At 40.5% G+C, this 116,004-nt stretch overlaps 1 pseudogene; it reads right to left on the reverse strand.

Moving 5' to 3' along the window:
* Positions 1–14,205: 14,205 nt before the first annotated feature.
* LOC140861026 (uncharacterized) lies at positions 14,206–89,353 on the reverse strand (annotated as a pseudogene).
* Positions 89,354–116,004: the final 26,651 nt, after the last annotated feature.

The following is a 116,004-nucleotide window of genomic DNA, read 5'->3' on the forward strand; positions in this document are numbered from 1 at the left end:
CGATTTGACATCTACAAAAATACCTCAAGATGAGACTAAATCCCAAGAAATCTTTTGCATGCTCTGATACCATAAATGTAGTGACCCTTACCCGGATCACCTACTAAACAGAACTTATGCATGCAATTAACTTAATGAAACAGATATCAGAATAAAACTGCGGAAACCAATAACATTATACAATCCCAAGAAAAGGAATCTGTAATTATCCAATAATATACAACCAGATCGAATAGCTGTATAAACCCAAACAACAGTAATAAAGCCTAGACGAAGCTCCAGCTGGCCAACCACTGACTAGCCCCTCCTGGATCCACCCTCCTCGTCCAATCGCAAACCTGCCCCATGGTATAGGGTGTCCAGAAAATACAGAGTACGAGACGTGAGCATAAAACGCTCAGTGCGAGAGTATGAGTATACATGCATGCAAAGTGAACTCCCTATAGACTCGAGGTCAAGGATCAGATAACAGAGACAGACCGGGCCCTGGTATGTAGCACGCTGTGCCGTCGCTTCAGGAGGTGGCTCCCATACCGAGATAACCGTGGAAACACCGGACCCAAATCGATGGAAGTCCATCCACTAACAGGATAGGGTACAACCCTACTACAGACATCTCGAAGGAGATACAGCAAGATGCAAATGAATGCAGCATAATATCATGGCATATAAATCATGCAGTCACATAATACATGCATACTCAGTCAGGATATCTCAAACAGTACTTTCGTACCTCAAATACCAGGTAGGCACTACCGGCTCTAAGTCCAAGCCTAAAGTCCGCCTACACAGCGAAATGATACTACTATCATTAAAGTGCTCTAAAAGCCTTAACTAAGCTATTGCATACTCCTAAATATTTATAGGAAGCAAAAGCTATACCTTCGTCCGTCGTTAGCCCTTTGATGTCGATGCCTCCAGAACTTGGGCACAACTCCGCTACGACTATCGAACGCCTCTCCGACCTCCGGACCAAGCCTAAGAAGACTAGAACAGCTCGAATATGACTATAAATAGAGAGGAAATCCGGAATTGGCAAGGAGAAATGAAGTCTTGGCCTTCTATTTATAGACAACGATCGGAGCCTCCGATCCTCGATCGGAACGTCCGAACCTCGATCGGAACGTCCGATCCTGCCATCGGAGCTTCCGAAGATCCTGATCTGCCACGTGTCAAAATATCACTTGTTGACTCCAGATAGGGGTGATCGGAGCCTCCGGTCCTGATCGGAGCTTCCGATCCAGCCACACGTCATGGATGACGTAATATCATCGGTGCCTCCGATCCTCATCGGAGCTTCCGATCCCGATCGGAGCTTCTGATCGTCCCTTCGGAGCTTCCGATCCATCCAATCCCCAATTTATTTAATTAGCATTAATCCTTTAATTACTCAATTAGGGTTCGGGCTACTACACATCAGCTAGAGAAACAAAGAAATTCTTATTTGGTAATTCTGCAATAAGGCTCTGGTGATAATCCGCATCAAAAAATGGAAAAGAACTTTGTTACATAACAAAACAAGCCAGTAGGCAAGATCGCCTATCATCTCCAGACTCTAGTGAGATTAAAACAATCTCAAAGGTGATTTCTCTCTCTTCTCATCTCTGACAAATCTTTCTGAAAGTTGAAATCTTCAGAAATATTCGATATTTCCGATCAAAATACGAATGTTTGCATCTAACATTCATATAATTCAACTGTTAAGTCCAAGCCGTCTTTATTCACGCTAGACAACCATCATCTGCTCATAAACCTCGAAACCAATCTGGTCCCAAAACAGGTGACTCAGAAAAATAAACATCCCAAAACAACAGAGATTTTCATTTCTGCTCGCACAACTCATTGAAAGGTGCCGTCTAGATAATTATCTGATAGTTGTTGTTGTACAAAACTTCATAGGAGTTAGCGACACTCGTCAGGTAGTGAAAGATCAAGCACCAAACTCCAGATCTTCTCCTCTCGGAGTCAGGGAGTTTCATAACTTCCTCTAATACGAACCATAGACCATCAGGCTAGGTATCATGAATTACCAAGTCTGGTAATAATTTAGATTAAGAGATGGCATGAACCGCTCACCTTTACCTTGCCCAAAACAAGCTATACAGATACTGGGTCGGCCTAGCACTACAGCTCGGCAAAGCTTTAAGACAAAACGTCTATTCTGACTATCCGTCGTTCTGAGGATAACAAATGTACTCAGCTGCAATCGAATGACAAGATCTTCTTCGAAGAATATACAGAAGAAAGGGTATATCGAAGATCTCTGACTGAACGCCCAAATTCGACAATCTAACAATCTGACAAATGTAGTAGCCCGTAACCAATTAAAGAGATTAAGGAACTAATCGCTTTTACTAAATTTGAGTTCGGATGCTCCGAAAGGAAGATCAGAGGCTCCGAACGGGAACAGACTATCCGAAGCCAGGATCGGAGGCTCCGAACGTGTTCGGATGCTCTGATTGCAGGTTCGGACAGTTTGATTGGAGTCCAGTATTAAGTCATTGCTTACGTCAGCAAGATGACGTCACGACTGACGTGTTGATGGGACTTTGGATGCTCCGAAGTTGAGTTCGGACGGTCCGAAGTGTTCGGAGGCTCCGAAGTGGGGTTCGGACGGCCCAAACTCTGTATATAAATAGGGGTGCAGAGATTCACTTTCAGACGCACCAATCACCTATCTTCTCTCGATTCCTTGGTATTTCAGCTTAGATCTAGGGCATTCTAGGCGTCCCATTGGGAATCCGGAAGTGGCGTAGCGATCCAGGAGTCGTAGCAGAGCTGTGGCCTAGTTTTGAGGCAAGTGACAGCAACGGGCTAACGATGGACGCAGGTATAGATTTTTCTTCCTAAAAATATTTAGGAGTATGAAATAGCTTAGTTAAGGCTTTTAGAGCACTTTAATGATATTAGTATCATTTCGCTGTATAGTGCGGATTATAGACGTTGACTTAGAGCTAGTAGAGTTTGCCTGGTATTTGATGTACGAAAGTACTGTTCGAAATATCCTGACTGAGTATGCATGTATTATGTGACTGCATGATTTATATGACATTATTTTATGCTGCATACATTTGCATTTTGAGCTATCTCTTTTAAGATGTCTGTTAGTAGGGTTCTACCCTATCCTGGTAGTGGATGAACTTCCATCGATTTGGGTCCGGCGTATTGTTGTGAAAAATTGCTCGGAAGCATATGAGTGTCAATTTTTAATATAGTGATAAAATCAGATATCGATCCCACAGGGAGTAAAATGAAAATATTCAGTGCTTCTAATTAAAATAATCTAAACTTTATCTATAAAATCAATATTTGAGAAATTTGCCAAAAAATAAATAAGCAGATGATTTTATTGCACTGACCGGCTAAATCGGTGTGATTAAAAATCAACTGGCAAGCGCACCAGGTCAAATTATAATATAGTGAACAAATGTCCAGATGTCGAACCCACAGGGACTGTATATATATGAATACCAAAATATATTTATTTCTACTTAATCTAGACTAAAGAATAAAGGTGATTCAGATTTTAAATTAATAATAAAAAGTTGAAATTAATTAAAATTAAATTAAATTAAATGCAGCTGGAAATTTTAGATTTAAATCAAATTTGGGAAAAACTCGATCAAGGACACACGTAGGTACCAGACAATTCATGTAACAAGCAGTCGATCTACGACATCAGACTTAATCTTAATTCACGGGAATTTTCCTAATTTGTTCGAAGGACTATTTCTAAAACAATCAAACCTATTCAAATATTGATGAACTAATATTTCGTAATTCTAATCAAATTTGAATGCATGAATAACTGTGAAAATTCAGTAGACACTTAAACCACATAATGAAACCGAATTCTATTTCTAGTTAGTTTTACACTATGTTGATTATTGAAGTGATCGAATTCGAAACCTCCTCTGTCGACTTGGAATCGATTAACAAGCAAACAAATAACTGGCCAAGAAATTTTCAAGACAAATATAAATTCAAATCAAATATGAAAGTCTCAAATAAACAAACGAGTTTTCTACATCAATTTTCTGGCCCAATCACGTAGCCTTGATCGAATAAAAACTACTCACAATTCATAATTCAAAACCAAGTTTAAATCATGAATTAATAAAATAAAATCAAAGAAAAGAATTCTCCCAAACGTGCAGCCATAACCGCCCTGCTCTCTCTGACTCTGGAATTCTCGAACCCTTATAAAATAATAAAAACTCCTATTTATAGTGTTTTAATCCCCTAAAAAGTAATTCCTTACGCAAAAATAATTCTCGGAAATTTTTCTCTCCGCGACACGCTCGCGCGCGCGCAATGCAATAAAACAGTCTTTGGCATTCTCTCGCGCGCGCGCGAGGTAGAAGCTCGCCCGCGCGCGCCTTAACAGGCGCTGAACACTTGCGCGATAGCGCTCATTTTGGCGTGCTTCTTGAGTGCTGTTCACCTTCTTCCTTGCGCGATTGCGCTCCTGCAGCTGCAGCTGATTTCTTGCGCTAACTCTACTTCTTTAGCGCGTTAGCACTCTCTTTAGCGCCAAACTCAAGTGCTAACGTGCTACAACACTCACCATCAGCGCAACTTTCAACCTGCTCCGAGCGACAAATCTGAAAAATTCATATCTTGAGTTCTAGCCGTCGGATTGACCTGAAATTTGGACAGCAGCTTCAAAACATCTTGAATTCTTTCTGAACGGTGGAGATCGGATTTGGATCTCTGTAAAATAAATTTGATTTTTTGAACAAAGCTGCTCCGTAATTCACTCTTCAAAAATCCATTTTCCTAAAAAATTAACCCGAGGAGTGACACACATGCACTAAAACACATAAAAAAAACATAAAAGCAATATGAATGCACACAAAAATATATATAAAAATATCACAAAATAATGCATACAAAATGCACTTATCAACACTCCATACTTAAACCTTGCTCGCCCTCGAGCAAGACATGCAAAAACAAAATGCAAATAAAAACATAAGTAAGGACGATTCATAAATGTGCACAGCCTCCGGGAAGTTCAATCAAAAAACCAAAAACACAGACATGCTCTCAACTTTTCATAATACTCTTTCGATTTAACGTGAACGTGTGTGTGTGAAATGTCATTTCAGTTTCATGCAACTTAAACCGAATTCGTCTCAAAACTGCTTAGCGACCTATGACAAATCAGTGCAAGTTTCACTCTTCAAGTGTTCATTCCTTCCAACGACCTCTAGACATACCCACCTTCCTTGAGATAATGAATTACACACCTCCGGATTTTGCACCGGTATTACTTTAGCCCCAATAATTACCCGCTGACTTAGCTATAACTGTCTAGGATACGAAAAATCATTCTATTTTTTCTTTCTAATCCCCTCGTCTATAGCCCGGATGGAGCATCAATCCCATTTAATCCGCATACTTAGCCTTAAATTTAATTTTTTATAGGATTTTAATCCTTTCAAGGCCCAGATGGAATTGTATAAAAAAAAAAAAAATTCTTGGTGCGCCCAAGATCATAAGTGTAAACTAGAGCCTCATCAAAATTTATAGAACACAATCAAGATCCACAAACCACCTATTGTCGTGCAATGGTCAAACAGACAGAAACTTCCTCAAATCTTTCGCTACAATCCACTGGTCTAACACAAGTGCTTATAAATATTCACGGTTCAACCTACAGTTTCTCATGTCCAGTCAAGAGCGAAAAAAATTTCAAAAAAAACCATTTTTTTTTTCAAATAAACTTCATCATCATTGGCTATTATGACTCATCCAACTCATGCAAGACAACACAAACGAACAAAAACAAACAATATAAAAATAAACACGAAACATGACAGATGCAACAAAAACACATAGAAAATGCAATACTAGTCTACCCCCCATACTTATCCAAAGCATTGCCCTCAATGCTCAAGACAATGAACAGAATGCAAACAAACAAAAACACTATGAAAACAAAAATAACACTCCCCTGGTTTTTTATGCATCCTCTTCCTTCTTGGCAGTATCTGCTAGGTAAAGTAGCAGCAATCTGTATATATTAGCAGGCATGACAAACTGGCATGGTAAAGAAAACAAAAATCAAATAAAAACAAAATAAAAAGCAAAAGTAAAAACACTGGGTTGCCTCCCAGTCAGCGCTAAATTTATAGTCTATAGCCCTACTATACTCCTCTCTTGAGTGGCGAAATTCAAGGTGGTTTATCCACCGTCTGTGAAAAACTTGAATCAGTCCTGAACTTGCATGCTACACCATTAAAGAATTTGTGCACTTGACCAATTCCTGCAGACAACTGCACCTGCTGACATGCATTAATTTCAACACCAATCATATCAATCAAACGAATAGCAGAACAAGTTTTTAAAATTGGGCTTTCAGTAACCGACTTAAGCATGGTAAAAACTAATTGTTCATCATTCAGCCTCACTACCAACTCTCCTCTCTCAACATCAATTAACGCCCTACTAGCAGCAAGAAAAGGGCGTCCTAAAATCATAGGCACCTCTAAATCCTCTTCCATGTCAAGAATAACAAAATCTATAGGATAAATTAAATTATCTATCTTGACTAGGACATTCTCTACGATCCCTCTCGGATATTTAATAGAACCATCAGCAAATTTGAGAGAGATAGCAGCAGGTTCAATATTTTCTACGCCTAATTTTTGAGCAATAGAATATGGCATTAAATTTATGCTCGACCCTAGATCACACAAAACATTATCAAAATATAAACTTCCAATTTTACAGGGTATAGAAAAACTCCCTAAATCTTGAGATTTTGTTAGAATCTTCTTTTGCAACACCGCCGAGCACTCCTCATTCATTGTACCCTACGTAAGATCATTCATTTTTTTCTTATTTTTCAGCAGGTCTTTCAGAAATTTAGCATATCTCGGCATCTAAGCTAAGGCATCTGCAAAAGGAATGTTAATATGCAGTTTCTTGAAAATTTCAAGAAACTTTTGAAATTGAGATTCAAACAACAGTTTCTTAGCTCTATGGAGGAAAGGTAGGGTAGATATATCAACATTATCATTAACTTCAAATTTTGAAGACTTATCTTTCTTACCTGCCGTGAAGGAATTTTCAACATGCACATCCTCCATAACTTATGCAATTTTCGGCCCCTCCACAGTAGATGTTTTGTCCCTCTGCTCCTCAGGTTTTTCAGATTGTGATCTAGTAACTACCATGATAGCGTTCACGCCTCTTGGATTTGGTTCAGTGTTGCTAGGCAATGCTCCAGTAGGACGAGTAGAGAGTTGGGTTGCTATCTGACTCATCTGGACTTCTAACTTCTGCAGAATACTTTCCTGATTCTGTAAGCGAGCCTCAGTTCTTGCAACGTATTTCATCATGATCTCCTCAAAGCTTGGTTTTTTCTCCTCTTGCTTGGCCTGCCAGTTCTGACTGTAGTTGTTGTTTGAGTTGTATGTCTGTCTTCCTTGATTGCTCATAAAATTCACAGCCTCAACTTCAAACAACAGCTGGTCTTGTTGCATATTCCCTTGTGCTTGATTGACCGGCGCTGTTTTCATGAGTGCCACTTGGTGTGTCAACGCATCAATCTTCCCATTCAGGGCCATTAAAGCATCGACTTCTAGAACTCCATCCTTCTTCTCCTTCTTCATATCCGGCCACCCAATGTTACTCTCTGCCATGTTGCTAATAATCTCCCAGGCTTCAGCTGGCATCTTCTTGAACAAACATCCATTAGCCGCAGCATCCAGCATAGATCGAACCGACTGATCGGCTCCATTGTAGAACGCCTGAGTCTGCTGGCTTTGAGATAAATTATGCTGAGGACACATCCTCAACATCTTTTTAAATCTGGTCCACGCCGCATGTAGAGATTCTCCCTCCTTTTGCTTGAAAGATATAATATCTGAGAACAACTTTGCCATCTTAGTAGGAGGAAAATACTTGTTCAGAAAAGTCTGAACAAGTTGGTTCCATGAAGTGATGGAACCCACAGGCAAATCATCTAGCCACTCAACAGCTTCGCCTTGAAGAGAGAATGTGAATAACCACAGTCGCACTGCATCAGATGTTACCCCATTCACTTTGAACGTGTCGCAGATCGACAGAAAACACTCCAGATGAGCGTAGGGGTCTTCCACAGATGTTCCCCCAAATCTAGCTTGCAATTGAATCAGCTGAATAGTAGAGGGTTTCAGCTCAAAATTGTTCGCCTCAACAGCGGGGCGAACTATGCTAGATCCATAGCCTTCAGTTGGTGGCCTTATAATATCCCAAACAGTACGGTTGTCCGCCATCTCTACTAGCACCTGCACCTGAAAGTTACAAAGAAAAGAGAGGAATTCAGAATCTTAATAAAATAAAATAAAAAACAGTCTAATCTCAAGCAAAATAAAAATTCTGATATCAACACAGTCCCCGGCAACGGCGCCAAAACTTGACCGGCTAAATCAGTGTGATTAAAAATCAACTGGCAAGCGCACCAGGTCAAATTATAATATAGTGAACAAAAGTCCAGATGTCGAACCCACAGGGACTGTATATATATTAATACCAAAATATATTTATTTCTACTTAATCTAGACTAAAGAATAAAAGTGATTCAGATTTTAAATCAATAATAAAAATTTGCAATTAAAATTAAATTAAATAAAATGCAGCTGGAAATTTTAGATTTAAATCAAATTTGGGAAAAACTCGAACAAGGACACACGTAGGTACCAGACAATTCATGTAACAAGCAGTCGATCTACGACATCAGACTTAATCTTAATTCACGGGAATTTTCCTAATTTGTTCGAAGGACTATTTCTAGAACAATCAAACCTATTCAAATATTGATGAACTAATATTTCGTAATTCTAATAAAATTTGACTGCATGAATAACTGTGAAAATTCAGTAGACACCTAAACCGCATAATGAAACCGAATTCTATTTCTAGTCAGTTTTACACTATGTTGATTATTGAAGTGATCGAATTCGAAACCTCCTCTGTCGACATGGAATCGATTAACAAGCAAACAAATAACTGGCCAAGAAATTTGCAAGACAAATATAAATTCAATAAACAATAAATTCAAATCAAATCTGAAAGTCTCAAATAAACAAACGAGTTTTCTACATCAATTTTCTGGCCCAATCACGCAGCCTTGATCGAATAAAAACTACTCACAATTCATAATTCAAAACCAAGTTTAAATCATGAATTAATAAAATAAAATCAAAGAAAAGAATTCTCCCAATTGTGTAGTCGTAGCCGCCCTGCTCTCTCTTTCTCTGGAATTCTCGAACCCTTATAAAATAATAAAAATTCCTATTTATAGTGTTTTAATCCCCTAAAAAGTAATTCCTTACGCAAAAATAATTCTAGGAAATTTTTCTCTCCGCGACACGCGCGCATGCGCGGAATGTATCTCGCACGCGCGCAATGCAATAAAACAGAGTCTATGGCTCGCCCGCGCGCGCCGTAATCTCTCAGGCGCTGAACACTTGCGCGATAGTGCTCATTTTGGCGTGGTTCTTGAGCGTTGTTAACCTTTTTCCTTGCGCGATTGCGCTCCTGCAGTTGCAGCTGATTTCTTGCGCTAACCTTCATCTCTTGTGCGCGATAGCTCTCCATGTTGCGCTGAACTCTACTTATTTAGTGTGTTAGCAGTCTCTTTAGCGCCAAACTCAAGTGCTAACGTGCCACAACACTCACCATCATTGCCACTTTCAACCTGCTCCGAGCGACAAATTTCAAAAATTCATATCTTGAGTTCTAGCCGTCGTATTGACTTGAAATTTGGACAGCAGCTTCAAAACATCTTGAACTTCATTCTGAACGGTGGAGATCGGATTTGGATCTCTCTAAAATAAATTTGATTTTTTGAACAAAGCTGCTCCGTAATTCAATCTTCAAAAATCCATTTTCCTGCAAAATTAAGCCGAGGAGTGAAATACACACACATGCACTAAAACACATAAAAAAACATAAAAAAAAATATGAATGCACACAAAAATATATATAAAAATATCACAAACTAATGCATACAAAATGCACTTATCAAGCACGCACACAACTTTAAGATAAATATCAATCAGAGAAAAGTGGTCCAGAGGTTTAGATTTCACCTTGTTTCAACAACAATAAATTCTAATTAATTAATCTTCATTAATTTCAAAGAATTAATAGCCAAGAACACTTAAGTTTATTATTTCCCTCTCCCGAGCAACAAATAATGTTTATCAACTACAATTAAATTTCAATATCCCTATTAAGAATTTATCACAGTGATCTATCACAAAACAATATTCTTTTTAAAAGCTCTGTTAAAATTATACACTCTCCCGAGCTGTATAAATAATTAACAGTGTATTTTCCAATGGTCCTATTCAAAATCTCCTCTCCCGAGTGCCATATTTCAAATAAATATTACAAATCAATTATTGATTAGATAATTGAAAAGGCAATCGATTCTAGAAAAAACAATTAATCTAGAAGAAACTCAATTCAATAAAATCAAAAATTCATGAAAGTGTCTCAACCAGGTTCCATCCGACCTCTAGACTCTAAAAAATTAGTTCATAACGAAATTCTGAATAAAACAATAATTCATAAATCCAAACATATTCAGAATTAAATAAAAAATAGAAAACAAATCCGTCATCGACGCCGTGTCCTGTCTATCGATCTCCGTCTTCGTTCTTCAAGTTAAACTCCAGAATTCTTTCTTCCTTCAAAATCTCACAATCACGTCCAGAAATCTTTCTCTGATATGTAAGATTATGTGTGTGGCGGCTCCCTCCTAATTTTGATCAGAAAATCCCTTATATATATCGCGTAAGAAAATCCCAAGAATAAAGCCCATAAAAATTTTCAGAAATAATAAAAATCTGAGATGGCAGCGATCGGGGCGGGCGCTCAGTACACGGCGCGGGCGCGCCTTAAGTTCGCTGATAAACTTCCACTCCTCTCCAATAACAAGCGCGATTGCTCTTCCTTTTCTCTCTTCAGCGCTTGTTTTAGCGCTAAACTTGAGGCCCATTAACAAAAGCCCACTTCAATTCTCTCCTTTCTTCTCTGATCGTTCCTTTTATTCTTCTTTTCTTTTAATGTCTTTTCCTTTAATTCTTTTTTTCTCTTTCAAATTCTTATTTTTCTTCTTCTTTCCAAATAAATTCAATAATTCTTTGTAAGCACAAAAACAACAAAACACCACATAAATCTGCTCGAAACAAACATTTAACAATTAAAATCATATATAAATTAAGTGTATAAAATACACTTATCAAATATCCCCAAACTTAGACTTTTGCTAGTCCCGAGCAAAACTATTAAAAACAAATTCCAAACTCAAATCACCAAAACTAACAACCAAAAATCAACAATGATAGTCAAGAAATATTATGGAGCAATGACCTCAGCAATGATTTCAAAAAATTCAAATCCAATCTCATCCAACCTACTAACACTTGAAAGTTTTAATCATAATACAAATAACCGCATAAACTGACAATCTCCGCAACTCACGTTCAAAACACCCTTATCCAAATTCAATTCAAATATTCATAAATCATTAAGACTTTTCAGGGTAGCATGGGATCAAATATAGGATATTAAATCAAAAACACTCACAAATAGGTAAATGCAAAGAATAATAGTATGTGCGTGTTTCGATCAAAATTCATAATCATTAAAAGCATCAATCAACAGTCCATAGGCTAAATTCTCGCAACTCTTCTCCACTAGTATATTGGGCAACTGAGACTCAGTGAATAGGACTTAATTAGCTTATAATGTAAGGTCTGGCTCATGGTTATAAATGAAGGAATAAGAATTCAAAATAAGGAGTAATATATATTTATGTTCAATCTAACTTCAACTCCTTTTCATTCACAATTTCACACTTATTTTTCACTTCATTTATTTTTAATCTTTTTCACAAATTCTTTCACAACTATTTTCTTTCTTTCACAACTTTTCCACCTCTTTCTTCTACCATTTTTTTTTCTTTCACAACTACTTTCTTCATTTCAATTCATCCACCACACCATTCCATTTTCACAAATAAAACTAGGAGCATATAACATTTTAGCATTCAAATTACTCCCTTAAAGGTAGGAAATAGTGTTTAGGCTATTCAGGTAGTCAATGTAGGACCTTGAAATAATGACGAATGGGGGTTTAATCACACGTTTACACGCATGCCATTCGATTTTCAATAAAGCTCAAACAAGGTACTAGGGACAAAATATATAAATAGGTAGCTTGAAAGACTCAAACGATTTCAGAAAAATTGCCTAAATCATTCCTAATCACAGTTTTGCCCGTATTGCGCCTCGAAGAGTGTTTGAACTAGTTCTAGACAAGTATCAATCCACAATTAAATCATACAAATTCCAATCAATGTAGAAAAGATTAATCATCAGCAGTGAACGATGATTTTTTTCAAAAAATTCAAATTTTTCTATACCTCAAAGTACTCATATACGTGTAGGCTCAAATGGGCTACTAAGGATAAATTATTCAATAAAAATCAGGCCCAAAAATTTTCAAACAACTCAATCATATCAATGTCTGTATGTCTCAAAAATCAGATTCAAGTATTAATCACAGAGTATATAGTAAATTATTCATTCACTTGGTTCCATTTTCTCAAAATAAATATTTGTCAGATAGGTAGACAATCATGGATTTCAGTTATAGCACAAAATTTTTCACCATTGGCCATGCATCCAATTCTTTCTTGGCTTATTTTCACAACTCAACTAAACAAAAACAACAACTAAACTCAACAAAAAATAAATTTTTTTTTTGAAGCACACAATAAATTCAACTTTCAACCAAACAACTAACTCAAACACTGATTCACCCCCCAAACTTAATGTAATCATTGTTCCTAATGATTAAAAACAATAAAAAGAACAAGGGACACGGAACACGGGACGCGTACCTTCGACACCGAGCATCAGTACTCGGCATAACCATCATGGTGATGAAAAAAATAATAATTTCCAGCATGTAGAACACCATCAGAAGCCGTTCATCAGAGGAAATTGAAGACGCACACATGAACATTCAAATTAACCTGAAAATAATACATGCACATGATAAGACACAAAAGAAAAGCCACATCAAGCAAGATACAACGCTTAATGTATAAGGGAAAGAAGAGGGTGTGCGAGGCATGACGAGCATGATCTTGCGCTGTTCCAGAGCTTTGATGGCGCATGGAAGTGAGACTGTTGGAATTCAATGCGACATGTAAGTTAGAAAGCTGCTGGAAGTTGTTGTGTAGGAGCATGGGACGCGCAGATTAGGATTGGAGATGGAGATTATTTGCGCTAGGATGGAGCTGAGGTTGCTGTTGCGCATTCGGTGGCTTCGGGATTACATATGTAGGAGAAGCTGGAGATGCACGATTGCTGATAATGGTTTGCGCATGGAAAGAACAACTAGGAGCGCAGATTGGGTTCGATGTTTGAGCTAAATCCTGCGCTGTTGGGGAGTTGGTAGAGCGCAGATGACTGGGGAAGCTGTGCGATAGCGCTTAGTCAAGCGCTAATGGAGATGGGCTGGAGCGCGATAGCGCATGAAGAGACGCTAACCTTGGGTTGCAGCGCGATAGCGCTTAGGAGCGGCGCAAATGGTGGTTTGTAGCGCGATTGCGCTTGTAATAGCGCGGTTCGTGGAGGTTAGCGCATATGTTAGCTCAGCTTGGAAGCGCGATAGCGCATGCCAGGCGCTGTTCAGTAGCGCGATTGCGCAAGGTGTAGCGCGGTTTGTGCATCAGTGCAACGAAGGGGAGGCACGGGCGCTCGAGAGGAGTGGCGCGGGCGCGTCTTTAATTCGCAAATTTCTTCAGGATATGGCGCGGGCGCTCAATTTAATGGGGCGGACGCGCCTCTAGCTCGATTTTGAGATTTTTCAAGCCTGCAAAGTTTTGAAAATTAAGAAAAATTAAGCTAAAAAATGTAAAATAAAAATACTTAAAACAAAAAAAAATTAAAAAAAATTGAAAATAAAAGCAAATAAAATAAAATAAAAGAAAATTCTTAGGTTGCCTCCCAAGTAGCGCTTGGTTTTAAGTCGTCAGCCCGACTTTCACCAGTGTTAGATCTTCCCTTTCTCTTTTACTCGCCAAATAAATTCCACGAACCGCCTTTTAAATTTTGCTTTCTTATTCTTCATGGTTTTCTTAGTTGGTAAATTTGGTGCTTCCAACTTCTCAACTGGCTCAATTAAACACAATTATTCTATGGGTGATTTAGGTGTTTTCATGAATATGTTAAAAACCACTCGTTTGTACTCCACACCCATTGATAATTCACCCTTCTTGACATCTATTTTGGCATCAGCAGTAGCCAAAAACGGGCGTCCAAAAATCAGCGAAGCTCCATGATCCGCTTCAATGTCCAATATCACAAAATCTGTTGGGAAGATGAATTTATCCACCTTGACTAGAACATCTTTAACAATTCCTAGGGGATATGTAATGCTCCGATCCGCCAACTGCAATGAAATCATAGTGGATTTCATCTCCCCAACTCCAAGGCCCTGTAATAGATAATGGCATTAAGTTAATATTGACCCATAAATCACAAAGTGCATTATTAAAATAAGAAGAGCCAATAGAACAAGGAATAGTAAAACTCCCTGGATCCTTAAGCTTTTGTGGCATCTTCTTTTGAAGCACCGCACTGCACTCTTCAGTTAGATTCACCACCTCGTTCTCTAGCAGTCTCCTTTTCTTGGACATCATCTCCTTGATGAACTTTGCATAATTCGGCATTTGCTACAAAGCTTTAGCAAATGGGATGTTGATGTGAATTTTCTTGAAAATCTCCAAGAACTTAAAAAACTGCTCATCCAACGCCTTTTTCTTAAACCTTTGTGAGTATGGGAGTGGAGGCTTGTACATCGGTTTTGGCTAAGCTTCAATCTCCTCCTCCTCAACTTTCTCCTCAATTTTCTTCTCTACAACAGTAGGGATTTGGACTCCAACTTCTTTTCCACTCCTTGACTCTATGGCATTGCACTACTCCTTGGGATTTACCTCAGTGTTGCTCGGAAACTGGCCTCTGTTATTATCCTTTAGTGCGTTTGCCAACTGCCCTATGCTAGTCTCCATGGATTGAAGTACAGCACCCATGTTGGCCATGTGCGTTTCTAAGCTGTCAAGGCGAGACTCAGTTCTCGTCATCCTCTTACCTGATTCCTGCACAAAGGCACTAACAACATCTTCCAAAGACTGCTTACCCTCATCCTTGTTTCCATTGAACCCCGGAGGATTCAACACATTTCTATTGTTAGCATACGAAAAATTTTCATGATTACGCAAGCTAGGATGATAAGTATTTGGGACAGGGTTACCTCGATATGTTAGAGTAGGTGCCCGTCGAGCCAATGTGTTGGCCGATGGTCCTTGTGAGAACTCTTGTATGACAATTTTTATTTTAATAATATTTCACATTATTTAATTTGGCAAATCTTTATCAATATACCCATGCTAGCTGCATAGATAAAGCCCTTGAATATAAAAATAGTAGAAAGAATATGAGATATTCATGTGATGACTATCATGAAACTCATATTTGGAATACTGTATATTCTAAACTGTTCCTAGTCGATTCAGCCGCCATAAAGAAGGATAAAGGCCTCTCGAGCTTGAGACTAGTATTTGCGATGTGAGTATCATGTTTCATTGGTAGGGGACATGGAGATGTCCAAACATGCAAAAAAGATCTCCTTGTAGAGTGCACTGAACAACCCTCCTTAAAGGACTTTTCAAGTGGTTATCACTTATCGAGTGGAGAAGTCCTAATTTATGGTTGTACACCATTAGTCCTTATGACCCGGGACAACATGGAGACTCTATATGCTAGTGCTTCACTTTGACTTGTTTACCGACTCATCTGGGTTCATCAAGTGGCAATGTTGGGTGTTGTGACGAAACATATAGGAGTCAATGCATTGTAGTCGGGGATTCACCGCTTACCTACGGGTATGGATATCCTATGTAATCTCATGCATACGTAGCTTGAAATCTCTGATCAGAGTAAGTGGTAATTAAGAAAGGGGTTTCTTGAATTACACTTTCGATGCAACTACGGCATGACATATAGTTATCGATTCAATGAAAACTCTTGATAAACCAATGGTTGTCGAATCGGTCAGGATATATGAGTTGAAGGGACCGTACTGTACGCTAACCATAATTGATTGGTTCTTGCAGGCACTATCATTTGATACGTAGGGAGTCATGTAAGCGATGCTGCTAGACGTTTACATGACTGGTTGGGTACTATCAGACTTGAGTTTTCTGATGTTCTTATTATCAATGTGTTGATCAATAAGAATGAAGCTATATAGGGTATGCTCATATAAGGGACTTGTTGATCCCGAATCACATGGAGATGTGAACCCACTGCTAGTTGTATCAGTGAACCATTGAGGATCATACAAGTACTAGCTTTCTAGATCCCGTTGAGATTAAAATAAGTTCAATGTGTTGAACAACTTATAAAGGTGTTTATAAGTAAAATAAATTAGAAGTTTGACTTCTAAATTGGAGAATGAATGGAATAAGTAACTTTTAATTTGTGAATGTGTTCCAAGATTAAAAGTTGACTTAAAATAATTAGTTTATGAAAATGGTGATTTTTTAAACTATTATTTTGAACTTAGTTAATTAATTCAAGTGCTGAATTAATTTAACACTAGTTGACATTTTAATGTACAAATAATTAAACACTATTGAGTCTTGTAGAGCTCAAATAAAATAGTATTATATAATTATTGTTACTAGTGTACTTGAATGAGTTCAAGTTGAATTTAATTAATTGATTAAACTTAAATGAGTTTAGGTTTAATATTTAATTAAAATAAGTTCAAAATACCATTTAAATATATGTATATATATATAGGCGTGTATATATATATATATATAATATATATATATATATATATATGTATGTGTGTGATGGAATTTGAAGGGTTGGAAGATTGGATGCAATTTTCCATGCAAGTCATGCATTTTTCTATGTATGGTTTTAATTGTATCTAATCAATTCTTCTCCATTAATATAATATACAAACATTACTCAATATTCTATTCCAATTGCTTGATGGTGGCCGAACACTTTGTTCAAAAACTCTCCAAGTTTTTCTTTTCATTTTTGAGGGAGAAAGAAAAGAAATCTCAATGCAAAATTCTCTAAATATTCTAGTGCATATTTAGAGCGGATCTAGATCGTCTAGTCGTGGACCTAATTCGGAGGCTCGAAGTGTTGAATCCATTTTGAGCAAGGAGTGCTCTTGGAAGCTTGTAGATTAAGTCTACCTTTTTCAAGAGTCTAGTTGTTTATCAACTTGGTTGGAGCCATAAATCAATCTTTGAGATTGATAGGTAAAATTCTAAACACCCTATGGTTGTTTATGTTTTGAATGCTACACAAGTGCTCGGATCTCTTTTGTTAAAAATTTTATATTTCCGCTGCGGTTCCGGGCACGAGTTAACCGATCCCCTTCAGTGGTATCAGAGCCTAGGTTACTCTTTTGTGTAGTATTTGTTGGATATTATGTTGAGGTCAATTTCTAACCGCATGAGAAAATCAAGATTTATAAATTTTGGGGCTGTTTTTATTTAAAAAAAAATAATTGGTTTCGGGCAGCCCATAGGCTGCCCAAAGGTGTCCTTGGGGCAACCGTGGGCTGCCCCATACTTTTGAATTAAAAAAAAAAAAAATTTGGCCGGAATCCGGCGACGAAGTTTCGGTGACGACTATGACGACTTGAGTTTTTCAAAAGATGTTTTGGAATATCATGTGTCATAGGCCCTAAATTGTTAAATACATTATAGTTGATTTTTATGAAAAATTAAACTTTATAATATGTGATTTTTTTCATAAAATAAATAGTTAAAGTGTGACTTTGATTATTTATAGTAAATTGTGATTTACATGAAATTTAATTATAAATAAATTAATTTTAAAGTAAACAAAGGTGTTTGTTTATTTTGTTAATTTATTTTATAATTGTGGTGGTTAGTGATTGGACCAAGATATATAATATTTGATTAATTGATTATTGAGATAATTAATTGATGGTGTATGATATGTGATATTGTGCATGAAAGATGATCAAAAGCCCAAGACCAATTTGCTAGGTGTATGCTAGGATATTTTGTGTTGAATGATTGTAATAATTATCAAATTATAAAGTGGGCTTGGTTTATGGCCCGTTCCCACCCCATGAGATGTATCGCTATTTGCCATGGATATTTTAATGTAAAATATTTCATAGTGGATGTTCAAGATTGGAAGATGGTGGGTCATGATGAATTATGAAGATCCAAGACATGTAAATATTGGAAGCTTATGTAATTGTTGCATTGCATCCCGTGCATTACCTAGGATTGGACCTTGGCCCGTGTTTGGCTCACACGGGCCGAATAGTTTTGGGGCGATTTATGATCCTTGTTAATGAGTATGTACGTTATTATTTTATAATAACAAAGTTGTATGAATCCGGCAAACATACGATCAAACATGGAGATTTTTAAAAATTAATGATGAGACCTTTTCAAAATTAAAAACCCTCATTTTGAATTAGATTCAAAATTTATATCAAGCCCGAAAAGGGGAATTATAAATTTGTTTATAATTTCCATGTCTTCCATCGACAATGGATGCATGACGAACGCTACCCGTATTCAATGCTCGGCTCATATTATTGGGGGGTATTGGATGCCGAAAAGTTGTGACATCCATTGACATGGTGATGTGAACTACATGGAACTCCCATGACTTCGGCTTATATTATTGGGGGAACTCATGACGACCGTCCATTAAGGTTCGATATCGATGGGTAAGGCTTGACACGTAAAGATGAATGACGTCATATTATTGGGTCCTAATCAAGCGTGAGACAAAATTTTAACTTAAGGGTTGCATGGATATGCAATTGGAAACTACCTTTTAGGAATTGTGATTGGCTGATATTATTCGAGATCATGATTGGCTAATTGGACCTTATGTACCTACTGAGGAAAGAATTTTTCCCATTTTTACTAGAGGGTAGTAAAAATGTCAAAACAGTGGGAGTAAATATTTATAAATTTAAAGTCCACACTTTATATCTTATTAAATATTTTAAAATAGTCATTGACATTTATCTGTTATTATTTTTCAGTACAAGTTTTTTGACAATGTCATCAATTCGCAATCCGCTATCTACTATACTCGACAAACATTTACTGACCGGTCCAAATTACCTCGATCGGCTAAGAAATCTGAAAATCGTCTTGAACTCGGAGAGGATTGCATACACACTTGATGAGTCGCCCCCTGATACGGCTCCGACTGATTGTAGCCCTGAGGAGCTACAGACTTATAAGGATTGGTGTGACCATGACTTGAAAGCCAAGTGTTATATGCAGACTTCTATGAATGATGAGCTTCAGCGACTTTTGAGAGTGCAAAGCATGCTGCTGACATTCATTTGCATCTCAAAGAACTCTTTGGTGAACAAACACGTCTACTTCGACATGCGATTGTCAAGGAGCTAATCACTTTGAGCATGCGAGATGGGGCTTTGGTCCATGAGCATGGCCTGAAGTTGATTGGGCTCGTGGAGAAACTCGTTAGCATGGATCTTGTGATACCAACTGAGTTGACCACAGACGTGTTGCTCTTGTCACTGCCTAGCTCATTTGATCCTTTTGTGGTGAATTTCAACATGAACAAGTTAGATCCAACCCTTGAGGAGTTGATTAACATGCTTGTTACGTTTTGATATGAATCTTCTGTATGAAAGGCAACACGATTTCAATGAATCGCACCTCAATTCGATAACAAAAGAATTCAAAGGTTTTGTCCCGACTTTGAAACAAGTAACAGAATTTTGGAATCTCCACCTCTAGTTGAACCTGTAACTAGCAACAGAGAATTCACGATATAAAACAATCAAAGATTCAATTAGAACTTAAAGGGAACCTGTCTTTGACAACCCAATTGAAAATCGATTGACAAACGCCACAAAACTATGAAACTTTGATAAATTTGATTTTGGGTAAAGCAAAAGCTTTGATAAAATTCTAAAGAGAATTTTGTATTGAATAATCAATAATCTGAAAATCTAAATTGTTCTTAAAATAATGAATGTTGTAGTATTTATATTACAACCCAAAATATTGAAAGATAATGTAAAATAAATCAAAAAGATATCAAAGATATCTCCTAAAGTTTCCTAGTAGGAATAAAATACCTACAATAAGCAAAATAATGCCAAAATATTAAAAATCCCGAACACACACACAAAACACCTTCGGTGCATGTAAAATAATCGGGGCGGGCGCGCTAGGGCTAGGCGCGGGCGCGCCTTTGTTGCGCAGGGCAAGGCGCGGGCGTGCCAATTGTAAGACACGGGCGCGCCGAGAGCTCGCACAATTCTTCGTCAATTTGGCATTCGTAAGCGCGGGCGCGCTTCTTCTTCGCAAAAATAAGGGCGCGGGCGCGCCTGGGCTGCAAACAAGGTCTTCAATTTCTTCACTTTCTTGACCTCCTTTGACCTCAATAAGGTGATAACTACCTTCGAATTGAATATCAAGAAATCCAACGCCCTCTTGCGACTTCAACATCAAGGATTGAAGTGCTTCCTTGAACTTCTGAGCTCGGCCTCTCGTAACCGGTCCTCGTGGCATCTCCAACGGATCCTTAGTCACTTTATCAGCATGCGAGCCATCCATGATCGCATCATCCTCCCCTTCTTGAAAAGGATTTGTCCTCAAATCTTGTTCATCACCTACATCAAACGGAGATAAGTCAGAAACATTGAAAGTAGCACTGACATTATACTCACCTGGAAAATCTAATTTGTAGGCGTTGTCGTTGTTGCGCTCTAATACTTGAAATGGTCCATCGCCTCTAGGTAGAAGCTTGGAGCGCCGTTTTTCAGGAAACCGCTCTTTCCTCAAATGCAACCACACTCAATCTCCTGGTTCAAACACAACTCTTTTCTTTCCATTATTTGCTTGCTTTGTATACTGCAAATTCTTTTTCTCAATGTTCGCCTTCACTTTTTCATGTAAATTTCTCACAAATTCCGCATTTTTCTTACCATCCATGTTAACCCTTTCACTCATAGGTAAAGACATCAAATCCAACGGGGTTAAAGGATTAAAACCATACACAATTTCAAAAGGTGAAAAATTTGTAGTAGAATGCACACTACGATTATATGCAAACTCAACAAATGGCAAACATTCCTCCCAATTCTTCAAATTCTTTTTAATTATAGTACGCAACAAAGTTCCTAACGTTCTATTAACAACTTCAGTTTGACCATCTGTTTGGGGATGACATGTAGTCGAAAACAGTAATTTAGTACCAAGTTTGCACCATAACGTTTTCCAAAAGTAGCTCAAGAAACGAGTATCTCTATCAGAAACAATACTCTGAGGCATGTCATGCAATCTAACAATTTCATTAAAGAACAAGTCTGCAACATGAGATGCATCATCAGATTTATGACACGCAATAAAATGAGCCATTTTAGAAAATCTATCAACCACTACAAAAATTGAATCCCTCCCCTTCTTAGACCTTGGTAGTCCTAAAACAAAGTCCATAGAGATATCTACCCACGGTTCACTAGGAATAGGAAGTGGAGTATACAAACCATGTGGTTGTTGTCTAGACTTCGCTTTCCTACAAGTCACACATCTTTCGCAAATTCTCTCAACATCATGCTTCATATGTAGCCAATAAAAATGTTCATGCAAAACTCCATAAGTTTTAGCCACTCCAAAATGCCCCATTAAACCACCCCCATGTGATTCCTTAACAAGTAATTCACGAATAGATGACTTAGGAACACACAACTTATCCTCCTTAAACAAATACCCATCATGTATGAAGAATTTATCTTTTGGACTATGCAAACATGACGCGTACATCATACCAAAATCAAGATCACTAGGATATAACTCTTTCACATACTCAAATCCTAAGAATTTAGAATCTAGAGTAGATAAAAGTACATACCTTCGTGATAGAGCATCCGCTACCACATTTTCCTTCCCTTGCTTATACTTGATAACGTAGGGAAAAGTTTCCACAAATGCCACCCACTTGGCATGTCTCTTGTTCAGATTTTGTTGTCCTTTGAGATGCTTCAAAGACTCATGATCCGTATGAATCACAAATTCTTTTGGCCTCAAATAGTGCTACCAAGTCTCAAGCACACGAACCAAGGCATAGAATTCCTTGTCGTAGGTAGGATAATTCAATGCTGCTCCACTTAGCTTTTCACTGAAGTATGCAACTGGTCGCCCACCTTGCATCAAGACACCTCCAATCCCTATACCTGACGCATCACATTCAATTTCAAAGGTATTAGAAAAATCAGGTAAAACAAGTAAAGGAGAATTAATTAATTTTTGCTTAATAATATCAAAAGACTTCTCTTGCTCCTCGCCCCAATGGAATGGAACGTTCTTCTTGATCACCGCAGTCATAGGTGCCGCCAAAGCGCTGAAATATTTCACAAATCTCCTATAGAAACTTGCAAGACCATGAAAACTTCGAACTTGACCAATAGAAGTAGGCGTTGACCAATCTCGAATTGCACTTACCTTTTCCTCATCAACCTTGACTCCTTGAGCACTCACAACAAAACCAAGAAATACAAGTTTTTTTGTACAAAACACACACTTTTTCAAATTAGCATACAAATTTTCAGCCTTTTGTGTGATTAGCACAATTCTCAAGTGTTCAACATGCTCATTCAAATTTTTGCTATACACCAAGATATCATCAAAGTATACCACAACAAATTTTCCAATATAAGCACGCAAGACATGATTCATTAATCTCATAAAAGTGCTAGGTGCATTAGTTAATCCAAAGGGCATAACTAACCACTCATACAAGTCATACTTGGTTTTAAAAGCAGTTTTCCACTCATCGCCTTCTCACATCCTAATTTGATGATAACCACTTTTCAAATCAATTTTACTAAATATGCTAGAACCATGCAATTCATCCAACATATCATCTAGTCTAGGAATGGGATGCCTATACTTGATGGTAATATTGTTAATGGCTCTACAATCAACACACATTCTCCATGAACCGTCTTTCTTAGGCACTAACAAAACAGGTACAACACAAGGAGACATAGACTCACGTACAAACCCCTTATCAAGAAGTTCACTTACCTGCCTTTGTAGCTCTTTTGTTTCCTCCGGATTACCCCTATATGCTGGACGATTCGGCAATGCACTTCCGGGCACAAAATCAATTTGATGCTTAATTCCCCTCAAAGGTGGTAATCCTTGAGGCAAATCCTCCGGAAATAAATCTTCAAATTCCTGCAAAAGAGAAACAACATTGCTCGGAAGATTTCCGGCTATATCACTTGTGTTAAGGAGAAACTCCTTATAGAAAATCAACACAAGTGGAGTATGCTCATGTAGAATCACTCGCAACTCACTCTTTTGAAACATGTATATTTTTTTATCGGCCTCTTTTCTTTCAATTTTTTTTCATCTTTTTTTTTCTCATTTTTTTTTCTAAGGCCATCTCACTTTTTTGTTCACTCTTTTTTCCGGCCTCTTCTTTCTTTTTCTTTTTCTTTTTCAAATGGTCCTCCAACACTTGCTTTGGAGACATCGGTAACAATACAATAGGCTCCTTTTTCAAGGTAAAAGAATAACGATTTTTAAAACCGTCTTGTATCACCTTCCTATCGAATTTCCACGGCCTACCCAATAAAATATGACAAGCTTGCATAGGCACCACATCACATAACACTTCATCTACATACTTACCAATTGAGAAAGGTACCACAACTCGCCTAGTTCTCTCACTTCAGAACTATCATTAAACCACTGCAATTTATAAGTTTGAAGATGCTTTATAACAGGCAAACTCAACTTTTTCACCAGCTCATAACTCGCCACATTAGTGCAACTCCCACTATCAATAATAACACTACATACTTTGTTATTCACAAAGCATCTAGTATGGAATAAATTTTCCCTTTGAGTCTCTTCCTCCTCCTTTTGTTGTACATTCAACACTCTCCGACTCAATCTTACTACCAGCATTCATAATCATAATTTTTTTATTAGGACACTGACTGGAAATATGACCAAGTCCTTGATATCTAAAACATTTAATATCCCTAGAACGAGTATTAGTAGTTTTAGGTGTACCTTTACCCACTTGTTTTGGTGCCTCCAATTTGGTATCAAATTTTGGCTTGGACACTGACTTGTTGTCCTCCCGTTTTGCAACGCTTGGACGCCAAGGAATTGACGATCCTCCACCGGTAGGAAGTCGACCAGCTCCTCTCCTCTTGAGCTGCTGCTCCACCTTCATGGCTGTCTGCACCATCTCATCCAAATCAAAATAGTGGTGAAGCTCCACTTGATCTTGGATTTCTCTATTCAAATCGCACAAAAATCTGGCCATTGTAGCTTCATTATCCTCCTCAATGTTGGCCCGGATCATCGTGGTTTCCAACTCCTTGTAGTAATCCTCCACGCTTCTTGGACCTTGCTTCAGAATTTGTAATCGCCTGTACATGTCACGATAATAATAGTTAAGCACAAACCGCTTTTTCATGACACGCTTCATCTCCTCCCACGTCTCAATAGGCGGCTCCCCACACCTTCTTCTAGTGGTCACTAATTGATCCCACCAGATTAACGCATAGTCTACAAACTCAACCACTGTCAACCTCACTTTCTTAAGATCAGAATAATGATGGCAATCAAACACAAACTCCACGCGCTTCTCCCACTCCAAATACGCCTCTGGGTCAGATTTCCCATGAAACGCTGGAATTTTCATCTTAATGCTACTAATATTTCCATCCTCCTTACTCCCCTCCGCATATTTTCCCCGTACTGCTTCTCGCCTATGTCTACCCCCATGTACTCTCCTCTCCCCATCCCAATTCTCATCAAAACTCTCCTCATCTTCTTCAAAATTATTCCCCTTCCTATCTTTATTTTTTTTTCCACTACGACTACTCTCCTCCAATCTACTCATCCGCTCATGAAGAGGTTCCAACTCCGACCTCATCACCCTAGTAAACTGCCCCATCAATGCATCCATTTGAACCTTGGAAATTCCTTGGTTCACACTTTCACTAGCATCTTTATTAGGATTCATGGTACCTGCAAGAAAAGGTTAGTGATAAAATTCCTCACACAAGTTCTCACAGTTTACTCCAAACGAATCACTCAAACACTCTTTTTCTTTCCACTCAAAATTTAAGTAGGCTTTAGCTTTGTGTAAAAGTGAATCAAACTCTCAAATTCACAGCTTCTAGACGCTCGAAGATCGACTCTCAAAGATTGAAAAAAAAAAGAAAAAGAAATTTATGGATGCTCGAATTTTGACTTGCACCTAAGGATGAACAAGAACGAAAATTGTCCACAAGTTATCTTGCTTCTTATAATTTTTTTTTTAAGCTTTTTTTTTTTTGAATTTATAACTTGTAGCACAAGACACGAGACTTGGGTAACAAGTTTGAAACAAAGATACAGAAATTTGAGATGAGAGAGATGAAGAACGAAGAACAAGGAAAGAATATAGATTAAAGAAGGATAGACTTACTTGAATCAAAACCTTTGCTTTGATACCAAATGATAAGAATCTTCTGTATGAAAGGCAACACGATTTCAATGAATCGCACCTCAATTCGATAACAAAAGAATTCAAAGGTTTTGTCCCGACTTTGAAACAAGTAACAGAATTTTGGAATCTCCACCTCTAGTTAAACCTGTAACTAGCAACAGAGAATTCACGATAGAAAACAATCAAAGATTCAATTAGACCTTCAAAGGAACCTGTCTTTGACAACCCAATTGAAAATCGATAATCAATAATCTGAAAATCTTAATTGTTCTTAAAATAATGAATGTTGTAGTATTTATATTACAACCCAAAATATTGAAAGATAATGCAAAATAAATCAAAAAGATATCAAAGATATCTCCTAAAGTTTTCTAGTAGGAATAAAAGACCTAAAATAATCAAAATAATGCCAAAATATTAAAATTCCCGAACACACACACAAAACACCTTTGGTGCATGTAAAATAATCGGGGCGGGCGCGCTAGGGCTAGGCGCGGGTGCGCCTTTGTTGCGCAGGGCAAGGCACAGGCGCGCCGAGAGCTCGCACAATTCTTCGTCAATTTGGCATTCGTAAGCGCGGGCGCGCTTCTTCTTCACAAAAATAAGGGCGCGGGCGCGCCTGGGCTGCGAACAAGGTCTTCAATTCTTCACTTTTTTGACCTCCTTTGACCTCAATAAGGTGATAACTACCTTCGAATTGAATTTTAAGAAATCCAACGCCCTCTTGCGACTTCAACATCAAGGATTGAAGTGCTTCCTTGAACTTCTGAGCTCGGCCTCTCGTAACCGATCCTCGTGGCATCTCCAACGGATCCTTAGTCACTTTATCAGCATGCGAGCCATCCATGATCGCATCACGTTTGAATCCACAATCAAGAAAGAGAAGCCGGTTCTTTATGTGGGATCTTCATCTGGTTCAAAGAATAGACCACGTGGGAAGGGAAAGAAGCGTTCTTTCCATGCTCACAAAAAGAATGTGCCCTTGAAGAGGCAAGCTCCGAGTCCCGTTGTGGTAGCCACACCAGTTAAGGCTAACAAGACTAATGACGTATGTCATCACTGCAAGAAACCTGGACATTGGAAGCATAATTGCAAGGAATGTTGGAGAACGCGGCGATCAGATCAATTAGGATTGATACCCGGTGCAGCGGAAGTTTAAAATTTTTATATGGAACGATTCCATAATGGGTATCAACCTTACGATTAAATTGTGTGTGTAAAAATTAAATAACGATTATAAAATTTTTACCTTTAATCTCGAATCGAGATTTTGGACACCAACAGATTTCTCTGCTCTTGTTGTATATCCCTGGAACTGATGGACGAACTGTTCTTCAATCAGGTCCACGAACGGATATTTAATCCCTCTGATAGATTGCACTAGAAAATCTATCAGAAGTTTCTACGAAGAGATTAACGAATTTGATCCGTTAAACCAGACTGCAATTCAAAATTCACAGGCTGGATTTTTCGAGCAGAGGGAGGGAGGGGGCGGCCACTTATTAAAAACGCAGCTAGGGTTTTAAAAATATTTTGTGACCTGTTGTGTGTAATTTCTGTACTGCAATAACTTATTTATAATGTAGGCCACTAACAGCTTAGGGCCCATTAGTCATAAGTTCAAGCCCGACAAGCAAAGCCCGCATGTTCAGAAATTAATATAAAATTCATCGTGATTCCGATTGATAAACCGATTTCACCAATGTGCACAGAAACCATTTCTGCACCTTTTAAAGTCAAGATAAATTTTTTTGAATCCGAATTCAGTGGTTTCCAAAAATGTCCATCCCTATGTCATTTTAGGAAATCTTACTCCTCTACTCATAATTAAGAAGTCCAACTTCTTTGTTCATTAAATTTAACTATCTCAACGGGGATTAAAAATCCATTACACTGTGTGACCCTCAATGGTTCAGGGATACAGCTAGCCGTGGGCTCACAACTCCTTGTGACTTGGAACAACGATTTCCGACTTGCCCATCGAATCATGGTAAGAGCGCCTAGCAACATCGCCCCATGATTCCCTAGGTATCACTGATAGTGCCTACAAGAACCAATAGATTTTGGTTAGCATACAGTACGGTCCCTTCATCCATATATCCCGATCGAATCAACAACCATTGGTGTATCGAGAGTCGTTCGAGATTCGATAACTATGCAATACATCTTGAAGATCAAATAGTGACATCGCATGTGCTACTAAGAAACCATTTCTTAAATCACATCATGTACTCTGGCCAGAGATTCGTCACACTAATATCTCCTCAGATCGCATAGGATATCCACACTCGCAAGTATGTGGTGAATCCTTGACAACAAAGCATCGACTCCTATATGTGTTGTAACTGTACCCAATCCCGACACCTGATGACCCCAATAGAGTCGGTAAACGAGTTAAAGCACAGTACTAGCATATAGAGTCTCAATTATGTTTCAAGTAGTAAGGACTAATGGTGTACAACCAAAACCGCGGACTATATCCACTCGATAAGTGATAACCACTTGGAAAGTCCGGATAGGGTAGTTCGATCATTCATCAATGAATATCCATTTGCATGCTTCGAACATCTCTATGTTCCTTATTAATGAAACGTGGTACTCCGCATCGCAAATGCTAGTCTCAAACTCGAGCGATCCTTATCCTTATTATCGGACGGCTCAATCGACTAGGAACAGTTTAGAATATACAGTGACTATAAGATGTGTTTCATGATAGACATCTCCATGTTCTACCACATCTTACATACACTATAGTATATTCAAGGTCTTTATCAAAACAACAATAGTATATCACAATATAACAATATGAAGAAAGATAAAGTCATTGCCATTAATAAAAGTGTAAATAATATTAAACAAAAGATTGTTTATACAAAGAGTCATCAAAGCTCTTAGCCACAAGTTGGCTCACCGGGCACCCACTCTTTCAATCTCCCACTTGCCCTATAGCCAACTAGTCATACTACGTAGACCCATTGTTTTGCGATGTTTGTCAAATAATGGTCCTGGCAAGGGCTTAGTAAGTGGATCAGCGATATTGTCTGCAGAGGCCACTCTTTCGACAGTGATGTCTCCTCTTTCCACAATCTCCCGGATGATGTGGTATTTCCTCAGTACGTGTTTGGATATTTGATGAGACCTTGGTTCCTTTGCCTGAGCAACGGCACCCGTGTTGTCACAGTACACCGGGACTGGACCAACAACTTCAAGAATGACGCCCAACTCTTGGACGAAATTCCTCATCCAAACGGCCTCTTTAGCAGCAGCTGATGCTGCAATGTATTCTGCTTCAGTGGTGGAATCCGCTGTGGTGTCCTTCTTGGAACTCTTCCAAGAGACAGCACCGCCATTGAGCATGAACACAAATCCAGAGGTTGACTTCGAGTCATCCACGTCACTTTGGAAGCTAGAGTCGGTATAGCCTTCCAATTTTAGTTCTCTTCCTCCATATACCATGAACATATTCTTAGTCCTTCGTAAGTAATTAAGAATGTCCTTCACGGCTTTCCAATGCATTTGACCGGGATTAGCTTGATATCTGCTCGTGACACTCAGAGCAAATGCTACATCCGGTCTGGTAGATATCATCCCATACATGATACTACCTATGGCTGACGCATATGGTACATGTGTCATTTTCTCTATCTCTTCATCAGTCTTGGGACACATAGACTTGGATAGAGAAACTCCATGACACATGGGTAGATGTCCTCTCTTGGACCCATCCATTGAAAACCGTTTCAATATGGTGTTGATGTAGGTTGACTGAGTGAGTCCTATCATTCTCTTAGATCTATCTCTATAGATCTGTATCCCTAGAATATAGGATGCCTCACCCAAATCCTTCATCGAGAATCTACCTGATAACCATATCTTTGTTGACTGCAACATCCCTACGTCATTCCCAATGAGTAGGATGTCATCAACATAAAGTACTAAGAATGTCACAGCATCCTTAACTACTTTCTTGTACACGCATGGTTCCTCCGGGTTCTTGATGAAACCAAAATCCTTTATTGTTTCATCAAATTTCTGGTTCCAACTTCTTGATGCTTGTTTTAGACCATAAATTGATCTCTGAAGCTTGCATACCTTATGCTCGCTTCCCATGGATGTGTACCCCTCAGGCTGCTTCATATAGATTTCTTCCTTAATGTTTCCATTAAGAAAAGCAGTCTTCACATCCATTTGCCATATCTCATAGTCATACCAAGCAGCTATGGCAATAAGGATTCTTATGGACTTGAACATTGCAACTGGTGAAAAGGTTTCATCATAGTCAACTCCTTGTCTTTGAGTATAACCTTTCGCCACCAATCGCGCCTTGTAGGTCAATACCTTACCATCAGGCCCAAGCTTTCTCTTGTAGATCCATTTACACCCTATTGGAACAATTCCATCGGGAGGATCTACTAAAGACCAAACTTGGTTTGTATGCATTGAATCTATTTCCGACTGCATAGCTTCAAGCCATAAATTTGAATCCGCATCAGAAATTGCTTCCTTGAAGTTTCTTGGATCACATCCAACATCGGGTTCATCTTGATCCCATTCAAGAAGAAGACCATATCGAATAGGAGGTCTAGAAGTCCTCTCGGATCTTCTAGGTACAGGCGTGTCTATCAATGGTTCCTAAGGTGTAGGATCGTTATTTTGTATTTCGGGTTCTTCTCGAATTTCTTCGAGTTCCATCATCTCGCCTTTCTTATCCAATAAGAACTCCTTCTCCAAGAAGGTTGCATTCCTTGAAACAAACACCTTTGTTTCAGCAGGATAATAGAAATAATATCCGATTGAATTCTTCGGATACCCTACAAAATAACATAAGCTGGATCGACTATCCAACTTATCTCCCACTGTCCGCTTCACGTAAGCAGGACATCCCCAAATCCTCAAGTACGAACACTTAGGAGCTTCACCATTCCATAACTTGTATGGTGTTTTGTCCACTGCTTTAGTGTGGACGTTGTTCAACAACAATACCGCCGTTTCAAGCGCATAGCCCCAAAACGAAGGTGGAAGCTCAGTGAAGCTCATCATGGATCGAACCATGTCCAACAGAGTTCGATTACGATGCTCCGATACACCATTAAGCTGTGGTGTCATAGGAGGAGTCCACTAAGAGAGAATCCCATTCTCTTTTAGATAGTCCAAAAACTCGGTACTCAAGTATTCTCCACCTCGATCCGATCAAAGTGCTTTAATACTTTTACCTAGCTTGTTTTCTACTTCAGCCTTGAATTCTTTGAACTTTTCAAATGCTTCAGACTTATATTTCATTAAATATAAATACCCATACCTCGAATAATCATCAGTAAAGGTAATGAAGTAGGTGTGGCCATATTGAGTACCAACTCTAAATGGACCACAAACATCTGTATGGATCAAATCCAACGGATTTTGACTACGCTCAGGTTTCCCCTTAAAAGGAGATTTAGTCATTTTCCCTTTTAGGCAGGATTCACAAGTAGGTAGAGAGTTAATATCAGACATATCAAACATGCCCTCTCCCACTAGCTTGTTCATCCTCCTTGAGGAAATATGACCTAGCCTAGCATGCCAAAGGTTTGCCGGGTTTTGGCTATCGATTTTCCTTTTGTTTGTTGTTGCCGGTTTATCAACATAATTTATTGGAACGTCTTTTAGTTTTAAGTTGTATAGATCGTTTTCAAGTTGTCCATTTCCAATCAAACGTTCATTCTTGTAAATATTGCAAATCCCATTCACAAAATTGCAAGAATAACCATCTCTATCAAGCATAGAAACAGAAATAATGTTTTTAATCAAATCCGGAACAAATAAAACATCTCTTAAAAGTAACTTAAAACCGTTCTGCAAAATTAAATAAACATCTCCCACGGCTTTAGCTTCAACTCTGGAACCATTTTCGAGTCTCAGCTGGGTCTCACCCATTCTAAGCCTGCGACTTCTTGTCATCACCTGCAAATCATTGCAAATGTGAGATCCACATCGGTATCTAATACCCAAGAAGTAGTATTAAGTGAAACATTTATTTCAATATAGAACATACCCTTCGCAGTTCGCAACTGCTCTAGATATTCCTTGCAGTTACGCTTCCAATGACCGGGCTTCTTGCAGTAATGGCAAACATCCTTGGATTTTTCCATGTTTGAAGCCTTTGTCTTGTACTTCTTCTCGGGTTCGATTTTCTTGGGTGGGGCAGAACGTTTCTTGCCCTTTGTACTTGGCCCCTTCTTAGCAGAAGAAGAGGAGCCCACCAAGAAAGCCGGTTTATCCTTCTTTAATGTGGATTCATATGTCACAAGCATATTGACCATCTCTTCAAGGGAGGCCTCTATCTTGTTCATATTGAAATTCACCACAAATCCGTCAAACGAAGAAGGAAGAGACAGAAGTAGTAAGTCCACGTTGAGTTCATGCTCCAACACCAAATCAAGGGTTACCAACTTCTGTATGAGCCAAATCACTCATACCCCATGATCACGGACCGAAGACCCTTCACGCATGCGACACGTCATTAGCTCCTTTACAGTAGAGAACCTTTCAGCCCTCGATTGAGCCCCAAAAAGTTCCTTGAGTTGAACGTGAATGTCAGCAGCATTCACGGTGTCCTCAAATCGCCTCTGGAGTTCATCAGACATCGAGGCTTGCATATAGCATTTGGTCTTGATATCATGGTCCCACCATGTATCAAGTTTGGCTAACTCTTCCGGACTTACGTCAGCTGGTGCTTCCTTCGGAGGAGATTTTTCTAACACGTAGAGCATATTTTCCGAAGTCAAGAAAATCTTCAACTTACGGAACCATTCCGTATAGTTTGCGCCAGTCAACTTATTTTGTTCGAGGATCGAGAAAAGTGGATTACGCGAATTCATCTTATGAAATACTGAAAAGAAACAGACAAATATCAGTGATTGTTTAAGCAATTTACTAATACATAAAATAGGCGATATTTATTTTATGAATCTCACTCCCACTATTTTAACGATTTCACTACCCTCTAGTGAAAACGGGAAACTGTTTTCCTTAGTGAGAACATGGAGTCCAATTGACAATCTATGGTCCCGAATAATATCAGCTAACCATAATTTCAAAAGGTAGAGCCCAATTGCTTCCAAAGCAACCTCCATGTTTTTTACCTCATGTCCAATAAGGGCCCAATAATATGACGCCGTTTATTGTGGCATGTCAAGATGACCCATCAATATTAAGTTGTGATGGACGGTCGCCATGTGGATCCCCCAATAATATGAGCCGATCCCATGGGAGTTCCACCCAACTTACAACATGTGTCGATCCAATGTACAGCTTTCCGACGAACGGGCCCCCCCAATAATATAAGCCGGACCGTATCCGCGGGTAGCATCTCATACATTGATCGTTGATGGAAGGTAGGAACATTTAAACAAATTTAAATTTCCTTTATTTATCTTGATATCAATTTTAAATCATATTTAAAATGAGGGATTTTAATTATAAAAATTTGTCTCATCATTTTTAAAATTTTGTATGCTTGCTGGATTCACACAATTATGTCTAAAACATGCATACAACAATAATATCACATATTATATAGGATGATCGATTCCATTTCTAATCGACCCGTGGTTGCCAATCACGAGTCTTAGTCCAATCCTAGGTAATATGCAGTATGCAATGCAATCCTATTACATTTGCTTCCAATTTACATTTCTTCTATCTTTATTGTCTGCTGGGCCCACCTCCATCTTCAAATCTTGATCTCCCACTAAATCTAATGTATTTACAATAAATAACAATGACAAGTAGGGGATACATTTTTAAGGGGTGGGAACGGGCCATAAACCAAGCCCGCTTTTATTACATATGACAATTCATATTGGGCCATAAACCAGGCCCATTAATAAATCCAACAACAATAAAAACAAATGTAAATTCCTAACATACACCTACAAAATTGGTCATGGCAATCGATCATCCTCATCCAATAACATTTAATTCAAAATTAATTTATTGGATAACATGCAATGGCAATTTAAATTTAAAAGGATAAAATCATATTTCATACATAAAATCTTATTTTACATACAAAATCATATTTTATCTTTTTATCAAATAAAATCATATTTTATCTATAAAATCCAATTTTATACATAAAATCATATTTTACTCAATATACCCATAAGATCATATCTTATCATCAATTGTACCAAAAATAATTAATTTCAAAATTCAATTTAAGGATAAAATATTAAAATTTTCCAAAAATTCAAATTTATCCAAAAATCAATTTTAAAATTTTCGGACTCGAACAATTCGATCCGACGCCTCGTGGACCAATCAAAAACGATTTTCGATCGGACCAAAAATAGAATTTTAACATATTAAAATTTAATTTAAAAATTAAAAAATTAATTTTTCCCGCGGGCCGCCCGGGACATTCCCAGGCTGCCCGCGCCCTAAAGGGGTCGGGCCGGGCAGCCCGGCTGCCCCTAGGGCAGCGACGATCGCTGCCCTGGGCCGCGCCGTGCGCTGCCCATGGGCAGTGCCGTGCGCTGCCCGGGGCAGCGACGATCGCTGCCCCTGCCTCGGGCAGCGATCCAATCGCTGCCCGGGTTTTTGCCCGAAAAAAAAATTTATTTTTAAATATTTATTTTGTTTCAAAAACCGAGGCTTAAAAAATTTTTGTACAATCGATTAATTTAATCGCTTGATCTGAGCAACCTGGCTCTGATACCACTGTTGGAGAACGCGGCGATCAGATCAATTAGGATTGATACCCGGTGCAGCGGAAGTTTAAAATTTTTATATGGAACGATTCCATAATGGGTATCAACCTTACGATTAAATTGTGTTTGTAAAAATTAAATAACGATTATAAAATTTTTACCTTTAATCTCGAATCGAGATTTTGGACACCAACAGATTTCTCTGCTCTTGTTGTATATCCCTGGAACTGATGGACGAACTGTTCTTCAATCAGGTCCACGAACGGATATTTAATCCCTCTGATAGATTGCACTAGAAAATCTATCAGAAGTTTCTACGAAGAGATTAAAGAATTTGATCCGTTAAACCAGACTGCAATTCAAAATTCACAGGCTGGATTTTTCGAGCAGAGGGAGGGAGGGGGCGGCCACTTATTAAAAACGCAGCTAGGGTTTTAAAAATATTTTGTGACCTGTTGTGTGTAATTTCTGTACTGCAATAACTTATTTATAATGTAGGCCACTAACAGCTTAGGGCCCATTAGTCATAAGTTCAAGCCCGACAAGCAAAGCCCGCATGTTCAGAAATTAATATAAAATTCATCGTGACTCCGATTGATAAACCGATTTCACCAATATGCACAGAAACCATTTCTGCACCTTTTAAAGTGAAGATAAATTTTTCTAAATCCGAATTTAGTGGTTTCCAAAAATGTCCATCCCTATGTCATTTTAGGAAATCTTACTCCTCTACTCATAATTAAGAAGTCCAACTTCTTTGTTCATTAAATTTAACTCTTTAAATTTAAATATCTCAACGGGGATTAAAAATTCATTATACTGTGTGACCCTCAATGGTTCAGGGATATAGCTAGCCGTGGGCTCACAACTCCTTGTGACTCAGAACAACGATTTCCGACTTGCCCATCGAATCATGGTAAGAACGCCTAGCAACATCGCCCCATGATTCCCTAGGTATCACTGATAGTGCCTACAAGAACCAATAGATTTTGGTTAGCGTACAGTACGGTCCCTTCATCCATATATCCCGATCGAATCAACAACCATTGGTGTATCGAGAGTCGTTCGAGATTCGATAACTATGCAATACATCTTGAAGATCAAATAGTGACATCGCATGTGCTACTAAGAAACAATTTCTTAAATCACATCATGTACTCTGGCCAGAGATTCGTCACACTAATATCTCCTCAGATCGCATAGGATATCCACACTCGCAAGTATGTGGTGAATCCTTGACAACAAAGCATCGACTCCTATATGTGTTGTAACTGTACCCAATCCCGACACCTGATGACCCCAATAGAGTCAGTAAACGAGTCAAAGCACAGTACTAGCATATAGAGTCTCAATGATGTTTCAAGTAGTAAGGACTAATTATGTACAACCAAAACCGCGGACTATATCCACTCGATAAGTGATAACCACTTGGAAAGTCCGGATAGGGTAGTTCGATCATTCATCATATGAATATCCATTTGCATGCTTCGAACATCTCTATGTTCCTTACCAATGAAACGTGATACTCCGCATCGCAAATGCTAGTCTCAAACTCGAGCGATCCTTATCCTTATTATCGGACGGCTCAATCGACTAGGAACAGTTTAGAATATACAGTGACTATAAGATTTGTTTCATGATAGACATCTCCATGTTCTACCACATCTTACATACACTATAGTATATTCAAGGTCTTTATCAAAACAACAATAGTATATCACAATATAACAATATGAAGAAAGATAAAGTCATTGCCATTAATAAAAGTGTAAATAATATTAAACAAAAGATTGTTTATACAAAGAGTCATCAAAGCCCTTAGCCACAAGTTGGCTCACCGGGCACCCACTCTTTCAAGGAATATCTTGACCATAATGGTTTTCGAAAGGGTATGTTCTACATTGAAGTAAACATTTCACTTAACTCTTCTTCTTGGGTATTGGATACCGGCTGTGGCTCACATCTCTGTAATGATTTGCAGGTGATGGAAAGAAGTAGGAGACTCAGAGATGGTGAGACCTTCTTGAGGATGGGCAATGGCGCAAGAGTTGCAGCCAAAGCTATTGGAGATGTTTACTTATTGTTGGACAATGATTTTAAATTATGTTTGAGAGATGTTTTGTTTGTACCAGATTTGGTGAAAAACATTGTTTCCATTTCTATGCTTGATAAAGATGGATATTCTTGTTTATTTGGCAAAGGTGTTTGCAATATTTACAAGAATGAATGTTTAATTGGTACAGGACAATTGGAAAATGATCTCTATAATTTAAAATTGAAAGATATTTCTATGTACAATGTCCAAGAGATATCAACAACATCCAAAAGAAAACAAGATACTCTAAATCCAGCACACTTATGGCATGCTCGATTAGGTCATATATCTTTTAAAAGGATGAAAAAGATATGGGAGAAGGCATATTTGATATGTCTGATATTAATTCTCTTACTACTTGTGAACCCTTTCTAAAAGGAAAGATGACCTAAATTCCCTTTAAGGGCCATGTGGAGCGAGCCAAGGAACTGTTGGATTTGATCCATACAGATGTGTGTGGTCCACTTAGCATCACCACTAAGCACGGACATTCTTACTTCATTAACTTTACCGATGACTTCTCTAGGTATGGGTATGTGTATTTGATGAAATACAAATCTGAAGCTTTTGAAAGGTTCAAAGAATTCAGAAATGAAGTGGAGAATCAATTGGGACGAAGCATCAAGGCACTCTGATCGGATCGAGGTGGTGAGTACTTGAGTGCTGAATTCCAAGAGTATCTTAGGGAGAATGGGATTCTCTCACAGTGGACTCCTCCTGGTACACCTCAGTTGAATGGTGTTTCGGAACGTCGTAACCGGACTTTGATGGACATGGTTCGGTCTATGATGGGGTTCACGGAGTTGCCGCCATCCTTTTGGGGATATGCGCTTGATACAGCAGAACTGTTGTTGAACAATGTCCATTCAAAGGCAGTTGATAAGACACCATATGAGATATGGATGGAAAAGCCTCCTAAGTATTCTTATCTTAGAATATGGGTGTGCCCTGCTTATGTGAAGCAGACAGTGGGAGATAAATTGGATGCTCGATCCATTTTATGCTACTTCGTGGGATATACAAGGAATTCGGTTGGATATTATTTCTATCATCCCAAAGAAACAAAGGTGTTTGTTTCTAGGAATGCGACCTTATTGGAGAAGGAATTTCTATTGGATAGAAAATGGGAGATGATAGAACTCGAAAAAGTTCGAGAAACACCTACGTTTGTAGAGCCCACACCCGAATAGCCAAGAGAGGAGATACAAGTTCCTAGGAGATCCGAGAGGGTCTCAAGACCACCTATGAGGTATGGTCTGCTTCTTGAAGAGGGCCCTGATGAGCCTGATCATGGATGTGATCCAAGAACCTTCAAGGAAGCGTTATCTGATGCCGATTCATCCAAGTGGCTTGAAGCAATGGAATCTGAGATGAATTCCATGTATTCGAACCAAGTGTGGAATCTTGTGGATCCACCTGAAGGAATTGTTCCTATAGGGTGTAAATGGATTTACAAGATGAAGCTTGGGACGGATGGGAAGGTGGTGACCTTCAAGGCTCGATTGGTAGCAAAAGGTTATACTCAAAGGCAAGGAGTTGACTTTTAAGAAACTTTTTCTCCAGTCGCAATGATCAAGTCTATAAGAATAATGCTTGCCATTGCAGCATGGTATGACTATAAAATATGTGTAGTGACCCTTACCCGGATCACCTACTAAACAGAACTTAGGCATGCAATTAACTTAATAAAACAGATATCAGAATAAAACTGCGGAAACCAATAACATTATACAATCCCAAGTAAAGGAATCTGTAATTATCCAATATTATACAACCAAATCGAATAGCTGTATAAACCCAAATAACAGTAATAAAACCTAGACGAAGCTCCAGCTGGCCAACCACTGACTAGCCCCTCCTGGATCCACCCTCCTCGTCCAATCGCAAACCTGCCCCATGGAATAGGGTGTCCAGAAAATACAGAGTACGAGACGTGAGCATAAAACGCTCAGTGCGAGAGTATGAGTATACATGCATGCAAAGTGAACTCCCTATAGACTCGAGGTCAAGGATCAGATAACAGAGACAGACCGGGCCCTGGTATGTAGCACGCTGTGCCGTCGCTTCAGGAGGTGGCTCCCATACCGAGACAATCGTGGATACGCCGGACCCAAATCGATGGAAGTCCATCCACTAACAGGATAGGGTACAACCCTACTACAGACATCTCGAAGGAGATACAGCAAGATGCAAATGAATGCAGCATAACATCATGGCATATAAATCATGCAGTCACAAAATACATGCATACTCAGTCAGGATATCTCGAACAGTACTTTCGTACCTCAAAACAGTGAAAGCTCTACCAACTCTAGGTCCACGCCTATAGTCTGCTCTACACTGCCAAATGATACCACTATCATCAAAGTGCTCTAAAAGCCTTAACTAAGCTATTGCATACTCCTAAATATTTATAGGGAGCAAAAGCTATACCTTCGTTCGTCGTTAGCCCTTTGATGTCGATGCCTCCAGAACTTGGGCACAACTCCGCTACGACTACCGAACGCCTAGACGACTCCCGGTTCAAGCCTAGGAAGGCTAGAACAACTCGAATATGACTAGAAATAGAGAGGAAATCCGGAATTGGCAAGGAGAAATGAAGTCTCGGCCTTCTATTTATAGACAACGATCGGAGCCTCCGATCCTCGATCGGAACGTCCGAACCTCGATCGGAACGTCCGATCCTGCCATTGGAGCTTCCGAAGATCTTGATCTACCACGTGTCAAAATATCACTTGTTGATTCCGGATAGGGGTGATCGGAGCCTCCGGTCCTGATCGGAGCTTCCGATCCAGCCACACGTCATGGATGATGTAATATCATCGGTGCCTCCGATCCTCATCGGAGCTTCCGATCCCGATCGGAGCTTCCGATCGTCCCTTCGGAGCTTCCGATCCGTCCGATGCCTATTTGAATTAATTAGCATTAATCCTTTAATTACTCAATTAGGGTTCGGGCTACTACATTCTCCCCCACTTAAGATATTTCGTCCTCGAAATCAGATCTTAAGTACCGAATGCAAATACAGAAATCAGAAACATTCTTTATTCAAACAAACGTTTACAGAGTTTGCAACTGAATACAACTTAAAGAATGAAATCAAAACAACTCAGGATGGTCTTTACGCATCCTGTCCTCAAGCTCCCAAGTAGCTTCCTCAGTGCCTCGGCGCTGCCACTGAACTAAAACCAAAGGAATGACTTTGTTCCGTAAAACCTTATCCTTATAATCCAGGATACGAAGAGGTTTCTCAACATAAGTCAAATCCTTGTCTACCTGAACCTCAGATCGCTGCAGAATATGAGATTCATCCGCCACATACCGTCGCAACAGAGATACGTGGAACACGTCGTGAATACTGGATAGATGCGGTGGCAAAGCTAGTCGATAAGCCAAATCGCCAATACTCTCCAAGACCTCAAACGGACCGATAAATCTGGGAGACAACTTGCCCTTAAGGCCAAATCTGAGAATCTTGCGGAAAGGTGACACTCTCAGAAACACTTTCTCCCCGACCTCGAACTGCAAAGGCCTACGCTTGATATTAGCATAACTGGCCTGACGATCCTGGGCAGTCTTAATCCGTTTCTTGATCTGATCAACAATGTCTATCGCCTGCTGGATAAACTCCGGTCCTTCAGCCTGTCTCTCCCCCACTTCTTCCCAGAAGAGTGGAGTACGACAACGTCGCCCATACAACGCCTCAAAAGGTGCCATCCCAATACTAGTGTGATAGCTGTTGTTGTAAGCGAACTCGATCAACGGCAAATGATCCTGCCAGGCTGAACCAAAATCCATGACGCACGCTCTAAGCATATCTTCTAACGTACGGATAGTGCGCTCTGACTGACCATCAGTCTCTGGATGATAGGCTGTACTCAAACTGAGAGTAGTACCCATCGCACGCTGAACACTCCCCCAGAATCTAGAAGTAAACCTGGGGTCCCGATCGCTGACAATGCTCACAGGCACTCCATGAAGTCGGACGATCTCCTGAATGTACATCCGTGCCATGCGATCCACAGAGTACTCTCGGCTATAGGCAATGAAATGCGCTGACTTGGTGAGTCGGTCCACCACAACCCAGATAGCATCACAGTTCCTCGGGGATACTGGCAAATGGGTCACAAAGTCCATAGTGATAAACTCCCATTTCCATTCAGGAATAGGCAGACTGTGAAGCAACCCTCCAGGTTGTCGGTGCTCTGCCTTGACCTGTTGACACACCAAACATCTCGAAACAAACTGATAAACACTGCGTTTCATTCCCTTCCACCAGAAACGAGTACGTAGATCCTTGTACATCTTGTTGCTCCCAGGATGAATACTCAAATTAGTGCGATGTGCCTGAGATAAAATCTCCTCTCGCAACTCTTCATCCTGTGGAATCACAAGCCTACCAGACAAACACAGAAAGCCATCTGACTGATAATGAAATCCAGACGAGCTACCCTCGTTAGCTAGACGAGCTAAACGCTGGGTCTTTGAATTAGACATCTGAGCATCTCGGATCCGTGAATACAAGGCTGGCTCAGATAATATCGCAAACATCTGGATACTCTGCATACCTTTCTTATGCTTGAAGGTAAAACCTGAAGTACAACAGTCACTGATCGCACTAGACATCGAACAAGTCTGAAGTGCGGATAGTCGCACCTTGCGACTCAAAGCATCAGCGGTGAGATTAGCAGCTCCCGGATGGTACTTAATCTCGCAATCATAGTCCTTAAGCAAATCCATCCAACGTCTCTGCCTCATGTTCAATTCTGCCTGAGTGAACAAATACTTGAGACTCTTATGGTCGGTGAAGATCTCAAATTTCTCGCCATACAGATAATGACGCCAGATCTTCAAAGCGAACACAATGGCTGCTAACTCCAAATCATGGACTGGGTAGTTGTTCTCGTGAAGCTTCAGCTGTCTAGAAGCGTATGCGATCACATGCCCATTCTGAGTCAGGACACAACCTAACCCCTAAAGAGAAGCATCCGTGTAAACTACATACCCTCCAGATCCTGACGGTAATGCTAACACCAGCGCAGAAGTCAACCGCCGTCGAAGCTCACGAAAATTCTCCTCACACTCGGAGGACCACTCAAAATCCACACCCTTGCGGGTAAGCTGCGTCAACGGTCGAGCTAACTGAGAGAAGTTCAGAATGAAGCGACGATAATACCTTGCTAGACCCAGAAAACTACGGATCTCAGCAACCGTCGTCGGACGCGACCAATTAAGTACCGCTTCAATCTTGCTTGGATCAACAAAAATCCCCTCCCTGGATATGATATGGCCAAGAAAGACCACTCTATCCATCCAGAACTCACACTTGCTCAGCTTGGCGTACAATTGCTCATCTCGAAGAGTCTGCAGTACCAACCGCAAGTGAGAAACATGCTCTTCCGTATTATGCGAATACACCAAGATGTCGTTAATGAAGACCACGACAAACTTGTCCAAATACTCCCTGAAGACACGGTTCATCAGATCCATGAATATAGCCGGCGCATTAGTCAAACCAAATGGCATCACTAGGAACTCGTAATGCCCATAGCGAGTACGGAATGCAGTCTTGGCTACGTCCTGATCACGGACTCTCAACTGATGATACCCAGATCTCAAGTCAATCTTGGAGTAAATTGATGTGCCCTGCAACTGGTCAAACAAGTCATCAACACGAGGCAACGGATACTTGTTCTTCACAGTGACTCGATTCAGCTGCCGATAGTCAATGCACAACCGCATCGACCCATCCTTCTTTTTCACGAAGAGAACAGGAGCTCCCCAAGGAGATACACTAGGACGAATGTACCCCTTGTCCAAAAGATCCTGTAGCTGATTCTTTAACTCACGCATCTCTGACGGAGCCAGACGATACGGTGCTCTAGAAATAGGCGAAGTACCCGGCATCAACTCTATGCCAAACTCGACTTCCCTAGCAGGAGGAAAACCCGGAATCTCATCAGGAAACACATCTGGAAATTCATCCACAATAGGAATGCTCTCTATCCCAATACTCTCAGCGGACAAATCAACTGCATAGATAAGGTAGCCTTCCCCGCCAGACTCTAGAGCTCGACAGGCTCTCAAAGCTGATACCAAAGGCATCGGGGGTCGCGCTCCCTCACCATAGAAAAACCAACTCTCACTCCCTTCCGGATGAAAGCGTACTAATCTCTGATAGCAGTCCACTGAAGCTCGATAGGTAGTCAGCACATCTATTCCCAGAATGCAATCAAAGTCGTCCATCGCCAGGACCATGAGATTCGCCAACAGAACGTTCCCTTCGAACTCTAAAGGGCAACCCATCACTAGACGTTTAGCCAAAGCAGATTGGCCCGTCGGAGTAGAAATAGACATCACTACGTCTAGTGCAATGCATGGTAATCTATGCCTCTTAACAAAACGTGCAGAAATGAAGGAATGAGATGCACCAGTGTCAATAAGTACAAGAGAAAGTATACCATAAAGCATAAATGTACCTGCGATGACTTTCTCATTCTCCTCCACAGCCTGATCATGTCTCAGGGCAAACACCTGGCCAGAAGCTCGTGGCCTCAAATGAGAACTCCCAGCAGACTGTCCCTGCGACCTCTGCTGAACGGTGGCCTGAGAACCCGATCCTGAACCAGATCCAGAACCGCCTCCCCCAGACTGTGGACAATCCCTCCGGATATGACCAGTTTCTCCACAACGGAAACAAGCTCCAGAAGCTCTACGGCACTTGTCGGATGGATGGTTCTTCCCACAGTGATCACACTTGTCCTTCTTACCATAACGGACAATACCTCCAGAACCAGAGGAAGAAGAAGATCCAGACTTCTTGAAAGTTTGGGCACGGGGACCCAAAGAACTAGCAGGTCTCGACTGAGAGAAAGACCTGTTCCGCCGAATGCTGTCCTCTGCCTGGTGACAACGGCTCACCAAACCCTCGTAGGACATGTCGTCGCCAACCGCCACACGGTCATGGATCTCAGGGTTAAGGCCCTGAAGGAACAGATTATACTTCATCTCTGAGCTATCAGCAATCTCGGGGCAGTAGGATAGCAGATCAAAGAACCTCTGCTGATACTCATCAATAGACATGGTTCCCTGTCGCAGAATCAGTAGCTCGCCTGCCTTCGACTGTCGGAGTGCAGGAGGAAAATACCGCTTTTGGAAAGCTGTGCGAAACTCGGCCCAGGTGGCCACTCCTCTCGCCGCAACAAAAGGTGCAGAAGTAAACCTCCACCACCTGCGCGCACGCCCATCCAGAAGATAGCCAAGGGTCTCCACCTTCTGCTCATCGGTGCATTGGAAAGTCTGAAAAGTCGTCTCCATGTGGTCTAACCAGTTCTCCGCATCCTCCGGAGACTCACCTCCAACTAAGGGCTTAGGACCCATAGCTAAGAATCGACGCACAGTGAAACGCTCGTCGTCATGGTGACGATGACGCCGTTCTCGCCGAGGCTCCCGGTCGGCATCACCCCAACGCCCACCAACACTGCCATGAGAACTCTGGTCGTCACGATTTGACATCTACAAAAATACCTCAAGATGAGACTAAATCCCAAGAAATCTTTTGCATGCTCTGATACCATAAATGTAGTGACCCTTACCCGGATCACCTACTAAACAGAACTTAGGCATGCAATTAACTTAATAAAACAGATATCAGAATAAAACTGCGGAAACCAATAACATTATACAATCCCAAGTAAAGGAATCTGTAATTATCCAATATTATACAACCAAATCGAATAGCTGTATAAACCCAAATAACAGTAATAAAACCTAGACGAAGCTCCAGCTGGCCAACCACTGACTAGCCCCTCCTGGATCCACCCTCCTCGTCCAATCGCAAACCTGCCCCATGGAATAGGGTGTCCAGAAAATACAGAGTACGAGACGTGAGCATAAAACGCTCAGTGCGAGAGTATGAGTATACATGCATGCAAAGTGAACTCCCTATAGACTCGAGGTCAAGGATCAGATAACAGAGACAGACCGGGCCCTGGTATGTAGCACTCTGTGCCATCGCTTCAGGAGGTGGCTCCCATACCGAGACAATCGTGGCCGGACCCAAATCGATGGAAGTCCATCCACTAACAGGATAGGGTACAACCCTACTACAGACATCTCGAAGGAGATACAGCAAGATGCAAATGAATGCAGCATAACATCATGGCATATAAATCATGCAGTCACAAAATACATGCATACTCAGTCAGGATGTCTCGAACAGTACTTTCGTACCTCAAAACAGTGAAAGCTCTACCAACTCTAGGTCCACGCCTATAGTCTGCTCTATACTGCCAAATGATACCACTATCATCAAAGTGCTCTAAAAGCCTTAACTAAGCTATTGCATACTCCTAAATATTTATAGGGAGCAAAAGCTATACCTTCGTCCGTCGTTAGCCCTTTGATGTCGATGCCTCCAGAACTTGGGCACAACTCCGCTACGACTACCGAACGCCTAGAAGACTCCCGGTTCAAGCCTAGGAAGTCAAGAACAACTCGAATATGACTAGAAATAGAGAGGAAATCCGGAATTGGCAAGGAGAAATGAAGTCTCGGCCTTCTATTTATAGACAACGATCGGAGCCTCTGATCCTCGATCGGAACGTCCGAACCTCGATCGGAATGTCCGATCCTGCCATCGGAGCTTCCGAAGATCCTGATCTGCCACGTGTCAAAATATCACTTGTTGATTCCGGATAGGGGTGATCGGAGCCTCCGGTCCTGATCGGAGCTTCCGATCCAGCCACACGTCATGGATGACGTAATATCATCGGTGCCTCCGATCCTCATCGGAGCTTCCGATCCCGATCGGAGCTTCCGATCGTCCCTTCGGAGCTTCCGATCCGTCCGATGCCTATTTGAATTAATTAGCATTAATCCTTTAATTACTCAATTAGGGTTCGGGCTACTACAATATGGCAGAAGGATGTGAAGACAGCTTTTCTTAATGAAGATATTAAGGAAGAAATTTACATGTCTCAACCTGAAGGGTTCACATCTATCGGAAGTGAGCATAAAGTATGCAAACTTCAGAGATCTATTTATGGTCTCAAACAGGCATCTAGGAGCTGGAACCTCAGATTTGATGGTACAATCAAAGAGTTTGGGTTTACTAAGAATCCTGAGGAACCATGTATATATAAGAAGGTCAGTGGGAGTGCTGTGACATTCCTGGTACTTTATGTTGATGACATTCTACTCATTGGGAATGATGTAGGAATATTGCAATCAACTAAAGTATGGTTATCGAGTAATTTCTCGATAAAGGACTTGGGTGAAGCATCTTTTGTATTGGGAATACAAATCAATCTATCGGGATAGATCAAAAATATTGCTTGGTCTCAACCAGTCCACATACATTGATACCATCGTGAAGAGGTTCTCGATGGATGAGTCTAAGAGAGGACATCTACCAATGTGTCATGGCATGTCTCTATCCAAGTCCATGTCTCCCAAGAATGATGCAGAGATAGAGACGATGACACGCATTCCATATGCATCTGCAATTGGTAGTATCATGTATGCGATGATATCTACACGTCCTGACGTGGCTTTTGCACTAAGTGTTACAAGTAGATATCAATCAAACCCTGGTCTTCCACACTGGAAAGCTGTGAAAGACATTCTCAAGTATTTGAGAAGAACTAAGAATATGTTCTTCATTTATGGGGGTGGAGAACTAAAATTGGAAGGCTATACCGACTCTAGCTTCCAAAGCGATGTTGATGATTCGAAGTTAACTTCCGGTTTTATATTCATGCTCAATGGTGTTGCTGTTTGTTGGAAGAGTTCCAAGCAAAATAGCACTGCGAATTCAACCACTGAGGCAGAATATATTGTTGCATCCGATGCTGCAAAGGAAGCTGTTTGGATTAGGAATTTCGTCCAAGAGTTGGGCGTTATCCCTAATGGAGTTGATCTAGTCCCGGTGTACTGCGACAACACTGGTGCCGTTGCTCAGGCAAAAGAACCAAGGTCTCATCAGAAATCCAAACATGTACTGAGAAAATACCACATAATCCGAGAAATTGTGGAACGAGGAGATGTCTTGTTAGACAGAGTCGCCTCCGCAGATAATGTTGCTGATCCACTAACTAAGACTTTACCAAGACCATTGTTCGAAAAGCATCGCGAATCAATGGGTTTGAAGAATATGGGTAGTTGGCTCTAGTGCAAGTGGGAGATTGTTAGAGTAGGTTCCCGTCGAGCCAATGTGTTGGCCGATGGTCCTTGTGAGAACTCTTGTATGACAATCTTTATTTTAATAATATTTCACATTATTTAATTTGGCAAATCTTTATCAATATACCCATGCTAGCTGCATAGATAAAGCCCTTGAATATACAAATAGTAGAAAGAATATGAGATAGTCATATGATGACTATCATGAAACTCATATTTGGAATACTGTATATTCTAAACTGTTCCTAGTCGATTCAGCCGCCATAAAGAAGGATAAAGGCCGCTCGAGCTTGAGACTAGTATTTGTGATGTGAGTACCATGTTTCATTGGTAGGGGACATGGTGATGCCAAACATGCAAATAGGTGCTCCTTGTAGAGTGCACTGAACAACCCTCTCTAAAGGACTTTCCAAGTGGTTGTCACTTATCGAGTGGAGAAGTCCTAGTTTATGGTTGTACACCATTAGTCCTTATGACCCGGGACAACATGGAGACTCTATATGGTAGTGCTTCACTTTGACTTGTTTACCGACTCATCTGGGGTCATCAGGTGGCAATGTTGGGTGTTGTGACGAAACATATAGAAGTCAATGCATTGTAGTCGGGGATTCACCGCTTACCTACGGGTATGGATATCCTATGTAATCTCATGCATACGTAGCTTGAAATCTCTTATCAGAGTAAGTGGTAATTAAGAAAGGGGTTTCTTGAATTACACTTTCGATGCAACTACGGCATGACACATAGTTATCGATTCAATGAAAACTCTCGATAAACCAATGGTTGTCGAATCGGTTGGGATATATGAGTTAAAGGAACCGTACTGTACGCTAACCATAATTGATTGGTTCTTGCAGGCACTATCATTTGATACCTAGGGAGTCATGTAAGAGATGCTGCTAGACGTTTACATGACTGGTTGGGTACTATCAGACATGAGTTTTCTGACGTTCTTATTATCAATGTGTTGATCAATAAGAATGAAGCTATATAGGGTATGCTCATATAAGGGACTTGTTGATCCCGAATCATATGGAGATGTGAACCCACTGCTAGTTGAATCAGTGAACCATTGAGGGTCACACAAGTACTAGCTTTCTAGATCCCGTTGAGATTAAAATAAGTTCAATGTGTTGAACAACTTATAAAGGTGTTTATAAGTAAAATAAATTAGAAGTTTGACTTCTAAATTGGAGAATTAATGGAATAAGTAACTTTCAATTTGTGAATGTGTTCCAAGATTAAAAGTTGACTTAAAATAATTAGTTTATGAAAATGGTGATTTTCTAAACTATTATTTTGAACTTAGTTAATTAATTCAAGTGTTGAATTTATTTAACACTAGTTGACATTTTAATGTACAAATAATTAAACACTATTGAGTCTTGTAGAGCTCAAATAAAATAGTGTTATATAATTATTGTTACTAGTATACTTGAATGAGTTCAAGTTGAATTTAATTAATTGATTAAACTTAAATGGGTTTTGTAGTGACCCTGCATGGTATCACCTACTAACTGGCAACTAATAGCATGCATTAAACTTAATACATCAAAATAACTTAACAGAGTAAATCATGCGGAAACAAAACCATAATTTATATAACAACTTAGTATCATAATCCAAGCTTAAATCTGTAGTGATACAACCAAATCGAAAACTTAAATAGTAAATATTATACAACTATATCGAATCCTGCTGTATAATAAAATCCTCAAGGCTCCTGCTCCCTAGTCCTGCCTTGAACTACCAGCTCCGTCCATCCTACGACCTGCCCCATGGAATAGGGTGCCCAAGGTAACAACTAGGACGTGAGCGCTAACGCCCAGTACATAAACATGAGTAAACATATGTATATAATGCATGAAACATGATGACTGGTACATGGTCATCTGAAAAGTCATGATCAGAACCGGCGCCACATGAGTGCTGCCACTGCACGGATCAACCTCTGGGTTCAACCACACTTGTCTAGTACACCAGAGTAGACAGACATAAATGCCCCCACCGTCGCGGTACTCTCAGTGACAGACTATTGAATATAGAGCTGAGCGGCTCTATAGTCAGGTATAACAAGGTATAGGCTCAACGTGTATATGCACATGACATATGAATATAGAAAACGGTAAATCATACATCATGCCATATAATAATGCCAAATAAATGCAACATATAAACATGTATACCCGCTGGAAATCTCAGTCAATGTGTACGTACCTCTAGGCTAGTTCAAGTATAATAGGATCCTAGGTTCCAATCCTATATTCAAAAGTTCACTGTATCACTACGTAAATTCTATAAGCCTTAACTAAGCTAATAAGTACTCTCAAAACTTAAATAGATTCTCGGACCATACCTTTGTCCGTAGTTAGCCATTTGAAGTCGCTAGTCCCGGATGACTATAACCACACCTTGGTTATTCCAGAACCTCTATTATAAGCGATAGGGCCCTCAAGTGTATATCTCACATTATATAACTGAAGAAGGAAACTCGGGAATTCGTATTTCAAAATAAAATCGAACGAGCCCTATTTATAGGCGAAATTCCCGGCCAGGATCGGAACTTCCGATTTTAGGATCGGAGCTTCCGATCCAGCTCATTGTATGCATGTGTGACACGTCGGGATCGGAACTTCCGATCAGGCGATCGGTGCTTCCGATCTTCTCTACGTTCAACACTTGTAAAAATTCGTGGCTGAGTCATCGAACATTGCTGGCAGCTGGAGATCGGAACTTCGGTTCCAGGATCGGAGCTTCCGATCTCGATGCTTCCACTGAGCTTCTGAAATGACTGGGATCGGAGCTTCCGATCTGGGTTCGGAGCTTCCGATCCAGCCCGAACTCAAAAGCCCAAATTCTCTTCTGAAGCCCAATTAAACTCCGGAATCGGTTAATTACTAATCCTTAATTATGTTTAACAAATTATTATCTTAAAATAGAATCTGGGTTACTACATTCTCCCCACCTTTAGATATTTCGTCTGCGAAATAACATCTAAATACAATTCAAGATAACAATATGAAACATCAAACCATGTTTTATTACAACAACTTTAATTACAACTACATGGTAATCAAATATACAAAGCAAACAACTCAAGATATTCTGCTTGCATACGACTTTCAGTTTCCCAAGTTGCTTCTTCAACGCCTCGGCGCTGCCACTGTACCATCACAAGTGGTATAGTCTTGTTCCGAAGAACTTTCTCCTTCCTTTCTAGGATACGGATTGGTTGTTCAACAAAAGACAGATCTGGCTCTAGCTGAATATCAGTAGACTGAATCACATGAGATTCATCAGCTATATACTGTCAAAGTAACGACACATGAAAAACGTTATGTATACTGGAAAGATTTGGCAGTAAAGCCAAACGATGTGCAACATCTCCAATCTTTTCCAGTATCTGGAAAGGCCCAATGAAACGAGGAGATAACTTGCCTTTCACGCCGAATCTCATCACCTTCCTGAAAGGTGATACTCGAAGGAACACATATTCACCAGGCTCAAACTGAAGTGGCATGCGGCGAATATTAGCATAACTGGCTTGTCTATCTTGAGCAACTTTGATCCTATGTTTGATCAAATCTACCTTGTCTACAACCTGCTGCACCAATTCAGGACCCTCGACTTGCCGTTCCCCGACTTCATCCCAGAATAATGGAGTACGACACCGTCGACCGTACAATGCCTCGAAAGGTGTCATTTCGATACTACGATGATAACTGTTATTGTAGACAAATTCGATCAAAGGTAACTGATCCTGCCAAGATAAGCCAAAATCCATGACAGAAGAACGTAGCATATCCTCCAGCGTACGAATCGTCTGCTCTGACTGCCCGTCAGTCTTCGGATGATATGCAGTGCTCAAACTCAGAGTGGTACCCAACGCCTCCTGAAAAATACCCCAAAAACGTGAGGTAAATTGTGGGTCTCTATCACTGACTATGCTCACTGGAATCCCATGCAATCGCACTATCTCCTGGATGTATAAACGTGCCATGCGATCATAAGAATACTCTCGGTTATAAGGAATAAAGTGTGCTGATTTTGTCAAACGGTCAACGACAACCCAGATAGCATCACACTGACGTGACGTCATAGGCAAGTGGGTAACAAAGTCCATATTCATGTGCTCCCACTTCCATTCGGGAATCTCAAGATTCTGCAGTAATCCACCTGGTCGTCGATGTTCAGCCTTGACCTATTGACAAACCAAACATCTCGAAACAAATTGATACACACTTTTCTTCATCCCTTTCCACCAGAATCTAGTTCGCAAGTCCTTATACATTTTCATGCTTCCAGGATGAACTGATAATCGACTCCTGTGAGCTTGAGAAAGAATATCATTCCTGAGCTCCGCATCATTAGGTACAACCACTCGATTAGATAAGCACAATAAACCATCTGCCTGAAAATGAAATCCAGATGTATTAACTCCATTGGCTAGACGTGCCAAACGCTGAGTCTTAACATCAGATATCTGAGCATCTCTGATTCGAGAATACAATGCTGGCTCAGACAAAATAGTATAAAACCGAATCTCATTTCTCCCTTTCTTGTGCTTGAGCGTAAAACTCAAAGAACAACACTCTTGTATCATATGAGATACTTCACTAGTCTGATGTGCAGAAAGTCTCACTTGCCGACTCAAGGCATCAGCAGTAAGATTAACAGAACCTGGATGATATTTGATTTCACAATCATAATCTTTCAGAAGATCCATCCAGCGTCTCTGTCGCATATTCAACTCCGCCTGAGTGAATAAATACTTCAAACTCTTGTGATCCGTGAATATCTCAAATTTCTCGCCATAAAGATAATGCCTCCAAATCTTGAGTGCAAATACAATGGCGGCTAACTCGAGATCATGTACTGGATAATTACTCTCATGCGTCTTTAACTGTCGAGAAGCATAGGCAATAACATGTCCATGCTTGTAAGAGTGGGTGCCCAGTGAGCCAACTGTGTGGCTATGGGCTTTGATGACTCTTTGTATAAACAATCTTTTGTTTAATATTATTTACACTTTTATGGCAATGACTTTATATTACTTCATATTGTTATATTGTGATATACTATTGTTGTTTTGATAAAGACCTTGAATATACTATAGTGTATGTAAGATGTGGTAGAACATGGAGATGTCTATCATGAAATACATCTTATAGTCACTGTATATTCTAAAAACCGTTCCTAGTCAATTGAGCCGTCCGATAATAAGGATAAGGATCGATCGAGTTTGAGACTAGCATTTGCGATGCGGAGTACCACGTTTCATTGGTAGGGAACATGGAGATGTTCGAAGCATGCAAATGGATATTCATAGGATGAATAATCGAACTACCCTATCCGGACTTTCCAAGTGGTTATCACTTATCGAGTGGATAAAGTCCGCGGTTTTGGTTGTACACCATTAGTCCTTACGACTTGAAACATCATGGAGACTCTATATGCTAGTGCTGTGCTTTGACTCGTTTACCGACTCTATGGGGGTCATCAGGTGTCGAGATTGGGTACAGTTACGACACATATAGGAGTCAATGCATTGTTGTCAAGGATTCACCACATACTTGCGAGTGTGGATATCCTATGCGATCTGAGGAGATATTAGTGTGACAAATCTCTGGCCAGAGTACTTGATGTGATTTAAGAAATGGTTTCTTAGTAGCACATGCGATGTCACTAATTTGATCTTCAAGATGTATTGCATAGTTATCGAATCTTGAGCGACTCTCGATATACCAATGGTTGTTGATTCGATCGGGATATTTGGATGAAGGGACCGTACTGTACGCTAACCAAAATCTACTCGTTCTTGTAGGCACTATCAGTGATACCTAGGGAATCATGGGGCGATGTTGCTAGGCGCTTTACCATGATTCGTTGGGCAAGTCGGAAAGTGTTGTTCCGAGTCACAAGGAGTTGTGAGCCCACGGCTAGCTGTATCCCTGAACCATTGAGGGTCACACAGTGTAATGGAGTTTTAATCCCCGTTGAGATAGTTAAATTTAAAGAGTTAAATTTAATGAACTAAGGAGTTGGACTTCTTAAATAAGAGTAAGGGAGTAGGATTTCCTAAAATGACATAGGGATGGACATTTTAGGAAACCACTGAATTCGGATTCAGGAAAATTTATTTTGACTTTAAAATGTGCAGAAATGGTTTCTGTGCACATTGGTGAAATCGGTTCATCAATCGGAGTCACGATGAATTTTATATTAATTTCTGAATGTGTGGGCTTTGCTTGTCGGGCCCTAGCTTATGACTAATGGGCCCTAAGGTGTTAGTGGCCTGCATTATAAATAAGTTATTGCAGTACAGAAATTACACACAACAGGTCATTATTTTGAGAGACAGAATTCGAAACCCTAGCCTCCTCTCTCTCTCACAATTCGGCCGCCCCCTCCTTGCTCTGTCAGAGAATTTCCGGTCTGTGATTTTTAATTGCAGTCAGGAATAACGAATCAGATTCGTTTAATCTCTTCGCAGAAAACTTCTGACAGATTTTCTAGTGCAATCTGTCAGAGGGATTTAAACCCCATTCGTGGACCTGATTGAAGGAGTTCATCAGTTCCTGGGAGATACAAGAAGCGCAGAGAAATCTGTGTGGTGTCCATTAATCTCGCTTCGAGATTGGAGGTAAAATTTAATTAATTGTTATTTGAATTTTACACACACAATAATTTAATCGTTGAATGGTTGATACCCACACCATGGAATCGTTCCATGATAAAATTTTTAAACTTCCGCTGCACCGGGTATCAATCGTGATTGATCTGAACGCCAGTTTTACAACAGTGGTATCAGAGCCAGGTTGCTCAGATCAAACGATTGAATTAATCAATTGTACAAAATTTTTGAATCTCGGTTTTTTGGAAAACAAAATAAATATTTTTAAATAAAAAAAAATATTTTTTTTTTCGGGGCAAAACCCGGGCAGCGATTGGATCGCTGCCCGGTGGGGCAGCAATTGTTGCTGCCCCGGGCGGCGCACGGCGCCGCCCAAAGGGGGCGCATGGCGCCGCCCAGGACGGCGACCGTCGCCGCCCAGCGCAGCGCTGGGCGCTGCCCAGGGTGGCGCACGGCGCCGCCCAGGGGCGGCGCTCGGCGCCGCCCAGCGGAGGCACCAGGCGCCGCCAGGGCAGCGAGAGTCGCTGCCCTAAGGGGGCAGCCGGGCTGCCCCCGGCCCGCGCCCCGGGTGCGGGCCGGCCCGGGAGTGTCCCGGGCGGCCCGCGGGAAAAATTATATTTTTTATTAAAAATTAATTTTAATATGTTAAAATTTTATTTTTGGTCCGGTCAAAAATTGTTTTGATTGGTTCACGAGATTTCGGATCGAATTGTTCGAGTCCGTAAATTTTAAAATTGATTTTGGATAAATTTGAATTTTTGGAAAATTTTAATATTTTATCCGTAAATTGAATTTTGAAATCAATTATTTTTGGTACAATTGATGATAAGATATGATCTTATGATATATTGAGTAAAATATGATTTTATTTGTAAAATTGGATTTTATAGATAAAATATGATTTTATTTGATATAGAGATAAAATATGATTTTATATGTGAAATGAGATTTTATATATAAAATATGATTTTATCTTGTTTAAATTTGAATTGCCACTGCATGTTATCCAATAAATTAATTTTGAATTAAATGTTATTGGATAAGGATGATCGATTGCCATGACCAATTTTGTAGGTGTATGTTAGGAATTTACATTTTGTTTTTTATTGTTGTTGGTTTTATTAATGGGCCTGGTTTATGGCCCGATATGAATGTCATATGTAATAAAAGTGGGCTTGGTTTATAGCCCGTTCCCACCCCTAAAAATGTATCCCCTACTTGTCATTGTTATTTATTGTAAATGCATTAGATTTAGTGGGAGATCAAGATTTGAAGATGGTGGGCCCAGCAGACAATAAAGACTGAAAAAATGTAAATTGGAAGCACATGTAATAGGATTGCATTGCATACTGCATATTACCTAGGATTGGACTAAGACCCGTGATTGGCAACCACGGGTCAATTAGAAATGGAATCGATCATCCTATATAATATTTGATATTATGATTGTATGCATGTTTAGACATAATTGCGTGAATCCGGCAAGCATGCAATAAATTAAATATGATGAGACAAATATTTTTATAATTAAAATCCCTCATTTTAAATATGATTTAAAATTTATATCAAGATAAATAAAGGAAATTTAAATTTGTTTAAATGTTCCCACCTTCCATCAACGGTCAATGTATGTGATGCTACCCGCGGATACGGTCCGGCTCATATTATTGGGGGGGCCCGTCCGTCGGAAAGCTGTACATTGGATCGACAAATGTTGTAAGTTGGGTGGAACTCCCATGGGATCGGCTCATATTATTGGGGGATCCACATGGCGACCGTCCATCACAACTTAATATTGATGGGTCATCTTGACATGTCACTTTAAACGGCGTCATATTATTGGGCCCTTATTGGACATGAGGTAAACACATGGGGGTTGCTTTGGAAGCAATTGGGCTCTACCTTTTGAGAATTATGGTTGGCTGATATTATTCGGGACCATAAGTTTGTCAATTGGACTCCATGTTCTCACTAAGGAAAAAGTTTCCCGTTTTCACTAGAGGGTGGTGAAATCGTTAAAATAGTGGGAGTGAGATTCATAAAATAAAATTCGCCAATTTTATGTCTTAGTAAATTTTTTAAACAATCATCGATAATTGTCTGTTTTATCTCAGTAATCCACATGTTTCTGTTCTCCAACAAAACAAACTTATTGACGCAAACAATACAGAATGATTCCATAAGTTAAGATTGTCCTAAGTTCGGAAAAAGATTTTCTAAGTGTTAGAAAAGGCTTCTCCGAAAACAGCCCCGGCTGATGTAACTGCCGAAAGGTTGGCCGAATTAGAGAAATGGTTGGACCATGATCTCAAGGCCAAATGTTACATGCAAAATTGGACAAGTCTAAACAAGTTTGCCATCACTGCAAGAAACCCGGTAATTGGAAACGTAACTGCAAGGAATACCCCAAGCAGTTGCGAACTGCAAAGGGTATGTTTTACATTGAAATAAATGTTTTTCTTAATACTACTTCTTGGGTATTGGATACCAGATGTAGATCTCATATTTGCAATGAGTTGCAAATGATAACAAGAAGTAATAGGATAAGGATGGGTGAGACCCAGTCAAGGCTCGGGAATGGTTCCAGAGTTAAATCCATAGCTATGGGAAATATTTATTTTTTGCAGAACGGTTTTAAGTTACTTTTGATAGATGTTTTATTTGTTCCAGATTTAATTAAAACATTATTTCTGTTTCTATGCTAGATAGAGATGGTTATTCTTGCAATTTTGTGAATGAGATTTGCAATATTTACAAGAATGAATGTTTAATTGGAAATGGACAATTTGAAAACGATCTATACAACTTAAAACTAAAAGACGTTCCAATGAATTATGTTGATAAACCGGCTACAACAAACAAAAGGAAAAACGATAGTCAAAACCCGGCAAACCTTTGGCATGCTAGGCTAGGTCATATTTCCTCAAGGAGGATGAACAAGCTAGTGGGAGAGGGCATGTTTGATATGTCTGATATTAATTCTCTACCTACTTGTGAATCCTGCCTAAAAGGAAAAATGACTAAATCTCCTTTTAAGGGGAAACCTGAGCGTAGTCAGAATCTGTTGGATTTGATCCATACAGATGTTTGTGGTCCATTTAGAGTAGGGACTCAACATGGCCACACCTACTTCATTACCTTTACTGATGATTATTCAAGGTATGGGTATTTATATTTAATGAAATATAAGTCTGAAGCATTTGAAAAGTTCAAAGAATTCAGGGCTGAAGTAGAAAACAAACTAGGTAAAAGTATTAAAGCACTTCGATCGGATCGAGGTGGAGAATACTTGAGTACCGAGTTTTTGGACTATCTGAAAGAGAATGGGATTCTCTCTCAGTGGACTCCTCCTATGACACCACAGCTTAATGGTGTATCGGAGCGTCGTAATCGAACTTTGTTGGACATGGTTCGATCTATGATGAGCTTCACTGAGCTTCCACCTTCGTTTTGGGGCTATGCGCTTAAAACGGCGGTATTGTTGTTGAACAACGTCCACACTAAAGCAGTGGACAAAACACCATACGAGTTATGGAATGGCAAAGCTCCTAAGTATTCGTACTTGAGGATTTGGGGATGTCCTGCTTACGTGAAGCGGACAGTGGGAGATAAGTTGGATAGTCGATCCAGCTTATGTTATTTTGTAGGGTATCCGAAGAATTCAATCGGATATTATTTCTATTATCCTGCTGAAACAAAGGTGTTTGTTTCTAGGAATGCCACCTTCTTGGAGAAGGAGTTCTTATTGGATAAGAAAGGCGAGATGATGGAACTCGAAGAAGTTCGAGAAGAACCCGAAATACAAAATAACGATCCTACACCTCAGGAACCATTGCTGGACACGCCTGCACCTAGAAGATCCGAAAGGACTTCTAGACCTCCAGTTCGATATGGTCTTCTTCTTGAAGGGGATCAAGATGAACCCGACATTGGATGTGATCCAAGAAACTTCAAGGAAGCAATTTCTGATGCGGATTCGAATTTATGGCTTGAAGCTATGCAGTCAGAATTGGATTCGATGCATACAAACCAAGTTTGGTCTTTAGTAGATCCTCCCGATGGAATTGTTCCGATAGGGTGTAAATGGATCTACAAAAGAAATCTTGGGCCTGATGGTAAGGTATTGACCTACAAGGCGCGATTGGTGGCTAAAGGTTATACTCAAAGGCAAGGAGTTGACTATGACGAAACCTTTTCACCAGTTGCAATGTTCAAGTCCATAAGAATCCTAATTGCCATAGCTGCATGGTATGACTATGAGATATGGCAAATGGATGTGAAGACTGCTTTTCTTAATGGAGACATTAAGGAGGAAATCTATATGAAGCAGCCTGAGGGGTACACATCCATGGGAAGCGAGCATAAGGTATGCAAGCTTCAGAGATCAATTTATGGTCTAAAACAAGCATCAAGAAGTTGGAACCAGAAATTTGATGAAACAATAAAAGATTTTGGTTTCATCAAGAACCCGGAGGAACCTTGCGTGTACAAGAAAGTAGTTAAGGATGCGGTGACATTATTAGTACTTTATGTTGATGACATCCTACTCATTGGGAATGATGTAGGGATGTTGCAGTCAACAAAGATATGGTTATCAGGTAGATTTTTGATGAAGGATTTGGGAGAGGCATCCTACATTCTTGGGATACAGATCTATAGAGATAGGTCTAAGAGAATGATAGGACTCACTCAATCAACCTACATCGATACCATATTGAAACGGTTTTCAATGGATGGGTCCAAAAGAGGACATCTACCCATGTGTCATGGAGTTTCTCTATCCAAGTCTATGTGTCCCAAGACTGATGAAGAGATAGAGAATATGACACATGTACCATATGCGTCAGCTATAGGTAGTATCATGTATGGGATGATATCTACCAGACCGGATGTAGCATTTGCTCTGAGTGTCACGAGCAGATATCAGTCTAATCCTGGTCAAATGCATTGGAAAGCCGTGAAGGACATTCTTAAGTACTTGAGAAGGACTAAGAATATGTTCATGGTTTATGGAGGACGAGAACTCAAATTGGAAGGCTATACCGACTCTAGCTTCCAAAGTGATGTGGATGACTCGAAGTCAACCTCTGGATTTGTGTTCATGCTCAATGGCGGTGCTGTCTCTTGGAAGAGTTCCAAGCAGGACACCACAGCGGATTCCACCACTGAGGCTGAATACATTGCAGCATCAGCTGCTGCTAAAGAGGCCGTTTGGATGAGGAAGTTCGTCCAAGAGTTGGGCGTCATTCCTGAATTTGTTGGTCCAGTCCCGGTGTACTGTGACAACACGGGTGCCGTTGCTCAAGCAAAGGAACCAAGGTCTCATCAAAGATCCAAACACGTACTGAGGAAATACCACATAATCCGGGAGATTGTGGAAAGAGGAGACATCATTGTCGAACGAGTGGCCTCTGCAGACAATATCGCTGATCCGCTTACTAAGCCCTTGCCAGGACCATTGTTTGACAAACATCGCGAAGCAATGGGTCTACGTAGTATGACTAGTTGGCTATAGGGCAAGTGGGAGATTGTAAGAGTGGGTGCCCAGTGAGCCAACTGTGTGGCTATGGGCTTTGATGACTCTTTGTATAAACAATCTTTTGTTTAATATTATTTACACTTTTATGGCAATGACTTTATATTACTTCATATTGTTATATTGTGATATACTATTGTTGTTTTGATAAAGACCTTGAATATACTATAGTGTATGTAAGATGTGGTAGAACATGGAGATGTCTATCATGAAATACATCTTATAGTCACTGTATATTCTAAAAACCGTTCCTAGTCGATTGAGCCGTCCGATAATAAGGATAAGGATCGCTCGAGTTTGAGACTAGCATTTGCGATGCGGAGTACCACGTTTCATTGGTAGGGAACATGGAGATGTTCGAAGCATGCAAATGGATATTCATAGGATGAATAATCGAACTACCCTATCCGGACTTTCCAAGTGGTTATCACTTATCGAGTGGATAAAGTCCGCGGTTTTGGTTGTACACCATTAGTCCTTACGACTTGAAACATCATGGAGACTCTATATGCTAGTGCTGTGCTTTGACTCGTTTACCGACTCTATGGGGGTCATCAGGTGTCGAGATTGGGTACAGTTACGACACATATAGGAGTCAATGCATTGTTGTCAAGGATTCACCACATACTTGCGAGTGTGGATATCCTATGCGATCTGAGGAGATATTAGTGTGACAAATCTCTGGCCAGAGTACTTGATGTGATTTAAGAAATGGTTTCTTAGTAGCACATGCGATGTCACTAATTTGATCTTCAAGATGTATTGCATAGTTATCGAATCTTGAGCGACTCTCGATATACCAATGGTTGTTGATTCGATCGGGATATTTGGATGAAGGGACCGTACTGTACGCTAACCAAAATCTACTGGTTCTTGTAGGCACTATCAGTGATACCTAGGGAATCATGGGGCGATGTTGCTAGGCGCTTTACCATGATTCGTTGGGCAAGTCGGAAAGTGTTGTTCCGAGTCACAAGGAGTTGTGAGCCCACGGCTAGCTGTATCCCTGAACCATTGAGGGTCACACAGTGTAATGGAGTTTTAATCCCCGTTGAGATAGTTAAATTTAAAGAGTTAAATTTAATGAACTAAGGAGTTGGACTTCTTAAATAAGAGTAAGGGAGTAGGATTTCCTAAAATGACATAGGGATGGACATTTTAGGAAACCACTGAATTCGGATTCAGGAAAATTTATTTTGACTTTAAAATGTGCAGAAATGGTTTCTGTGCACATTGGTGAAATCGGTTCATCAATCGGAGTCACGATGAATTTTATATTAATTTCTGAATCTGCGGGCTTTGCTTGTCGGGCCCTAGCTTATGACTAATGGGCCCTAAGGTGTTAGTGGCCTGCATTATAAATAAGTTATTGCAGTACAGAAATTACACACAACAGGTCATTATTTTGAGAGACAGAATTCGAAACCCTAGCCTCCTCTCTCTCTCACAATTCGGCCGCCCCCTCCTTGCTCTGTCAGAGAATTTCCGGTCTGTGATTTTTAATTGCAGTCAGGAATAACGAATCAGATTCGTTTAATCTCTTCGCAGAAAACTTCTGACAGATTTTCTAGTGCAATCTGTCAGAGGGATTTAAACCCCATTCGTGGACCTGATTGAAGGAGTTCATCAGTTCCTGGGAGATACAAGAAGCGCAGAGAAATCTGTGTGGTGTCCATTAATCTCGCTTCGAGATTGGAGGTAAAATTTAATTAATTGTTATTTGAATTTTACACACACAATAATTTAATCGTTGAATGGTTGATACCCACACCATGGAATCGTTCCATGATAAAATTTTTAAACTTCCGCTGCACCGGGTATCAATCGTGATTGATCTGAACGCCAGTTTTTCCAACAATGCTGTGTCAGAACACATCCTAACCCCTGACCACAGGCATCAGTATAGACAACATAACCTCCTGATCCAGAAGGTAGAGCTAGCACAGGTGCAGTAGTAAGACGTCTACGCAGCTCGTGAAATGACTTCTCACAATCCGAGGACCATATGAAGGCAACATCTTTCCGAGTAAGCTGAGTCAAAGGCCTTGCCAACTGTGAAAAATTCTCGATGAACCGAAGGTAATATCCAGCTAGACCCAAGAAACTACGAATCTCAGCAACCGTTGTCGGACGAGACCAGTTCAGCACTGCCTCTATCTTACTAGTATCAATAGATATCCCTTCATTAGAAATCACATGACCGAGAAACACTACCCGATCAAGACAGAATTCACACTTGCTCAATTTCGCATACAACTGCTTATCTCGTAACGTCTGCAACACAATCCTTAGATGCTGTGCATGCTCATCCTTGTCATGAGAATATACAAGAATATCATCAATGAAGACGATGACAAATCTATCCAGATACTCTCGAAATACCTGATTCATCAGATTCATAAAGACTGCCGGTGCATTCGTCAAACCAAATGGCATAACCAGAAATTCATAATGCCCGTATCTGGTCCTGAAAGCAGTCGTAGATATATCTGAGTCTCGTACCCGCATCTAATGGTATCCAGATCTCAGATCTATCTTTGAGTAAACAGAAGTACCCTGTAATTGATCAAATAGATCATCAATCCGTGGAAAAAGATACTTATTCTTGATGGTGACACGATTTAACTGCCTGTAATCAATACATAATCGCATCGATCCATCCTTCTTCTTAACAAATAAAACAGGTGCTCCCCACGGAGAAACACTCGGACGAATATATCCCTTATCAAGCAAATCCTGTAATTTCTGTTTCAATTCCCTCATCTCTGACGGTGCTAGATGATAAGGTGCTCGGGATATAGGCGTAGTTCCTGGTACTAAATCAATACCAAATTCAACCTCTCGAACCGGAGGAAAACCAGGAATCTCATAAGGGAATACATCAGAAAACTCGCTGACAACCGGTAACTGATCAATACCCGAACTACTCGCGGACATATCAACTATATAGATGAGGTAGCCTTCCCCACCCGACTCCAAGACATGACATGCCTTCAGAGCCAAAACAAGTGGCATCGGAGGTCGCGCACCCTCACCATAAAAATACCAGCTATCACCCTCAACCGGATGAAACTGTACCAGACGCTGATAACAATCCACAGTAGCATGATACAAAGTCAGCATATCTATTCCCAAGATACAGTCAAAATCTCCCATCGCTAATATCATTAAATTAGCTGCTAACAAATTACCCTCAAACTCCAGAAGGCAACCCATCACTAGACGCTTAGTTATTATCTCTTGCTCCAACGGAGTAGATACAACTAAATCCATATCTAATGATACATAAGGTAATCTATGTCACTTAACAAAGCGACTAGAAATAAAGGAATGCGATGCTCCAGTATCAATTAATACAAGTGCAGGAATACCACATAATAAAAAGGTACCTGCCAACATGCGATCGCTTCCCTCTGTAGCCTGCTCCTGAGACAGAGCAAACACCTGCCCTTGAGTCTGGGGATGGTAACCAGAAAAACTCTGTGGTGCTGGCTGCTGATGTGGAACAATAGAAGCCTGAGATCAAACCTGTGATCCCGATCCACTAGCAGAACCCATGCGCTGAGGACAATCTCTCCGCAGATGTCCCTGCTGACCACAAATATAACAAGCACCAGTAGCTCTCCGACATGAAGCTGCAGGATGCTTCCCTCCACAATGGCTACAAAATTCCTCCTTCTTCTTCTTCTTTCCGAAACGAAACATACCCCGTGAACTACGAGATCCAGATGAAGTTGTAGGAGTAGAAGAAGACGTAGGTCCAGATTGCACAACAGATTGAGCTCGAGGCTCAAAAGATCCACTAGGCTGTGCTGACAACATCAACTGTGCCCGCCTGTTGCTAGTCTCCACAAGACGGCAACGGTTCACCAAAGTCTCAAAAGATACCGGGTCATCACAGACAACAACCTGAGAGTAGATATCTTGGTTCAAACCTTGTAGAAAGATATCATACTTCGACACATCACTCTCATTAATATGAGGACTGAAAGGTGGCAGATCAAGAAATCGTTGCTGATATTGATCAATAGTCATTGATCCTTGCCTCAAAGTAAGAAACTCCATAGATCGTGCTTAGCGAACAGCCGGAGGAAAATACAATTTTTGGAACTCCCGACAGAAATCCCCCAAAGTCACCTGTCCTCTCTCAGTACGTGCCTGAGCAGCTTTGGCATCCCACCAAAAACGTGCTCGATCCTCTAAAACAAATTCTAGAACTTCCAATTTTTGCTCCTCAGTACAATCGAAAGCACGAAAAGTACTCTCGAGTTTAGACATCCAACTCCTCACATGTTCAGGATTCTCGCCTCCCACCAATGGTTTCGGTCCTACTTGCATGAACTTATTGATAGAGTAGCGACGTCTACCCTCATGATGACGATATTGATCATCATGATGGCGGTGACGATGATGATGATGACCACCTCCCTGGCCAACACTACCGTGACTCTCGTCAGCCATATCCTGAAAAGAATTGCACATTAAAATCCCAAATGCGCAAGAATTACTCAAAACTAATTCTAAATCCCAAGTACTAATCCCAAAATCTAAGCATGCTCTGATACCAAAAATGTAGTGACCCTGCATGGTATCACCTACTAACTGGCAACTAATAGCATGCATTAAACTTAATACAGCAAAATAACTTAACAGAGTAAATCATGCGGAAACAAAACCATAATTTATATAACAACTTAGTATCATAATCCAGGCTTAAATCTGTAGTGATACAACCAAATCGAAAACTTAAACAGTAAATATTATACAGCTATATCGAATCCTGCTGTATAATAAAATCCTCAAAGAACCTGCTCCCTAGTCCTGCCTTGAACTACCAGCTCCGTCCATCCTGCGACCTGCCCCATGGAATAGGGTGCCCAAGGTAACAACTAGGACGTGACCGCTAACGCCCAGTACATAAACAAGAGTAAACATATGTATATAATGCATGCAACATGATGACTGGTATAGGGTCATCTGAAAAGTCATGCTCAGAACCGGCGCCACATGAGTGCTGCCACCGCACGGATCAACCTCTGGGTGCAGCCACACTCGTCTAGTACACCAGAGTAGACAGACATAAATGCACCCGCCGTCGCTGTACTCTCAGTGACAGACTATTGAATATAGAGCTGAGCGGCTCTATAGTCAGGTATAACAAGGTATAGGCTCAACGTGTATATGCACATGACATATGAATATAGAAAACAGTAAATCATACATCATGCCATATAATAATGCCAAATAAATGCAACATATAAACATGTATACCCGCTAGCAATCTCTGTCAATGTGTACGTACCTCTAGGCCAGTTCAAGTATAATAGAATCCTAGGTTTCAATCCTATATTCAAAAGTTCACTGTATCACTACATAAATTCTATAAGCCTTAACTAAGCTAATAATTACTCCCAAAACTTAAATAGATTCCCGGACCATACTTTCGTCCGTAGTTAGCCCTTTGAAGTTGCTAGTCCCGGATGACTATAACCACACCTTGGTTATTCCAGAACCTCTATTATAACCGATAGGGCCCTCAAGTGTATATCTCACACTATATAACTGAAGAAGGAAACTCGGGAATTCGTATTTCAAAATGAAATCGAACGAGCCCTATTTATAGGCAAAATTCCCGTCCAGGATCGTAACTTCCGATCCAGCTCATTGTATGCATGTGTGACACGTCGGGATCGGAACTTCCGATCAGGCGATCGGAGCTTTCGATCTGCTCTACGTTCAACACTTGTCAAAATTTGTGGCTTAGTCATCGAGCATTGCTGGCAGCTGGAGATCGGAACTTCGGTTCCAGGATCGGAGCTTCCGATCTCGGTGCTTCCGCTGAGCTTCCGAAGTGACTGGTATCGGAGCTTTCGATCTGGGTTCGGAGCTTCCAATCCGGCCCAAACTCAAAAGCCCAAATTCTCTTCTGAAGCCCAATTAAACTCCGGAATCGGTTAATTACTAACCCTTAATTATGTTTAACATATTATTATCTTAAAATGGAATCTGGGTTACTACAGATTTAGGTTTAATATTTAATTAAAATAAGTTCAAAACACCATTTAAATATATATATTTATATATGTATATATATATAGGCGTGTATATATATATATAATATATATATATATGTGTGTGATGGAATTTGAAGGGTTGGAAGATTGGATGCAATTTTCCATGCAAGTCATGCATTTTTGTATGCATGGTTTTAATTGTATCTAATCAATTCTTCTTCATTAATATAATATACACACATTACTCAATATTCTATTCCAATTGCTTGATGGTGGCCGAACACTTTGTTCAAAAACTCTCCAAGTTTTTCTTTTCATTTTTGAGGGAGAAAGAAAAGAAATCTCAATGCAAAATTCTCTAAATATTCTAGTGCATATTTAGAGCGGATCTAGATCGTCTAGTCGTGGACCTAATTCGGAGGCTCGAAGTGTTGAATCCATTTTGAGCAAGGAGTGCTCTTGAAAGCTTGTAGATTGAGTCTACCTTTTTCAAGAGCCTAGTTGTTTATCAACTTGGTTGGAGCCATAAATCAATCTTTGAGATTGATAGGTAAAATTCTAAACACCCTATGGTTGTTTATGTTTTGAATGCTACACAAGTGCTCGGATCTCTTTTGTTAAAAATTTTATATTTCCGCTGCGGTTCCGGGCACGAGTTAACCGATCCCCTTCAGTGGTATCAGAGCCTAGGTTACTCTTTTGTGTAGTATTTATTGGATATTATGTTGAGGTCAATTTCTAACCGCATGAGAAAATCAAGATTTATCAATTTTGGGGCTGTTTTTATAAAAAAAAAAAATTTGGTTTCGGGAAGCCTATGGGCTACCCGAAGGGACCCTAGGGGCCGCCGTGGGCTGCCCCATACTTTTGAATAAAAAAATAAATAAAATAAAATTTTGTCCAGAATCCGGCGACGGAGTTTCGGTGACGACTATGACGACTTGAGTTTTTCAAAAGGTGTTTTGGAATATCATGTGTCATAGGCCCTAAATTGTTAAATACATTGTAGTTGATTTTTATGAAAAATTAAACTTTATAATATGTGATTTTTCTCATAAAATAAATAGTTAAAGTGTGACTTTGATTATTTATAGTAAATTGTGATTTACAAGAAATTCAATTATAAATAAATTAATTTTAAAGTAAACAAAGGTGTTTGTTTATTTTGTTAATTTATTTTATAATTATGGTGGTTAGTGATTTGACCAAGATATATAATATTTGATTAATTGATTATTGAGATAATTAATTGATGGTGTATGATATGTGATATTGTGCATGAAGGATGATCAAAAGCCCAAGACCAATTTTCTAGGTGTATGCTAGGATATTTTGTGTTGAATGGTTGTAATAATTATTAAATTATAAAGTGGGCTTGGTTTATGGCCCGTTCCCACCCCATGAGATGTATCTCTATTTGCCATGGATATTTTAATGTAAAATATTTCATAGTGGATGTTCAAGATTGAAAGATGGTGGGCCATGATGAATTATGAAGATCCAAGACATGTAAATATTGGAAGCTTATGTAATTGTTGCATTTGCATCCCGTGCATTACCTAGGATTGGACCTTGGCCCGTGTTTGGCTCACACGGGCCGAATAGTTTTGGGGCGATTGATCATCCTTGTTAATGAGTATGTACGTTATTATTTTATAATAACAAAGTTGTATGAATCCGGCAAACATAAGATCAAACATGACGATTTTTTAAAATTAATGATGAGACCTTTTCAAAATTAACCTGAAAATAATACATGCACACGATAAGACACAAAAGAAAAGCCACATCAAGCAAGATACAACGCTTAATGTATAAGGGAAAGAAGAGGGTGTGCGAGGCACGACGAGCATGATCTTGCGCTGTTCCGGAGCTTTGATGGCGCATGGAAGAGAGACTGTTGGAACTCAATGCGGCATGTAAGTTAGAAAGCTGCTAGAAGTTGTTGTGTAAGAGCATGGGACGCGCAGATTAGGATTGGAGATGGAGATTATTTGCGCTAGTATGGAGCTGAGGTTGTTGTTGCGCATTTGGTGGCTTCGGGATTACATATGTAGGAGAAGCTGGAGATGCACGATTGCTAATAATGGTTTGCGCATGGAAAGAAGAACTAGGAGCGCAGATTGGGTTCGATGTTTGAGCTAAATCCTACGCTGTTGGGGAGTTGGTAGAGCGTAGATGGCTGGGGAAGCTGCGCGATAGTGCTTAGTCAAGCGCTAAGGAGATGGGCTGGAGCGCGATAGCACATGGGGAGACGCTAACCTTGGGTTGCAGCGCGATAGCGCTTAGGAGCTGCGCAAATGGTGGTTTGTAGCGCGATTGCGCTTGTAATAGCGCGGTTCGTGGAGGTTAGCACATATGTTTGCTCAGCTTGGAAGCGCGATAGCGCATGACAGGCGTTGTTCAGTAGCGTGATTGCGCAAGGTGTAGCACGGTTCGTGCATCAGTGCAACGAAGAGGAGGCGCGGGCGCACGAGAGGAGTGGCGCGGGCGCGCCTTTAATTCGCAAATTTCTTCAGGATATGGCGCGGGCGCTCAATTTAATGGGGCGGACGCGCCTCTAGCTCGATTTTGAGATTTTTCAGGCCTGCAAATTTTTGAAAATTAAGAAAAATTAAGCTAAAAAATGTAAAATAAAAATACTTAAAACAAAAAAAAATTAAAAAAAAAACTGAAAATAAAAGCAAATAAAAGAAAATTCTTGGGTTGCCTCTCAAGTAGCGCTTGGTTTTAAGTCGTCAGCCCAACTTTCACCGGTGTTAGATCTTCCCTTTCTCTTTTACTCTCCAAATAAATTCCACGAACCGCCTTTTAAATTTTGCTTTCTTGTTCTTCGTGGTTTTCTTAGTTGGTAAATTTGGCGCTTCCAACTTCTCAACTGGCTCAATTAAACACAATTCTTCTATGGGTGGTTTAGTTGTTTTCATGAATATGTTAAAGACCACTCGTTCGTACTCCCACCCATTGATAATTCACCCTTCTTGACATCTATTTTGGCATCAGCAGTAGCCAAAAACGGGCGTCCAAAAATCAGCGGAGCATCATGATCCGCTTCAATGTCCAATATCACAAAATCCGATGGGAAGATGAATTTATCCACCTTGACTAGAACATCTTCAACAATTCCTAGGGGATATGTAATGCTCCGATCCGCCAACTGCAATGAAATCATAGTGGATTTCATCTCGCCCAACTCCAAGGCCCTGTAATAGATAATGGCATTAAGTTAATATTGGTCCCTAAATCACAAAGTGCATTATTAAAATAAGAAGAGCCAATAGAACAAGGAATAGTAAAACTCCCTGGATTCTTAAGCTTTTGTGGCATCTTGTTTTGAAGCACCGCACTGCACTCTTCAGTTAGATTCATCACCTCGTTCTCTAGCAGTTTCCTTTTATTGGACATCATCTCCTTGATGAACTTTGCATAATTCGGCATTTGCTCCAAAGCTTCAGCAAAGGGGATATTGATGTGAATTTTCTTGAAAATCTCCAAGAACTTGAAAAACTGCTCATCCAATGCCTTCTTCTTAAACCTTTGTGGGTAGGGGAGTGGAGGCTTGTACATCGGTTTTGGCTCAGCTTCAATCTCCTTCTCCTCAACTTTCTCCTCAATTTTCTTCTCTGCAACAGTAAGGATTTTGACTCCAACTTCTTTTCCACTCCTTGACTCTATGGAATTGCACTGCTCCTTGGGATTTACCTCAGTGTTGCTCGGAAACTGGCCTCTGTTATTATCCTTTAGTGCGTTCTCCAACTGCTCTATGCTAGTCTCCATGGATTGAAGTACAGCACCCATGTTGGCCATGTGCGTCTCTAAGCTGTCAAGGCGAGACTCAGTTCTCGCTATCCTCTTACCTGATTCCTGCACAAAGGTACTAACAAGATCTTCCAAAGACTGCTTACCCTCATCCTTGTTTCCATTGAACCCCAGAGGATTCAACACATTTCTATTGTTAGCATACGAAAAATTTTCATGATTACGCAAGCTAGGATGATAAGTATTTGGGACAGGGTTACCTCGATAGCCTCCATAACTTCTCTGATTTATGTACTGAGCTTGTTCATGATAGTGAGATTCATCCACTGCACCCGGAGCACCTGCTGGTTCTGTAATACTCACTTTATTCAATGCAGCTACATGTGTAGTCAGCGCAGATAATTGAGCAGAGATGGATGTGAGAGGATCCACTGCATACACTCCAGCTAGATTCTTTACTCCCATACGCTCAGATGGCCATTGAAAACTGTTGATTGTCATCTGTTCCAGCATATCATAGGCCTGTACATGTTCCTTTGCAAATATAGTACCTCCAGCCGCAGAATCCACATTCATCCTCGTAGGCGCATTCAGTCCGTTGTAAAACCACTCGATCTGTTCCCAATATGCAAAATTGTGGTTAGGACAACGTCTAAGTAATTCTTTGTACCTTTCCTACGCCTCGTAGAGCTGTCCAGAATCCATCTGCCTGAAAGTGTTGATCTCTATCTTCAGTTGGGTGGTTTTGGCAGGAGGAAAATATTTCGCAAGAAATTTTTCTGCCATGCCCTCCCAAGTAGTGATGCTTCCAAGCGGCAGTGACTGCAACCAACTTCTGGCTTGATCCCTGAGAGAAAACGGAAACAAGCGTAAACGAATAATATCCTCAGACACACCATTAATTTTTACCGTATCGGTTATCTCCAAGAAAGTGCGTAGGTGTAGGTAAGGATCAGCAGTGGCGCTCCCATTAAATTGGTTCTGTTGAACCATGTTGATCAAGGCCGGCTTTAGCTCAAAATTGTTTGCGTTAATGGTCCCTCGAGCAATTCTAGAATAGTGAGCCTGGATCGTCGGCCGGAAGTGATCTCTGATTGGGACCAGGGGAGCTTGATTGACATTCTCTTCAGCCATTCTCTCAATTTCTTTTCTTCTAATTCTTCTTAAAGCACGTGCAGTGCGCTCGATCTCTGGATCAAAAAGTAGAGAATTCGCACTTTGAGATCGTCGCATAGACTGCAATTAAAAATAAGAAGAAATTAATTAGTAACTTAAAAATAAAATAAAAAGAACTCTAAATTAAAATCTAGACTAATTGGTAACAAGACTAAAAAAATAATCAAAATTTACTCCCTGGCAACGGCGCCAAAAACTTGTTGTGAAAAATTGCTCGCAAGCGTACGAGTGTCAAGTTTTAATATAGTGATAAAATCAGATATCGATCCCACAGGGAGTAAAATAAAAATATTCAGTGCTTGTAATTAAAATAGTCTAAACTTTATCTAGAAAATCAATATTTGAGAAATTTGCCGAAAAATAAATAAGCAGATGATTTTATAGCACGCACACAACTTTAAGATAAATATCAATCAGAGAAAAGTGGTCTAGAGGTTGAGATTTCAACTGGTTTCAACAACAATCAATCCTAATTAATTAATCTTCATGAATTTCAAAGAATTAATAGCCAAGAACACTTAAGTTTATAATTTCCCTCTCCCGAGCAACAAATAATGTTTATCAACTACAATTAAATTCCAATATCCCTATTAAGAATTTATCGCAGTGATCTATCACAAAACAATGTTCTTTTTAAAAGCTCTGTTAAAATTATACACTCTCTCGAGCTGTATAAATAATTAACAGTATATTTTTCAATGGTCCTATTCAAAATCTCCTCTCCCGAGTGCCAGATTTCAAATAAATATTACAAATCAATTATTGATCAGATAATTGAAAAGACAATCAATTCTAGAAAAAACAATTAATCTAGAAGAAACTCAATTCAATAAAATCAAAAAATCATGAAAGTGTCTCAACCAGGTTCCATCCGACCTCTAGACTCTAAAAAATTAGTTCATAACGAAATTTTGAATAAAACAATAATTCATAAATCCAAACATATTCAGAATTAAATAAAGAATAGAAAACAAATCCGTCGTCGACGCCGTGTCCGGTCTATCGATCTCCGTCTTCGTTGTTCAAGTTAAACTCCAGAATTCTTTCTTCCTCCAAAATCTCACAATCACGTCCAGAAATCTTTCTCTGATATGTAAGATTATGTGTGTGGCGGCTCCTTCCTAATTCTGATCAGAAAATCCCTTATATATATCGCGTAAGAAAAGCCCAAGAATAAAGCCCATAAAAATTTCCTGAAATAATAAAAATCTGAGATGGCAGCGATCGGGGCGGGCGCTCAGTACATGGCGCGAGCGCGCCTTAAGTTCGCTGATAAACTTCCACTCCTCTCCAATAACAAGCACGATTGCTCTTCCTTTTCTCCCTTCAACGCTTGTTTTAGCGCTAAACTTGAGGCCCATTAACAAAAGCCCACTTCAATTCTCTCCTTTATTCTCTGATCGTTTCTTTTCTTCTTCTTTTCTTTTAATGTCTTTTCCTTTAATTCTTCTTTTCTCTTCTAAATTCTTATTTTTCTTCTTCTTCCCAAATAAATTCAATAATTCTCTATAAGCACAAAAACAAAAATACACCACATAAATCTGCTCGAAACAAACATTTAACAATTAAAATCATATATAAATTAAGTGTATAAAATACACTTATCACGTATCCACTAGTATTTCGGTATGTGAGTCACCTCCTGAAGCGACGGCACATCGTGCTACATACCAAGACCCGGTCTGACTTTGTTATCTGATTCTTGACCTCTAGTAAATAGGCGGTACACTTGCATTCATGTATACTCATACTCTCATACTGAGCGTTTTATGCTCACGTCTCGTACTATGTGTTTCTAGACACCCTATTCCATGGGCAGGTTTGAGATTAGATGAGGCGAGTGGATCCAAGAGGGGCTAGGCAGTGGTTGGTCAGCTGGAGCTTCGCCTAGGGTTTTATCTTATTGTGTTGGGTTGATACAGTATTCGATTTGGTTGTATAACTATTTGGGTATTTGCAGATTCCTTTCCTTGGGATTGTATTCTATTTATTGTTTCCGCAGCTTAATTCTGGTTTACTGTTTGATTAAGTTAATTGCATGCCTAAGTTCTGTTTAGTAGGTGATCTCGGTAAGGGTCACTACAACAAAAGTTCCGACAGAATATCTAACATTTGATCAAGACTGATAATCATTCTGTAGGGAATACAATAGCAGATTCGTCAATCGGTCAATCATAACAGATAGTATCTCAAACTCAGATTGTTCAGTAGTTCATTACGAATCCATTGAAACACGATCTTTAACTCATTCTGAACAACATAAACTGTTCTACAGACCAGGGTCGCAGTTTCTCTGCTTTCAACTGTAGACAATTCACAGTATCGGAATTCATACCTCAACATCGTTCTTTAACTGCTTCTAACAGAACTGGCTCTGATCATCGTAATCTTTCGATCATCTGAAAGAATACCGAAACACTACAATGCGCAAAACTCCAGATATGTTGTCTCTAAATCAGAGACATCTGACACAACAATATGCTCAATCTCAAAATAGAGTATCAAAACCGACCTGAATCTCAGGTTGGTTTAGTTCTGACTTTTCTTAATCAAACTCTGAAAAGTTGAATAAAATCTCTAAACGATCTTGATCTACTCAAACAATTTTGATCCAGCTCGAAAGCCAAAGGGCTGATAGAACTCCTATCTGCTTCCAATTCTAAACCGGAAGTGTCGTATTCATCAATCAAGGATAAAGCCGATAGTACATAAAGTAAGAACAGATATCACGGCTCAGAGCGTCAGCTGTTGAATACAATCTTTACGGATAGAATGAATTTCCAAGTAGAAATTTCTCAGTTCCTCTAATCATCTTCTCTTTCTCATACTTAGTCTGTACGGAAAAACCAGTCCTACAGCTTCCAAGATCAGGAAGATTACGGAAATATCATCATAAGAAAATAGATACTAGATCTTCTAATCAATAAGATCGCTACGAGCTCAAATTCCAGAATCAGACATTGAGTATCGAGCGTCTTCAGCTGCCTCGATGCTCATGCTATAAGAGATTCTTCCGAATAAGAATAGGCCTCATATCTCAATAAGAAGAAGTGCAAAGCACCGTAAGGTAGTCAATAAAGAAGAATAAAGAATTCTGAAGCGTTGATCAATCTCTTCTTCCAATCAATAAGAACTGGTCTCATAAGATTAAGTCCAGGCAGAAGAACATATTTTGCTGAGAAATCGGCTTTACGAACGATAAGAATTCCTCAAAGATTCTGGGACAGAACTCATACATCTTCAAAACTCATATAAGGATGTTGATCCCGATCAATTCACATCGGTTCCGGTCTTGAGGTGATCAACAGAAAACTCCACCTCTAAATAATATGATTGAGAAGAACAACTCAATCCAATCGAAATTCCGACGTCGATAGAATAGAACATCACTGCTCGGCATGCAATTTAGCAAAAACTCTCAAAAGATCTGAAAGATTAGTACGACTCCTTGAATGGATAAGAATATTTCATCGACAAGAATAGTCACGAATCCATCTAAGTATCTCTGAAAGATTCGGCTCCTCTTTTTGAGTCTGGTCTTAGGAAGATGATATTTTGCTTTCAATTCCAGTTGAAGTCAAACTGACGAAACAGAAACAAAACTGGAAGCTCATCATGCTATGTCATCATCTGCAATTTCTATAACCACTGGTGTATCAACCAAATCGGGTTAAATTTTCAGGACATCATTTGCAAACAACAAGAATTCTTCTGCACATTTCTGAATAAACGGTCAATCTACAGAACAATATCAAAAGAATCTACATATAAAAAATTCTTAACAGAGGATTTCCACTTGTCTAACGATTCAGATCTAAATCTGACAATTTCCTGAAAAACATTCCTCGATTTTCCTGTACTTGGTTAAACAGCTCAACGGATAATAACTCATAATCCGATAACCTAATTACCAGCTGCCCAGTTCAATCTTATTCCCAATCAAAACAAGAGTTGCGACTAAAGTAACCCAAAATCTCAACAAAAAGGGAATGTATCACACTAGATTCCTCAAGAAAAGGTAGGGAAAGCACCAATATCTAACATTAACAGGCAGAAAACCAAAAATTTGAATGATTACCTGTCTTATCATCTCCAGGTGCAGCCCGAGTCTGCGTATCCTCATTAAGAGAAAACTAAATTCTGTTGCATCGAAGGTTGATTCATATTCGGATAACCTCCTAGTTGATTCTGCTACGGTGGCTAAAAGGAATGAACCACAGTAGTTTGCCGTCCCTGTTGAACCATTGGTCGAAAAGAACGCCCTGACCGAGATCCAATGGTATCCCGCTGAGGACATCTCCTCGCGTAGTGTCTGGTCTGATGGCAGATATTGAAACTACCATAAATTCCAAGACAGTGCTCGTTGAGGTGTCGACCTCCACAATTGCTGCAAGATAAACCTGAAGATCCAAAAAAAATCCTGAACCAAACTGTTGGGATCCGCTGGAGCTAGAAAAACTGCTGCAAGACTTCTTGAATTGTTTCCCTCTTGGTTGCAATTGATTCCTCGTATTAATTCCTCTATAACCAGTCGGTTGTTGGAATGGAATCTGCCGAAGAAATTCTTCTTTAAATAAACTCCAAGAAACAATCATACCTTGATTCTCCAAGGCTTTCTTCCTTGAAATCCACCAACATTTGGCGATCTCCTGAAGTTGGTACACTACTAACCGAATTCGACGCTCATCGGTGTAGTCAAGAGAATAAAAAAACTGATCGATTTCTTCTATCCAATTCCCGCACTCCACAACATTCTCATAACTCTTCAGATTTGGTAGGTTGAACGACTGAAACCTCAACAAGAGTGCTTCCATCGGAGTCGGAGTGACATCCATTCTTTCAGTCGCAGAACAAAGCTGTTCAATCGGGGTTGCTACTGAATGTTTCCTGATAAAAAATTCATCGAGGAAACATATCTCAATTCAAGATGATTAGGACACAATTATCTCAATTCAACAATCTCGTGTCCTTAATCTCTGTTCAAAAATCTCATTCCGTATCAAGAATAATTAAATCTGCAATTCTAATATATATCATGCTTTAATATTTAAATCACATAATAATGTAATTCAAATAATTCTCAATTAATAAGGCATGCTCGCATGTAATTAAATAAACAAAAGATAATTCAACCACATGCGAAGAGCCAATACATGCGGGCTCGAACTACCCCGCTCACATCTAGAAGTCCAAGAACTTATCTCTCGGATACCACTTAATGTGAGACCTCGGTTCCAAACATCTAATCTCTGATTAAACAGTAATTAAGCATACAAGATCCAAGATTAAAAGCGATAGAAGAAGAAGAATTTTTTTTTTTAAAAGAGCATGCCTTGACCCTGTGCACACATCCTTGCACGGGTCCATGCACACATCCGTGCATGGGTCCGTGCATTTAACTGAAGCACAAACACAGAACCCGGACCACCTCCGTGTTTGGGGCCATGCTTAACATTGAACTAAAATCCTGAGTTTCTTTCCAGCTACATGAACCCTCACCCGGAGGTCGCACGGGGTCCGTGCACTTGAACAAAGGCAACTCCAAGCTTTCGAGGAGAAACGGACCCTTGCACGGACGTGGAACGGGGTCTGTGCGCTGCTGCACCTGAAAAGGAAAAAGGCATGACAGATACAAAAACCATTCTAACACAATCCATTTCTTCAATTCAACAATGCTACAAACTCATTACAACATGCATAAGGAGTATAAGGTAGGTCTATAGTTGTACATTATTCCAACCAATAGAACATGCATCGGTTCTAGATTACAAGCCAAATACAAAACATAACAAGTTCGAATTACATGCAACCACAACATTTGATCAAGTTCAAAATATATAAACTAGATTGACATGTTGATTCGATTTCTAAACCAAGTCTCACTTCTATCCCTTGATCCCGAAGCTAACCAAGCCTCATCTGACATGATCATGCCCCACCTGTTACCAAGTACACGTACAAAACAAAGCAACAGTCGGATAATTCCGGTGAGAATGATATTCCTAGTAAAAGCAACATAACAAGTAATACAAGTAACATATCAACAACATGCTTTCAAGACAACATAATCAAATCAAAACGAATGATATGCATGTCTTTAAAATGGGGATATCAATTCTGATAAACAAGGGATTGTTGTTCTGCTTTTGGGATCCCGAGGATGAGATCACGTAAACAACTCACTGAATCTCCCGATCGAGGTGGTGCCACGTATCTCCATCCTCTATACTTTGGTGCGACTATAAGGAGTATGCTGACACTATGCGAACCTCTACACCTAGGACACTCGCTTAAAGCCCCCAAAACGTCTAACATAAAAAGGGGTATTCTGCCCGCTGAAATCAAAGGTTTGGTTCAAGATGAATGCATAAGAAAACTTAAAGCATTAAGCCATATAATAAAAGCTCAATCAACAACAAAATACAAGTTCCACATGCTAGAACAAGTATTGATGCAAGTATGTGATTTAAGGGAAAACTCAAGAACAAATTGTCCTGAGTATGCTATCCCGCTAACGATGATTACTTGTACCTTTCAATGCAATAGCTCCAACTCTGGATAAGCTACAATAAAAGGTTTAATCAAAAACTATACAATCTAACAACAACAAAGGCTCAAGGTAATCTTTTTACCGCTCTTCGTCCAACTCTTCGACGATCGAATGCTGATAACACAGGGCTCGACAAACTCCAAACAATGTGTACGGAGGCAAAGAAGATCAACAACGACGATCAAAACTTAATAGCCAAAGTTCTACGATTCAAACGGTTCAAAATCTCAAAAACTCAAACCGGCGGCATAACGGCTATAAACTGATCAAACCAAAAACGCATACAGCAGTACAATATCGATATAAACTCATATCAATGCTAAGACAACAATAATGGCTCAAAACCAACAAATCTTAAAATCTCATTTTCGAAAACAAGCTTCCAAAAATCATAACAAATCCGAACGACGCTCTATTTCAAAACCGGCTGAGAATAAACGATCAGAACTCTGTCAAGAACAACATACTCGAAACTCAATCGATTCTAACAACATCTAAAAAATAGAATGTATCTGATCGGAAAAATACTTACGATATAACGGAGCTCTCGCTGCCGTGATCGCTAAACTGCCTTCAGAAATAAATTCTGACGGACGGATCGAGCTCGGACTGAAAACTGAAAGCTTAAACAAGCTATGGGGCATCTCTAATGGAGGATGGCGGCCAAGGGGAGGATATGGAGTGAAATGAAAGGTCAAACAAGTCAAGATAATATATAAAACTCCATATTTGCAAAATTTGCAAAATAGACCATGATCAAAATCACGCCGGCTCTTGAACTCTGTAATCTCCGATTAACTCAAATAAGCTCAATTAAGATAAAATTGGGGCGTTACAATTCTCCCCCTTTAAGAACTGATTTCATCCTCGAAATCGAATACTAAGCTAAGGGACAAAACCCAAAACTGCAAGAGAATTTACTTCTCAGAATTAAGTCCAGGGACGATGTCTCAAAATGGACTCTGTTCCTCCAAATCTCTTCTTAAGATCCGTAACTGCTTCACTGCCCTAACACAAGCTGAATCGGTTTGTTTCAGAACTGCCTGAAATTCAGATCGAAACTCTGAATCAGTCGTCTTGAGCAATTCTTCATCTCAACAAATCCGGTCTCATCAGCTAGAGAGCCAAAGAAATTTTGATTTGGTAATTCTGCAATAAGGCTCTGGTGATAATCCGCATCAAAAGACGGAAAAGAACTTCGTTAAAATTAGAAGGAGACGTAACAAAACAAGCCAGTAGGCAAGATCGCCTATCATCTCCAAACTCTAGTGAGATTAAAACAATCTCAAAGGCAATTTCTCTCTCTTCTCATCTCTGACAAATCTTTCTGAAAGTTGAAATCTTCAGAAATATTCGATATTTCCGATCAAAATACGAATGTTTGCATCTAACATTTGTATACTTCAACTATCTATTCCAAGTCATCTTTATTCACGCTAGACAACCATCATCTGCTTATAAACCTCGAAACCAATTTGGTCCCAAAATAGGTGACTCAGAAAAAGAAACATCCCAAAACAACAAAGGTTTTCATTTCTGCTCGCACAACTTATTGAAAGGTGTCGTCTAGGTGACAAATAGTTGTTGTTGTACCAAACTCCATAGGAGTTAGAGACACTCGTCAGCTAGTGCAAGATCAAGCACCAAACTCCAGATCTTCTCTCTCGGAGTCAAGGAGTTTCATAACTTCCTCTAATATGAACCATGGACCTTCAGGCTAGGTACCATGAATTACCAAGTCTGGTAAAAATTTAGATTAAGAGATGGCATGAACCGCTCGCCCTCACCTATCCCAAAACAATCTATACAGATACTGGGTCGGCCTAGCACTACAGCTCGGCAAAGCCTTTAAGAAAAACATCTATTCTGACTGTCCATCGTTCTGAGGATAACAAATGTACTCAGCTGCAATCGAATAACAATATCTTCTTCGAATAATATACAAAAGAAAGGGTATATCGAAGATCTCTAACTGAATGCCCAAATTCGGCAATCCAACAATCTGACAAATGTAGTAGCCCGTAACCAATTAAAGAGATTAAGGAACTAATCGCTTTTACTAAATTTGAGTTCGGACGCTCCGAAAGGAAGATCGAAGGCTTCGAATGGGATTGGACAATCCGAAGCCAGGATCAGAGGCTCCGAACGTGTTTGGACGCTCCGACGGCAGGTTTGGGCGGTCCGATCGGAGTCCAGTATTACGTCATTGCTTACGTCAACAAGATGACGTCACGGCTGACGTGTTGATGGGACTTTGGATGCTCCGAAGTTGAGTTCGGACGGTCCAAAGTGTTCGGAGGCTCCGAAGTGGGGTTCGGACGGCCCGAACTCCGTCTATAAATAAGGGTGCCGAGATTCACTTTCAGACACACCAATCAACTCTCTTCTCTCGATTCATTGATCTTTCAGCTTAGATCTAAGGCATTCTAGGCGTCCCATTGGGAATCCGGAAGTAGCATAGCAATCCAGGCATCGTAGCAGAGCTGTGGCCTAGTTTTGAGGCAAGTGACAGCAACGGGCTAACGACGGACGCAGGTATAGCTTTTGCTTCCTAAAAATATTTAGAAGTATGCAATAGCTTAGTTAAGGCTTTAGAGCACTTTAATGATATTAGTATCATTTTGTTGTGTAGTGCGGATTATAGACGTGGACTTAGAGCTGGTAGAGTTTGCCTGGTATTTGAGGTACGAAAGTACTGTTCGAGATATCCTGACTGATTATGCATGTATTATGTGACTGCATGATTTATATGCCATGATTTTATGCTGCATACATTTGCATTTTGAGCTATTTCTTTTTAGATGTCTGTTAGTATGGTTCTAGCCTATCCTGTAAGTGGATGGACTTCCATCGATTTGTGTCCGGCGTATCCACTGGTATTTTGGTATGTGAGTCACCTCCTAAAGTGACGGCACAGCATGCTACATACCAGGGCCCGGTCTATCTTTGTTATCTGATTCTTGACCTCAAGTCAGTAGGTGGTACACTTGCATTCATGTATACTCATACTCTTGTACTGAGCGTTTTATGCTCACGTCTCGTACTCTGTGTTTCTAGACACCCTATTCCATGGGCAAGTTTGCGATTGGATGAGGCGGGTGGATCCAAGTGGGGCTAGGAAGTGGTTGGCCAGCTGGATCTTCGCCTAGGGTTTTATCTTATTGTATTGGGTTGATACAGTATTCAATTTGGTTGTATAACTATTTGGGTATTTGCAGATTCCTTTCTTTGGTATTTTATTCTGTTTATTGTTTCCGCAGCTTAATTTTGGTTTACTGTTTGATTAAGTTAATTGCATGCTTAAATTCTGTTTAGTAGGTGATCTCGGTAAGGGTCACTACATTTATGGTATCAGAGCATGCATAGTATTCTTGGGATTTAGATTCTGCATGAGATAAACGTGAGGTAATTTTGTAGATGGCGGATCACGGTGATCAGAGTAGCCATGGCAGTATAGGCGGATGTTGGGGTGATGAAGATCTAGAGCGTTGTCGAGAACGCCATCATCGTCGCCATGATGATCAGCCTTTCAGTGTGCGCCGATTCTTACAGATGGGTCCTAAGCCCTTGGTTGGAGGCGAGTCTCCGGAGGATGCGGAGAACTGGATAGATTGTATGGAGACGACTTTCTAGACATTTCACTGTACTGAGGATCAGAAGATGGAGACTCTTGGTTTTCTTCTGGATAGGAGATCCCGGAAGTGGTGGAGATTCACTTCTGCACCATTCGTTGCGGCGAGAGCAGTTTCCACTTGAGCCGAGTTCCGCACAGCTTTTCAGAAGCTGTATTTTCCTCCTGCAATCCGTCAGACGAAGGCGGGTGAGTTACTGAGTTTACGTCAGGGAGCCATGTCTATTGAGGAGTATCAGCAGAAGTTATTCGATTTGTTATCCTATTGCCCCAAGATTGCTGAAAGCTCTGATATGAAGTACATTCTGTTCCTTCAGGGTTTTAACCCGAATATTCATGACCTTGTGGCGGTCATTGATGATATGACCTACGAGGGCTTGGTGAGCCGTTGTCACCATGCGGAGGATAGCATTCGGCGAAACAGGTCTTTCTCTCAGTCTAGGCCTGCGAGTTATTTGGGTCCCCGTGCTCAGTCTTTTAAGAAGTATGGATCTACTTCTTCTTCCTCTGGTTCTGGTGGTGTTGTCCATTTTGGGAAGAAGGAGAAGTGCGACCATTGTGGGAAGAACCATCCGACAGACCGATGTCGTAAAGCTTCTGGAGCATGTTTCCGTTGTGGAGAGGTTGGTTATCTCCTGAGGGATTTTCCACTAGCTGGGGGAGGCGGTTCTGGTTCTAGTTCAGGATCGGGTTCTCAGATAACTCAATATGCAAATGTATGCAGCATAAAATCATGGCATATAAATCATGCAGTCACATAATACATGCATACTCAGTCAGGATATCTCGAAAAGTACTTTCATACCTCAATTACTAAGCAAGTGCTATCAGCCCTAGGTCCACGCCTATAATCCGTGCTACACTTCCAAATGATACTACTATCATTATAGCGCTCTAAAAGCCTTAACTAGGCTATTGCATACTCCTAAATATTTTTAGGAAGCAAAAGCTATACCTTCGTCCGCCGTTAGCCCTTTGCTGTCGATTGCCTCAAAACTAGGCCATAGCTCCACTACGACGCCTGGACTGCTATGCCACTTCCGGATTCCTAATGGGACGCCTAGAATTCCCTAGATCTAAGTTAGAAGGCTAAGGAATCGAGAGAGAAGATAGGAATTGGTGCATTCAAATGTGAGCTCGGCACCCTTATTTATAGACAGAGTTTGGGCCCTCCGAACTGACTTCGGAGCCTCCGAACACGTTCGGATCGTCCAAACTGGACTTTGGATCATCCGAACCCAATATTACATCATTGCTTACGTCAGCATAATGACGTCATCCATGACGACTGTCGGCAGCACGTTCTGAGCGTCCGAACAACTCTTCGGATCGTCCGAACCCTGACTTCGGACCGTCCGAACTCAACAACGGAGCCTCCGAACCCGACGACCCTCGAACCATTTTCGAGCGTTCTAAATCCATTTCCGAACTCTGTTAATCCATCTGGGACTCCCTTAATCATGTTTTATTATGCCTAAACATTATCGTATTATTAATTACTCAAAAATCGATAATTCTGGATACGGTTTACTACATTCTCCCCCACTTAAGATATTTTGTCCTCGAAATCCGATCTTAAGTACCGAATGTAAAACAACAATCCAAAAAATTCTTATTCAAATCAAACATTTACATCTGAATACAAATCTAAAATGAAATCAAAATAACTCAAGATGTTCTGTACGCATCCTGTCCTCAAGTTCCCAAGTAGCTTCCTCAGTGCCTCGGCGCTGCCACTGCACTAAAACCAAAGGAATGACTTTGTTCCGCAAAACCTTATCCTTATGATCCAGGATACGAATAGGTCTTTCAACATATGTCAAGTCCTTATCCATTTGAACTTCAGACCGCTGCAGAATATGAGACGGATCTGTCACATATCGTCGCAACAGAGATACGTGGAACGCGTTGTGAATACTGGACAGATACGGTGGCAAATCCAAACGATAAGACAAATCGCCAATGCTCTCCAGGATCTCAAACGGACCGATAAATCTGGGAGACAACTTGCCCTTAAGGCCAAATCTGATAATCCTGCGGAAAGGTGACACCCTCAGAAACACTTTCTGCCCAACATCAAACTGCAAAGGCCTACGCTTAGTGTTAGCATAGCTGGCCTGAAGATCCTGTGCAGTCTTAATCTGTTTCTTGATCTGATCAACAATATCTACTGCCTGCTGGATAAACTCCGGTCCCTCAGCCTGTCTCTCCCCCACTTCTTCCCAGAAGAGTGGAGTACGACAACATCGCCCGTACAATGCCTCAAAATGTGCTATCCCAATGCTAGTATGATAGCTGTTGTTGTACGCGACTCGATCAATGACAAATGATCCTGCCAGGCTGAACCAAAATCCATAACGCACGCTCGAAGCATATCCTCCAAAGTACGGATAGTGCGCTTTGACTGACCATCTGTCTCCGGATGATAGGCAGTACTCAAACTGAGAGTAGTACCCATCGCACGCTGAACACTCCCCCAGAACCTAGAAGTGAACCTGGGGTCTCGATCGCTGACAATGCTCACAGGCACTCCATGAAGTCGAACGATCTCCTGAACATACAACCGTGCCATGCGATACAAAGAGTACTCTCGACTATAGGCAATGAAATGCGTTGACTTGGTGAGTCGGTCCACCACAACCTAGATGGCATCACAATTCCTCGAGGACATCGGCAAATGGGTCACAAAATTCATCGTGATAAACTCCCATTTCCACTCAGGAATAGGCAGACTATGAGGCAAACCTCCAGGTCGTCGGTGTTCTGCCTTGACTTGTTGACACACCAAACATCTAGAAACATACTGATACATGCTGCGTTTCATCCCCTTCCACCAAAACCGAGTACGTAGATCCTTGTATATCTTGTTGCTTCCCAGATGAATACTCAACTTGGTGCGATGTGCCTGAGACAAAATCTCCTCTCGCAACTCTTCATCCTGCGCAATCACAATTCTACCAGACAAACACAGAAAACCATCTGACTGATAGTGAAATCCAGACGAGCTATCCTCGTTAGCTAGGCGAGCTAAACGTTGGGTCTTTGAGTCAGACATCTGAGCATCTCGAATCCGCGAATACAAAGCTGGCTCAGATAATATCGCAAACATCTGGATACTCTGCATACCTTTCTTATGCTTGAAGGTATATCCCGAAGTACAACAGTCACTGATCGCACTAGACATCGAACAAGTCTGCAGTGCGGATAGTCGCACCTTGCGACTCAAAGCATCAGCGGTGAGATTAGCAGCTCCCGGATGGTACTTAATCTCGCAATCATAGTCCTTAAGAAAGTCCATACAATGCCTCTACCTCATGTTCAACTCCGCCTGAGTGAACAAATACTTGAGACTCTTGTGGTCGGTGAAGATCTCAAATTTCTCGCCATACAGATAATGATGCCAGATCTTCAAAGCGAACACAATGGCTGCCAATTCCAAATCATGGACTGGATAGTTGTCCTCGTGAAGCTTCAGCTTTCTAGAAGCGTATGCAATCACATGCCCATTCTGAGTCAGGACACAACCTAACCCCTGAAGAGAAGCATCAGTGTATACCACATACTCTCCAGATCCTGATGGTAATGCCAACACCGGCGCAAAAGTCAACCGCCGTCGAAGCTCACAGAAATTCTCCTCACACTCTGAGGACCACTTGAAATCAACACCCTTGCGGGTAAGCTGCGTCAACGGTCGAGCTAGCTGAGAGAAGTTCAGAATGAAGCGTCGATAATATCCTGCTAGACCCAAAAAACTATGGATCTCAGCAACCGTCGTTGGACGCGACCAATTAAGCACAGCCTCAATCTTGCTTGGATCAACTGAAATCCCCTCCTTGGATATGATATGGCAAAGAAAGACCACTCGATCCATCCAGAACTCACACTTGCTCAGTTTGGCGCACAACTGCTCATCCCGAAGAGTCTGCAGTACCACTCGCAAGTGAGAAACATGCTCTTCTGCATTATACGAATACACCAAGATGTCGTCAATGAAGACCACGACAAACTTGTCTAAATACTCCCTGAAGACACGGTTCATCAGATCCATGAATATAGCCGACACATTAGTCAATCCAAATGGAATTACTAGAAACTCATAATGCCCATAGCGAGTACGGAATGCAGTCTTGGCTACGTCCTGATCTCGGACTCTCAACTGATGATACCCAGATCTCAAGTCAATCTTGGAGTACACCGAAGTACCCTGCAGCTGATCAAACAAGTCATCAATGCGAGGCAACGGATACTTGTTCTTCACAGTAACTCGATTCAGCTGCCGCTAGTCAAAGCACAACCGCATAGACCCATCCTTCTTCTTCACAAAGAGAACAGGAGCTACCCAAGGAGATACACTAGGACGAATGTATCCCTTGTCCAACAGATCCTGTAACTGATTCTTCAATTCTCGCATCTCTGACGGAGCCAGACGATATGGTGCTCGAGAAATAGGCAAAGTACCAGGCATCAACTCTATGCCAAACTCAACTTCCCTAACAGGAGGAAAACCCGGAATCTCATCTGGAAATACATCTGGGAATTCATCCACAACAGGAATACTCTCTATCCCAATACTCTCAGCGGAAAAATCAAATGCATAGATAAGGTAGCCTTCCCCACCAGACTCTAGTGCTCGACAGGCTCTCAAAGCTAATACCAAAGGCATCGGGGGTCGCGCTCCCTCACCATAGAAAAACCAGCTATCACTCCCATCCGGATGAAAGCGTACTAATCTCTGATAGCAGTCCACTGAAGCTCGATAGGTAGTTAGCATGTCTATCCCCAGAACACAATCAAAATCGTCCATCGCAAGGACCATGAGATTTGCCAACAGAATGTTCCCTTCGAACTCTAAAGGGCAACCCATCACTAGACGCTTGGCCAAAGCAGATTGACCCGTCGGAGTAAAAACAAAAACTACTACGTCTAGTGCAATGCATGGTAACTTATGCCTCTTAACAAAACATGCAGAAATGAAGGAATGAGATGCACCAGTGTCAATAAGTACGATAGCAGGTATACCATAAAGTAGAAATGTACCTGCAATGACCTTTCATTATCCTCCACATCCTGATCATGCCTCAAGGCAAACACCTGTCCAGAAGCCCGCGGCCTCAAATGAGAACTCCCAGCAGACTGTCCCTCCGACCTCTGCTGAACGGTGGCCTGAGAACCTGATCCTGAACCAGAACCACCTCCCCCAGATAGTGGACAATCCCTCCGGATATGACCAACCTCTCCACATCGGAAACAAGCTCCAGAAGCTCTATGACACTTGTCTGACGGATGGTTCTTCCCACAATGGTCGCACTTGTCCTTCTTCCCAAAGAGAACAACACCTCCAGAACCAGAGGAAGAAGTAGATCCGGACTTATTGAAAGATTGGGCACGGGGACCCAAAGAACTAGAAGCCACTTGGGAGCTCGAAAGCAGGATGCGTACAGAACATCCTGAGTTATTTTGATTTCATTTCGAATTGTATTCAGTTATGGACTCTGTAAATTTTGCTTTTGAATAAAAGATGTTTCTGCATGTTGTTTCGTTTTCAGTACTTAAGATTTAATTTCGAGGACGAAATATCTTAAGTGGGGGAGAATGTTGTAGCCCGTAACCAATTAAAGAGATTAAGGAACTAATAGCTTTTACTAAATTTGAGTTCGGACGCTCCGAAAGGAATATCGGAGGCTTCGAACAGAATTGGACGATCTGAAGCCAGGATCGGAGGCTCCGAACGTGTTCGGACGCTCCGACGGCAGGTTCGGACGCTCCGATCGGAATCCAGTATTATATCATTGCTTACATCAGCAAGATGACGTCATGGCTGACGTGTCGATGGGACTTCGAATGCTCCAAAGTTGAGTTCGGAAGGTCCGAAGTGTTCAGAGGCTCCGAAGTGGGGTTCGGACGAACCAAACTCCATCTATAAATAGGGGTGCCGAGATTCACTTTTAGATCCACCAATCACCTCTCTTCTCTCAATTCCTTGGTCTTCCAGCTTAGATCTAGGGCATTCTAGGCATCCCATTGGGAATTCGGAAGTGGCGTAGCGATCCAGGCGTCGTAGCGGAGCTGTGGCCTAGTATTGAGGCAAGTGACAGCAACGGGCTAACGACGGACGCAGGTATAGCTTTTGCTTCCTAAAAATATTTAGGAGTGTGCAATAGCTTAGTTAAGGCTTTTAGAGCACGTTAATGATATTAGTATCATTTCGCTATGTAGTGCGGATTATAGACGTGGACTTAGAGCTGGTAGAGTTTGCCTGGTATTTGAGGTACGAAAATACTGTTCGAGATATCCTGACTCAGTATGCATGTATTATGTGACTGCATGATTTATATGACATGATTTTATGCTGCATACATTTGCATTTTGAGCTATCTCTTTTGAGATGTCTGTTAGTAGGGTTCTACCCTATCCTGTTAGTGGATGGACTTCCATCGATTTGGGTCCGGCGTATCCACTGGTATTTCGGTATGTGAGTCACCTCCTGAAGCGACGGCACAGCGTGCTACATACCAGGGTCCGGTCTATCTTTGTTATCTGATTCTTGACCTCTAGTCAGTAGGCGGTACACTTGCATTCATATATACTCATACTCTCGTACTGAGCGTTTTATGCTCACGTCTCGTACTCTGTATTTCTGGACATCCTATTCCATGGGCAGGTTTGCGATTGGATGAGGCAGGAGGATCCAAGAGGGGCTAGGAAGTGGTTGGCCAACTGGAGCTTCGCCTAGGGTTTTATCTTATTGTATTGGGTTGATACAGTATTCGATTTGGTTGTATAACTATTTGGGTATTTGCAGATTTCTTTCCTTGGGATTGTATTCTGTTTATTGTTTCCGCAGCTTAATTCTAGTTTACTGTTTGATTAAGTTAATTGCATGCCTAAGTTCTGTTTAGTAGGTGATCTCGGTAAGGGTCACTACAACAAAAGTTCTGACAGAATATCTAACATCTGATCATGACTGAGAATCATTATGTAGGGAATACAATAGCAGATTCATCAATCGGTCAATCATAACAGATAGTATCTCAAACTCAGACTGTTCAGTAGTTCATTACGAATCCATCGAAACACGATCTTTAACTCATTTTGAACAACATAAAATGTACTACAGACCAAAGGGTCGCAGTTTCTCTTCTTTCAACTGTAGACAATTCACAGTATCGAAATTCATACCTCAACATCATTCATTAACTGCTTCTAACAGAACTGACTATGATCATCGTAATATTTCGATCATCAGAAAGAATACCGAAACACTACAATGCGCAAAACTCTAGATATGTTGTCTCTGAATCAGAGACATCTGGCACAAAAATATGCTCAATCTCAAAATAGAGCATCAAAACCAACCTGAATCTCAGGCTGGTTTAGTTCTGAATTTTCTTAATCAAACTATGAAAAGTTGAATAAAATCTATAAACGATCTTGATCTACTCAAACAATTCTGATTCGGCTTGAAAGCCAAAGGGCTGATAGAACTCCTATCTGGTTCCAATTCTAAACCAGAAGTGTTGTATTCATCAATCAAGGATACACCCGATAGTAGATAAAGTAAGAACAGATATCTTGGCTCAGAGCGTCAGCTGCTAAATACAATCTCTACGGATAGAATGAATTTCCAAGAAGAAATTCATCAGTTCCTCTAATCATCTTCTCTTTCTCATACTTAGTCTGTACGGCAAAACCAGTACTACAGCTTCAAAGATCAGGAAGATTACGGAAATATCCTCATAAGAAAATAGATACTAGATCTTCTAATCAATAAGATCGCTACGAGCTCAAATTGCAGAATCAGACATTGAGTCTCGAGCGTCTTCAGCTACCTCAATGCTCATGCTATAAGAGATTCTTCTGAACAAGAATAGGCCTCATATCTCAATAAGAAGAGGTGCAAAGCACCGTAAGGTAGTCAATAAAGAAGAATAAAGAATTCTGAAGCGTTGATCAATCTCTTCTTCCAATCAATAAGAACTGGTCTCATAAGATTAAGTCCAGACAGAAGAACATATTCTGCTGAGTAATCGGCTTCACAAACGATAAGAATTCCTCAAAGATTCAGGGACAGAACTCATACATCTTCAAAACTCATATAAGGACGTTGATCCCGATCAATTCACATCGGTTCCGGTCTTGAGGTGATTAACAGAAAACTCCACCTCTAAATAATATGATTGAGAAGAACAACTCAATCCAATCAAAATTCCGACGTCGATAGAATAGAACATCACTGCTCGGCATGAAATTTAGCAAAAACTCTCAAAATATCTGAAATATTAGTACGACTCCTCGAATGGATAAGAATTTCATCGACAAGAATAGTCACGAATCCATCTAAGTATCTCTGAAAGATTCGGCTCCTCTTTTTGAGTCCGGTCTTAGGAAGATGATATTCTGCTTTCAATTCCAGTTGAAGTCAAACTGACGAATCAGAAACAAAACTGGAAGCTCATCCTGCTATTTCATCATCTGCAATTTCTATAACCACTGGTGTATCAACCAGAACGGGTTAAAATTTCAGGACATCATTTCCAAACAATAAGAATTCTTCTGCGCATTTCGGAATAAACGGTCAATCTACATAACAATATCAAAAGAATCTACATATCAAGAATTCTTACCGGAGGATTTCCACTTGTCTAACGATTCAGATATAAATCTTACAATTTCCTGAAAAACATTCCTCGATTTTCCTGTACTTGGTTAAACAGCTCAACGGATAATAACTCATAATCCGATAACCTAAGTATCTGCGTATCCTCATTAAGAGCAAATACTAATGTCTGTTGCATCGGATATTGATTCATATTCGGATAACCTCCTAGTTTATTCTGCTGCGGTGGCTAAAAGGAATGAACCACAGTAGTTTGTCGTCCCTATTGAACCATCGGTCAAAAATAACGCCCTGACCGAGATCCAACGGTATCCCGCTGAGGACATCTCCTCGCGTAGTGTCTGGTCTGATGGCAGATATTGAAACTACCATAAATTCCAAGGCAGTGCTCGCTGAGGTATCGACCTCCACAATTGCTGCAAGATAAACCTGAAGATCCAGAACTCTGTCCTGAACCAAACTGTTGGGATCCGCTGGAGCTAGAAGAACTGCTCCCAGACTTCTTGAATTGTTTCCCTCTTGGTTTCAATTGATTCCTCGTATTACTTCCTCTATAACCAGTCGGTTTTTGGAACGGAATCTGCCGAAGAAATTCTTCTTTAAATAAACTCCAAGAAACAATCATACCTTGAATCTCCAAGGCTTTCTTCCTTGAAATCCACCAACCTTTGGCCATCCCCTGAAGTTGGTACACTACTAACCGAATTCGATGCTCATCAGTGTAGTCAAGAGAATCAAACAACTGATCGATTTCTTCTATCCAATTCTCGCACTCCACAACATTCTCATAACTCTCCAGATTTGGTGGGTTGAATGATTGAAACCTCAACAAGAGTGCTTCCATCGGAGTCTGAGTGACATCCATTCTTTCAGTCGCAGAACAAAGCTGTTCAATCGGGGTTGCTACTGAATGTTTCCTGATCAAAAATTCATCGAGGAAACATATCTCAATTCAAGATGATTAGGACACAATTATCTCAATTCAACAATCTCGTGTCCTTAATCTCTATTCAAAAATCTCATTCCATATCAGGAATAATTAAATCCGCAATTCTAATATATATCATGCTTTAATACTTAAATCACATAATCATGTAATTCAAATAATTCTCAATTAATAAGGCATGCTAGCATGTAATTAAATAAACAAAAGATAATTCAACCACATGCGAGGAGCCAATACGTGCGGACTCGAACTACCCCGCTGACTTCTAGAAGTCCAAGAACTTATCTCTCTGATACCACTTAATATGAGACCCCGGTTCTAAACACATAATCTCTGATTTTTACAGTAATTAATCATACAAGATCCAAGATTAAAAGCGATAGAAGAAGAAGAAATTTTTTTTTAAAAGAGCATGCCCGGACCCCGTGCACGGGTCCGTGCATTTAACTGAAGCACACACACAGACCCCTCCGTGTTTGGGTCCGTTCTTAAAAATTGCACTAAAATCCTGAATTTCTTTCCATCTACACGGACCCTCGCCCGGAGGTGGCACGGGGTCCGTGCACTTGAACAAAGGCAACTCCAAGCTTGCGAGGGGACACAGACCCTTGCACGGACGTGGCACGGGGTCCGTGCCCTACTGCACCTGAAAAGGAAAAAGGCATGATAGATACAAAAACCATGCTAACACAATCCATTTCTTCAATTCAAAAATGCTACAAACTCAATACATAATTGCATAAGGAGTATAAGGTAGGTTTAGAGTTGTACATTATTCCAACCAATAGAACATGCATCGGTTCTAGATTACAAGCCAAATACAAAACATAACAAGTTTGAATTACATGCAATGACAACATTCGATCAAGTTTGACTTCTAAACATGCTTCAAAATATATAAACTAGATTGACATGCTGATTCGAATTCTAAACCGAGTCTTACTTCTATCCCTTGATCCCGAAGCTAACCAAACCTTCTCTGACTTGATCCTGCCCCACCTGTTACCAAGTACACATACAAAACAAAAAAACAGCCGGATAACTCCGGTGAGAATGATATTCCCAGTAAAAGCAACATAACAAGTAATACAAGTAACATATCAACAACATGATTACAAGACAACATAATCAAATCAAAACGAATTATATGCATGTCTTTTAAATGGGGATATCAATTCTGATAAACAAGGGATTGTTGCTCTGCTTTTGGGATCCCGAGGATGAGATCACGTAAACAACTCACCGACTCTCCTGATCGAGGTGGTGCCACGTATCTCCATCCTCTAAACTTTGATGCGATTATAAAGAGTATGCTGACACTATGCGAACCTCTACGCCTAGGCCACTCGCTTAAAGCCCCCAAAACGTCTAACATAAAAAGGGCTATTCTGAAAGAGTGGGTGCCCGGTGAGCCAACTTGTGGCTAAGGGCTTTGATGACTCTTTGTATAAACAATATTTTGTTTAATATAATTTACACTTTTATAATGGCAATGACTTTATCTTTCTTCATATTGTTATATTGTGATATACTATTGTTGTTTTGATAAAGACCTTGAATATACTATAGTGTATGTAAGATGTGGTAGTACATGGGGATGTCTATCATGAAACAAATCTTATAGTCACTGTATATTCTAAATGGTTCCTAGTCGATTGAGCCGTCCGTTAATAAGGATAAGGATCGCTCGAGATTGAGACTAGCATTTTCGATGCCGAGTACCACGTTTCATTGGTATGGAACATAGAGATGTTCAAATCATGCAAATGGATATTCATACGATGAATGATCGAACTACCCTATCCGGACTTTCCAAGTGGTTATCACTTATCGAGTGGATAAAGTCCGCGGTTTTGGTTGTACACCATTAGTCCTTACTACTTGAAACATCATTGAGACTCTATATTCTAGTACTGTTCTTTGACTCGTTTACCGACTCTATTGGGGTCTTCAGGTGTCGGGATTGGGTACAGTTACAACACATATAGGAGTCGATGCTTTGTTGTCAAGGATTCACCATATACTTGCGAGTGTGGATATCCTATGCAATCTGAGGAGATATTAGTGTGACGAATCTCTGGCCAGAGTACATGATGTGTTTTAAGAAATGGTTTCTTAGTAGCACATGCGATGTCACTATTTGATCTTCAAGATGTATTGCATAGTTATATAATCTCGAACGACTCTTGATTTACCAATGGTTGTTGATTCGATCGGGATATATGGATGAAGGGACCGTACTGTATGCTAACCAAAATCTATTGGTTCTTACAGGCACTATCAGTGATACCTAGAGAATCATGGGGCGATGTTGCTAGGCGCTCTTACCATGATTCGATGGGCAAGTCGGAAATTGTTGTTCCGAGTCACAAGGAGCTGTGAGCCCACGGCTAGTTGTATCCCTGAACCATTGAGGGTCACACAGAGTAATGAATTTTTAATTCCCGTTGAGATAGTTAAATTTAAAGAGTTAAATTTAATGAACAAAGAAGTGGGACTTCTTATTTAAGAGTAGAGGAGTAAGATTTCCTAAAATGACATAGGGATGGGCATTTTTGGAAATCACTAAATTCGGATTCAGAAAATTTATCTTAACTTTAAAAGGTGCAGAAATGGTTTCTGTGCACATTGGTGAAATCGGTTTATCAATCAGAGTCATGATGAATTTTATATTAATTTCTGAACATGCGGGCTTTGCTTGTCAGGTTTGAACTTATGACTAATGGGCCCTAAGCTGTTAGCAGCCCACATTATAAATAAGTTATTGCAGTACAGAAATTAAACAACAGAGGTCACAAAATATTTTCGAAAACCCTAGCTGTGTTTTCTCTAAGTGGCCGCCCCTCTCCCTCTCTCTGTCGGGAAAATCCAGCCTGTGAATTTTGAATTTGCAGTCTGGTTTAACGGATCAAATTCGTTAATTCTCTTCGTAGAAACTTCTGATAGATTTTCTAGTGCAATCTATCAGAGGGATTAAATCTCTGTTCGTGGACCTGATTGAAGAACAGTTCGTCCATCAGTTCCTGGGATATACAACAAGAGCAGAGTAATCTGTTGGTGTCCATAATCTCGATTCCAGATTGGAGGTAAAAATTTAATTGTGATTTAATTTTTACACACACAATTTAATCGTAAAGTTTTGATACCCATTATGGAATCGTTCCATATAAAATTTTTAAACTTCCGCTGCACCGGGTATCAATTCCGATTGATCTGATCACCGTTCTCCAACAGTGGTATCAGAGCCAGGTTGCTCAGATCAAGCGATTAAATTAATCGATTGTACAAAAAATTTTTAAGCCTCGGTTTTTTGAAACAAAATAATTTTTTTAAAATAAAATTTTTTTTCAGGCAAAACACGGGCAGAGATGGTCGCTGCCCTGGGCAGCGATCACGTCGCTGCTCAGGGCAGCGATCGTCGCTGCCCTAGGGGCAGCGACGGGCTGACCAGACCGAGCCCCTTTGGGGCGCGGGCAGCCCGGGAGCGTCCCGGGCGGCCCGAGAAAAATTTAATTTTTAATTTTAAATTAAAATTTTAATATGTTAAAATTCTAATTTTGGTTCGATCGAAAATTGTTTTTGATTGGTCCACGAGGCATCAGATCAAATTGTTCGAGTCCAAAAATTTTAAAATTGATTTTTGGATAAATTTGAATTTTTGGAAAATTTATAGATTTTATCCGTTAAATCAGATTTTATGAAATTAATTATTTTTGGTACAATTGATGATAAGATATAATCTTATGGAAATATTGAGTAAAATATGATTTTATGTATAAAATTGGATTTTATATGTAAAATATGATTTTATTTGATAAAAAAGATAAAATATGATTTTGTATGTAAAATAAGATTTTATATATGGAATATGATTTTATCCTTTTAAATTTAATTACCATTGCATGTTATCCAATAAATTAATTTTGAATTAAATGTTATTGGATAAGGATGATCGATTGCCATGACCAATTTTGTAGGTGTATGTTAGGAATTTACATTTGTTTTATTATTGTTGGATTTATTAATGGGCCTGGTTATGGCTCAATATGAATTGTCATATGTAATAAAAGTGGGCCTAGTTTATGGCCCGTTCCCACCCCTTGAAATGTATCCCCTACTTGTCATGGTTATTTATTGTAAATACATTAGACTTAGTGGGAGATGAAGATTTGAAGACGGAGGTGGGCCCAGCAGACAATAAAAACTGAAGAAATGTAAATTGGAAGCTCAATGTAATAGGATTGCATTGCATACCTGCATATTACCTAGGATTGGACTTAGACTCGTGATTGGCAACCACGGGTCGATTAGAAATGGAATCGATCATCCTATATAATATATGATATTATAGTTGTATGCATGTTTTAAACAAAATTGTATGAATCCCGCAAGCATACAAATTTTAAAATGATGAGACAAATTTTCAAAATTAAAATCCCTCATTTTAAATATGATTTAAAATTGATATCAAGATAAATAAAGGAAATTTAAATATTGTTTAAATGTTCCTACCTTCCATCAACGATCAATGTATGAGATGCTACCCGCGGATACGGTCCGGCTCATATTATTGGGGGGGCCCGTTCGTCGGAAAGTTGTACATTGGATCGACACATGTTGTAAGTTGGGTGGAACTCCCATGGGATCGGCTCATGTTATTGGGGGATCCACATGGCGACCGTCCATCACAACTTAATATTGATGGGTCATCTTGACATGTCATAATAAACGGCGTCATATTATTGGGCCCTTATTGGACATGAGGTAAAAACGTGGAGGTTGCTTTGGAAGCAATTGGGTAAGAGTAGAGGAGTAAGATTTCCTAAAATGACATAGGGATGGGCATTTTTGGAAATCACTGAATTCGGATTCAGAAAATTTATCTTGACTTTAAAAGGTGCAGAAATGGTTTCTGTGCACATTGGTGAAATCGGTTTATCAATCAGAGTCATGATGAATTTTATATTAATTTCTGAACATGCGGGCTTTGCTTGTCAGGCTTGAACTTATGACTAATGGGCCCTAAGCTGTTAGCAGCCCACATTATAAATAAGTTATTGCAGTACAGAAATTAAACAACAGAGGTCACAAAATATTTTCGAAAACCCTAGCTGTGTTTTCTCTAAGTGGCCGCCCCCCTCCCTCTCTCTGTCGGGAAAATCCAGCCTGTGAATTTTGAATTTGCAGTCTGGTTTAACGGATCAAATTCGTTAATTCTCTTCGTAGAAACTTCTGATAGATTTTCTAGTGCAATCTATCAGAGGGATTAAATCTTTGTTCGTGGACCTGATTGAAGAACAGTTCGTCCATCAGTTCCTGGGATATACAACAAGAGCAGAGTAATCTGTTGGTGTCCATAATCTCGATTCGAGATTGGAGGTAAAAATTTAATTGTGATTTAATTTTTACACACACAATTTAATCGTAAAGTTTTGATACCCATTATGGAATCGTTCCATATAAAATTTTTAAACTTCCGCTGCACCGGGTATCAATTCTGATTGATCTGATCACCGTTCTCCAACATATTCTGCCCGCCGAAATCAAATGTTTGGTTCAATATGAATGCATAAGAAAACATAAAGCATTAAGACATATAATAAAAGCTCAATCAACAAAAAAATACAAGTTCCACATGCTAGAACAAGTATTGATGCAAGTATGTGATTTAAGGGAAAACTCAAGAACCAACTGTTCCGAGTATGCTATCCCACTAACGATGACTGCTTGTACCTTTCAATGCAATAGCTTCTACTCTGGATAAGCTATATTAAAAGGTTTAATAAAAAAGTATACAATCTAACAACAACAAAGGCTCAAGGTAATCTCTTTACCGCTCTTCGTCCAACTCTTCGACGATCGAATGCTGCTAACATAGGGCTCAACAAACTCCAAAAAATTTGTATGGAGGCAAAGAAGATCAACAACAACGATCAAAACTTAATAGCCAAAGTTCTACGATTCAAACGGTTCAAAATCTCAAAAACTCAAACCGGCGGCATAACGGCTATAAACTGATCAAACCGAAAACGTAGACAGCGGTACAATATCGATATCAACTTATATCAATGCTAAGAAAACAATAAAGGCACAAACCCAACAAATCTTAAAATCTCATTTTAAAAAATAAGCTTCCAAAAATCATAACAAATCCGAACGATGCTCTATTTCAAAACCGACTGAGAATAAACGATCAAAACTCTGTCAAGAACAACATACTCGAAACTCAATCGATTATAACAACATCCAAAAAATAGATTGTATTTGATCGGAGAAATACTTACGATATAACGGAGCTCTCGCTGTCGTGATCGCTAAACTGCCTTCAAAAATAAATTCTGACAGGCGGATCAAGCTCGGACTGAAATCTGAAAGCTTAAACAAGCTATGGGGCGTCTCTAATGGAGGATGGCGGCCAAGGGAGGATATGGAGTGAAATGAGAGGTCAAACAAGTCAAGATAATATATAAAACTCCATATTTGCGTTTTAGTCCCTGAAAAATCCAAAATTTGCAAAATAGACCCTAATCAAAATCACGTCGGCTCTTGAACTATGTAGTCTTAGATTAACTCAAATAAGCTCAATTAAAATAAAATCGGGGCGTTACAAATTGTGAAAACATTTAAATTATTTAGCAAGACATAAAAATATGTTAGGCATATACCTAACATAAATTAACTTAAATCACAACTTTACACTTCATAAATGAAGTTCATAAAACTATTAAAACCATTTAACACACAATAAATAGATGTATATTTTAACACATGAAATATCAACTCTTAAATCATTTACACAACACACAAAAGTATTTAGTTGATAATAAACTTTTTATAAATAATAAAATACAATAACTTAAAAATCATTTAAAATTCCTTTAATAAATCAATAATAGATTTTTGGATTTTTGGGTATTACAGCAATATCTTCTTCATCAGTCGATACAGTCTCCATCATCAGTAATCAAATCCTCAGGGCTCAAGATCCAACTATCAGCGCTCAAGTTCATCCACTCAAAGGAATCACTCTCATTGAGCCATCGCTCTCAGCTCTCAACAAAACCTTGATCGACGTCCAAGGAAAAGGCAAAGGCATCTTCATACCACCTCCAAAATCCCCATCTGTAGGGAAAATGGAAGTCCTACTCATCTTCTTCGGCATTCTCAGAGCTGTGTGTTTTATACTTCAGGAATTTGATGAATGGATCAACTATCGTTTCAACGTTTCATACTCTCAGATTCTGCATGAGAACAAGCTTGCATACCTCTCCAGGTTAGAGGATAAAATGTTCATCCTTACAGCAACTTCTCATCTTGAAACTGCTCTCAGCAGATATAAGTTGGTTGATGTCCAACTCCGCGATAGCCTCGCCCGATACATTCTCTCTCAAAGGGAAATACACTATCAACCAATGAGAAGACAACCAAGGATGATAGTGAAGTCATCTTGCGTCTCAAACAGTCTGTAGATGTTACTGACACCTTCTTATGGGAATATCGGCTCAAGCACTCCATTCCTCACCCAACCAAAGAGTACCCGCGACTGTACCGTGAAGAAGTTCAGGCAATGATTCCAATTCTGGATTCTCACGATAACTCCGAACCTCCTGAATTCATCTTCACCTCAGAGGAACAAAACTTCATTGCAGCACAAGAAGAATGTCCTTCGACATACTTTTCATTTGTTTCCACCTCTGAAGAACCGACGACATCATGCACTCCTACTGCTTCAGAACCTCCACTGATCCAACCAATTACATTAGTTGCTGATGATTCTCTTCCTGAGATCCCACTTACTTCAGTATCAAACATTTTGAAATCCTTATCTGACTTGGATGAAGCTCAGCCTACATCTTCTCTTCATGAGATTCACTCTGCTGATTCTTCTCAAAACCCGACTACTGAAGAATCTCAGCCTACTAGTCGAGTCAGTCCAGTTGATCAGGCGATTAGGATCGATGCATCCTCCTCATTGGTTCACACAACCGTAACGCCACCACTTGCTAAGCACACTGCCTCCTCCCCTGTTACGACTACTGTCGATGATCAAGCAATCACGCTCAATGCTTTAGGCGATGACTTTGACAAACTTGCTTCAGCTTCGTTTGTTGAACCAAAATCTTCGACTTATGCTTTGAAACGCATCATAGACGAACTTCGCTCTACAAGGCAGAGCCTTAGCAATCACATCCAAGGACAAGATGCTGGCATTACAAGCTCTAGATCCGCAATTATGTCTCATCTCAACATTCTATCCTCTGATATTGGTAGATGCGTTACTAAACTAAAAAAATACAAGGAACGCAATATTCGAGCCATGGATACTGTTGCCGAACAAGTGTCAAAAATTGTTCGTCGCACAAATGAGCACACCTCTGCACAAATTTCAATTATTCAAGCTGACTTGAATGCTCATATTGACTCCCGTATTGACTCTTTCCAAACCACCATTGGTGCACAACTTGGAGAGATCATCTCTCATCTCAACCGTGGTGATGTCAAAAAGGGGGGAAGTATCCAGAAAATTAGTTGACACTGAACGCCAAAAGCAAGATGCACCTCAGCAAAGGAAATAGTTATATCAGGTATATTTATCATATTTCAGCAACGTAGGTGTAATAGAATTTTACTGCGCTTTATCAAATGATTACTTGTAACATGTTATGAATCAATGCAATTCATCTTCGCTATGAATTCATCTCGTAAACTTTCTTCATAATGATTTTCGGGGCCTAGGTTTTGTCATAACAAAACAATACTTCGTTGTTTTAGTTTGGCCACCGTTTACATGTAAAACAGGTGTTCAAAAGAAGTCTACCGACTCCAATATATTAGCTGACCAAGAGATATCGACTGGAATGAACAGTATCAGCTGATCTTAGCACGTCAACCGTTATCTATCAACCGAGCTAAGAAAATCAACCGACATATGCTCAACTGACCTGGGTTATCAAAGAAAGGTATCTACTGAACTCATAAGTTGACAAGATATCTACCGTATTCAAGAAGTCACGAATTCCCAGTTTTCAGAAAGTTGACAAGACAACTTAAGTGCAAAGGACGAAGCATTTAAGGAGCCATCTGATAATGTAAGGAAAGCCATAAATAGCATTTAATGTGACGACACATTGAATAGACAATTTAGGGCGCTCCTAGTACAGATATTCAGAAGATATTACCACATATCACAGATCAAGGACTAATATATGACACCAAAGACGTTTCCTACAATTGACAAAAGGAAAAAGACGTTGGACAAGCTGATATAAATATCAGAGCTTAAATTCAGAAGAAAAGATAGAGTTGCGCTTACAAATATTTGCATACTTGAGCAATTGAAATCACTTCTCAAATACTCGACTGCTCACTCTACCCTTCGCTCAAAAGCATATCCGATCTATAAAGAGATCTTTTCAAGGGTTACTCAAATCCAGCTGTTGTTTGAAGAACACTATCTGCTACAAGGATTTGAGATTCTAAGCCTTCAAGAAGCTTATAGATTTATCATCATCAACTGAAGAAAGTTTGATAAGAACTTAGAATCTTATCAGTGTGAATCTAGGAGTTCCATTTTGGGCATTTGATAAGTCCTAAATTGGATTGGGTGTATTGCAAGACTTTGTAATAACCAAAGTCTTCTAGTATATCCTTCCTGTGAGGAAGAAGGGGTGACGTAGGAGATTGAGCTTTGAACATCCATAAACATATCTGTGCTTATTTACGCTATTGCATTACACTATTTTATCATTATCATCTAGTTTAGTAAAAGATGTTTCCGAACTACTCTAAGTAGCACTTATATATCTAGAAAGTTAAAAGAAAATCGGTTGAGTGAACTAAAATTTTCTCAATCATATTGCATTAGAGTTAAAGGTTTTTATTACTGTGTATTCACCCCCCCCCCCCCTCTACACGCACATTCGATACCCAACATTAGTGCATCAAAAAAACATATTTCAAAAGTCATGTTTTGAACAGATTATATACATGATGGAATCATTTAAAACATACTATCATGTTTTAAAACAGAAAAGACCAATTACTGAAGGATGCTAAACTGATTTTGGTTGTTCTTGAAAATTGTAATGGACTGGGCCTCTCTCTGCTGGCCCAGCCATATTCTAACTCATGGGCCTTCTCCCCACCTGGAAAGGGGAGTTTCATGCCCTCCCCAGGAATCGAACATGTACCTCGGTTCTCCATGGATCTCTTGGTCGTGATCCACCAATTCTTAGCAACACCACGAAGCTGAAGAGATTCCAGTCGTTTAATCCACTGTTGTTGTTGGGTACAAAAAATCCAGTTGACTGTGAAAGTTGGTTGGACGACATTGATCAGTTGTTTGATTACATTGATTACACAGATGACCGCCAAACCAGGTTAGTCATTCATCAGCGACTAGCTCAATGGTACCAAGAATCAGCAAGAATATGTACTTAAGCCTGGTGGTACATGTTCGATTCCTGGGGAGGGCATGAAACTCCCCTTTCCAGGTGGGGAGAAGGCCCATGAGTTAGAATATGGCTGGGCCAACAGAGAGAGGCCCAGTCCATTACAAAAAGGGAGCCCTTTTTGTAATGGTTCGGGTGCATCCCTTTACAGCTCAGGGGGCCCGCAACCATTTTGCTACTCATGGCCTTCTCCCCACCTGACTAGGGGAGTTTTTACCCTTACCAGGGATCAGAAGACTTTGTACTTAAGCCTGGAAGTACAAGGTTCGATCCCTGGGGAGGGCAAAAACTCCCCTAGCTAGGTGGGGAGAAGGCCATGAGTAGCAAAATGGTTGCGGGCCCCCTGAGCTATAAAGAGACGCACCCGGACCATTAAAAAATGTTCTGCACTTGCTCAACTAAACTTCTCGAAATGACTACTCAATTGATTTCCTCCTTCCTCAACTGATTTTCTTTTACTCAAATTTTATGTGTTCTAATGCAGAGAATTTTTGTACATTCTCTAAGAAATATGAGTGCAAATTTATAGGCAAAAATCTGCATGTTAGGCTCTCATTAAATGCCATTATTTTTCATGATCTCTAGTTAATGTGTCAGTTACAACTTTGAAGCAGCTGGTCTTTTGAAATTTCAGTCTACATATTGGTCCGCCGAAATGAACCTGTAAGCCCCGAAAATATTAAGTTCTTAATGATGGGATTTAAGATTTTAATTCCGGATATGAGAAAATATTTATTTGAAGAAGTTACGAAATTAGAAATTTTAATTTCGGGTCAGAAATATTTAATTTGAGGATTTTCGGATTTTAAAATTTTAATATCCGGAATTCTTAAATCAAAAGATTAAAAATATTTGCAATTGATATTTATGGAATTTAAGATGTGAATTCCAAGATGATAAATATCAAGAAATTAATTTGAGGATGAAATCCGAGCAAGGGCCAATTTGCAAATATTGAGCAATTCAGGGACTAAAATGCAATAATGTCCAAAATAATTTAATTTTAATCCAAGAATATTTAATTTAAGAATATTTAGAGTTTAGATTTGAATTTTAATATTTTTAAATTATTTAGGATTGAAATTGAATTAAATCGCTTGCCCGGGGACTGAATTGCAATTAGGCCAAAGTTCAGGGACCAAAGTGCAATTTTGCTTTCAACTTGCCATATAAAAACGTGTAATCTATAGGAAATGGGCAGATTGCAGCCCAAACTTCAGAAGAAAACGAGAGAAGGGAAAAGGAAGGGTTGTAAGCCATTTTTCAATCTTTCTAGCTCCAATATCTTTTGATCCACCCGGTAGAATTTTCGATTGAATATATATTTGCGATCACAGCTCCAAGTGCTACGTTTTGATGTAAGTTTTATGAATTTCTACCATGTTTGAATTTTATGATGTTGTTAGAATTAAGATTTGATTGTATAAACATGTTCTAGCATATACGACGATAGCATATCTAAGACGGATCGAGAAAAGATCGTCGTTTGGACATGTTTTGGAATTTTGAAAGAATTGTTGAAATTCTGAAAATATGGGGCTGCTGATTTCGAGTTTATGCTATTGAATTGGTGGTGATATTGAGTTTAAATGATTAACTAGATGATGTTTAAGCTTTTGGAATTTCCGGTTTTAATCCATTACGTCGTCGGTTCAAGATTTTGAATTGTTATTCATTCTATATGTCTAGAGCTCATATTCAAGTGTTTAGTGGATGAATTGAATATGTGGTTATATTTAGAATGAAGGTATAATGATATTTGAATCGAAAGATTTATCGAATTCGAATAGTTGTGACGTCGGTTTGAATTCCGATTGTGTTAGTTAGATTTGAACTGTATCAGTTTTAAAGAAATATCGATTCAGATTGGAAATTGTTGTTTAGATATGTTATAATATATTTCAGATTTGAATTGAATATTATCAAAGTTGAATCTACGAGTTCGAGTTCGAATGACTTGAAGTGTTTGCAGTTGAATCAAGAATACCTTCAAGTAGCACTGATTGAAATGAGCAGAATTTGATGACAGATTTGGCTAGCTTTGAGTTGATCAGCATTGGCAACAGATTCAAGATGTTTGAATCAGAAATGCAGGTATGAATAGACATTAATAAGATGGGCAGAATAACTCGAGATTGTTTTGCTTATCGAGTTGCCTAAAATCACATATTTGCCTGTTTTTATATATGTTATGGTTTACGTTTACATAAATGGGATAGATTATTCAAGATAGCTATTTTCTTGAAGTCCCAGAACATTTATGTAAATGTTTACCTGTTTAAGTTGATTTGTAGTATTTTATGTATTGAATATGTTTTACATGTGTTATGAGATGCTTACAGATTTATCGATATACTTATGTGATTAGATGCTTTGCTTTGCTTAGTTGGTTTAATTGAGTAAGTGTTCAAGGTGTTTTATAGCTTTTAATGCATACAGCTTATGTTGCATTCATCTTGAACTCCAGCCTTAAAAGCACAGAGGGTTAAAAGCCTAGAGTGCATATGACGTTTGGTGAATTATGGTTGAGGGGCATGGATTGCAGCCTTCGCTTTCAGAGCCATAAGACTCTCTATAATTGTACCAAAGTCAGAGGACTAAAATACTTGATGCCGCCTCGAATGGGAGTGTCGGTGGTTTGATAGTATTTTATTCCTCGGGATCCCAAAGAACCAAGCTTTATTGATATCAGCTTTGCTAGCCTATTCTTTGGCACATGCATTGCATTTATGCATTAACCTAGAGACTTCTATGGTTTAGATTATGCGTTTATAAATGCTAGCATGTTCTGTTCGTATAAAATATTCAAGATGTGAATTAGTTTATATGTTTAAATGATGAAAACCCATCATCATAAATCTCAACCTAACGAAGGTCAGACAGCCTGTTCTAAGGAAACAACCTAGAACAAAGTTCAACGTTCTAAACCGAACAATACCCTTAATGCCTCTAGATGAGTCCACTCATCGCTGGCACTAACATAGTCCACTGAATAACTAGGTCAATCCTAGGAAAACGCCTAGACTAACCACAAGTCAAACAGTCACAGTCGGCCCACCCAAATCCCATGAGCTGCAATAGTTGAACGCTAATCAACTAAACCCAATCCAAACTTCCGCACAATCATGCAATCATCCACGAATTGCTGGATAAATAAAACATGTATCACTTATTTCAAGTTATGTACAATTTCTTTATTACAAACCCATGTAATATATACAGTATGCAAAATACAATGAAATGTACAACCAAACTTGAAATGATACAACCATAGTATGATGATTCTTTACAACTGAAATACTGTTTACAACTACATCAATACAGTATTTAAATCATTGTACAAGTCTTCGTTTCTTGAGCATGAAGCTTCAAATCGACACACGCATCGATACAAGAATACTCCCGACCAAGTCTCTCTACATGTCCTCCTACGAAGAACTCTGGAGAAATGGCTCGTGATACCTAACCAGCTATGCTCTGCGTCAGTGCATGTCAATCGACCTCTTTTTCTCACATTCTACCGTCAGCTTTCTTCTTGTATTCATATCATGCTTTTGAACATCAAGTTTCCCGTGTGCCTACCGAACGCATCGATATCAGCATACCGGCAAAACCATGTACTACATGAGGTTAAAGACCTTACGCTCGAAACCTGTCATGCCTTAGGCACTCGAGGCATTTTCTGGTGAAGGTCTATATGACAATATCTCCATTTACGACTGGAGAATCTTCAGAGTAGTGTCATCATGGTATGGACGATACAGATGCAAGCATCAAGTGCGTCCCATCCAATGCTCTGCCACTGCCTCTGGCATCCGGTACTCGATCCAAAGCTAGGATCCACCTGAGTAGAAATCTTGAAAACTCGGACACGATCCATCACTCCTGTCCGCACTTGCTGGTATCCCATAAGCCAAATCTTCAGAAATCCTACCGATGATGATAGTCTCTGGGCAAACTAATCGCCGCATCATCACCTCTTCCAAGGTCTCCTCAATCCTATAAGGATAACCCAAAGTCTCATTACTATATCCCAAGTCTCTTGCATGCATATGCTCTGATACCAATAAATGTAGTGACCCTACCCAGATCCGCTACCTAATCGGAGTTAAGAGCATAATTAAACATGCATTAAATAAATCGCTACGGAAGACTTAAATAAAAACAGACCGGCAGAATACAACCGGTTAAACCAATTCTGTAGTGACCCTTACCTGGATCACCTACTAAACAGAACTTATGCATGCAATTAACTTAATTAAACAGATATCAGAATAAAACTGCGGAAACCATAAACATTATACAATCCCAAGTAAAGGAATCTGTAATGTATCCAATAATATACAACCAAATCGAATAGCTGTATAAACCCAAAACAACAGAAATAAAACCTAAGCGAAGCTCCAGCTGGCCAACCATTGACTAGCCCCTCCTGGATCCACCCTCCTCGTCCAATCGCAAACCTGCCCCATGGAATAGGGTGTCCAGAAAATACAGAGTACGAGACGTGAGCATAAAACGCTCAGTGCGAGAGTATGAGTATACATGCATGCAAAGTGAACTCCCTATAGACTCGAGGTCAAGGATCAGATAACAGAGACAGACCGGGCCCTGGTATGTAGCACGTTGTGCCGTCGCTTCAGGAGGTGGCTCCCATACCGAAATAACCGTGGATACGCCGGACCCAAATCGATGGAAGTCCATCCACTAACAGGATAGGGTACAACCCTACTAACAGACATCTCGAAAGAGATACAGCAAGATGCAAATGAATGCAGCATAATATCATGGCATATAAATCATGCAGTCACATAATACATGCATACTCAGTCAGGATATCTCGAACAGTACTTTCGTACCTCAAAACAGTGCAAGCTCTACCAACTCTAGGTCCACGCCTATAGTCTGCTCTACACTGCCAAATGATACTACTATCATTAAAGTGCTCTAAAAGCCTTAACTAAGCTATTGCATACTCCTAAATATTTATAGGAAGCAAAAGCTATACCTTCGTCCGTTGTTAGCCCTTTGATGTCGATGCCTCCAGAACTTGGGCACAACTCCGCTACGACTACCGAACGCCTCGCCGACCTCCGGACCAAGTCTAAGAAGACTAGAACAGCTCCAAAAGGACTAGAAAGGAAAGGAGAACTCGGAATTGGCAATTGAAAGTGAAGGCTCGGCCTTCTATTTATAGACAACGATCGGAACTTCCAATCCTTATCGGAACGTCCGAACCTCGATCGGAACGTCCGATCCTACCATCGGAGCTTCCGAAGATCCTGATCTGCCACGTGTCAAAATATCACTTGTTGACTCTAGATAGGGGTGATCGAAGCTTCCGGTCCTGATCGGAGCTTCCGATCCAACCACACGTCATGCCTGACGTAATAACATCGGTGCCTCCGATCGCTCATCGGAGCTTCCGATCCTGTTCGGAGCTTTCGATCGTGCCTTCGGAGCTTCCGATCCGTCCGATACCCAATTCAATTAATTAGCATTAATCCTTTAATTACTCAATTAGGGTACGGGCTACTACATTCTCCCCCACTTAAGATATTTCGTCCTCGAAATCAGATCTTAAGTACCGAATGCAAATACAGAAATTAGAAACATTCTTTATTCAAATCAAACATTTACAGAGTTTGCAACTGAATACATCTTAAAGAATGAAATCAAAACAACTCAGGATGGTCTTTACGCATCCTATCCTCAAGCTTCCAAGTAGCTTCCTCAGTGCCTCGGCGCTGCCACTGAACTAAAACCAAAGGAATGACTTTGTTCCGTAAAACCTTATCCTTATAATCCAGGATACGAAGAGGTTTCTCAACATAAGTCAAATCCTTGTCTACCTGAACCTCAAATCTCTGCAGAATATGAGATTCATCCGCCACATACCGTCGCAACAGAGATACGTGGAACACGTCGTGAATACTGGACAGATGCGGTGGCAAAGCTAGTCGATAAGCCAAATCGCCAATGCTCTCCAAGATCTCAAACGGACCGATAAACCTGGGAGACATCTTGCCCTTAAGGCCAAATCTGAGAATCTTGCGGAAAGGTGACACTCTCAGAAACACTTTCTCCCCGACCTCGAACTGCAAGGGCCTACGCTTGATATTAGCATAACTGGCCTGACGATCCTGTGCAGTCTTAATCCGTTTCTTGATCTGATCAACAATGTCTATCGCCTGCTGGATAAACTCCGGTCCTTCAGCCTGTCTCTCCCCCACTTGTTCCCAGAAGAGTGGAGTACGACAACGTCGCCCATACAACGCCTCAAAAGGCGCCATCCCAGTACTAGTATGATAGCTGTTGTTGTAAGCGAACTCGATCAACGGCAAATGATCCTGCCAGGCTGAACCAAAATCCATGACGCACGCTCTAAGCATATCCTCTAAAGTACGGATAGTGCGCTCTGACTGACCATCAGTTTCCAGATGATAGGCTGTACTCAAACTGAGAGTAGTGCCCATCGCACGCTGAACACTCCCCCAGAATCTAGAAGTAAACCTGGGGTCCCGATCGCTGACAATGCTCACAGGCACTCCATGAAGTCGGACGATCTCCTGAATGTACATCCGTGCCATGCGATCCACAGAGTACTCTCGGCTATAGGCAATGAAATGCGCTGACTTGGTGAGTCGGTCCACCACAACCCAGATAGCATCACAGTTCCTCGGGGATACCGGCAAATGGGACACAAAGTCCATTGTGATAAACTCCCATTTCCATTCAGGAATAGGCAGACTGTGAAGCAATCCTCCAGGTCGTCGGTGCTCTGCCTTGACCTGTTGACACACCAAACATCTCGAAACAAACTGATAAACACTGCGTTTCATTCCCTTCCACCAGAAACGAGTACGTAGATCCTTGTACATCTTGTTGCTCCCAGGATGAATACTCAACTTAGTGCGATGTGCCTGAGACAAAATCTCCTCTCGCAACTCTTCATCCTGCGGAATCACAAGCCTACCAGACAAACACAGAAAGTCATCCGACTGATAATGAAATCCAGACGAGCTACCCTCGTTAGCTACACGAGCTAAACGCTGGGTCTTCGAATCAAACATCTGAGCATCTCGGATCCGCGAATACAAGGCTGACTCAGATAATATCGCAAACATCTGGATACTCTGCATACCTTTCTTATGCTTGAAGGTATAACCTGAAGTACAACAGTCACTGATCGCACTAGACATCGAACAAGTCTGAAGTGCGGATAGTCGCACCTTGCGACTCAAAGCATCAGCGGTGAGATTAGCAGCTCCCGGATGGTACTTAATCTCACAATCATAGTCCTTAAGCAAATCCATCCAAAGTCTCTGCCTCATGTTCAACTCCGCCTGAGTGAACAAATATTTGAGACTCTTATGGTCGGTGAAGATCTCAAATTTCTCACCATACAGATAATGACGCCAGATCTTCAAAGAAAACACAATAGCTGCTAACTCCAAATTATGGACTGGGTAGTTGTCCTCGTGAAGCTTCAGCTGTCTAGAAGCGTATGCGATTACATGCCCATTCTGAGTCAGGACACAACCTAACCCCTGAAGAGAAGCATCCGTGTAAACTACATACCCTCCAGATCCTGACGGTAATGCCAACACCGGCGCAGAAGTCAACCGCCGTCGAAGCTCACGGAAATTCTCCTCACACTCGGAGGACCACTCAAAATCCACACCCTTGCGGGTAAGCTGCGTCAACGGTCGAGCTAACTGAGAGAAGTTCAGAATGAAGCGACGATAATACCCTGCTAGACCCAGAAAACTACGGATCTCAGCAACTGTCGTCGGACGCGACCAATTAAGTACTGCTTCAATCTTGCTTGGATCAACAGAAATCCCCTCCCTGGATATGATATGGCCAAGAAAGACCATTATATCCATCCAGAACTCACACTTGCTCAGCTTGGCGTACAATTGCTCATCTCGAAGAGTCTGTAGTACCAACCGCAAGTGAGAAACATGCTCTTCCGTATTACGTGAATACACCAAGATGTCGTCAATGAAGGCCACGACAAACTTGTCCAAGTACTCCCTGAAGACACGGTTCATCAAATCCATGAATATAGCCGGCGCATTAGTCAAACCAAATGGCATCACTAGGAACTCGTAATGCCCATAGCAAGTACGGAATGCAGTCTTGGCTACGTCCTGATCACGAACTCTCAACTGATGATACCCAGATCTCAAGTCAATCTTGGAGTAAACTGACGTGCCCTGCAGCTGGTCAAACAAGTCATCAATACGAGGCAACGGATACTTGTTCTTCACAGTAACTCGATTCAGCTGCCGATAGTCAATGCACAGCCGCATCGACCCATCCTTCTTCTTTACAAAGAGAACAGGAGCTCCCCAAGGAGACACACTAGGACGAATGTACCCCTTGTCCAAAAGATCCTGTAGCTGATTCTTTAACTCACGCATCTCTGACGGAGCCAGACGATACGGTGCTCTAGAAATAGGCGAAGTACCCGGCATCAACTCTATGCCAAACTCGACTTCCCTAGCAGGAGGAAAACCCGGAATCTCGTCAGGAAACACATCTGGAAATTCATCCACAACAGGAATGCTCTCTATCCCAATACTCTCAGCGGACAAATCAACTACATAGATAAGGTAGCCTTCCCCGCCAGACTCTAGAGCTCTACAGGCTCTCAAAGCTGATACCAAAGGCATCGGGGGTCGCGCTCCCTCACCATAGAAAAACCAGCTCTCACTCCCCTCCGGATGAAAGCGTACTAATCTCTGATAGCAGTCCACTGAAGCTCGATAGGTAGTCAACATATCTATTCCCAGAATGCAATCAAAGTCGTCCATCGCCAGGACCATGAGATTTGCTAACAGAATGTTCCCTTCGAACTCTAAAGGGCAACCCATCACTAGACGCTTAGCCAAAGAAGATTGGCCCGTCGGAGTAGAAACAGACATCACTACGTCTAGTGCAATGCATGGTAACTTATGCCTCTTAACAAAACGTGCAGAAATGAAGGAATGAGATGCACCAGTGTCAATAAGTACAAGAGCAGGTATACCATAAAGCAGAAATGTACCTGCGATGACTTTCTCATTCTCCTCCACTGCCTGATCATGTCTCAGGGCAAACACCTGGCCAGAAGCTCGTGGCCTCAAATGAGAACTCCCAACAGATTGTCCCTGCGACCTCTGCTGTACGGTGGCTTGAGAACCCGATCCTGAACCAGAACCAGAACCACCTCCCCCAGACAGTGGACAATCCCTCCGGATATGACCAGTCTCTCCACAACGGAAACAAGCTTCAGAAGCTCTATGGCACTTGTCGGATGGATGGTTCTTCCCACAGTGATCACACTTGTCCTTCTTACCATAACGAACAACACCTCCAGAACCAGAGGAAGAAGAAGATCCAGACTTCTTGAAAGTTTGGGCACGGGGACCCAAAGAACTAGCAGGTCTTGACTGAGAGAAAGACTTGTTCCGTCGAATGCTGTCCTCCGCCTGGTGACAACGGCTCACCAAACCCTCATAGGACATGTCGTCGCCAACCGCCACACGGTCATGGATCTCAGGGTTAAGGCCCTGAAGGAACAGATTATACTTCATCTCTGAGCTATCAGCAATCTCGGGGCAATAGGATAGCAGATCAAAGAACCTCTGCTGATACTCATAGATAGACATGGCTCCCTGTCGCAGACTCAGTAGCTCGCCTGCCTTCGACTGTCGGAGTGCAGGAGGAAAATACCGCTTTTGGAAAGCTGTGCGAAACTCGGCCCAGGTGGCCACTCCTCTCGCCGCAACAAAAGGTGCAGAAGTAAACCTCCACCACCTGCGCGCACGCCCATCCAGAAGATAGCCAAGGGTCTCCATCTTCTGCTCCTCGGTGCATTGGAAAGTCTGAAAAGTCGTCTCCATGCAGTCTAACCAGTTCTCCGCATCCTCCGGAGACTCACCTCCAACTAAGGGCTTAGGACCCATAGCTAAGAATCGACGCACAGTGAAACGCTCGTCGTCATGGTGACGATGACGCCGTTCTCGACGAGTCTCCCAGTCGGCATCACCCCAACGCCCACCAACACTTCCATGAGAACTCTGGTCGTCACGATTTGACATCTACAAAAATACCTCAAGATGAGACTAAATCCCAAGAATTCTTTTGCATGCTCTGATACCATAAATGTAGTGACCCTTACCTGGATCACCTACTAAACAGAACTTATGCATGCAATTAACTTAATTAAACAGATATCAGAATAAAACTGCGGAAACCATAAACATTATACAATCCCAAGTAAAGGAATCTGTAATGTATCCAATAATATACAACCAAATCGAATAGTTGTATAAATCCAAAACAACAGAAATAAAACCTAAGCGAAGCTCCAGCTGGCCAACCACTGACTAGCCCCTCCTGGATCCACCCTCCTCGTCAAATCGCAAACCTGCCCCATGGAATAGGGTGTCCAGAAAATACAGAGTACGAGACGTGAGCATAAAACGCTCAGTGCGAGAGTATGAGTATACATGCATGCAAAGTGAACTCCCTATAGGCTCGAGGTCAAGGATCAGATAATAGAGACAGACCGGGCCCTGGTATGTAGCACGCTGTGCCGTCGCTTCAGGAGGTGGCTCCCATACCAAAATAACCGTGGATAAGCCGGACCCAAATCGATGGAAGTCCATCCACTAACAGGATAGGGTACAACCCTACTAACAAACATCTCGAAAGAGATACAGCAAGATGCAAATGAATGCAGCATAATATCATGGCATATAAATCATGCAGTCACATAATACATGCATACTCAGTCATGATATCTCAAACAGTACTTTCGTACCTCAAAACAGTGCAAGCTCTACCAACTCTAGGTCCACGCCTATAGTCTGCTCTACACTGCCAAATGATACTACTATCATTAAAGTGCTCTAAAAGTCTTAACTAAGCTATTGCATACTCCTAAATATTTATAGGAAGCAAAAGCTATACCTTCGTTCGTTGTTAGCCCTTTGATGTCGATGCCTCCAGAACTTGGGCACAACTCCGCTACGACTACCGAACGCCTCGCCGACCTCCGGACCAAGTCTAAGAAGACTAGAACAGCTCCAAAAGGACTAGAAAAGAAAGGAGAACTCGGAATTGGCAATTGAAAGTGAAGGCTCGGCCTTCTATTTATAGACAACGATCGGAACTTCCAATCCTTATCGGAACGTCCGAACCTCGATCGGAACGTCCGATCCTACCATCGGAGCTTCCGAAGATCCTGATCTACCACGTGTCAAAATATCACTTGTTGACTCTAGATAGGGGTGATCGGAGCTTCCGGTCCTGATCGGAGCTTCCGATCCAACCACACGTCATGCCTGACGTAATAACATCGGTGCCTCCGATCGCTCATCGGAGCTTCCGATCCTGTTCGGAGTTTCCGATCGTGCCTTCGGAGCTTCCGATCCGTCCGATACCCAATTCAATTAATTAGCATTAATCCTTTAATTACTCAATTAGGGTACGGGCTACTACAAATTCGATTTATACAACCAAATCGAATAAATAGCATAAAGGCAAAACCTACAGCTAATCTCGCTGTCCTCACTGGTCGCTGGCCAATCCAAGCTCCTGGTGCTCCACCCTGCACCTACACCTGCCCCGTCGGATGGGGTGTCCAGATACATAGAAAAGACTGGACGTGAGCTCTAAGCTCAATACAAAAGCACTGGGTAAAACATACAAATATGATGCATGCAAATGATAGGGTATCCATATCTGGGATAACTGTATATAACTTCTCAGTAATGGCGCCTAGGACATAAGTGGTACAACCCGGAGAGAAAACCCTGCGTACACTGCTCATTCCTACAGGACGTGGACTGTGTCCCCCAGATGCTAACTACCCATGACCCGTCAATCACTAGGCACTAGACATCACCCGTCCAGACAGGGCTGAGCGGCCCTACATGGCTCATCTCACAAGATGGACAGACACAATATGTTATGCACATGCTGCATAATAATATGACACACAAATGCAACATATAAGCATGCAAAACCCGTTGGCTATCTCAGTCAGTACTTACGTACCTTACTACAGGAGGCAGTTCCTAGTAGTCCCACTCTAGGTTTCAAGCCTATATCAGCTCTACAAAGAAAATATCCATGCATCATTATTTAAGCTCTAAAAGCCTTAATTAAGCTATTGCATACTCCTAAATAATTTAAGGAGACCATAGCTATACCTGCGTTCGTCGTCAGCCCGCTGATGACAATTACCTCAAAACTTAGGCACATCTTCGCCTCGACGTCGGGATTGCTATGCCACTTCCGGATTCCCAATAGGATGCCTAGAACTCCCTAGATCTGAGTTAGAAGCCTAGGAATTGAGAGAGGAAAAGGAGAGGTGCGAGTTGAAAATGAAATTTCGGACCTCTATTTATAGGCGAAGTTTGGGCCGTCCGAAATCGACTTCGCATCCTTTGAACTGGTTCGGATCCCCCGTTCCTGACTTCGGAGCCTCCGTTCCTGTTCGAAGCCTCCGGTCCTGACTTCAGATCCTCCGAAGTCCCATCAATGATGTCACCCATGACGCATTATCTTTGGAGCCTCCGATCCGAGTTCGGATCCTCCGACCCCGTTCGGATCCTCCGATCTTTGGTTCGGATCCTCCGATCCAGTTCGGAGCCTCCTAACCCGGTTCGGAGCCTCCGAACCATCCAAATCCTCGGAACCTTCCCGACCATTTTCGAGTGTCCTGAATCCATTTTTGGACTCCGTTAACCCATTTGGAATTTTCTTAATCATGTTTTACTTAATCTAAACATTATTACACGATTAATTATTCATAAATCGTTAATTCTGGATACGGGTCACTACACGACCCGACCTGGTCTCTTGGTCCGACCCCGAGCTCCCAAGCTATTCCTTCCCAAACTCCCGAGCTACTCCTTCCCGAGCTCCCGAGCTACTTCTTCCCGAACAGAAATGAGAAGTAAGATGGAAGTGATGTGAAAAATAACTGAATCCCCAACTCCTATTTATAGACAAATATCTGGGGTGTTCGGGATTCTCAAGCTGATGTCGAGACGTCCGAGCTCCTGTATGCACGCCACGTATCAAATGCTTGAGCTGAGTCACTACCTTTTTTGACAGCTCATGCTTAGGCGCCAGCTGTTACTCATGCAAGCGTCCACACACCTGCCTGCCTGTCCTTGAGGTTTCAGGCTTGTACATGCTCTAATTTTGGTTGACAAGTGTTCATTCCCGACCTGAACACAATGTGCTCTTCCCATGATCGAACACTACCTTGGCCTTGCACAACACTTTCTTGAACTCCTAGACCCGACCCGAGCTACACATTCTCTTGGCCGAGATCTTAAGTCCAAGCCCTCCACAATTTTCTTGAGCACCCAAGGAAACATCCGAGCTCAAACCAAGCTCCACGCCCGAGCTAAATCCACCTCCACGCCCGAGCCCTAGCTCAATGCTCGAGCCCTAGTGCCATGCCTGATCCCTAGCCAAAGCCACACACACACGGCCAAGCTCTTGATGCTCAACCATGTCCGACCCGAGCCACTCATGACCGACCCGAGCCCATGGTCAAATCCATCAAACCCTAGCTCATTCTCATGTCATGTGTTCTTGATCTTGACTTGTGCTCTTGATGATAAAATATTTTTTTATTAATTCAGATTAAGCCTCTGATTTGTTTAATTAGTAACCCTTAATCATGTTTAACATATTATTATCTTAAAATAAACTCTGGGTTACTGCAGTTCGTAAGACTATTTCTTCATAATATATGTAGTTTTTCAATTCTCCTTTCCTTCTCAACTGCCTAGCCAAAATGGACGTTCGGTACTTGTACCATTCATCAAATGTTGCATCAGTTGTGTTCTCAACATATTCCATAACTTTATCCATAGTTAGATTAATTTGAAGTTGGATGACATTTGATGGTCTGTCAGCATCAGATGAGGAAGCGACAATTGTTTTATCTTTTCCAGCCAATAGATCAAGACTTGATTGAGTGCACTCAACAATCTGCTGTGAAGAGACACCTCCAAATGGTCTGGCTGCTGGAAAAATAGTAGGAGCAGATACTTTTTGAAGAGGAGCTCGAATACTTTTGATACAATCATCTTCTTCTTCTGAGCTGGCCTGATGTGGAGCTTCAACCACTTGAATAGGTATAACCATCATTGGTGCTTTTCCTTTAGGATCATATTTGGACTTGGTACGCTATTCTTGAAATACTTCATCAGATGTGCTTGGGCTAGTTTGAGTCGTGGTGACTGGTGCTTGTGGAACCATACGAATGATCAGTCTGGTAGGAGAAGTGATGGGTTTAGATTTCAAAGTTCTTGCCCTTTTTGTCATTGGTTTTGGAATCACTTCCTCCATCTGGCTGTCATTTCCCTCACTATCATCACTGTGATGAAATAACAACTTTCTTTTGACTTTGGAAATCCTTTTAACAAATCCTTTAGTCTTTTTGGGAGAGGTAGTGTTTTTAAACGTTTAGTGAGTGTCAGTTAGAATTCAATCTGATTAGTGACTGAATTCTTAGCTTATCTTGGTGTCTATGTAAATTGACAAAAAAATAAGATGTGCGGAAATATGCCAAAATGCATATTATGAACACTTATTTGGAATGTATGCAAAACTAATAAAGTAAAGTAAACCGATAAAAGGACATAGAGAGATGTTTTTGGATGTTCGGAGATTTCAATGACTCCTATGTCAAACCTTCTTCTTTCTCGAAAGGATAGCACTAGAAAACTTTGAATTTTACAATCAACTTGCAAAACTCCACTCCAAGAATAGGAATTATACACAATTGCCTATCTTAGAACTCCTAGTTACACAAAATCAGTCGTCGACTGGGTGAAATATAAGTGTGATACAACTCGATTTCAAGAGCAGAAAATTGATCCTTAAATGATCAAAATAAAGAACTTATGAAAGTGTGCTTTGAGTTTCTTGATCAGTTTAGCTCGTGAGGATTTGAAAACTTGGAGATAATGCGACACTAATCTATTGTAGAGAGAGCTTTCTCAAATGATCGAGATGCCTATTTATAGGACTGGATTCCAACGGTAATAATATTTGAATATCATTAGAAATCTCTGTATTATTCCCGTTGTTATGTTTGCTTCTGATGTTGCCAACATTCTCTTCAAAAAGTAAATTCTAAAATCGCGGCGTTATGTAGCAGAATTGTCAGTGTACGGAAAACTTTATCCGCTGAGGTAAACTGAATGATATTTTGAATATTCCCTGAGAGTTGATTTGATGATCTTCAGTTTAGCAAATATGTGGCAGATAGGTAAACTGATGGAGATCAACTGAGCGCATTTTTATATGGTAAACTGAAGTGTCACATAAACTGAATGAGCGAGCAGTTTACTTCCGATTTCTTGTGCGATCAATTTAGTGACTTCCATACGATTTTTTAATCGATCAGTTTAGCTAGTAAAATAAACGTTAGTTCAGTTTAGTCCTGTGATAGCTCAAATATCGAAACTTCAAATCTCCAACACCGGGGCTGACAAGAGAGTGGAGAATCATCATCGGTGTCAAGAGGTTACATGGACAATGAGCGGCTCCTGACAGAATTTTAGACGAAGGGAGACATGAATGAACCGATCCCGTACTGAAATGAGAGGGATTATGAGGCTTTGTAGGTATGAGATTGCACAGTTGAAAATGACTTAAAAGATTTGTTAGGTATTATTATGAAAAATGTGAATCTTTTTTTCGGAAGCACTTCACACAAGAACTCCAAAGTTTAACATACTTGACTTGGGGCAATTATAGGATGAGTGACCCCTGAAAGTTTCTTACAGTACGCGTGAGTGAGAAAATAATCATGCTTAAAAGATTCATCGTGATACAATATAGATAGTCGTCGAATCTAGGGCTATACATCAAATCTGAGACGTTACGATAGTAAAAAATAGTACTTATTATTGGTCTAGTCCAGAGAGGTCAGATTAGATATCTATCTTTTAAAGTTGACCACGATCACACACTTAGGTAGTGTTTGAGAGAGCTTCTAGGAAGCACTTTTCGATTTTTTGTTAACAAAATTTCACAAGATTTCAATTTTTTGTTAACAGAAAAGCTGAGAAGTGTTTTTGAGAAGCTCTA

This window comes from Henckelia pumila, chromosome 4 (assembly GCF_033568475.1).
Source record: "Henckelia pumila isolate YLH828 chromosome 4, ASM3356847v2, whole genome shotgun sequence".
In the NCBI taxonomy this organism is placed as follows: domain Eukaryota; kingdom Viridiplantae; phylum Streptophyta; class Magnoliopsida; order Lamiales; family Gesneriaceae; genus Henckelia; species Henckelia pumila.